The 144179-nt window shown below is 42.8% G+C and overlaps 7 protein-coding genes, 1 long non-coding RNA gene and 4 other non-coding genes across 17 annotated transcripts in view; 3 read left to right on the plus strand and 9 right to left on the minus strand.

The window, feature by feature from the left end:
- ccn1l1 (cellular communication network factor 1, like 1) overlaps positions 1–1922 on the minus strand; it is a 4648-nt gene extending 2726 nt beyond the window's left edge. Inside the window, exons 1-3 of the mRNA XM_024381614.2 lie at positions 1541–1922; positions 550–763; positions 16–372 (exon numbers count right to left, since the gene is read on the minus strand). Of these exons, the coding sequence (XP_024237382.1) occupies positions 16–372; positions 550–763; positions 1541–1624 (655 nt within the window). The 5' untranslated portion in view covers positions 1625–1922. The remainder of the gene's footprint in view (positions 1–15; positions 373–549; positions 764–1540) is intronic.
- A 37417-nt stretch (positions 1923–39339) lies between these two features.
- LOC112220049 lies at positions 39340–46684 on the minus strand. The gene is made up of 4 exons (XR_002948822.2): positions 46066–46684; positions 42083–42170; positions 39795–39842; positions 39340–39651 (listed from the first exon to the last, which is right to left on the minus strand). It is a non-coding gene; the product is annotated as an uncharacterized LOC112220049 (long non-coding RNA).
- Positions 46685–46862: 178 nt separating this feature from the next.
- On the plus strand, positions 46863–52511 carry pole3 (polymerase (DNA directed), epsilon 3 (p17 subunit)). Its single transcript, XM_024381613.2, has 4 exons — positions 46863–47343; positions 50347–50432; positions 50616–50734; positions 51377–52511. The coding sequence occupies exons 1-4, from the start codon at positions 47278–47280 to the stop codon at positions 51559–51561; spliced, it is 456 nt and encodes a 151-aa protein (XP_024237381.1). The 5' UTR covers positions 46863–47277; the 3' UTR covers positions 51562–52511.
- Positions 52512–55396: 2885 nt separating this feature from the next.
- On the minus strand, positions 55397–58163 carry rpl12 (ribosomal protein L12). Of its 2 annotated transcripts, none has more exons than XM_024381610.2 (6): positions 57995–58163; positions 56753–56826; positions 56358–56456; positions 56189–56270; positions 55803–55889; positions 55397–55559 (listed from the first exon to the last, which is right to left on the minus strand). In XM_024381610.2, exons 1-6 carry the CDS (start codon positions 58029–58031, stop codon positions 55441–55443), a joined length of 498 nt encoding a protein of 165 aa, XP_024237378.1. In that variant the 5' UTR covers positions 58032–58163; the 3' UTR covers positions 55397–55440. The 2 variants fall into 2 exon arrangements, with proteins under 2 accessions (XP_024237378.1, XP_024237379.1); XM_024381611.2 differs by having other exon boundaries at positions 57881–57996.
- LOC112220435 lies at positions 55624–55749 on the minus strand. Its single transcript, XR_002948869.1, has one exon. It is a non-coding gene; the product is annotated as a small nucleolar RNA SNORA65 (small nucleolar RNA).
- On the minus strand, positions 56000–56125 carry LOC112220434. Its single transcript, XR_002948868.1, has one exon. It is a non-coding gene; the product is annotated as a small nucleolar RNA SNORA65 (small nucleolar RNA).
- Positions 56558–56681, minus strand: LOC112220436. Its single transcript, XR_002948870.1, has one exon. It is a non-coding gene; the product is annotated as a small nucleolar RNA SNORA65 (small nucleolar RNA).
- LOC112220437 lies at positions 56971–57092 on the minus strand. The gene has a single exon (XR_002948871.1). It is a non-coding gene; the product is annotated as a small nucleolar RNA SNORA65 (small nucleolar RNA).
- Positions 58164–63707: 5544 nt separating the features above from the next.
- On the plus strand, positions 63708–81868 carry lrsam1 (leucine rich repeat and sterile alpha motif containing 1). Its single transcript, XM_024381609.2, has 24 exons — positions 63708–63976; positions 64411–64656; positions 64960–65016; positions 65323–65367; positions 65561–65638; positions 66181–66249; positions 66728–66812; positions 66985–67106; positions 70738–70828; positions 71128–71237; positions 71509–71538; positions 71665–71787; positions 74148–74287; positions 74831–74875; positions 75159–75229; positions 75413–75512; positions 75903–75990; positions 76417–76491; positions 77040–77120; positions 77783–77977; positions 78274–78405; positions 79093–79168; positions 79285–79460; positions 79533–81868. The coding sequence occupies exons 2-24, from the start codon at positions 64585–64587 to the stop codon at positions 79653–79655; spliced, it is 2184 nt and encodes a 727-aa protein (XP_024237377.1). The 5' UTR covers positions 63708–63976; positions 64411–64584; the 3' UTR covers positions 79656–81868.
- A 522-nt stretch (positions 81869–82390) lies between these two features.
- On the minus strand, positions 82391–103500 carry fkbp15a (FKBP prolyl isomerase family member 15a). 3 transcript variants are annotated; one of them, XM_042302626.1, is made up of 26 exons: positions 103323–103500; positions 96563–96669; positions 96191–96260; positions 95928–95997; positions 95216–95290; positions 94528–94626; positions 93765–93914; positions 90292–90360; positions 89865–90008; positions 89577–89716; positions 89427–89475; positions 89121–89186; positions 88771–88852; positions 88577–88677; positions 88412–88490; positions 88193–88302; positions 87910–88011; positions 87607–87701; positions 85211–85313; positions 84916–85087; positions 84596–84732; positions 84113–84250; positions 83801–83923; positions 83597–83710; positions 83108–83215; positions 82391–82886 (listed from the first exon to the last, which is right to left on the minus strand). In XM_042302626.1, the coding sequence occupies exons 1-26, from the start codon at positions 103490–103492 to the stop codon at positions 82800–82802; spliced, it is 2760 nt and encodes a 919-aa protein (XP_042158560.1). In that variant the 5' UTR covers positions 103493–103500; the 3' UTR covers positions 82391–82799. The 3 variants fall into 3 exon arrangements, with proteins under 3 accessions (XP_042158560.1, XP_042158559.1, XP_024237376.1); XM_042302625.1 differs by having other exon boundaries at positions 89121–89240; XM_024381608.2 differs by lacking the exon at positions 89121–89186.
- A 65-nt stretch (positions 103501–103565) lies between these two features.
- ndor1 (NADPH dependent diflavin oxidoreductase 1) lies at positions 103566–115973 on the plus strand. The gene is made up of 15 exons (XM_024381601.2): positions 103566–103705; positions 105032–105171; positions 107595–107672; positions 107843–107940; positions 108266–108364; positions 108564–108665; positions 108779–108982; positions 109171–109298; positions 109411–109628; positions 109832–109939; positions 110166–110280; positions 110499–110645; positions 115072–115190; positions 115275–115369; positions 115587–115973. The coding sequence occupies exons 2-15, from the start codon at positions 105037–105039 to the stop codon at positions 115729–115731; spliced, it is 1791 nt and encodes a 596-aa protein (XP_024237369.1). The 5' UTR covers positions 103566–103705; positions 105032–105036; the 3' UTR covers positions 115732–115973.
- Positions 115974–116291: 318 nt separating this feature from the next.
- On the minus strand, positions 116292–121089 carry ntmt1 (N-terminal Xaa-Pro-Lys N-methyltransferase 1). Of its 3 annotated transcripts, none has more exons than XM_024381604.2 (5): positions 120781–120938; positions 118722–118862; positions 118034–118197; positions 117536–117788; positions 116292–117288 (listed from the first exon to the last, which is right to left on the minus strand). In XM_024381604.2, the coding sequence occupies exons 2-5, from the start codon at positions 118804–118806 to the stop codon at positions 117032–117034; spliced, it is 759 nt and encodes a 252-aa protein (XP_024237372.1). In that variant the 5' UTR covers positions 118807–118862; positions 120781–120938; the 3' UTR covers positions 116292–117031. The 3 variants fall into 3 exon arrangements, with proteins under 3 accessions (XP_024237372.1, XP_024237370.1, XP_024237373.1); XM_024381602.2 differs by having other exon boundaries at positions 120771–120929; XM_024381605.2 differs by lacking the exon at positions 118722–118862 and having other exon boundaries at positions 120771–121089.
- Between the last annotated feature and the right edge of the window lie 23090 nt (positions 121090–144179).

Below are 144179 nucleotides of genomic sequence, written 5' to 3' on the forward strand. Positions count from 1 at the left end.
AGTATCATTATGTACCTTGATATGACGCTCCAGCACTTGAGTCCCAGGGGGTGGGAGCCATGAGCAGCTCATTGCTGGCAAGGTCAGGGTGCTGGGGTGGGGAAGGAGGTGGAGCGTGGTCAACCTCTCTGGAGTCCTCCTTGATATGGTTGTCATCATCACAAAGCCACTCCTCGCAGCAGCGTCCTGGCAGCCTGGCCAGCCGGGGCCGGGAGCAGTGCCAACCTGGTAGTGGTACCTGGTGTGGGCACAGGGGCATGCAGCCCACCACGCCGTCCATACAGCTGCACTGGTGCTGGCAGCTGGGCTGGAAGTCCTCCCCGTGTTGGTAGACCCGGCCGTTCAGCTCACAGGGACGACCCATGGCCTCAGCTGGGACAGGAGCAATGCATTTTTGTACAATCATTGTCGCTTTTGTGTATATCATTATATTCATTAGAGTTAGCATTGTCAATAATATTGTCAGTGCCAATCAGAAGGTGGATAGGAAATGTCAATCATAGCATAAGTATGTCCCACCCTAGGCCATTTCGATGTCCATGCCCTTACCTCGACACAGTCCTGTCTCCGGGTCTCCTCCAGACCCTAGGTGGCAGTGCAGGCCCTTGATGTGGTCACAGGGCTGGCTAGGGCTGCAGTCCTGGTTGTACTGCCTGGCACACACCTTACAGCAGCCGCAGGAGTCTGTCACCCAGCTGACACCTGGTGGGCATGAGGGCGGTGAGGTGGGGCACGAGCATTGTCGCGGGCATCCACCCTGCACCTGGGAAGCACAGCGAGAGGATTGAGAGTTAGTGTGTATATGTTCACTGCAGGGCACAGGGGAAGGGCATCCTTTGGTGTTGGAAGCCCCCACAGAAGAGGGATTGTACAATGCTTGAGTAAATATCCGGAGGAGAAAAAATGGTGGAATCAAGTGTATACCTAGAATAAGGTTACCCAAAGATCTAAAGTCCTCTTGGTTATCCACAAGCAAAAACTCTTACTGGTATTTCAGATACGTTCATTTACAGTGTGCAGGTCAAATATCAGCTAACACTCAGAAATTCCTCTCCAAATTCTCTGATTGTGTACCCAAATATCTGAATAATAAAACTGTGATTGTACAAAGGAATTTGATTTAGAACAATGCTTTCATTCAAACCGGCACCCTGTTCTAATCTGGTTAGGACACATTTCTGCTTCTACCTTTCTAAGCATGGTTGTTACACATCAGCCTGGAGCGACACAGACTAGATCATCAAGCTGAAAAGTATCAAACAAGCCCTAAATTCAAATGTATCTATGGAGATGAGTTTATTCATTTGTTCAAAGATCCCGGTCTCATTATTTCAGTCAATAGATGGACAATATAATATGCATCATTTGAAATGAATTTGACCATAATATATACTTGCAATTTCTCAATTTGAATATTAAGGATGACATTGTATAATTTTTAAGAGCTTATGGTGAAGTATGTAGAACCCGATGATGTAAGGACACTAATTTGAATGGAGAGGTAAAAGCACACATATGAAACACTTTAAAAAGTACTTACCAGCATGACAGTGCAAGATAGAAATACCACCGAGGAGATGCTTGCTTGTCGCATCATTGTCCACGAAGAAAACGTGATTTTCATGGGTTCGGGAAAAAAATGAATACAAAGTTTTCCCAATTTGTCAGCTAGACTCGTCACTCTCAGGGCTAGCAGTGTCGAAAGACGCAGTGATCAAACCAATGTGAAGAATAATAGCTGTTCACTGCTTTCAAATGATATCTCCCTCTATCTTCTCATCTATCTGAAGGAGATGTGGGTAAGCCTGTATGTTTTGGTGTTTTCTAAGGAGAAAATACAAGTCCAACTTGATCCGTTTCTATGGAGGTGGAAGTAGTCAGCACAGCTCAGCTCAACTAAGGCTCTTCGCAACTTCATTAAGAGATTTTCACAGTGGCTCCCCCTTTTATAGAGGCCAGACGTCCCTGTGTGACATCATCACAAGCCCTCTCTCAGATGCTAGAGAGGGCAAAGGGGGGCAGGGAGATGAGGACAGACGGACAGACAGAGAAGGGAGCAGGGAGGAAGACGAGGGCAGACAGAGAGACAGAGGGGGAAAGGGAGGGAGACGAGGGCAGGCAGAAGGGAGCAGGGAGGGAGACGAGGGCAGGCAGAAGGGAGCAGGGAGGAAGACGAGGGCAGACAGAGAGACAGAGGGGGAAAGGGAGGGAGACGAGGGCAGGCAGAAGGGAGCAGGGAGGAAGACGAGGGCAGACAGAGAGACAGAGGGGGAAAGGGAGGGAGACGAGGGCAGGCAGAAGGGAGCAGGGAGGGAGACGAGGGCAGACAGAGAGACAGAGGGGGAAAGGGAGGGAGACGAGGGCAGGCAGAAGGGAGCAGGGAGGAAGACGAGGGCAGACAGAGAGACAGAGGGGGAAAGGGAGGGAGACGAGGGCAGGCAGAAGGGAGCAGGGAGGAAGACGAGGGCAGACAGAGAGACAGAGGGGGAAAGGGAGGGAGACGAGGGCAGGCAGAAGGGAGCAGGGAGGGAGACGAGGGCAGGCAGAAGGGAGCAGGGAGGAAGACGAGGGCAGACAGAGAGACAGGGGGACAGAGAGACAGAGGGGGACAGACAGACAGAGAGACAGAGGGGGACAGACAGACAGAGAGACAGAGGGGGACAGACAGACAGAGAGACAGAGGGGGACAGACAGACAGAGAGACAGAGGGGGACAGACAGACAGAGAGACAGAGGGGGACAGACAGACAGAGAGACAGAGGGGGACAGACAGACAGAGAGACAGAGGGGGACAGACAGACAGAGAGACAGAGGGGGACAGACAGACAGAGAGACAGAGGGGGACAGACAGACAGAGAGACAGGGGGACAGACAGACAGAGAGACAGGGGACAGACAGACAGAGAGACAGAGGGGGACAGACAGACAGACAGACAGACAGACAGACAGACAGACAGACAGACAGACAGACAGACAGACAGACAGACAGACAGACAGACAGACAGACAGACAGACAGACAGACAGACAGACAGACAGACAGACAGACAGACAGACAGACAGACAGACAGACAGACAGACAGACAGACAGACAGACAGACAGACAGACAGACAGACAGACAGACAGACAGACAGACAGACAGACAGACAGACAGACAGACAGACAGACAGACAGACAGACAGACAGACAGACAGACAGACAGACAGACAGACAGACAGACAGACAGACAGACAGACAGACAGACAGACAGACAGACAGACAGATAGAGGGAGAGTATAGGAGGACAGTCAGAGAGACAGGGGAGGGGTATAGGAGGACAGTCAGACAGACAGGGGAGGGGTATAGGAGGGCAGCCAGACAGACAGAGGGAGGGGTATAGGAATGCAGCCAGACAGACAGAGGGAGGGGTATAGGAGGGCAGCCAGACAGACAGAGGGAGGGGTAGAGGAGGACAGATAGACTGAGGACTTGGACAAATGAAGTCAGATGGTGGGAAAAGAGCAAGGTTGGAGTAAAGCAACAGGAAAAAGGCCATATTGAGATGATGGTATCTAAAGAACCTTGTAATGCATTTTCCTACCAATGGAGGCTCCTCGTTTGTTTCTAGAAGACAGAGGTTAAAATGTCAATGAAAGTGTTCTATTGTGGCACAGTGATGGTGAGTGGGTTGTAGGAGAGCAATACACTGGAAATATATCTAATTTGATAGCATACAGGAAGTACCCTCCAAAGGGGTTCAGTCCCCATAGGATAACCCTTTTTGGTTGCAGGTAGAATCCTCTGTGGAAAGGGGCATGGAACCCAAAATGGTTCTATCCGGAACCAAAAAAGGTTCTTCTATTTAGATTTTAGTCATTTAGCTCACAGTAGTGAGTGAATACATTTTCATTAAAAACAATGTCAAACCAGTCCCCAGTGGGAATGGAACCTACAACCCTGGCGTTGCTCTACCAACTGAGCCACATGGAACCCACAACCCTGGCGTTGCTCTACCAGCTCTACCAACTATCAATGGTTACAATGACTTTGGAAATGAGGAAAGGAAGCCAAGTATGTTCTGTATGTACACTGACACACAGCTATGCACACAAACACGTTCCAGGAAACAAAGATTCCCTGGCCTTAAAGTCTGCTTGTTTACACAGGGCCAAAAGAACATCTCCATTGTCAAACCTGTGGCGACGTTACCTAAAAACGGCAAAAAAAAAGTGTTTATGTTTGACTTGAGCAGGAAGTCCTAGCGTCAGTCAGAGCTTGGGTAGTCGCTGTTATGAAACACAGGAAATGTAATTTAGCACATCTCAGTCAGGAGAGCTGCTGAAAGGCACGGTCGGTTCCTCTGACTAATGCCTCTCACCGTGGATGCAGACAGTCTGTCAGACTGGGCCCTCTCTCCAACAAACCACCGGGACATCACACACACACGGTACATATCTCCTGCTTGGGCCAGTGACACGCTCGGCCTGGGATCAAGCCTCAAAATATGAGAGCGGAGTCCTCGCGCTAAGCGGGAGTGAGAGGGAGAAGATATGTTAGAAAAAGATATGATTAATGTGCTGTGGTGTACATGACAAAATGAGGTCACAGTGGAAGCTAGTTGAGTGAATAATACCATGGTAGTACAGTACTTGTAAGGTAAGGGGTGAATATGAATCAATGATGTGGATAGATCTACACACGAAGGATAATCGTCACGTGCAGACGCTATCACATCATCCCTTAACATCCAGCTGGATAGAAAAATGCAAGTGGCTTGGCAAGTCTAAAAACCCTGAGTCTTGGGAAGGCGGAGGTGAGTGTTAGACGTGTGGGTCAGATGCACATGCTGAACAATCCATCACCCATAATCAATCCAAGCAGGAAAGTGGGGGGGGTTCTGTTGGGTGTGTTTGAAAGACAGACCATGTGTTGCCAGTTCAACCAATGATATGTATTGACCTTAGATGAGTCCCAGGGGGCGCTGTTTTGAAGCTGCCACGCAGCCATTTTGGTACTTTGGATTTTGAATGCTATAGAAATGCATGTATTAATTTCTACATTCGTTTTTGAAAAGTATATTATATTACAAACGCCTTAATACATATTTTAAATTATAGAGTATATAAAAACCTATTCCTTAAAGTATTTTTTTTAGAGTACTAATGATACTCTCCCCACTTTTACAAATAAATACATGTAATTTTGTCCTAATTTTGTCATTTATTTGAAATACTGTAGAATTCCATTCATTCCTATGGAGGACTGCTCCTTCTGAGGAGTACCAATATGGCCAACCAGTGGCTTCAAAGCCTCTCATTGGACAATCCAGGGTTTATTTACATCATTGATTTCAACACACTCATACATTGTCAGCCGTCCAGACAGACATATCCAGGGTGACAGCCAGTCCAGGTCAGGAGGGTCAAATCCATACATCACCAAGAGTTTCATAAGCCTCAAAGCTGAGAGATGAACCACCTGCACAGTGTGAGGATCGAAGACCAGGTGGACGCATACCTGTGTGTGTGTGTGTGTATAGACCTCTTTTAGTGCTTGCATACCGGTGTGTTCACATGTGTGTTTTGTCTATGTACTTGAGGATAAAGGCTTGGGTGCAGCACACTAAGAATCTACTGACTTTATTTTCTGGGCCACAATTTAACAACCTCGCAGCGTTGTGTCACAACCACTTGTTTTCTATGTAAATGTTCCACCCCCACAAAAAGCTAATTCCTTCTCCTCTGTTTTACATCACAATACAAGTACAACAACAAAACAAATGGGTGTGAAATTACCATAGAAACCACTGACTGACAAGTCTGGTCGGTGGTGCTACCAGTCAAAGGACGTATTCGTGACAGGCACAATAACTCCCCTCCCCAAAAGAAACAAAAAACGCCCTCAATCAAATGATTTCAACACGGTTTGTGAGATGGAGCGGTTAGGAACCAGTCAGGAAACAGGCTGTTATGTTTAGGATGTGGAAAAGAGGGCCTTTCAGTCTCCCTGATGCTGACCTTGGTTTGAGTGGCACTCTTCATGTGTAGATAAGGTACTGGAGTATTTTTGTGTAGATAAGGTATTGGGGCCTGAAAAACAGCGACCTGGCTCTACGTATTTTAATGGGTTGTGACTCACTGACTCCGCCCCCAGTCAGAGGGGAATAAAGCAACCGAAGAGTTAACACACACTGGAACGTTATTCACACACACTGGAACGTTATTCACACACACACTGGAACGTTATTCACACACACACTGGAACGTTATTCACACACACACTGGAACGTTATTCACACACACACTGGAACGTTATTCACACACACACTGGAACGTTATTCACACACACTGGAACGTTATTCACACACACACTGGAACGTTATTCACACACACACTGGAACGTTATTCACACACACACTGGAACGTTATTCACACACACACTGGAACGTTATTCACACACACACTGGAACGTTATTCACACACACACTGGAACGTTATTCACACACACACTGGAACGTTATTCACACACACACAGGAACTTTATTCACACACACACAGGAACTTTATTCACACACACACTGGAACGTTATTCACACACACACTGGAACGTTATTCACACACACACTGGAACGTTATTCACACACACACTGGAACGTTATTCACACACACACTGGAACGTTATTCACACACACACTGGAACGTTATTCACACACACTGGAACGTTATTCACACACACACTGGAACGTTATTCACACACACTGGAACGTTATTCACACACACACTGGAACGTTATTCACACACACACTGGAACGTTATTCACACACACACTGGAACGTTATTCACACACACTGGAACGTTATTCACACACACACTGGAACGTTATTCACACACACACTGGAACGTTATTCACACACACACAGGAACTTTATTCACACACACACAGGAACTTTATTCACACACACACTGGAACGTTATTCACACACACACTGGAACGTTATTCACACACACACTGGAACGTTATTCACACACACACTGGAACGTTATTCACACACACACTGGAACGTTATTCACACACACACTGGAACGTTATTCACACACACTGGAACGTTATTCACACACACACTGGAACGTTATTCACACACACTGGAACGTTATTCACACACACTGGAACGTTATTCACACACACACTGGAACGTTATTCACACACACACTGGAACTTTATTCACACACACACTGGAACGTTATTCACACACACACTGGAACGTTATTCACACACACACTGGAACGTTATTCACACACACACTGGAACTTTATTCACACACACACTGGAACGTTATTCACACACACACTGGAACGTTATTCACACACACACTGGAACGTTATTCACACACACTGGAACGTTATTCACACACACTGGAACGTTATTCACACACACACTGGAACGTTATTCACACACACTGGAACGTTATTCACACACACACACTGGAACGTTATTCACACACACTGGAACGTTATTCACACACACACTGGAACGTTATTCACACACACACTGGAACGTTATTCACACACACTGGAACGTTATTCACACACACACTGGAACGTTATTCACACACACTGGAACGTTATTCACACACACACTGGAACGTTATTCACACACACACTGGAACGTTATTCACACACACTGGAACGTTATTCACACACACACTGGAACGTTATTCACACACACTGGAACTTTATTCACACACACTGGAACGTTATTCACACACACTGGAACGTTATTCACACACACACTGGAACGTTATTCACACACACTGGAACGTTATTCACACACACACTGGAACGTTATTCACACACACACTGGAACGTTATTCACACACACACTGGAACGTTATTCACACACACACTGGAACGTTATTCACACACACTGGAACGTTATTCACACACACACTGGAACGTTATTCACACACACACTGGAACGTTATTCACACACACTGGAACGTTATTCACACACACACTGGAACGTTATTCACACACACTGGAACGTTATTCACACACACTGGAACGTTATTCACACACACTGGAACGTTATTCACACACACACTGGAACGTTATTCACACACACACTGGAACATTATTCACACACACACTGGAACGTTATTCACACACACACTGGAACGTTATTCACACACACACTGGAACGTTATTCACACACACTGGAACGTTATTCACACACACTGGAACGTTATTCACACACACTGGAACGTTATTCACACACACACTGGAACGTTATTCACACACACACTGGAACGTTATTCACACACACACTGGAACGTTATTCACACACACACTGGAACGTTTAGCTTACAGAATAAAGCAGTAATTTAGATTCACACACACTGGAACGTTATTCACACACACACTGGAACGTTATTCACACACACTGGAACGTTATTCACACACACTGGAACGTTATTCACACACACACTGGAACGTTATTCACACACACTGGAACGTTATTCACACACACACTGGAACGTTATTCACACACACACTGGAACGTTATTCACACACACACTGGAACGTTATTCACACACACTGGAACGTTATTCACACACACTGGAACGTTATTCACACACACTGGAACGTTATTCACACACACTGGAACGTTATTCACACACACTGGAACGTTATTCACACACACAGGAAGATGAACATGGGATGTACACAGGGATGTACATTGGGAAAGGTAGTGGAATGATTGTTTCTGTCCATTACAGAACCACTGAGGTAATGAATACACACATACCAAATGAATACACCAGGGAAAGAATGCACAGATACATCAGCTTACAGAATAAAGCAGTAATTCATGTCAAACGACTGTATAGATTGCATATGCCACCTGCAGAGTATTACACAACACAGTAAACTCAGAGGGTCAACATACAATAGGCAATAGTAGTAACTAACTATGAAGAACAATATACAAATGTCACACAACTCACTTTGGGCACGCACACCATCCCACACATCCAGAGATATGAGTGAGTCCAGTTGTTGATGGGCAGAGACAGAGATGTTGCTCTCTACCACTGCTTGAGGGTGACTGACAGTACTGACAGTGTGACCTGCAGAGTCAAGAGGACAGGCAGATGTCCAGCCCACTAGTAACCTCCCTAGCAACCTACTGTATCAGGGCACAGGACACATAGGTCAGGGAGAGTTTGAGAGGCAGGTTTATGGTTCCCCCGAGACTCTCAGGCTCCGGTCCTAGGGGATGGGCAGTGGAGTGTGCAGCTCAGGGTTGTGAGGTGCTGCTAACAGTCATAGGCAGGGAGTTTGTAACAGCCACCCCTAGAACTGTTGGAGCTAGGAAAACAAAATTTCACTACACCCGCCAATAACATCTGCAAAATATGTGTATGCGACCACTGTGTCCATTGCTTGGGAGGAGAGAGGAGAGCAGGCCCAGCGGCGGCAGCTCCCCAACAGGGCGGCCAGCTCCCCAACAGGCCCAGCGGGCAGCTCCCCAACAGGCCCAGCGGCGGCAGCTCCCCAACAGGCCCAGCGGCGGCAGCTCCCCAACAGGCCCAGCGGCGGCAGCTCCCCAACAGGCCCAGCGGCGGCAGCTCCCCAACAGGCCCAGCGGCGGCAGCTCCCCAACAGGCCCAGCGGCGGCAGCTCCCCAACAGGCCCAGCGGCGGCAGCTCCCAACAGGCCCAGCGGCGGCAGCTCCCCAACAGGCCCAGCGGCGGCAGCTCCCCAACTGCCCAGGCTCCCCAAACAGGCCAGGCCCCAGCCCAGTGGAGAGCAGGAACAGGAGGTGGGCAGCCCCCACAGAGGTGGGCTGTGCTGTGCCCCAGCAGTGGAGAGCAGGAACGGAGGTGGTTCCCCCACAGAGGTGGGCTGTGCCCCAGCAGTGGAGAGCAGGAACGGAGGTGGTTCCCCCACAGAGGTGGGCTGTGCCCCAGCAGTGGAGAGCAGGAACGGAGGTGGTTCCCCCACAGAGGTGGGCTGTGCCCCAGCAGTGGAGAGCAGGAACGGAGGTGGTTCCCCCACAGAAGTGGGCTGTGCCCCAGCAGTGGAGAGCAGGAACGCTATGTGCTCCCAGTGCAGGAACCAGAGGAGGGCCCAGGGCAAGTCTTGGAGCAGGCACCAACGGAAGATCCAGTGTCAGGGCCAGATTAGGAGGCAGTGCTGGTAAATCCAGGGCAGATGGTGGATCAGCTTGGACCCCAGGAGCAGGAATGGGTCGTGCCTCTGGGACAGGTCACAGGGTGATGTCTGGGTGGTCACCCCGGTAGATTTGGCTGGTGATGATCTGGTGGTGGTGAGAAATAGGGTCCAGTCAGCAATATAGGCTCACTACCGTGTGGCGATGCTGTAGGAATCTCATAGGCCGCCCAAGTTGCGGAGAGGGTTCCCCCAGACTCCTCGACAGTGGAGGGGGGATCGGGAATGATATCTGGTGTGGGCTCAGTCTCCGTAGCAGGTGACTCCTCAGGACCAGAGGGGGCCGAGGTCCCTGCCCGGTCTCAATTGCAGCCGTGTCTGACCACGGTGCCGGGGCTGGATAGACAATATAGTCACACCCAAAAGTCACAGTCACACCTGGCAACGGTTCCGGAGCAGATGAGACAACTTCTTGCTGCTGTCCTTCATATGACTGTCCCATGCTCTTCACGGCAAACTGTTGGAAGAATCCCAGGATCTGATCTTCTGTTGCATAATGCCAAGAAGTACAATAATAACAACAGGACTGTATCTAATAGCCAGTAGTACAATAATAACAACAGGACTGTATCTAATAGCCAGTAGTACAATAATAACAACAGGACTGTATCTAATAGCCAGTAGTACAATAATAACAACAGGACTGTATCTAATAGCCAGTAGTACAATAATAACAACAGGACTGTATCTAATATCCAGTAGTACAATAATAACAACAGGACTGTATCTAATAGCCAGTAGTACAATAATAACAACAGGACTGTATCTAATAGCCAGTAGTACAATAATAACAACAGGACTGTATCTAATAGCCAGTAGTACAATAATAACAACAGGACTGTATCTAATAGCCAGTAGTACAATAATAACAGGACTTTATCTAATAGCCAGTAGTACAATAATAACAACAGGACTGTATCTAATAGCCAGTAGTACAATAATAACAACAGGACTGTATCTAATAGCCAGTAGTACAATAATAACAACAGGACTGTATCTAATAGCCAGTAGTACAATAATAACAACAGGACTGTATCTAATAGCCAGTAGTACAATAATAACAACAGGACTGTATCTAATAGCCAGTAGTACAATAATAACAACAGGACTGTATCTAATAGCCAGTAGTACAATAATAACAACAGGACTGTATCTAATAGCCAGTAGTACAATAACAACAGGACTTTATCTAATAGCCAGTAGTACAATAATAACAACAGGACTGTATCTAATAGCCAGTAGTACAATAATAACAACAGGACTGTATCTAATAGCCAGTAGTACAATAATAACAACAGGACTGTATCTAATAGCCAGTAGTACAATAATAACAACAGGACTGTATCTAATAGCCAGTGGTACAATAATAACAACAGGACTGTATCTAATAGCCAGTAGTACAATAATAACAAGAGGACTTTATCTAATAGCCAGTAGTACAATAATAACAACAGGACTGTATCTAATAGCCAGTAGTACAATAATAACTACAGGACTGTATCTAATAGCCAGTAGTACAATAATAACAACAGTATAACCATACAGTGAGGCTATACAAATAGGCAACATAAATAGCAATTATTACACATAGAAACTACACTAAAAGGTAATAATAGCCAATACTAACAACAACTTCAGCATATAACATTGTAATAGCTACATAGTGAAATTCAAATCAAAGCTAAACAACAACAACAACTTACTTTGTGTGCACGCATCCCATGTACATAACTCCACCCATGATCACACGTCAAGCTCAGGGGAATATTTATACACTTTGAAGAGCATTCAACGGTCCTGACTGGCCAGTGCTGAGCTAGATATGAGCATCTGACCAATCACAGGATGCATGGGCAAAATGTGGGGTGCATGGGGACAGTCTGATTGGCTGAAGCCATGAGCTGGAGGTGATCAAAATCTCTCACGTGAGGGGGAGAACAAGACTAGATAGTGCCAGCCAGACATAAACAGCAACACACACGCTGGAAATTAGTCCCACAGCGCTCTTGGCAGGGAAATTCTGTAAGAGGGCCTCTCTGTGTAGATAAGGTACTGGGGCCTCTCTGTGTAGATAAGGTACTGGGGCCTCTCTGTGTCGATAAGGTACTGGGGCCTCTCTGTGTCGATAAGGATCTGTGTCGATAAGGTACTGGGGCCTCTCTGTGTCGATAAGGTACTGGGGCCTCTCTGTGTCGATAAGGTACTGGGGCCTCTCTGTGTCGATAAGGTACTGGGGTGTCGATAAGGTACTGGGGCCTCTCTGTGTCGATAAGGTACTGGGGCCTCTCTGTGTCGATAAGGTACTGGGGCCTCTCTGTGTCGATAAGGTACTGGGGCCTCTCTGTGTCGATAAGGTACTGGGGCCTCTCTGTGTCGATAAGGTTCTGGGGACTCTCTGCGTCGATAAGGTACTGTGTCCTGGAGAGGGAGAGAGAATGCAAAACTAAACGCATGCTCTTCAACCGATCACTGCCCACACCCGCCCACCCGTCTAGCATCCCTACTCTGGACGGTTCTGACTTAGAATATGTGGACAACTACAAATACCTGGGTGTCTGGTTAGACTATTAACTCTCCTTCCAGACTCATATTAAGCATCTCCAATCCAAAATTAAATCTAGAATCGGCTTCCTATTTCACAACAAAGCATCCTTCACTCATGCTGCCAAACATACCCTCGTAAAACTGACTATCCTACTGATCGTTGACTTCTGCGATGTCATTTACAAAATAGCCTCACACTCTACTCAGCAAATTGGATGTAGTCTTTCACATTGTCACCAAAGCCCCATATACTACCCACCACTACAACCTGTATGCTCTTGTTGGCTGGCCCTCGCTTCATATTTTTCGCCAAACCCACTGGCCCCAGGTCATCTATAAGTCTTTGCTAGGTAAAGCCCCGCCTTATCTCAGTTCACTGATCACCATAGCAGCACCCACCCGTAGCACGCGCTCCAGCAGGTATATTTCCTCCTTTGGCCGCCTTTCCTTCCAGTTCTCTGCTGCCAATGACTGGAACGAATTGCAAAAATCACTGAAGCTGGAGACTTATATCTCTCTCACTAACTTTAAGCATCAGCTGTCAGAGCAGCTTACCAATCATTGCACCTGTACATAGCCCATCTGTAAATAGCCCACCCAACTACCTCATCCCCATATTATTTATTTTTTTGCTCCTTTGCACTCCAGTATCTCTACTTGCACATTCATCTTCTGCACATCTATCACTCCAGTGTTTAATTGCTAAATTGTAATTATTTCACCACTATGGCCTATATATTGCCTTACCTCCCTAATCTTACTACATTTGCACACACTGTATATAGACTTTTCTATTGTATTATTGACTGTACGTTTGTTTATCCCATGTGTAACTCTGTGTTGCACTGCTTTGCTCTATCTTGGCCAGGTAGCAGTTGAAAATGAGAACTTGTTCTCAACTGGCCTACCTGGTTAAATAGAGGTGAAATAAAAAAATTCAAAAAGGAGAAAGGGAAAGAGCGATGGAAGGAGGAAGGGAGGGATAGAGAGAGAGAGATGGGAGGAAGGGAGGGATAGAGAGAGAGATGGGAGGAAGGGAGGGATAGAGAGAGAGAGATGGAAGGAGGAAAGGAGGGATAGAGAGAGAGAGATGGGAGGAAAGGAGGGATAGAGAGAGAGAGATGGGAGGAAGGAAGGGATAGAGAGAGAGAGATGGGAGGGAGGAGATGGGAGGAAGGGATAGAGAGAGAGAGATGGAAGGAGGGAGAGAGGGATAGAGAGAGAGATGGAAGGAGGGAGAGAGGGATAGAGAGAGAGATGGGAGGAAGAGGGAAAGAGAGAGAGATGGGAGGAAGAGAGGGATAGAGAGAGAGATGGAAGGAGGAAGGAAGGGAGGGATAGAGAGAGAGAGATGGGAGGAAGGGAGGGATAGAAAGAGAGATGGGAGGAAGGGAGGGATAGAGAGAGAGATGGGAGGAAGGGAGGGATAGAGAGAGAGAGTTGGGAGGAAGGAGAGATAGAGAGAGATGGAAGGATGAGAGAGGGATAGAGAGAGATGGAAGGAGGAAGGAAGGGATAGAGAGAGATGGAAGGAGGAAGGAGAGGGATAGAGAGAGAGATGGGAGGAAAGAGGGATAGAGAGAGAGATGGGAGGAAGGGAGGGATAGAGAGAGAGAGATGGGAGGAAGGGAGGGATAGAGAGAGAGAGATGGGAGGAAGGGAGGGATAGAGAGAGAGAGATGGGAGGAAGGGAGGGATAGAGAGAGAGAGATGGGAGGAAGGGAGGGATAGAGAGAGAGAGATGGGAGGAAGGGAGGGATAGAGAGATGGGAGGAGAGAGAGAGATGGGAGGAAGGGAGGGATAGAGAGAGAGATGGGAGGAAGGGAGGGATAGAGAGAGAGATGGAAGGAGGAAGGAAGGAAGGGATAGAGAGAGAGATGGAAGGAGGGAGAGAGGGATAGAGAGAGAGATGGAAGGAGGGAGAGAGGGATAGAGAGAGAGATGGAAGGAGGGAGAGAGGGGATGTGTCCCCCCGTGAAGCTGTTAGGCTCGACTGTGAAGGACTGAAGGCCCCACAATTCCCAATGTGTCCCTCATCAAGTCTCACTTCAGGGAAGAAAACACATTCGCGGAGTAGGAAAACTATTCTAAGATGGAAACAGCCTCACAGCAAGCTCCAAAATTAACTCCTTAAATATGTATCTTCATTGAATCACCTTCAATTTCTAAACACCCCGACCAGTCTTGCATCAGTAACGGTGGTTCTATGATATTGTTCAGAGGTGCACTGATGTGGAAAATATGTGGCGCTCCCGCCAAGACAACCGAGCAACCGTTTCTTCACCGGAATTTCAGAGGTCACTTAAAATACCATCGGCAGATACCGGAGATAACTCAGGATCATTAAGGAAGCTCTGACGTATTGTAAGCAACGTTTGCTCCATCTTAATTTATGTGATGTGCTCCTGACCATAAAAGTATTGTTCTAGAGAAGTGAGTGCTCTATCGAGTGTTGATCCCTTTTTTCCAATGTTGACGCTGGGATAGGTCACTGGGCTTATCGAAGACTCAATAGGAACTCACGTAAACTGTGTGAGTACGTGTGTGTATGTATCAGTGGAGGCTTCTGATGGGAGGACGGCTCATAATAAATGGCTGGTACGGCGCAAATGAAATGGCATCAAACACAAAGAAACCATGTGTTTGATATCATTCCACTTATACAGCTCCAGCCATTACCACAAGCCTGTCCTCTCCAATTAAGGTGCCACCGACCTGCAGTGGTATGTATGTTACACAAACCTGCAAGTGTACATGCATGACCTTCTATATTCCTGTCTGAGTATTATTCACTCATAGTTGTGTTCATATGAAAGGGTATATAGCATCTATGTATGAAAATGTCCACATGCCATCTCTGTATCTCTATTTATTAGGGATCCCAGGAGTGTGCAAAGCTGCCATCAAGGCAAAGGGTGTCTGCTTTGAAGAATCTCACATATAAAATATATTTTGATTTGTTTATCGCTTTTTTGGTGACTAAAAGCAGACCTCTTGGTCTCTGTTGGGTTTCAGATTCTGCAAACATTTTCTTCCTGTGGTGCAATCCTCATGCCACAGAATCAACAACAAAGCTTAATTCACTCAGTCATTCACAGACTGAGTTAATACATTATTCCATATGTTTATTTCATGGTTTATGTCTTCACTATTATTCTACAATGTAGAAAATGTTCAAATGAAAATAAAACACTTGAATGAATAGGTGTGTCCAAACTTTTGACTGGTACTGTACGTGTGTGTCGAGTGCGTTCCATAAGGTACTGTATATATTTTTAAATCTGATTTTACTGCTTGCATCAGTTACCTGATGTGGAATAGAGTTCCATGTAGTCATGGCTCCATGTAGTACTGTGCGCTCCCCATGTCTGTTCTGGACTTGGGGATTGTGAAGAGACCTCTGGTGGCATGTCTTGTGGGGTATGCATGGACACCGGGAGGCCCCGGTACACAACTGAGCAAGAGGACAAGTACATTAGAGTGTCTAGTTTGAGAAACAGACGCCTCACAAGTCCTCAACTGGCAGCTTCATTAAATAGACCTGAAAAACAACAGTCTCAAAGTCAACAGTGAAGAGGCGACTCCGGGATGCTGGCCTTCTAGGCAGAGCTGGAAAGAAAAAGCGATATCTCAGACTGGCCAATAAAAATAAAATATTAAGATGGGCAAAAGAACACAGACACTGGACAGAGGAACTCTGCCTAGAAGGCTAGCGTCCCGGAGTCGCCGGGGCCTCCCACTCCTCTTTCTATTCTGGTTAGAGCCAGTTTGCGCTGTTCTGTGAAGGGAGTAGTACACAGCGTTGTACGAGATCTTCACTTTCTTGGAATTGTTTTTGCGTGGAATAGCCTTAATTTCTCATAACAAGAATAGACTGACAAGTTTCAGAAGAAAGTACTTTGTTTCTGGTCATTTAGAGCCTGAAATGCTGATGATCCAGATACTCAACTAGTCTAAAGAAGGCTAGTATTATTGCTTCTTTAATCAGAACAATAGTTTACAGCTGTGCTAACATTTAACAAAAGGGTTTTCTAATGATCAATTAGCCTTTAAAATTATAAACTTGGATTAGCTAACACAACGTGCCTTTGGAACACAGGAGTGATGGTTGCTCATAATGGGCCTCTGTACGCCTATGTAGATATTCCATTTTTTTAAATCTGCTATTTCCAGCTACAATAGTCATTGACAAGGATTGGCCCCTTTTTTTCCATTTTCACCTAAAATGACATACCCAAATCGAACTGCCTGTAGCCTAGGCCCTGAAGCAAGGATATGCATATTCTTGGTACCATTTGAAAGGAAACACTTTGAAGTTTGTGGAAATGTGAAAGGAATGTAGGAGAATAACACATTACATCTGGTAAAAGATAATACAAAGAAAAAAAAATGTTTTTTTTGTATTTTCTTTGTACCATCATCTTTGTAATGCAAGAGAAAGGCCATAATGTTTATTCCAGCCCAGGTGCAATTTAGATTTTGGCCACTAGGTGGCAACAGTGCATGCGCAAAACTTCAGACTGATCCAATGAACCATTACATTTCTGTTCAAAATGTTGTATCAAGACTGCACAAATGTGCCTAATTTGTTTATTAATAACTTTTCATGTTCAAAACTGTGCACTCTCCTCAAACAATAGCATGGTATTATTTCACTGTAATAGCTACTGTAAATTGGACAGTGCAGTTAGATTAACAATAATTTAAGCTTTATGCCAATATCAGATATGTCTACATTTTATTTTTACTTACAACCTCATGCTAATCGCATTAGCCTACGTTAGCTCAACCGTCTCGCAATCGTGAAGAAGTTAACAATGTCTACACTGTATTTCTGATCGATTTGATGTTATTCTAATGAACAAAAAATGTGCTTTTCTTTCAAAAACGATGAAATTTCTAAGTGACCCCAAACTTTTAAACGGTAGTGTCTGTCTGCATGTACAGTATATGCAGAGTATATAGGTCCCATTTGGCTGAGTTTGTAGAGCATAGCTCTTGCAATGCCAGGGGTTGTGGGTTTGATTCCCATGGGGGACGAGTACAAACAATTATGAAGATGTGCATTCAGAAAGTCTTCAGACCCCTTGAATTTTTCCATATTTTGTTTCGTTACAGCCTTATTCTAAAATGTATTAAATTGTATTTTTCCCTCATTAATCTACACACAATGACGCAAAAACAGGTTTTATCAATTTTTGCAAATGTACTAAAAATAAAAAACTGAAATATCACATTCATATAAGTATTGAGACCCTTTACTAAGTACTTTGTTGAAGAACCTTCGCCAGCGATTATAGCCTCACATCTTATTGGTTATTAATCTACAAGCATGGCATACCTATATTTGGGGAGTTTCGCCCATTCTTCTCTGCAAATCCTCTCAACCTTAGTCAGGTTGAATGGGGAGCGTCGCTGCACAGCTATTTTCAGGTGTCTCCAGAGATGTTTGATCGGGTTCAAGTCCGGACATTCAGAGACTTGTCCCGAATCCACTCCTGCGTTGTCTTGGCTGTGTGCTTAGGGTCGTTTGAAGGTGAACCGTCGCCCCAGTTTGAGGTCCTGAACGCTCTGGAGCAGGTTTTCATCAAGGATCTCTCTGTACTTTGCTCTGTTCATTTTTCCCTCAATCCTGACTAGTCTCCCAGTCCCTGCCTCTGAAAAACATCCCCACAGCATGTTTCTGGTAAGAAGAGGGCCGGGGGCGTATGCCTTATGGCTAAAGAGACATGGTGTGATGAAAGAAACATACAGGAACTCAAATCCTTCTGTTCACCTGATTTAGAATTCCTCACAATCAAATGTCGACCACATTATCTACCAAGAGAATTCTCTTCGATTATAATCACAGCCGTATATATCCCCCCCCAAGCAGACACATCTATGGCTCTGAACAAACTTTATTTGACTCTTTGCAAACTGGAATCCATTTATCCGGAGGCTGCATTCATTGTAGCTGGGGATTTTAACAAGGCTAATCTGAAAACAAGACTCCCTAAATTTTATCAGCATATCGATTGCGCAACCAGGGGTGGAAAAATCTTGGATCATTGTTACTCTAACTTCCGCGATGCATATAAGGCCCTGTCCCGCCCTCCTTTCGGAAAAACTGACCACGACTCCATTTTGTTGATCCCTGCCTACAGACAGAAACTAAAAAAAGAAGCTCCCACGCTGAGGTCTGTTCAACGCTGGTCTGACCAAGCTGACTCCACACTCCAAGACTGCTTCCATCACGTGGACTGGGAGATGTTTCGTATTGCGTCAGATAACAACATTGACGAATACGCTGATTCGGTGTGCGAGTTCATTAGAACGTGCGTTGAAGATCGTCGTTCCCATAGCAACGATTAAAACATTCCCTAACCAGAAACCGTGGATTGATGGCAGCATTCGCGTGAAACTGAAAGCGCGAACCACTGCTTTTAATCAGGGCAAGGTGACTGGTAACATGACCGAATACAAACGGTGCAGCTATTCCCTCCGCAAGGCTATCAAACAAGCTAAGCGCCAGTACAGAGACAAAGTAGAATCTCAATTCAACGGCTCAGACACAAGAGGTATGTGGCAGGGTCTACAGTCAATCACGGAATACAAGAAGAAAACCAGCCCAGTCACGGACCAGGATGTCTTGCTCCCAGGCAGACTAAATAACTTTTTTGCCCGCTTTGAGGACAATACAGTGCCACTGACACGGCCTGCAACGAAAACATGCGGACTCTCCTTCACTGCAGCCGAGGTGAGTAAGACATTTAAACGTGTTAACCCTCGCAAGGCTGCAGGCCCAGACGGCATCCCCAGCCGCGCCCTTAGAGCATGCGCAGACCAGCTGGCCGGTGTGTTTACGGACATATTCAATCAATCCCTATACCAGTCTGCTGTTCCCACATGCTTCAAGAGGGCCACCATTATTGTTCCTGTTCCCAAGAAAGCTAAGGTAACTGACCTAAACGACTACCGCCCCCGTAGCACTCACTTCCGTCATCATGAAGTGCTTTGAGAGACTAGTCAAGGACCATATCACCTCCACCCTACCTGACACCCTAGACCCACTCCAATTTGCTTACCGCCCAAATAGGTCCACAGACGATGCAATCTCAACCACACTGCACACTGCCCTAACCCATCTGGACAAGAGGAATACCTATGTGAGAATGCTGTTCATCGACTACAGCTCGGCATTCAACACCATAGTACCCTCCAAGCTCGTCATCAAGCTCGAGACCCTGGGTCTCGACCCCGCCCTGTGCAACTGGGTACTGGACTTCCTGACGGGCCGCCCCCAGGTGGTGAGGGTAGGCAACAACATCTCCACCCCGCTGATCCTCAACACTGGGGCCCCACAAGGGTGCGTTCTGAGCCCTCTCCTGTACTCCCTGTTCACCCACGACTGCGTGGCCACGCACGCTCCAACTCAATCATCAAGTTTGCGGACGACACAACAGTGGTAGGCTTGATTACCAACAACGACGAGACGGCCTACAGGGAGGAGGTGAGGGCCCTCGGAGTGTGGTGTCAGGAAAATAACCTCACACTCAACAAGACTAAGGAGATGATTGTGGACTTCAGGAAACAGCAGAGGGAACACCCCCCTATCCACATCGATGGAACAATAGTGGAAAGGGTAGCAAGTTTTAAGTTCCTCGGCGTACACATCACAGACAAACTGAATTGGTCCACTCACACAGACAGCATCGTGAAGAAGGCGCAGTAGCGCCTCTTCAACCTCAGGAGGCTGAAGAAATTCGGCTCGTCACCAAAAGCACTCACAAACTTCTACAGATGCACAATCGAGAGCATCCTGGCGGGCTGCATCACCGCCTGGTACGGCAACTGCTCCGCCCACAACCGTAAGGCTCTCCAGAGCGTAGTGAGGTCTGCACAACGCATCACCGGGGGCAAACTACCTGCCCTCCAGGACACCTACACCACCCGATGTTACAGGAAGGCCATAAAGATCATCAAGGACAACAACCACCCGAGTCACTGCCTGTTCACCCCGCTGTCATCCAGAAGGCGAGGTCAGTACAGGTGCATCAAAGCTGGGACCGAGAGACTGAAAAACAGCTTCTATCTCAAGGCCATCAGACTGTTAAACAGCCACCACTAACATTGAGTGGCTACTGCCAACACACTGTCAATGACACTGACTCTACTCCAGCCACTTTAATAATGGGAATTGATGGGAAATGATGTAAATATATCACTAGCCACTTTAAACAATGCTACCTTATATAATGTTACTTACCCTACATTATTCATCTCATATGCATATGTAGATACTGTACTCTATATCATCGACTGCATCCTTATGTAATACATGTATCACTAGCCACTTTAACTATGCCACTTTGTTTACATACTCATCTCATATGTATATACTGTACTCGATACCATCCACTGTATCTTGCCTATGCTGCTCTGTACCATCACTCATTCATATATCTTTATGTACATATTCTTTATCCCCTTACACTGTGTATAAGAGAGTAGTTTTGAAATTGTTAGTTAGATTACTTGTTGGTTATTACTGCATTGTCGGAACTAGAAGCACAAGCATTTTGCTACACTCGCATTAACATCTGCTAACCATGTGTATGTGACAAATAAAATTTGATTTGATTTTGATGCTGCTACCACCATGCTTCACAGTAGGGATGGTCAAAGGTTTCCTCCAGACGTGATACTTGGCATTCAGGCCAAAGAGTTCATGCCAATCTTGCTTTCACCAGACCAGGGAATCTTGTTTCTCATGGTCTGAGTCCTTTAGGTGCCTTTTGGCAAACTTCAAGCGGACTGTCATGTGCCTTTTACTGAGGAGTGGCTTCCGTTTGGCCACTCTACCATAAAGGCCTGATTGGTGGAGGGCTGCAGATGTTTGTTCTTCTGGAAGGTTCTCCCATCTCCACACTGGAGCTCTGTCAGAGTGACCATCGGGTTCTTGGTCACCTCTCTGACCAAGACCCTTCTCCCCCGATAGCTCAGTTAGACCAGGCAGCCAGCTCTAGGAAAAGTCTTGGTAGTTCCAAACATCTTCCATTTAAGAATGATTGAGGCCATTATGTTGTTGGGGACCTTCAATGTTGCATACATTTTTTGGTACCCTACCCCAGATCTGTGCCTTGACACAATCCTGTCTCAGAGCTTTATGGCAAATTCCTTCGACCTCATAGCTTGGTTTTTGCTCTGACATGCACTGTCAACTGTGTGACCTTATATAGACAGGTGTGCGCCTTTCCAAATCATGTTCAATAAATTGAATTTACCACAGGTGGTCTCCAATCAAGTTGTAGAAACATCTCAAGGATGATCAACGGAAACAGGAAGCACCTGAGCAGAATTTCGAATCTCATGGTAAAGGGTCTGGGGACAATAAAAGGCCACTCTAAAACTATGCACAGTTTTGTCACACAACACAGATGTCTCAAGTTGAGGGAGCGTGCAATTGCCATGCTGACTACAGGAATGTCCACCAGAGATGTTGCCAGATAATTGAATGTGAATTTCTCTACCAAATGTCATTAGAGATTTTGGCGGTACTTCCAACTGGCCTCACAACCGCAGACCACATGTATGGTGTTGTGTGGGCAAGCGGTTTGCTGATGTCAATGTTGTGAACATGGTGACCGTGGGGTTATGGGCAGGCATAAGCTACGGATAATTGCATTTATCGATGGCAATTTGAATGCACAGTGATACCGTGACGAGATCCTGAGGACCATCCACTATCACCTCATGTTTCAGCATGATAATGCACGGCCCATTGTGGCAAGGATCTGTACACAATTTCTGGAAGCTGAATATGTCCCAGCTCTTCCATGGCCTGCATACTCACCAGACATGTCACCCATTGAGCATGTTTGGGATGCTCTGGATTGATGTGAATGACAGCTTATTCCAGTTCCCGTCAATATCCAGCAACCTCAAACAGTCATTGAAGAGGAGTGGGACAACATTCCACTGGCCACAATCAACAGCCTGATAACTATATGGGAAGGAGATGTGTCGCGCAGAATGAGGCAAATGGTGGTCACACCAGATACTGACTAGTTTTCTGATCAGCACCCCAAAAAATGTTTTAAGGTACTTGTGACCAACATATGCATATCTGTATTCCCAGTCATGTGAAATCCATAGATTAAGGCCTAATGAATTTATTTCAATTGACAGATGTCCTTATATGAAGTGTAACTCAGTAAAATCTTTGAAATTGTTGCATATTGCGTTTATATTTTTGTTCAGAATACATGAGTCTGTGTGTGAGTACGTGAGTCAGCATGTAAATGGTTGAGTGGCTGTGTCTCCGTGTAACAGCATAGTTGGGGAACACAGGTGCTGTCTGGCACACACAAGGCTTTCTGTATTCACAAAAATCTCTACCATGAGAGGCTAATGCATCAAAGCTCTTCCACAGTAACTAGGGAAATGTCTGGATTCACAGCGCCTCAGAACGGGACTTGACTGGAAATCTGTAGCAGCAGCAGACGAAGCAACCACAGGTTGCAGGTTTTAAAACACAATTACTGTACAAATGGGAATTTACTCAAGTTTATATCAGATGAATTCAAAGCCCAAATCGCTTGCAGCCAATAGGATAGCTGCTGTACCATTTCACCAGGTTAACCTGAAGATCCGCAGATGGCAGCAATAAGGGCACATTAGTATTTATAGCGATAAGGCTAAATTCACATCACGCAGTGATGTCACCTTCCTGAAACCTGAAGTACTACCATGGTTCTGATGGGACGCTAGCAGTGAAGAATTATTCTTCAGTAATGTCCATAGCTTTGTGGAGTTCATTGTGTTTTTGAGAACGCTGGTTCAAATCTCATATTCGCCATGGCAGTGGTGAATCACCTTCTCCAGCTGATGACACCTGCCTTGTCCAACCTCACCTAGAGGTCCTCCACCTCATAGCCTTCCAGGTGGGACTAGGACACGAGCACCTGAGGGTACAATGGAAGCCTTCATTTAGCCTCTGTCCTCCAATCCTTTCCCAATGAGAGTTTAAAAAAAAAAGTGATATGACACTGCAAGTTAAACTGTAGGCTATACATACCTTCACCCATCTTAATGTAAGCGATGAAAGCTGAGGGGTGGTGAAAAAGCTTCCTCAAGTCCCCAACTTTCCCACCCCTTGCATGGCCATAGACTCCCTATTGTGGGGTGAACGTGCCCAGGTGTGCTCCTGCAGCTGGTTCATTAGTTAAATGGACATTCCATCAAGCGTTTAAGTGGCATGGTACAAGATGAACGACCACATTGGAAAAATAATAATGAGTTTGAAGAGCAAGATGGAGGAGGACTGAACAGTGACAAGGTAATGGAAATAATTGTCAAGTGGGCTACCCATGGATGCCAGTATCCTGTAAAGGGTTAACTCTGCAATGGTCAAGCTCAAGGACCCAGATGTATAACCTGCATTGTGGCCATATTATTTTCTCAGTAAACAAGGTGTACCTTGTTTACTTGGAGGTGTACCTGTGGATGTATTTCAAGGCCCACGTTCAAACTCAGTGCCTCTTTGCTTGACATCATGGGAAAATCAAAAGAAATCAGCCAAGACCTCAGAAAAAAATGGTAGACCTCCACAAGTCTGGTTCATCCTTGGGTGCAATTTCCAAACTCCTGAAGGTACCAGGTTCATCTGTACAAACAATAGTACGCTAGTATAAACACCATGGGACCACACAGCCATCATACCGCTCAGGTAGGAGACACGTTATGTCTCCTAGAGATAAACGTACTTTGGTGCGAAAAGTGCAAATCAATCCCAGAACAACAGCAAAGGACCTTGTGAAGATTCTGGAGGAAACATGTACAAAAGTATCTATATCCACAGTAAAACGAGCCCTATATTGACATAACCTGAAAGGCTGTTCAGCAAGGAAGAAGCCACTGCTCCAAAACCGCCCAAAAAAGCCAGACTACGGTTTGCAACTGCACATGGGGACAAAGATCGTACTTTTTAGAGAAATGTCCTCTGGTCTGATGAAACAAAAATTGAACTGTTTGATTAGAATGACCATCGTTATGTTTGGAGGGAAAAGGGCGAGGCTTGCAAGCCGAAAAACATCATCCCAACCGTGAAGCACGGGGGTGGCAGCATCATGTTGTGGGGGTGCTTTGCTGCAGGAGGGACTGATGCACTTCACAATATAGATGGCATCATGAGGATGGACTATTATGTGGATATATTGAAGCAACATCTCAAGTTAAAGCTTGGTCGCAAATGGGTCTTCCAAATGGACAATGACCCAAAGCATACTTCCAAAGTTGTGGCAAAATGGCTTAAGGACAACAAAGTCAAGGTATTGGGGTGGCCATCACAAAGCCCTGACGTCAATCCTATAGAACATTTGTGGGCAGAACTGAAAAAGTGTGTGCGAGCAAACCTGACTCAGTTACACCAGCTGTCAGGAGGAATGGGCCAAAATTCACCCAATTTATTGTGGGAAGTTTGTGGAAGGCTATCCAAAACATTTGACCCAAGTTAAACTATTTAAAGGCAATGCTACCAAATACTAATTGAGTGTATGCAAACTTCTGACCCACTGGGAATGTAATGAAAGAAAGAAATAATAAATACATCTCTCTACTATTATTCTGACATTTCATATTCTTAAAATAAAGTGGTGATCTTAACTGACCTAAGACAGGGAATATTTACTAGGGTTAAATGTCAGGAATTGTGAAAATGTATTTGGCTAAGGTGTATGTAAACTTTCGACTACAACTGTATACTGCTCCCCATTCACTCTTACTGGACTAAATACACACAAAACACAAACAAACACAGACACACCAAAAGGTTAAAGGACTTAAAGGGTTGGAGCTGATGGTGAGGTTGGTCAACAGAGGACGTTATGTTAGAGGGAGGGAGAGATGAAAGAGGAGTATCTACTTACCAGAGTCTGCCTCTGTGGGTTTGGCTGAGAGGGCGACATGGAGCTCTGAAGCACCCATTAGCATGAGAGAGAGAGATTGAGAGTGGGATGCAGATAGAGAGAGAAAGCACCTACACAGGGGAACATAGAGCTATCCTCTACTACTGATCAACAAACATACCAGCACATAATATAAACCTTCCAAAACCTCAGTTACCAACTGCATATAATGTAACGTATAATGGGCTCCCGATCGAAGCAGTGGTCTAAGGCACTGCATCTCAGTGCTAGAGGTGTCACTACAGACCCTGGTTTGATTCCAGGCTGTATCACAGCGGTCTAAGGCACTGCATCTCAGTGCTAGAGGTGTCACTACAGACCCTGGTTTGATTCCAGGCTGTATCACAGCGGTCTAAGGCACTGCATCTCAGTGCTAGAGGTGTCACTACAGACCCTGGTTTGATTCTAAGGCCAGTCACTACAGACCCTGATTCCAGACTATCACTACAGCTGGTCTAAGGCACTGCATCTCAGTGCTAGAGGTGTCACTACAGACCCTGGTTTGATTCCAGGCTGTATCACAGCGGTCTAAGGCACTGCATCTCAGTGCTAGAGATGTCACTACAGACCCTGGTTTGATTCCAGGCTGCATCACAGCGGTCTAAGGCACTGCATCTCAGTGCTGGAGGTGTCACTACAGACCCTGGTTTGATTCCAGGCTGTATCACAGCGGTCTAAGGCACTGCATCTCAGTGCTAGAGGTGTCACTACAGACCCTGATTCCATTCCAGGCTGTATCACAACCGGCCATGATTGGGTGTCCCATAGGGCGGCACACAATTGGCCCAGCGTCGTCCGGGTTTGGCAGGGGTAGGCCGTCATTGTAAATAAGAATTTGTACTTGACTGACTTGCCTAGTTAAATAAAGGTTAAATAACATTTATAAAAACATACTTAGTATGTTCACCTTAAAAATATATAATGTTTTGGATGGAGCAATTCAAACAATGTCAAGGATGACATGAAAACAGTAAGCATATACACTGGTATATTAAACACAGAAACATGTATTTCTGTCCAGCATGTTGAAGTCCTTCACTACCTCGCAGCCCAACTTGGCACCGAGGGAGAGGGCAAACGTGAAGCTGTTGTAGCAGGGGTGAAGCTGTTGTAGCATTAGCAGGGGCAGCCAGGCATCGGTGGGCATCGTCCTCCCACCGTCGGTTGGTTTGTTTGGTTTAGTATTTCAGAGAGAGAGGGCCAGCGCCCCACCTACAGTCCAGTATGGAACACAGATGTCCCATTCACTCACCGGGGGATTAAAAAGCGGAGAGTTTGTTAACACCAAGCACTCGCTTTTCTTTGAGGGCATTGCTAAGCTCAATGTCTCTCTGTATGGCCTTGGGACTTCTCATTAGGGGAGAAAAGCAAGCACCTTTGACTGGGGCTACAGACGACTTCCCTGGATCAAAACATTGGAATGTGTCTCAGAGACACTCATGCACATACACACGACCCCCCACTCGTTCCCAGGCTCTGGTGGGGTTTCTAGGTCGAGGGGACTGTGCTGATAGCAGGGGAACTACAGCAGGAGTGATGCCAACTGCCTTGTAAACGCTGTTGCCTTAGTTCAATATGCCACCTGGGGAGGCCTCAGGATGAGGCAGATATGGACTTTGACGTATGTTTCACATGAACTTGTCTTCTCAGCCATCACATTTAATACACCAAAATCAATGAACGGCTAGATGGATGGATAGGTGGATTGATGTCACCGATGTACTCCAACCAACATGCTACCAGCAAGTTTCACATCTTCTACACACAAAAGCCTCACAATGTGGCCCAGGGGGTAACAGCTTACCTGCACCAGTGCAACTGGACTGGCCAAGTGGTCATGTTTACATGGAATATTCATTTCACATTTGCTCTTTAATGCTTGGCTGCCTAAGCCTGTGATGAAGCCTGTTCCAAAATGGACATGCTCCAATACCAGTTGGACTGGGTCCTCGCAGTGCCAAGCTGTGTGGTGCCCTCTCTGTTTGCCCGCTGACACCCACGTCAACCATCCCATCCTGAGGAAAGCTAAATGTTTGTGTGGCGCTGCGATACACGCCAAGACACGGTAAAGGTACAAGGCTAGGTTGACCACAGGACGTCCAGAGCATTCCGCGAGGAAACACGCAGCGAGAGGCCTTTACCTTTCAACAGGAAAAATAACACTCTGGTGTAGCTCTGTGTAACAACATACAGTTAAAAGAGGGCAACCTTGTTTTCCCATTAGAAACAATAGTTGTTTAAATGTAAATGTTTTCTTTATTAGACTGCCAAGCCAGCTTGAATTGCGCTCGGACATAAATTAATTTTGAAGAGATCGATTTTGGCTAGCGTCTTTGCTGTTCACTCAGATTGGTGAACAACAGCATACAGTGTAATCTCATGCTCCACTTTCTCAAGACAGCTGCCGCTATAGGGGAGAATTTAATGCACAGGCAAGTTTGGCTGCGATTTTATGGGTTTCAAATTGTGGTAACCAAAAGAAAATACTTCTCCTCCATCTTTAGGACAGATGTTTGGCCCCAGATCAGCCTTGAAGTTTGGCCTAGTTCAGCCTTGATGTTTGGCCCAGTTCAGCCTAGATCAGTGTCATACAAGATCTACTCTAGTGCTGTGCAGTTTCTGCACAATTATTATTATTTTTTAACACTTTTTCAGTTCACTTAGAGATTTGAAAATGCTCCCACCAGACAGCCATTTAAATATTCAAGTCATACACATCAACAGTACATGTTGTCTACAGATAGTATTTCCAACCACAACCTGCTGGTCTGAGGTGGCTTGAAAGGTCTCACGGTCACAGACCCTGACTGTTTCTCTTAAATCAGCTGAAATGCATAATATTTCTCCCTGATGAACAAAGTATCTTTCGGTGGCCATTTTGTCTTCGTTGTCAGGGTGGGCGTTGAAAATCCTTTATTTGACCCCTCTGGGATTTCCGCAGCAGATATTTTACGCCAGACAAATGTACAGACAGTAACGAGCTTATTTAGGATTTTTGTTCAGTCAGCCCGCATCCTGAGTATATGTATTGAAGTTGGTTGATGAACAGATCTTCCTGTTTCTATTCAACCTAGTCTCTGCAGAAGGTGGGGGAGGAAGTGATTTCAGACTTCCTTTCTCTCCTGAGGAACGGCTAGACGGGAGAGAAGGTCAAATAAGCAGGCGGGCGAAGTTAAGATGATACAAAGATGTCATTTCTAGGTTGGGTTTCTTTTATCTTCCTCAAATCAACACTAATAGTGAGTAATATCACAGTAATATCACTAATATAATACAATTCCCTCTCCATGTACGTAATTGATCAAATGGGCCTATACATCTAACTTAGTATACTGGTGTAAGATTATTTAATGAGTTGTTATTTAAAATCAGCTTCCCTGTAGGCTATTCTGATTGGATAGTGCAGTGCCTACCGGGTAACTCTACTGATGTCATCTACTATAACTCAACTAATTCCTGTATTGCTGATCCAGTCACACTGAATCATTCAGTCAGAATGACACAAAACACTCGAACTACACTAGCATAAATCATTGGACTTAATGAGAATAACTACAAGGATCGTATAAAGCTTTTTGGTTTTAAAGAGGCAATTCTAAAATCATCAGGCGGTTTTGGAATGACAATTTAAACACTGGTAGGGCGCTCCCCAATTTTTCCATTGTTCCATATTGAATATAATCATCAAAGGAAGACCTAAGTGACCAGCATTGGGCTTTTATTGTGGAATCTCGTAACAATTTACGAGGCGTAATTACCATTGTTTTCTAATTATGAAATAAATAAAGGAGGCATGGTGGAGGCATTAAACTGGTGGCAGAGGCTTCATAAAAATGTTCTCCATGTTGTCACTTGGTTGACATACCCCTCCTTTAGTTCAAAGACTCAACATAAGCTCAAGGAACGATCATTAGTGTGTGTGTGTGTGTGTGTCTGTGTATGAGAGAGAGAAAGAAAATTAAAGCATACTTAGGGGGGTTTGTTTTGAAAGGCCTATCCTCACTCAATGGTGCATTGTGGGTACTGGGGTGCAGGGGAAAAGGTAGCATTGTGGTGAAAAAGGAGGGAAAAGTTTACATCATCCTGCTTGAGACATTACTGCAGTTAGGATGGGTCTGTGAGAGAGAGGAAAAAAACAGCAGGAGGGAGGACCTCTTGATACTGTTTGATGGAAAACCTGTTAAGGGCTTTGGTTTACTAAATGGTTCCCAGCAGCATCCAGGGCATGGAAAGAACGTGTGGAGCAATGATCTGAGGTCCTCTTTGTCCTTCTGGACAATTCCACAGGGCAAGGCATTGTGAGTGCTCAACTTTTGTTGAACCAGAGGAAGATGGCAATTCCCCCCTCAAACATCTTGTAAGGGTTCCTGCAAGGGTTTCTTCCTTATTTTCCATAGCAAAGATAACCTAGATTGTTAGGGTTTCATATGCTTATCACTATAGGAGCTGGGTGGAATAAGATCAAATCTAAAAAAAATAAAAGGTATGGGAGAAATATAGTGCCACTTGCAAAATGTGCAATGTACAGTACTTATGAATGCTGTTCGCAGAGTGCTCGTCATTGAATCCTGAATACATTCTGTCTAGAAAACCAGCCCATCCCTTCTAAACAGCTTTGAGTCTATGATAAAGTACCATAACATGTCACAACACTCAAAACGTCACTGAGCCCACTGTATCTAAGTGACATAATAAGGAGTGGACTTGAGTTAGACTAATCACTTAACGAAGATGCAATTTGTGTTGTTGGTTTGTTTACAGACTCACTCTGCGGTCATTAGGACAGTTGCTATGGTGATGCCACTGGCACTTTGCTTGAATTCCCCAAGAGGAGTAGAGAACATTATTTTTTTCATAAAATGACAGAAGACATTAGCACAGATGTTTCTCCTCAAATGTGCTATGTAAACCAACAGAGATCTATGCTTCACGTCATGCACATTTCATTTCCAGTAGGGTGTAACACACATACTACCTACTCATTGCTACTTATTCTTGGGTATTGGTAGATTGTCAAAAATTATATATGTAAAAAGATGACTGTGGGTAAAAGAAGAACAATAGTCTATACATTTACGAGTGCACCTGATAAATGTGTCTGTTTTCTGCATTTCGCAGCTATAGTTTACAACATTATAGCCTGCAGTAGGGTGGATTTGGGACTGGCAGTTACCATGGTCCCGTAATTCTCAGATCCCCTTTGCTTCCAGTCATTAGTGACACCTGGTGTTGTCATCTGGAATGATGTCACTCAGTAACAAGATGTACCCAAACACAACCAAATCTGTAACAGACATAGGCCTCACTGTATTTCATCATTCACAAAATGCATTTGCAACAAAATGTATGACCATACAAAAAAATAATGGTACAGGTCTCCCACCTGTACCATGTACATATTAGTAATTTAGCAGACGCTCTTATCCAGAGCAATTTACAGTAGTGAGTGAATCCATTTTTATACTTTTTCCCCATACTGATCCCCCTTGGGAATCAAACCCACAATCCTGGCATTGCGAGCGCTATGCTCTACCAACTGAGCTACACGGTACCACACAGACAGACATAATTACCAAAGGACTTCAATCATGGCATGTGATATTAATTGTACAGAGTTACTGTATATCCCAGCTAGAACAAAATGTTCAAAAACAAACTTACACAGAACAGAAAGAAAACATTGTGGTAACTTTCTGTGAATCAAATTTATTTGGGATGGCTCTTTGCCTCTACCAGCTTTCTCCTCACATGGGGTACAGAAGAAAACCAATGAAGGTGGTTTGTAGGTCATAACCAATGACATGTGTCCTGCTAATTAAGAAAGCATAGATCTGTTCCTCAAACTCAACAACACGGTAACTCCGTTGGTCACCCATCTTCCCTGCCAGGAGCACTGTGATCATACACACCAGCAACGGCAACTCAGTCCTTCATCAAGTGCACATTCATTATGTAGTCATTGTGTTTGAAGCAGCTTAAGGTAAAGCAATAGATTCCTCTCACTGGTGCTCTGAAGTTGCCTATCTCAGTGGGAAGTGTTGAGAGATTAGGATTGGCATGCATACGTGTCCACACACTCACAAACATACACAAAGGTTAGCGGAGACTGCATTTATGGTAAACGCTGCAATGAGACGAGCTTCAATGCCATACAACACTCCATCTGTGGTCTCCAACTGCTCTTAAATGCAAGTAAAACTAAATGTATGCTCTTCAACCGATCGCTGCCCGCACCTGCCCGCCCGTCTAGCATCAGTACTCTGGACGGTTCTGATGTAGGTATTTGTAGTTGTCCACATATTCTAGGTGTCTGGTTAGACTGTAAACTATCCTTCCAGATTCACATCAAAGCATCTCCAATCCAAAATTAAATCTAGAATCGGCTTCCCATTTCGCAACAAAGCATCCTTCACTCATGCTGCCAAACATACCCTCGTAAAACTGACCATCCTACCGATCCTCGACTTCGGCGATGTCATTTACAAAATAGCCTCCAACACTCTACTCAGCAGATTGGATGCAGTCTATCACAGTGCCATCCATTTTGTCACCAAAGCCCCATATACTACCCACCACTGCGACCTGTATGCTCTCGTTGGCTGGCCCTCGCTTCATATTCATCACCAAACCCACTGGCTCCAGGTCATCTATAAGTCTTTGCTAGGTAAAGCCCTGCCTTATCTCAGCTCACTGGTCACCATAGCAGCACCCACCCATAGCACACGCTCCAGCAGGTATATCTCACTGGTCACCCTCAAAGCCAATTCCTCCTTTAGCCTCCTTTCCTTCCAGTTCTCTACTGCCAATGACTGGAACGAATTGCAAAAATCATTGAAGCTGGAGTCTTGGAGCAGTTTACAGATTATTGCACCTGTACATAGCCCATCTGTAAATAGCCCACCCAACTACCTCATCCCCATTTTTTTTGTTGCTCATTTGCACCCCAGTATCTCTACTTGCACATTCATCTTCTGCTCATCTATCACTCTAGTGTTTAATTGCTAAATTGTTATTACTTCACCACTATGGCCTATTTAATGCCTTACCTCCCTAATCTTACTTCATTTGCACACACTGTATATAGACTTTTCTATAGTGTTATTGACTGTACGTTTGTTTATTCCATGTGTAACTCTGTGTTGTTTGTGTCGCAATACTTTGCTTTATCTTGGCCAGGTCGCAGTTGTAAATGAGAACTTGTTCTCAACTGGCCTACCTGGTTAAATAAAAGTGAAATAAAATGTCAGCTCAATCTGAAATGAACTGACATTTCTATCACGCAAGCTAACATGTCAGTGATACAGACTGCATTGAGCCCTTATATAAAATGTGTGAGACAATCAATAGGGTTTGACTCTAAATAGATTTTTGTATGAATTATATAAATACTACTGATGATTCCTCGTTCCTTTAGTGGTAGTATGCTTTTATATACATATGTAACTGGGATACATACAATACACTCACATTGATTATTTTTCTTCAACTGGTCCATCTCGTTCACTTGAACTGTAATGAAATGAACACCAATGTTTGAGAACTATTCAAACTTATTCTGACTACTTCTCAGCAAACCCAAAATGACTACATTATCCTACCCTCAGTCTCTCTCTGCAGGGATACCAACTTGGAATCCAACAGCTTCAGCTTCAATTCCAGAACTACAAAAATATAAGGTACATCAATCTATTGTCATGCCCTGACCGTAGAGAGCTTTTTATGTCTCTATTTTGGTTTGGTCAGGGCGTGATTTGGGTGGGCATTCTATGTTCATTTTTCTATGTTTTGTATTTCTCTGTTTTGGCTGGGTATGGTTCTCAATCAGGGACAGCTGTCTATCGTTGTCTCCGATTAGGAGCCATACTTATGCAGCCCTTTTCCCACCTGTTTTTGTGGGAAGTTGTCTTTGTTTGTTGGCACTATAGCCTTTAGCTTCACGGTTGTTTTTTTTTGGATTGTTTTTTTGTTGGAGTCATAATAATAAAAGGAATATGTACGCTCACCACGCTGCACCTTGATCCAGTTCATTCGACAGCCGTGACATCTATTCTAAGACCAATCCCCATTGATAACAACAATTCATCACTTTGAAGTCATAGCCACATTGGTACCTGATATTCAATTTGACATTACCTGCATTGTCATTGTTTAGATGTTATTCTTCATGCTTTGTGTCCTCGGTGGCTTCCAGCTTGGCTTCCATGTCTGCCATCTTAATCTGCATCGCGATGATGTCTTCCAGGGAGATTGTTTTTCCTGCTCGGTTCGTCAAGGGATCGATTAGGACACCCATGTTGTCGAGGGATTCACTAAGGATTTAATTTCCATTGTTGTCCTATGCCTGCACAACATTGGGCCCAATGACTCAGACAAGAGAGCCCAGTCACACAACTACCAAGAGAAGGTTGATGTTTATTGTCAGGAGTCTGTCCTGGAGGAAGAACTGAGTGATTTCCCCTTTGATAGGTCAGCTGCAAAGTCAAAATTGGCTATATTGTAAAAATGAATTAAATGTAAGGTTACACTCTTAGGAAAAACGGTTCTTCGGCTATCCCCATAGGCAAACCCTTTTTGGTTCTTGGTAGAACTCTCAACATTGAACCCAAGGGTTCTACCTGGAACCAAAAAGGGTTCTCCTATGGGGATAGCCAAAGAACGTTTTAGGTTGTAGATCTAACCTTTTTTCTAAGAGTGTCCGTTTAAAATCGAACTATACGACTTTGTGGTTGTGCCAGCTAGTGACCACTCTGCAGCGCTGCCGCCAGAACAAGTTTCATAACGAAAAAATGATAACCTGCACACCAAGACTGCCATTCCGCTATCTGTGTTTTCTTCGCTGTTGCTGTGCCTCAGCTTTTACAGTCCAAGTTCCTGTTTATCATAGATATTTGTCTGAAATTATCTCAGAGTAGTAAGGAAGTATCAGCCCTATTCATCTTTACAGGCAAAATGTCATGTTTTATCAGCTTCATTGGGTTACTGATTCATTTTTTTAATTGTTTAAATTTTTTATTTCACCTTTATTTTACCAGGTAGGCTAGTTGAGAACAAGTTCTCATTTGCAACTGCGACCTGGCCAAGATAAAGCATAGTGTGAGCAGACAACACAGAGTTACACATGGAATAAACAATTAACAAGTCAATAACACAGTAGAAAACAAAGGGGGGAGTCTATATACAATGTGTGCAAAAGGCATGAGGAGGTAGGCGAATAATTACAATTTTGCAGATTAACACTGGAGTGATAAATGATCAGATGGTCATGTACAGGTAGAGATATTGGTGTGCAAAAGAGCAGAAAAGTAAATAAATAAAAACAGTATGGGGATGAGGTAGGTGAAAATGGGTGGGCTATTTACCGATAGACTATGTACAGCTGCAGCGATCGGTTAGCTGCTCAGATAGCTGATGTTTGAAGTTGGTGAGGGAGATAAAAGTCTCCAACTTCAGCGATTTTTGCAATTCATTCCAGTCACAGGCAGCAGAGTACTGGAACGAAAGGCGGCCAAATGAGGTGTTGGCTTTAGGGATGATCAGTGAGATACACCTGCTGGAGCGCGTGCTACGGATGGGTGTTGCCATCGTGACCAGTGAACTGAGATAAGGCGGAGCTTTACCTAGCATGGACTTGTAGATGACCTGGAGCCAGTGGGTCTGGCGACGAATATGTAACGAGGGCCAGCCGACTAGAGCATACAGGTCGCAGTGGTGGGTGGTATAAGGTGCTTTAGTGACAAAACGGATGGCACTGTGATAGACTGCATCCAGTTTGCTGAGTAGAGTGTTGGAAGCCATTTTGTAGATGACATCGCCGAAGTCGAGGATCGGTAGGATAGTCAGTTTTACTAGGGTAAGCTTGGCGGCGTGAGTGAAGGAGGCTTTGTTGCGGAATAGAAAGCCGACTCTTTATTTGATTTTCGATTGGAGATGTTTGATATGAGCCTGGAAGGAGAGTTTGCAGTCTAGCCAGACACCTAGGTACTTATAGATGTCCACATATTCAAGGTCGGAACCATCCAGGGTGGTGATGCTAGTCGGGCATGCGGGTGCAGGCAGCGATCGGTTGAAAAGCATGCATTTGGTTTTACTAGCGTTTAAGAGCAGTTGGAGGCCACGGAAGGAGTGTTGTATGGCATTGAAGCTTGTTTGGAGGTTAGATCGCACAGTGTCCAATGACGGGCCGAAAGTATATAGAATGGTGTCGTCTGCGTAGAGGTGGATCAGGGAATCGCCCGCAGCAAGAGCAACATCATTGATATATACAGAGAAAAGAGTCGGCCCGAGAATTGAACCCTGTGGCACCCCCATAGAGACTGCCAGAGGACCGGACAGCATGCCCTCCGATTTGACACACTGAACTCTGTCTGCAAAGTAATTGGTGAACCAGGCAAGGCAGTCATCCGAAAAACCGAGGCTACTGAGTCTGCCGATAAGAATATGGTGATTGACAGAGTCGAAAGCCTTAGCACGGTCAATGAAGACGGCTGCACAGTACTGTCTTTTATCGATGGCGGTTATGATATCGTTTAGTACCTTGAGTGTGGCTGAGGTGCACACGTGACCGGCTCGGAAACCAGATTGCACAGCGGAGAAGGTACGGTGGGATTCGAGATGTGGGATAATCATGTTTGAACCGTTGATCCTTTATTGAAGTTATAGCACGTTTGATTTTTTGATTGTGAGTACAATAAAATCAACATAAAGAGATCATATAAAGGAAAACAGAAGAAAACGGAATACATTTACAGAGGTTTTCAGGGGAGTGTGCTTAGTCCACTGACGGCCACCCCCAGGTGGTGAAGGTAGGCAACAACACATCCGCCACGCTGACCATCAACACAGGGGCCCATCAGGCATGTGTGCTTAGTCCCCTCCTGTACTCCCCGTTCACCCACGACTGCGTGGCCATGCACATCACTGACAACGAGCCTATGGTGAGTTCAGACCTGGTAGTGTGGTACCAGGACAACACATCACTAAGGATCCATCAGGACCAAACACACCAACACAGTTGTGAAGAAGCCACGACAACACCTCAAATCATGAAGAGGGCCCTCCAATCCTCAAAAGGTTCTACAGCTACACCATTGAGAGCATCTTGACTGGTCGGAAGTTTACAAACACTTAAGTTGGAGTCATTAAAACTCGTTTTTCAACCACTCCACAAATTTCTTGTTAACAAACTATAGTTTTGGCAAGTCGGTTAGGACATCTTCTTTGTGCATGACACAAGTAATTCTTCCATCAATTGTTTACAGAGATTATTTCACTGTATCACAATTCTAGTGGGTCAGAAGTTTACCTACACTAAGTTGACTGTGCCTTCAACAGCTTGAAAAATTCCAGAAAATGATGTCATGGCTTTAGAAGCTTCTGATCGGCTAATTGACGTCATTTGAGTCAATTGGAGGTGTACCTGAGGATATATTTCAATTCCTACGTTCAAACTCAGTGCCTCTTTGCTTGACATCATGGGAAAATCAAAAGAAATCAGCCAAAACAATTGTAGACCTCCACAAGTCTGGTTCATCCTTGGGAGCAATTTCCAAATGCCTGAAGGTACCACGTTCATCTGTACAAACAATAGTACTCAAGTATAAACACCATGGGACCACGCAGCCGTCATACCGCTCAGGAAGGAGACGCGTTCTGTCTCCTAGAGATAAAAGTACTTTGGTGTGAAAAGTGAAAATCAATCCCAGAACAACAGCAAAAGACCTTGTGAAGATACTGGAGGAAACATGTACAAAAGTATCTATATCCACAGTAAAACATGTCCTATATTGACATAACCTGAAAGGCCGTTCAGCAAGGAAGCTCCAAAACCGCCATAAAAATGCCAGACTACGGTTTGCAAGTACACATGGGGACAAAGATCGTACTTTTGGAGAAATTTCCTCTGGTCTGATGAAACAAAAATAGAACTGTTTGGCCATAATGACCAGCATTATGTTTGGAGGAAAAAGGGCTTGCAAGCCGAAGAACAACATTCCAACCATGAAGCACGGGGGTGGCAGCATCATGTTGTGGGGGTGCTTTGCTGCAGGAGGGACTGGTGCACTTCACAAAATAGATGGCATCAAGAGGAAGGAAAATGATGTGGATTCATTGGTCACCGTGCCATCATACAAGTTCCTGGCCAGAGGGGGCAACATCATTGGTCACCATGCCATCATACAAGTTCCTGGCCAGAAGGGGCAACATCATTGGTCACCATGCCATCATACAAGTTCCTGGCCAGAAGGGGCAACATCATTGGGGGCAACATCATTGGTCACCATGCCATCATACAAGTTCCTGGCCAGAGGGGGCAACATCATTGGTCACCGTGCCATCATACAAGTTCCTGGCCAGACGGGGCAACATCATTGGTCACCGTGCCATCATACAAGTTCCTGGCCAGAGGTGGCAACGTCACCCTATGTGCAGCCATCAGCAATCGTGGCGTCCTCCACCGCCATGTCAAAGTGGGTCCATGCAACACGGCACAACTCCTTCAATTTCTAGATCAGCTGCATAATAACATTCCTCAACAGGAAGGGGAGCAGGGCAACCAGAGCAAGCCCAAGATGTTGTCATTTGGGATTAAGGGAGTTTCCATTGGTCTGCTCTGGTTGGCGCCTTGTTCAATGACCACCCCAGGTTCACAGTTCTTACTTTGCCAGCATATTCCCCATTTCTGAATCCGATTGAGGAATTTCTCTCAGCATGGCGGTGGAGAGTGTATGACAGCAACCCCTACGCACAGCAAAACCTCCTGGACGTAATGGTGGACACCTGTGGTGGGTGATGTGTCCGTGGAGTCTATCCAGGGTTTTCTAAGGCACACAAGGGCATTTTTCCCACACTGCCTGGCAAGAGAAAACAATGTATGACGTTGATGAGATATGACCTGACCCAGACCTGAGACGCTGAGTAACCTGTACATTTGGAAATATAGCTTTTGGAAATTGCGTGTTTTACTATGCATGGACTCTTCTTACATGTTTCGTCAGTGTAACATTTCAAAGGTCAGGTTTTTGACCAAAACAGCATATCCAGTAGTATTCCCTTATCCACTAATGTAAGAGGTATTTATTACAGTACTGTTTAAGTTCTCTCGCCAGGGTGTTCCTGAAAGGGTTATCTGGATAGTCAGTGCTGTGATTTTACAAAGTTTCAAATTATTTCTCTGAAAAGCTATTCTAAACATTTTCGTAGCAGTGTTTTGAATGAATCCCTCCAGTGTGTAACAAACAGTCATGTAGTCTGCATTTGACCGCTTGTGTGTGTTGTCTGAGGGCAAAGTTTGAATTGGGACCCAGAAGTTAGATGGTTGTACCGTTGGGTGAGTTTTTAAAATTGTGTGTGAAGATTTGAGAAAATAGTGAGTAGTTCCAGGAATTGTGTTTAAGCTATTATTATGCGTTTTCCTTAAAACATTAACCTTTAAAGAGATACTCTTGCACGTATTAAACCCATATAATGATGTATATGCATCCTTCCTTACATATCATCTAGAATTATACTGAAAAATATCAAACGCAACAATTTTAAAGATTTTACTGAGTTACAGTTCATATGAGGAAAACAGTCAATTGAAATAAATGCATTAGACCCTAATCTATGGATGTCACATTACTGGGAATACAGATATGCATCGGTTGGTAACAGATACATTTATTTAAAAAAAAAATTAAAAAAAATTTAAAAAAAAAATTGGGCCTCACAATGGATCTCGTCACTGTATTTTTGTGCATTGAAATTGCCATCTATAAAATGCAATTGTGTTCATTATCCGTAGCATGCCAATATCATAACCCCACCGACACCATAAGACACTGTTCACAACATTGACATCGGCAAACTGCTCGCCCACACGACGCGGTTGTGAGGCCGGTTGGACATACTGCAAAATTCTCTAAAACAACGTTTTAGATTTAAGGGGTCTCCAACACCATAACATTGCCACCTGCAACAGATGACAGATGCAAAAATTAAACAATATGTTTTCACAAGCTGAATGGCCATGATGTGCTAAACCATTTTGACAGCAAAGCAGAATTAAAGAGAGGTGGTTAACAGTGCAGTCTTATTGTTCTCAGCCACACTTACTGTACAACCAAGCAAGGCTGCTTTGCACTTCACCATGACATCACTTCCCTGCCATTGACAGAGTGGAAAAAAATGACTACATCAGCTCAATAAAACATAGGGTTAAATATGATCATTGCATTCTAAGTAAATATATCACATTAACCTCAGGGCTTTTGGATAAAGGGAAACTTTGAAAAACTATTAAAAATAAAAAGGTCATGGAAATTCATGATACTTACCACAAGTAAGTGTTTGAGGTCATGTAAATAGTAAAGTGTGTTGCTTGAGCGCAAATGACACAACGGCCCTTTGTTGCTGGTTTTATTGCAATGTGTAGATTAGATTTCTTGTGAAAATTCCACATGCAAATTGTTATGAACTCTTAAACTTGGGGTAAGGCCACACACAACTTGAGATCAGAGTTCGAAGCCTGTACTAGTAAATGAGGTAACTCTAGAACCATATATGGAAGAGCAGTTTGTTTTGGGAATAGAGGAATAGTTGCCGGTTTGAATCCCAGGGCTCATGATGAAGAACCTGGGAGAGTAAGCTGGCAATGGGAGGGTTGCTGGCATCAGAACCTCAGGTGCCACTGACTGTCATTGTGCCCTTTAAGCAAGGCACTTAACCCCAAACTTGCTCTGCAGCTGCCTCTGTGCTGCTTCCAGCCTCATGTGTGTGTGTGTGTGTGTGTGTGTGTGTGTGTGTGTGGGGTCCGGGTGTAAGGAATAAAAATAAGACTGCAAAAAGGACTATTTTCTGATAATAAAGTCTCCCATCTTTAAATGATCTAACATTCAGGTGTGCATGTGTTATTAAAGCATGGAGTCTACAATGTAATGATATTATAACCAACACAGCCCTTTCCCTGTGCTGCTTTCTCACAAAATAAATATATACATTCTTGAGTTCATTTTCCTTGCCCTTTTCACAAAGTTATTTCAGTACAAGACGTTTAACATTTAACTCCATTCTTGAAATGAATTCCCACACAGGCAAGTACGGTTCAGACATTTCCCAAGAAGGATCAAAGACATACCCTCATTATTGACACTAATGCAGTTGGCAGTCTGTCCCACTAAATTAAGATGCCATTGATTGATGCTTATCATTAGACACAGCTGGAGAGAAAAGTGTGTTAATCTAAATATTGCCACAGTTGGACTCCCAGATGATAATCTTGGTAAGTGTACACACTAACACTGCTGAGGCTTGCCAGCATGAAAATAAACACAATGGTTGAGGGGAGATATAGAATGGTAAGAATTACTGGGGAATTTTCTGTTGGAACTTTCCCCTAGTCTCTTTTTACAACCTTCTCAGAATTACTTAATTCACATGCTCAAACAGCAGCTTGATATATTTTGGTCCACACAGTTAGCAGACCAGTTTTATAGCAATTAAATGAAAATGGAACACCCATAAGTAATTCTTATTGTGGGCAAACACCTCATTTTGTTCCCAAAATAACATTCTGGCTTCCCTGCTGAACCAAAGCTTTTACCCCCTCTGTCTGCCACAAGCCCAGGATATACACCGTCGGAAATTTGAGACAAAATATCCACAGGAAAGTATTATTAAACCAACTTTTCAAAATGCTGATAATGACGGTTTTGTCTCCATCATCGGAGGATTGCGTTGTAAATACATGCACAAGATGTGGTTAACAATAGCAGAGCTTGTGCACCTGTTTACATTACGTGTGCATGCATCACATCAGTACCAGCGTTTTTAAAAGTTGGTTTAATAATGTTTTCCTGTGGATATTTTGGTCTTAAATTTCCGGCTGCATAAGGACGAACCAAGCGTATGTAACGGATGTGAAACGGCTAGCTTAGTTAGCGGTGGTGCGCGCTAAATAGCGTTTCAATCGGTGACGCCACTTGCTCTGAGACCTTGAAGTAGTAGTTCCCCTTGCTCTGCAAGGGCCGCGGCTTTTGTGGAACGATGGGCAACGATGCTTCGTGGGTGACTGTTGTTGATGTGTGCAGAGGGTCCCTGGTTCATGCCCGGGTATGGGCGAGGGGACGGTCTAAAGTTATACTGTTACACATACAACTAGTAGAGTATGTTCAAATGTGATTATATTCAACATTCTGACCTGCAGAGATTGTGAGAGAATGTGTTCTGGGAAGTTTATGCCTCTGTGTCAGACCGAATAGTGATTGCAAATATATACAGTTTCAAAATGCTAATGTAGTTGCATGTCAACATTGGTAAACTGAGGCGCTTCCTCCATTTGCTGCACTGCCACTCTAATCTCCTCCATCAGCAGGCTGTCTTTCTGAGCCGCTCTATTCAATTACCTGGTGTACCTCTCCATACCGTGGTCCCCATCTCTGTCAGGGAGTTAAGGAACAAAATGTCGGTGCACGGCATCCTTGGATGGTTTACCTGAAAATAGAAAGTAGTGGTTTATATCTCTCCAAAGGACAGGAGCTCAGAAGCATTGGATGGCTATGTAATTAGATAAAAGTATGTAATACTAATTTGGTAATGACATTTGACTTAATATGAAAATACTTACTTTGTCCATTTATTACAATAGATGTTTGTCTTTGTCCCTTAACATCTCCCAATCTATTATAAATCAGAGGATGGATGTAGGCAAACAACAACACTTTCCGTGAAGTGCACACTTGTTCACTCCCAATCGTGGAATTAAAAGCATAGGATTGGTGTAAGCATAGGCTTGTGCTTACAGGTGAGTTCCATGTGGGGGTAGTGGACAAGTGCATACTTCAGGGGAAAGGGTGCATAATTGGGTCGCAAGGCCTGATCTAGCAACCCACAATCTGAGAATATATTTAAGGGTTGTTAAATGGGGATTATTATTATATACATTTTTTCAATAGTCCTATTCATCCCTAGCTTTCAATCATCTCAAGTTCCACCTGTAACTCTTCCCCAAGTCATTGCTGTAAAAGAGAATGGTGTGTTCAAGAATACATCTAACGAAGCCGAATGTAGATGAAAGTTGGTGAGTGAAGTCAAGGGAGATGTATCTGACAGCCAAGTCAGACAGCAAGGCTCAGATCAACATGGCAGTGTCAACATACAGTTGAAGTCAGAGGTTAACATACACTTAGGTTGGAGTCATTAAAACTTGTTTTTCAACCACTCCACAAATGAATTGTTAAACTATAGTTTTGGCAAGTCGGTTACGATGTCTACATTGTCCTTGACAAGTATTTTTTCCCAACAATTGGTTACAGACAGATTATTTCACTGTATCACAATTCCAGTGGGTCAGAAGTTTACATGCACTAAGTTGACTGTGCCTTTAAACCTCTAGTGACTCCCCATCCTGCATGAGGGAGCGTAATCATCGACTGACACTAATTAGCATAACGCAACGGATATACATATTCCTAGAAAATATTCCTATTCATCATGAAAATCAAAAGTGAAATATATTGACACACAGCTTAGCCTTTTGTTAATCATCCTGTCATCTCAGATTTTCAAAATATGCTTTACAGCCAAAGCTAGACAAGCATGTGTAAGTTTATCGATAGCCTAGCATAGCATTTTGTCCAGCTAGCAGCAGGTAACTTGATCACGAAAATCAGAAAAGCAATCAAATTAAATCGTTTACCCTTTGATGAGCTTCGGATGTTTTCACTCACGAGACTCCAAGTTAGATAGCCAATGTTCCTTTTTTCCAAAAACATTATTTTTGGAGGCGAAATAGCTGTTTGTTCTTCACGTTTGGCTGAGAAATCGCCCGGAAATTGCAGTCACGAAAACACCGAAAAATATTCCAAATTAGCTCCATAATATCGACCGAAACATGGCAAACATTGTTTATAATCAATCCTCAAGGTGTTTTTCAAATATCTATTCGATAATATATCCATCGGGACAATTGGTTTTTCAGTAGGACCGATTGGAATAATGGCTACCTCTGTATTTTACACGAGAATCACTCTGGGAGCCATCAGGTGATCAGTTGCGCAATGTAGCCGCTTACGGGTATTCTTCAACATAAATGCGTAAACCTACGTCACAATGCTGTAGACACCTTGGGGAATACAGAGAAAAAGTAAATCTGGTTGATAGCCCATTCACTGCTCAATAGGGACGCAGCGCTTTCAAAACATGAGGCACTTCCGGATTGAATTTCTCAGGCTTTCGCCTGCAATATCAGTTCTGTTATACTCAGACAATATTTTTACAGTTTTGGAAACTTTAGAGTGTTTTCAATCCTAAACTTTCAATTATATGCATATTCTAGCATCGTGTCCTGACAAAATATCCCATTTACTACGGGAACGTTATTTTTCCAAAAATGAAAATACTGCCCCCTAGTCACATTAAACAGCTTGGAAATTTCCAGAAAATTATGTCATGGCTTTAGAAGCTTCTGATAGGCTAATTGACATCATTTGAGTCAATTGATGTGTACCTGTGGATGTATATCAAGGCCTACCTTCAAACTAAATGCCTCTTTGCTTGACATCATGGGAAAATCAAAAGAAATCAGCCAAGTCTGGTTCATCCTTGGGAGCAATTTCCAAATGCCTGAAGGTACCACATTCATCTGTACAAACAATAGTATGTAAGTAGAAACACCATGGGACCACGCAGCCGTCATACCACTCAGGAAGGAAACGCGGTCGGTCTCCTAGAGATGAACGTATTTTGGTGCGAAAAGTGCAAATCAATCCCAGAACAACAGCAAAGGACCTTGAAGATGCTGGAGGAAACAGGTACAAAAGTATCTATATCCACAGTAAAACGAGTCCTATATCGACATAACCTTAAAGGCCGCTCAGCAAGGAAGAAGCCACTGCTCCAAACCCACCATAAAAATACCAGACTACGGTTTGCAAGTACACATGGGGACAAAGATGGTACTTTTTGGAGAAATGTCTGATGAAACAAAAATATAACTGAGGGAAAAGGAGGAGGCTTGCAAGCCGAGGAACACCATCCCAACCGTGAAGCACAAGGGTGGCAGCATCATGTTGTGGGGGTGGTTTGCTGCAGGAGGGACTGGTGCACTTCACAAAAGATGGCATCATGAGGATGGACAATTGTGGATATATTGAAGCAACATCAAGACATCAGTCCGTAAGTTAAAGCTTGGTCGCAAATGGGTCTTCCAAATGGACAATGACCCCAAGCATACTTCCAAAGTTGTGGCAAAATGGCTTAAGGTCAACGAAGTCAAGCTATTGGAGTGGCCATCACAAAGCCCTGACCTCAATACTATAGAACATTTGTGGGGAGAACTGAAAAAGCATGTGTGAGCAAGGAGGCCTACAAACCTGACTCAGTTACACCAGCTCTCTCAGGAGGAATGGGTCAAAATTCACCCAACTTATTGTGGTAAGCTTGTGGAAGGCTGCCTGAAAAGATTGACCCAAGTTAAACAATTTAAAAGGAAATTCTACCAAATACTAATTGAGTGTAAGTAAACTTCTAACACACTGGGAATGTGAAGGAATAAAAGCTTAAATAAATCACTACTATTCTGATATTTCACATTCTTAAAATAAAGTGATCTTAACTGACCTAAGACAGGGAATTTTTACTAGGATTATATGTGAGGAATTGTGAAAAACTGAGTTTAAAATGTATTTGGCAAATGTGTATGTAAACTTCCGACTTCAATTGTAGCTGCTACTGTATTTTTATTTTCAAAATAAAGGTTTCCATATCACACTCCCCCAAACGAAAAATAATTAAATGTGTACAATTAATTGGTTAGGTCTCAATTACATTCATTTGCATCCCCTGTAGTTTTAGAATCATGGTAACGTTGCGTCCCTTTTTAGTCACGTCTTTGGTCAGTTTCACGTGAGTCATCTAAAAACATCCTAATAATTGGTTGACAAATAGTGCCTTCTACCAGGTAGGCGATGGCTGCATGGTGCAGTTGGTGAGAAGCAACTTGAAAGCGACTTCATCAGAAACCGCTTGACCTGTGATAATGTTTTATCCCCATAATGCACGTGTCAAACTCATTCTACGGAGGGCAGTGTGAGGGATTTCTCTCCACGGTTATACTTGACTGATGAATTAAGGTCACCAATTAGAAAGGAACTCCTTATCTGGTTGTCAAGGTCTTAATTGAAAGGAAAAAAAAAACTCAGACACTCGGCCCTCCAAGGAATGAGTTTGACACCCCTGGCCTAGACAAACTTGATCTAGTCTAACGCACCCAACATGTTCAGTCAATTTACCGTGTAAAATAAGGGTAAATAAAGACATTGACAGCTTTTTTTAACAGGCTCTCAAACACTAAGAGGAAAGCAGATAAGACAACACACATTCACGTTACCTGTAATTAAGCGTGCACGGAAATTCTTCGAATTTACTGTTGGTAGCCAAACATCTTTATTCATAGCAGTGGTCCACTTTCTTTCGGAAATCTAAAAACTTGAATTGTTTAGTTTGTTGCAGGTCTCAACGAACACCCGTAAACACTGCAACACGACCCTTTCGAGGACATCATCTTGATATTCAAAGTTGAATTCATTTTACCACCGTAGCTGGCGTTCTCTACAACTGTTTGACTGTGCTCACTACAACCAAAATAACAAAAATATGCCTGGGCCGCCACACAACGGTCTGGTAAAGGGTCCAAGATTCCACCCGATTAGACAATCACCCCATTAAAAGGAAATCATTTTACCAATCACACCTTTTAATGGGGTGATTGTCGTCTAATCGGGTGAAGATTTAAAAAGGTCTACAGCGCATGAGCAGTGTGTCACTGTTTCCTGGTTTTGACAATGTAGATACAGTCAAAACTGACCAGAATTTACTTTTCGAAGCAGGTTAGAATTTACGCGGCAGGTTGGGATAATTAACGTAGCAGGTTAGGAACATTTGGTTAAGGTTAGCAAAAAATACATTTTATAAAACTTTATAGACGTCAATTTGACAAACGCATCTAGCCATTTCTTCCCACCAACAGCTAAATACTTCTTCTTAAATTTTTTTTTTTTTTTTTTAATGTTCATTTGCACAAACAACGTTGCACAGAGGCGGTATGCGCAAAGTCAAGTTAAATATATATATATATAAATATATATATATATATATATTTTTTAATATTTTTTTTATAAAGGTCAAAGTTGAAAGTTGATAGGAGAACCACGTGGTTGGAAGATACGCGCGAAAGAGTAATCTCAAAAACAAATGTGACAGAGTTCTGATCTTGCTAGCTTTGAAGTTAAAGTCAATAACATGTTCGCGTGTTATTAAAGTAAAATTGCTAGGCTATTCAGTTCTGGACAGAGTGAACAAGCTTATGTTACACGAATACCTTATTTGTTGCAGTTGTCTTTTTTTTGCCGGGACATGATAGCTAGCTGGCTAGATTATTTTGCTAACGTTAATTCCATTGTAACGTGCTAGCTATTTTACAGTTCAAGACGACTTTTCTCATATTTAGGGGAGAAAAAGCGAAGGCTGCCTCAATTGCAACAATTGTATTTAGTTCGTTTTGTTAAAATACGCGTAAACTAGCTAGCTAACTAACAAAGTAATGGCAGAAAGACCCGAGGACCTCAATCTGCCCAATGCTGTTATCACGCGCATCATCAAGGAGGCGGTGAGTGCGAACATTTTCTACAGATTTTTGTTTCAATAGGAGCATACTGGTAAATCAACAATGGGACAAATGCCTGCCATTCCCATGACCTTTACGAAGCTAAATGGTATATACACTCAATGGCCAGTTTATTAGATACACCCATCTAGTACCGGGTCGGACCCTTCTGTAGTCATGAAGGGATGCACCTGGTCAGCAACCATGTTTAGATGCGCTGTGGTGTTCAAACGTTGCTCAATTGGTATCGCGAGACCTAACGTGTGCCAGGAAAACATTCCCCACACCATTACACCACCGTTGACACCAAGCAGGATGTGGCCATGGACACATGCTTACGCCAAATCCTGACTCTGCCATCAGCATGACACAACAGGAACCGGGATTCGTGGGAGCTTTTTATGTTTTCCACGCATCAATTGTTCAGTGTTGGTGATTGTGTGCCCACTGTGCCCACTGCTTCTTGTTTTTAGTTGATAGGAGTGGAACCCGATCTAGTCATCTGCTGCAATAGCCCATCCGTGACAAGGACCAACGAATTGTGCGATCCGAGATGCCATTCTGCACACCACTGTTGTATTGCATTTTTATTTTTACTGTTTTTGGCCTTAGCAGATGTTAATGCGAGTGTAGCGAAATGCTTGTGCTTCTAGTTCCGACAATGCAGTAATAACGAGCAAGTAATCTAACTAACAATTCCAAAAAAAAAACTACTGTCTTATACACAGTGTAAGGGGATAAAGAATATGTACATAAGGATATATGAATGAGTGATGGTACAGAGCAGCATAGGCAAGATACAGTAGATGATATCAGTACAGTATATACATATGAGATAAGTATGTAAACCAAGTGGCATAGTTAAAGTGGCTAGTGATACATGTATTACATAAGGATGCAGTCGATGATATAGAGTACAGTATCAACGTATGCATATGAGATGAACAATGTAGGGTAAGTAACATTATATAAGGTAGCATTGTTTAAAGTGGCTAGTGATATATTTACATCATTTCCCATCAATTCCCATGATTAAAGTGGCTGGAGTAGAGTCAGTGTCATTGACAGTGTGTTGGCAGTAGCCACTCAATGTTAGTGGTGGCTGTTTAACAGTCTGATGGCCTTGAGATAGAAGCTGTTTTCAGTCTCTCGGTCCCAGCTTTGATGCACCTGTACTGACCTCGCCTTCTGGATGACAGCGGGGTGAACAGGCAGTGGCTCGGGTGGTTGATGTCCTTGATGATCTTTATGGCCTTCCTGTAGCATCGGGTGGTGTAGGTGTCCTGGAGGGCAGGTAGTTTGCCCCGGTGATGCGTTGTGCAGACCTCACTACCCTCTGGAGAGCCTTACGGTTGAGGCGGTGCAGTTGCCATACCAGGCGGTGATACAGCCCGCCAGGATGCTCTCGATTGTGCATCTGTAGAAGTTTGTGAGTGCTTTTGGTGACAGCCGAATTTCTTCAGCCTCCTGAGGTTGAAGAGGCGCTGCTGCGCCTTCCTCACGATGCTGTCTGTGTGAGTGGACCAATTCAGTTTGTCTGTGATGTGTATGCCGAGGAACTTAAAACTTGCTACCCTCTCCACTACTGTTCCATCGATGTGGATGGGGGGTGTTCCCTCTGCTGTTTCCTGAAGTCCACAATCATCTCCTTAGTTTTGTTGACGTTGAGTGTGAGGTTATTTTCCTGACACCACACTCCGAGGGCCCTCACCTCCTCCCTGTAGGCCGTCTCGTCGTTGTTGGTAATCAAGCCTACCACTGTTGTGTCGTCCGCAAACTTGATGATTGAGTTGGAGCGTCATTGCATCTGTGGACCTATTTGGGCGGTAAGCAAATTGGAGTGGGTCAAGGGTGTCAGGTAGGGTGGAGGTGATATGGTCCTTGACTAGTCTCTCAAAGCACTTCATGATGACGGATGTGAGTGCTACGGGGCGGTAGTCGTTTAGCCCAGTGCCGTCTGGGCCTGCAGCCTTGCGAGGGTTAACACGTTTAAATGTCTTACTCACTTCGGCTGCAGTGAAGGAGAGACCGCATGTTTCCGTCGCAGTAAAAGCCCAGCCGTTTCTGAGATACTGGAACCAGCGGGCCTGGCACCGATCATTCCACGCTCAGTTAAAGCGAACAGTAACTGGATGCCTGTCTGCCTGCTTTTATATAGCAAGCCACAGCCACATGACTCACTGTGTAGGATGAACCATTTTTGTGAATAGGTGGTGTACCTAATAAACTGGTGTGTGTGTGTAAATAAATTCTGTATCATAAAACAACCATGGATGGAGTAGCTAGTGTTTTTGTGGGTACCTACAATGTTATTATAGATTCATTCTGAACCTAGCCTATACCCAAATCTCAGTCTTGTGTGTTTATAGCCCTTGATCATGACTCAGTTCCATATTACACAAGTCATTGGACCAAGGCGTCTTCTGTACGGGGGAGTTTTGTTAAGAGCCCCGACGCTCTGAACATTAACACGCATAAGGACCGTATCTTTCATATCAGCAAGAAATAATAATAAAAACAAAAGGTTAAATGAATACACCTATTTATAGGGTCTGTGTTCCCACACGGCCATATCTCCATGTTAGTGTTTGTTTACGGAAAACGGGCGGAAGACAGTTGACTATCTGTGTGAACACGTTTGTGGTGTCAGTCTTCTGTTTAATCACTGAAAAATACTCTCAGCTGCAGCTGTGTTAAAACGGTACACAATGTGTTTTTTTTTTTTTGTAAATAATTTTGATGTGATATGAAAGTAGAGGGATATATGCTTTAGAACTGTACTGCAATTAAATCAATTCACCTTTAGCTGGGGTATTTGTGAGGTTTTCAGAGCCAATTCAATCCTTATTAAACAAAATTTTTAAGGTCGTTGGACTATAAGGAGCAACGTAAGGCTCCTTTTAGTCCACTTTCGGCTCGTGTGTGTATAGTGACAACACATGCTTGCAAATGACAACACTGCCAGCTAATCTAGTAACACTACTCTCACTATTTTATTGTAAATAGCTCCCAGATGGGGTGAACGTGTCAAAAGAAGCCAGGCGAGCCATATCTCAAGCTGCCAGTGTATTCGTCCTCTATGCAACATCTTGGTAAGAGAAACTACACGTGCCGGTGCAACAGGTTTATGCAATAAACACTTATTAATTGGCCATTTTATAATACATACCTCCATACAGTCAAGTGCTTTCAGCACCTGGAATATATACATATAAAGGTATCTTTCTGAGTGCAACAAATAATATTAATTGAACCCCCCCCCCCTTTGCCAACAGTGCAAACAACTTTGCCATGAAAGCCAAACGGAAAACTCTAAATGCAACAGATGTGATGTCTGCGATGGAGGAGATGGAGTTTGAACGCTTCTTGCAGCCTCTACGTGAATCTTTGGAGGGTAAATGTTCAAATGATCATCACCGATCAACATTGAATTTCTTAACAGCCTGTGTGTTTTGGAGACATTGGCTGTGTTTGAGCGCATCAATTATAATCGGTCGCTAATCATCGACTGAGCAGACGGACAGATCTACACTAAATAACAACTTATTATGATTTGTGGATTGGTCTGTCTGCTCAACAGCAACTGATCAGTATTGACACTCAAACATGGCCATTGGCTGGCTTGGCCTGAAAATGGGCCAGCAATGCATTGTGGTCAGTTCTTGCAGACTGCTTGATGCATTTTAGCCTATTGGAACAATGTTCTGAATTAATGGGGACACTTCTTGTTGTATTACATTTTGTTTTGATTAGAGAACCTGACACATTTTCCCATTTTAATTGTGACTGTCACCACAGAGGATTATAAGTAGCAGAGGTTGCTGGGTGTAGGCCCAGTTGTCCCATTTTAAACCTCATTTATCTAATTTCCCCTTCATTGGAACAATGCACTTTTTTTCCTATTATGGGGTGGATATTTATAGCACTCTATAAAGCTATGGAAAATTGTGGCCAGTGTCGACTACAATTGTCCACCTTGCTAACCACTGACTTATTAAGTGAATGCTGTTTTTATAACAATGTTGTTCCAATACAGCTTACAAGAAGGGCCAGAAAGGGAAGAAAGAGGCATCGGAACAAAAACGCAAAGATGCAAAGGAGAAAAAGAACGATGTGGAGGAGAACGACAAGAGCAGGGAGGAAGAAGAGGAGGAGGAAGAGCGCATGGATGAAGACCAGGAAGCAGAGAATGAGGTTGAAGAGGAAGAAGTTGAGAATTGATAACTGACTGTTATTCTTCATGTAGTAGAGCACTGATCAGAACACAGATGTGAAGGCAGGGGCCCTGTTTGAGTACTTGGAAAAGGCACACTAATATGTAAATATAATAGTCTCTTGGTTTGACCATTTTTAAAACGCATGAACATGTTCCATCCAGCAACAGATACTCTTCTACACAGCATTCACAGATTCAGTTGTCAGATCAGTGATTTTATTTTGATGAAGGGTGTTTTTTCAAGGTAAACAAATAGTGCCTTGGCATTAATGTAATAGTTCTATTCTGTTGTCTTCCAGCCACTGGCTCACTCTGAATAAAGGGAGTAGTATTTAGACCAACAACCATCTCCATCAGTTATTTGCTGGAATAAAGCACAATGCAAACTTGCTGTATTCTGATGAGAAAGGCCTTATACCACAGTTCTAAGACCATTATTGATATCATTTGTTGATGTTCTCAGATGTACTAATTATCCCAATGTAAATTTGACGAAGTTACTCGTGTTTGGTAGACTTGGTGTCGACTGACTCTCCGTCCTCACTGAACTCATAGATTTGTGTACCTGACATCCAAATATTAGTATTTGGCACAAATGAGATCAGCCATGCTTGACCTTAAAAGAATGATGCAGAGAATGTAAAAAATGTTCACAGGCTGTGTGGTTGTTGGTCATGACTCAAACTCTGGCTTTGAAATTAATGATTTGGTCTGTCTGGAATCTTGGAAGATGACAAACTAGGATTAAGGCTTTCAAAATCAGCCATGCAAGTAACTGTCAAGTCCTTGTCAGGCTACAGATTACCAAAAGTGAGCTATTATATGTTGTCTTTATGTTGTCTATATGTTTTCTTTTGAACAGAAGGCCTCCAGTGAAGACTGTTTTCAGGGGATTAACTGTGTACTTTTGTAGTGTTGGATACTGTTTTTTCAATAAAGATTTTTGTATAAACCACTGAATGCTTTTCCATTAACTGCAAAATTACTTGTGAAGTTAGCTCATCAAAAAAACACTTCCACTACCCTTGCCACCGTTGCTGAAAAACTGGGGCAGGGGTGTCAAACCTACTCCATGGAAGGCCTAGTGTCTGCACGTTTTGCAAGTTGACTCACCGAAAAGGCTACCATTCTTGGGTATTATTTCCATGACCTACAGATGCTGACAAGTGTACTCTAATCCAGATTTTTGTGACTCAGTTTGGGTTAGACCAATGGTGACTTGCACTGGATAGGCTACTATGACAAGAAGAATATTAGCAGCACTGAAAGATGTTTTCTATCAGTGGGAAAGACGCACCGCACCAGGCACACACAGCCCACATTGGGCAGGCAGGCTCCGCTCGCCCAAGCGACCCTTGCTTCCCCATAACCACCAGTTTACTATTTAGCTTTGCCTGGATGAGAAACAAACTTCTATACGAAATTGAAAATGATACTAGTTTAATATTAAGTCTCGCTATTTTTCTTTCTCTCCCCTTGAGAATAGAAAAGTAGCCTGTTTGAATGTCGTCTTCCTCTACCCTCCCACTTTTCCCCTGCATCCCATAGCAAAGTTCTGACAGGTCCCTTTAGTTTTCACTTTGCAATAAACCTACACAAATAGGAAATTACAACAAAAAAGTAGCTGAGCACCTGACTTCACCATTCATTTATGTAGTAAATAAAACAGTAGAACTTGAAGAGGTAGTGATGAATAACATTTGTTTTCATTAGGGAGCGGCAACTAGAAACAAATGCCTAATTACTTGTTATAAATTGGACTCAACTAAATCATTGGTGACTGACTCAGACTCAACTCAAACACAGGGGACTTGGGACACTAAGTGGACAATTTTAGAAATATTGGTGCCCAATTTTCTACACTTCAGTGCACTCCACTTATAATTAAATGTCCCACAGTGCCAATCATTGGGGTAAACACAGATTAAATTCTTAAAAGGGACAATTCTCCCAAATTACAAAATTACTTTCCTTAAAGCAGATTTATGCTTGACCTGACAATGTGGTCCAGAGGCTCAGTACAGAGGGTGTGAAGCAATTTGGAAGCCTCCAGAGGCTTGTGGTCAAATCAAATGCTGTACACCGCCCAAATACAGAGGGGCCCGCAAATAGCTCCACATTGATGGTAGGTGGGGGGCAAGTAGTGTGAACACCCTGATTCCTGCAGAGGCCACAGTGCAGTAAATACTGTCTGGTCAATGCAGACGCCGGGAATTCCATAAACCATCCAAACCCTCACGCATCTTAAATGTGTAGCACAGGTTACCTTAAGATGTGGACAAGCACAGAAGGGACATGTACCACTAACTTCCATTGAATTTGTGTCACAGACTCGAATTTGCTTATAGTGCCAGGTTTTTAAAGCAGACTGCTCACAGGGCCAGAAACCATATTCCCCTATATTTAGAAGTGGCCCACCACTGCTACATTGTTGCCAATACACCACAAACGATTTAAGGGTTTAAAATATGCATCTGTTGAGACAGGCTTTAAATACTTTGAGGCAATGACTACAGGAACAGCTAGCATGCCATTTTGCCACTGCCACCACTGCTTAAAACCCCTAGGGTATGAGATTCAGCTATTTCACCAGGTAGACCACTACACTGACCTGGCAGACATGGATGCAAAGTGGTGAGGGCACTTTGTGTGCAGCAAAAAAAAAAAAATACTAGGGTGAAATGCAGGTTAAAGATCACTTAAATGGTCAAAAATAAGTTTGTGAACCTAACGCATAGCCAATTTCTTTTTAAAAGGCAATCCAATGTTTGCAATTGAGAACACTATTGCAGTTAGCCATGACAGCCTCAATAGAACACTTGAAACCAACACCTAAATATTGCACATGGAGCAAAAACCAGCGTAAAGTAGACAGATGAAACTAATTACATTGTTGCTCTATTAGTGGCCACTAACTACAAGTGCACAAGGCTACCTGTGTGCAAAAATAACATTCCGAACATGTGAACACCCCTAACTCACAAGTAACTTCCAAGTTGGACAATATATTGTCTGCACTGCACATTGTACAATTTGCCCGTGGACATCTGTTCTAGTGTGCCAGCAGCAGAGCATGATACCCTTTGCTGGCATAATCTCATAGTGTTATATTCTTCACCTCCAGTGGCATCCTGCTTAAGCCAGGCCCAGCTCAGCTTGTTTAACCAGCAATGCCCAATTGGGAAAATTGACCAAATACACCCGTTTAGATCGGTAGTTCGCATTTCAAATTGCTTACTGGACACTGGCAACATTACTCTTCATTCCTCAAGTTAACATTACTGTACTAGTTGATACTATTGTACTTGGCTAGATTTTACCAACACCATCTGTTGTAACATTACTGTTGCTGTTTAACTATTATTTAATTCATTTTAACACCATTAAATTAATTTTATCAGTTAACCCATCACCTACCTCTTTACTGTTCAAGGGACATGCTGCTGTAAGGTAACTGGCAAACTTCTTCGGCTCTACACCAATCACGTAGGGTACCCATTTTGGATTCAACCGTCAAATTTCACTTGAATTTTTTTGCCTACAATTACAGCCCTAGACAACCAGGTGGAGAGTGCTTTAAGTTACCGAATTCATCAAGAACAAGGGAGGAAATGAACACCTGCAGGCACTCAAGCCAGTGGAACACATTGCACCTGTGCCCTCAGAAGCCAATCTGGCCTTTTGTTCTTTGGGTGAACTATCTTATGTACAATTCAAGGTCAACCATTAACAGCTGTTAAGCAGTGTTTCTATTTGCTGGTTAACACTTGAGTTCACAAAACGCATACAAAGTGTGTAAATAGTAGGTTGACAAAAGGTAAATAACTGGCAACCATAAAATAAGACAATGAATATTCATGTTTATTATTTCTCCATTTGACGCTTTACTCAGATGGGCACTCCACCTTGCCACTGTTGATGTCATCAATGACATCATGGGGAGGGCGGCCATCGATGGTGCAACCCACAGACTGGGCAGTTCCCAGAATCTCCTTGATAGTGCCTGAGAAAGTAAAGACATTAGGACCAGCAGGGGAAAAAATAGTTTATTGTATGGATAGGGGCAAATTTGTTCCAGGCCTTTCGGCACAGAGCTTCCCACATTCTGGGCAGCCCTGTTTCCTAGAGCTGGGTCCATCTTCGCCTCCACTGGACTATACTCAGTCACTCAGAAAGACTGGCAAAGTGGCGGGAGGCGGAATCATAACAGGTGATTCAGTGACCCTGAGAAGATAGAGGCTCTTACCAGAAAGCTCCCTGGCAATGGAGCGGGGCCTCATCGTGCGGGCAACTGTCACAATCTCATCGAAGGTCACGCTACCGCTGTGCTTGACTGGAAACAAAGACAGCATGCTTAGATGCGTACACTGGATCTATGAATCATTGTTGGTTGTAAAAACAGATGGGACAGCTATGTTACTAGATAAGTGGTCCTTTTGGCACAGTTGTTCCAGGCCTTTCGGCACAGAGTTACCCACTGTCTGGGCAGCCCTGTTTCCTAGAGCTGGGTCCATCTTAGCCTCCACTGGACTATACTCAGCCACTCAGAAAGACTGGCAAAGTGGCGGGAGGCTGGAATGTACCCCCACTACAGGTTAAATTGAAAGCGGCATTAGACACAGGGCAACTTACTGTTCTTGACCTTCTTCCGGTCACGAGGGGGCTCCTTTAGGGCCTTGATGATCAACGCTGAAGCAGAGGGCACCACCTCGATCTACAATAGAGCAAGAAACCATGTTAATAACAGCAGATTGATAAACATTCAGTGGCCAAACCATTTGGGAATAGACTTGGTACGTACCGCTGCCTGCCTGTTCACAATGGTAAGCTTGACAGTGATCCTCAGGCCCTTCCAATCTCCGGTGGCCTTGGCGATATCGTCACCAACCTTCTTAGGAGACTAAATGCCGAAACAAGGAATGTACAGATTTAAAATAACAGAAAAGGCATCAAGCGCCAAACTGCTCAATAGTGACAATTGAGGCAAATGACAATATTGGCAATTGTTCCAGGCCTTTCGGCACAGAGATGCCCACCGTCTGGGCAGCCCTGTTTCCTAGAGCTGGGTCCATCTTAGCCTCCACTGGACTACACTCAGTCACTCAAAGACTGGCAAAGTGGCGGGAGGCTGATCTGTAGAAAATGGGTAATCAAACCACACCAATCATATTAAATTGGGAGGAATGTAACACTTACCAGACCCAGGGGTCCAATCTTTGGGGCCAGCGCTGAGGTGGCACCAACTTCTCCTCCTGTGCATCGCATGTACACTGCAAGGGATAAAACAGGATAAACTGGTTATTTTTGAGGGGGAAGAAACATCCTTGCAGTATGAGTTATAGCTCCATGCTGGTTCACCAGACAATAGTTATAGAATTCACAAATGACAGAAACCTCCGTTAATATGAGGGCACCATTGTTCCAGGACTTTCGGCACAAAGTTGCCCACCGCCAGGGCAGCCCTGTTTCCTAGAACTGGGTCCATCTTAGCCTCCACTGGACTATACTCAGTCACTCAGACTGGCAAAGTGGCGGGAGGCTGAATCCTAATAGCAGGCAATTCATTGATTGTCCCAATGCTTAAAGTATATTATAGAATTTGCCTCTGGGGTGCCAGTGAACGAAAAATACCCCACCACACGTATTCCACTACGGTGTATACTGGATTTCTGTGACAAATATCAACCATCTAATGCATTACTTGTGTAAGTGGCAAATATGACAGGATACATTTGTGGACCACAATCAGAATAAGGTCCATGCATCCGATTACAATAAACGTTACCTATTGAAATTCTGCTGTCAACGCCAAATGCCTATGAACAACAAGTACCCTTGTAGGTCCGTGCAAACTTTCACATGACTAGGCCACCCAGGCAGAAATTTACAGAAGACTCTTAAATCCCTCAGTCAAAATGAATCACCTGCTAGGTTGCTACATTTGATTTGCATACCAAATTTAAAGTGGCAAAACAGATTGTCGCTTTAAAATGTTACATGCGAGCCTGTAGTCTATCCAGCCCATGTCACACGTCTTTCAAATTAAATGGGAATTTGATGATTTTGGTAGCCAAACTAAAATAAAGTATTTAATGTCAATATCCTTCACTTTACAATTTAGACGCGTCAGAAAGTGTTACTTGCAACCACGTGGCAGCTACTTGGCTAGGCCAACATCATGGATATGAAATGGGCTATCGTTGGTTACATAGCGGTAACACAAAAATAGTTAAACAGAATATGTTCGTTAGAACGCATCACGAACATATGTCATTTCGCATTTACATTCAAGAGATATTAGCTGTTCATCCTAACTAACGTTACCATTTCATCAGCTCATTGCTGCCCCTGCATGGACGCGCCAGACAGAAGTCGACTCCATTTTGCCATTTTGGATCTCATCTGAAACAACAATTTTACAGTAGATGCCACACATACCAACTTTAGTCTCATTGGGGTCGAATTTAGGAGGCATGGTGCTGCAGTAGAAGTTGAGCTCAGTTCAGCTTGAGTTGGTGAGGGTGTCGGATGAACCCGGATTCGGGACGACCGATTACTGTTGCACCTTCACCGCTAAAGTGATAAAGGAAAGAACGAAAATAGGGTGCGTGACATTTTATAGACCGAGAATAACGCGAGACTTGGCCGAAATGACGCGCTGTCATGTCTGTACGTCATTCACACGGTTGATGAGCTGAGGCACCCGTTTAGACAATTTACATACAATAGAAATAAGCGGAATAATTTTTATGTAATTCATTTCATTATTCTTTTGGCCAAATTTCATATACACAAATGTAAATTTACAAACAGAAAACCACATTTTCGTACCCTACAAAAATAAATTGAACTGTATTTTAAGACGGTTAAATGCTCTACTAACAAAAAAGCTGTTAGAATTGTAAGTATATGCATGTCCCTTAAGGTCCTTGTGTAATTGTAATGTGATATTGTACCCCCTAGCCCCGCCCCAGCCCCGCCCCTAGCTCGATTGTCTATTGTTTGTAATCTATGTATGCTTGTGTTCCCTCGTGTGCTTTATGTATTGATTTGATATTAATTAAAAAAAAAAATTAAAAAAATAAAAATAAAAAAAAGCACCCGTTTAGACAACAATCACCCATTGGTCAGTACTATCCGGAATCCTTGGGACATCTCTAACCTAAACCATGCGTTTACTCTTACTGCTGGCTGAGATATTAGCCTTACTACTTGCAAAAAGAATGAAAGAAGTCCTGGATGCAATCATTGATGAAACACAGTCTGGATTTATGAGGAACAGACATATTTCTAACAATGTCAGACTAGTATTAGACATACTTGACTACTCAGACCTAATAACTGAGGATAGCTTCCTATTATTTTTTTTAGATTTTTATAAAGCATTTGACACAGTAGAGCATCAGTTCCTCTTCCACTCCCTTGAGAGACTTGGCTTTGGGGATTTTTTTCTTCAAGGCTATTAAGACTCTCTATGCAAATGTTAACAGCTCTATCAAATTGAAATATGGCACCTCGCCTAGATTTGAGTTAAAGAGAGGAATTAGGCAAGGTTTCCCTATCTCTCTGTACCTGTTTTAATTAATCACCCAACTTCTTGCAAATTCTTTAAATAATAGTCCTGTACAAGATATTTCTATAGCTGGTAAAGAAATTATTGTAAACCAGCTGGCTGACGATACTCAATTTTTTCTGAAAGATGCTAACCAAATTCCCATATCGATCAATGTGATACAATCCTTTTCCAAAGCGTCTGGTCTATATCTTAACATTAATAAATGTGAACTCATGGCTGTCAAAGATTGTGTGACACCTTCATATTATGGTATACCAGTCAAATAAGAACTTACATATTTAGGCATAACCATTACAAAGGATCAGAAGTCTAGAGGCTTACTAAATTTTAACCCTCTTATTAAAAAACCCCAGAAGAAGCTAAATCAATGGCTAGAGGGACTTTAAAAGGTAATAACCCAGGCTGAAGGTATCTCTAGACTAACATATGGCGCTCTATCTTTATATCTTGACAGTAAAATAAGCAAGGAGATAGACCAGATGCTTTTCAACTTTCTGTGGAGAAAACATACCCACTACATTAGGAAAACTGTTGTAATGAATACTTATGAGAATGGTGGGCTGAATTTTCTGGACTTTACTACTTTAAATAATACTTTTAAGATCAATTGGATAAAACAATCCCTAAGAAGACCCACTTCTATCTGGAATTTTATTCCTCATCATGTCTTCTCTACTTTTGGTGGCCTTAACTTCATGTTGTTTTGCAATTATAATATTGACAAGTTCCTGTGAAACTTTCTGCTTTTCATCGGCAGGTTTTCTTGTCATGGTCCTTAATTTATTGTCACGACTTCTGCCGAAGTCGATTCCTCTCCTTGTTCGGGCGGTGTTCGGCGGTCGACGTCACCGGTCTTCTAGCCATCGCTGATCCATTTTTCATTTTCCATTTGTTTTGTCTTGGTTTTCATTCCCTCATTACGTGTTGTGTATTTAATCCTCTGTTCCCCCCATGTCTTTGTGTGGTATTGTTTGTTTGTAAGTGCTTGTGCACATGTTGACTGGTGCGCAGCGTTTTTAGTACCCAAGTTGTTATTTTCTTGATGCCGTTGGTTTTGGAATTAAACTGCTCCGGCTATTACCTAGTTCTGCTCTCCTGCATCTGACGTTCCTGCCACCAGTTACGCACCCCTAACATTTATAAACACAATTTTCCCCACACAGATATTATATATGGAATAATCGGGGAATATTGTATAAAAATACTTTGTTTTTAGAATATTGGTTCCGAAATAATATCCTATTGGTGAGCCAACTGGTAAATGCAGTGTCTTTTACTCAGTTATAAGGAATTCTTATCAGCGGGATGTTGTATCTATACCTTATGTCATCTACAAGACCCTGCTAGGTAAAGTCCCCCCTTATCTCAGCTCGCTGGTCACCATAGCATCTCCCACCTGTAGCACACGCTCCAGCAGGTATATCTCTCTAGTCACCCCCAAAACCAATTCTTTCTTTGGCCGCCTCTCCTTCCAGTTCTCTGCTGCCAATGACTGGAACAAACTACAAAAATCTCTGAAACTGGAAACACTTATCTCCCTCACTAGCTTTAAGCACCAACTGTCAGAGCAGCTCACAGATTACTGCACCTGTACATAGCCCACCTATAATTTAGCCCAAACAACTACCTCTTTCCCAACTGTATTTAATTTTTATTTATTTATTTTGCTCCTTTGCACCCCATTATTTTTATTTCTACTTTGCACATTCTTCCATTGCAAAACTACCATTCCAGTGTTTTACTTGCTATATTGTATTTACTTTGCCACCGTGGCCTTTTTTGCCTTTACCTCCCTTCTCACCTCATTTGCTCACATTGTATATAGACTTGTTTATACTGTATTATTGACTGTATGTTTGTTTTACTCCATGTGTAACTCTGTGTCGTTGTATCTGTCGAACTGCTTTGCTTTATCTTGGCCAGGTCGCAATTGTAAATGAGAACTTGTTCTCAACTTGCCTACCTGGTTAAATAAAGGTAAAATAAAAATAAATAAAAATATGTCATGCCTTATTGGAATGATTTATTGATAAAATCGGTTAAAGTTTGGATGTTGCCAAACACATACCTACTTAACAAAATTAAGGAAGTTTCCTTAAAAATGATTCATAAATATTATCCTGCCAACCACTATATGAAGAAGTTTAAGGAAAACATCAACTCAAATTGCTCCTTTTGTAATGACCACCCAGAAACAGTGTTGCATTGTATTCATGTAATAAAACTGGCAAGACATCAGTAGATTTATAATTGAACAATTTTATGAAGGTTTATTTAACACTATTGTGGAGAGATGTACTGCTTGGATTCTTTACCTACGATAGGAATAAGCGGAAACATTTTTATGTAATTAATTATTTTGGCCAAATTTCATATTCACAAATGTAAATTTACAAACAAAAAACACATTTTCTTACCCTACAAAAATAAATTTAACTGTATTTTAAGACAATTAAATACTCTTAACAAAAAAGCTGTTAGAATTATAAGTGTATGTATGTCCCTTAAGGTCCTTGTGTAATGTGATATTGTACCCCCTAGCTCAATTGTCCATTGTATATAATCTATATATACTTGTGTTCCCTCATGTACTCTCTGTATTAATTTATTGTTAATAAAAATAAAATACTCTTACCCATACCACAGACTGAATAATGAGCCAGATATTTCACCGGATGTATAAATGTGAAGCATCCGCTTGGCGTTTCCACTCAACTGTACCGTAGGGATGGAACTGAAGTCGCAGAAAATGGAGGTTGTGGCGGCAGCTGCAGAGATTTGGGTGTGCGAGACTTGACGTCAGAAGAGTTACGGGGTGATGATGTCCCATCCTTTCAGGATGATTGCATGAAGTGGGGAATAAATACATGTAATTAGTGGAGTAGGGTGGTGTTCATTTTAATTTATATCATTTAGAAATGAGTGTAGTGTTAGATGGAAAGGTATTTATTTAGTACATGTTTTTTTTCAAGCAAAGTATAAGGGAGTTGTACTCCAGTCCAGTGATGCCAATTTAGCAATTTTGTTGCTAGATTTAGCCACTTTTCAGACTACCTGGCAACTTTTTTTTCAAACAGTACCTAGCAACAGATTTAGCTACATACATTTTTTTATTTTGAACTTTTAGCAACGTTTGAAAAGTGACTCAAATGCTAAAATGCACGCATTTTCCCTCTAAATGACACAAAAACGAGTTTCTCTGTCACACACTCAGTCACAACACACGTGCCTGGCTGCAAAAGTGCATTGTGAGCAGCAGGCGGCGGCAGCAGGCCACCTGGTAGAACAGGTTCGACGAGCCTAAGCCAATGAATATAGTTGGTCGCGTATGTTTGATCTTGAAAAGAATTTACAACATCAATCAACACGTCTCAATCAAAATTGTACAGCCAGAAGAACGGAAAATAGTGGGAGTCTGTACCTGAACAAATGTCAAATCATATTTTTCGCTGTATTGGCCAGTCAATTTGAGTAACGCTATTGTGTATTCTACGTAATGACGCAGTTTTACGTTATCACGCAATGACATCACAACGTCATTTAGAAACTTTTAGCAACAAATCAACCTGCCTCTAAATTGGCAACACTGCTCCAGTCTAGTAGGTGGCGGTAATGCAAGAAATTTGGTGCCAACCGCCGTTAAACCTCATAGAAGAAGAAGGTGTTTCCACTCACTACCAAGAAAGCCTAGTGGTCGGCAGTGGGAGAAGATGGAACGAGATGGATTTTGGACGACATTATGCACATTTTCTCATCGACGAAACATTCGATCTCAATACAATTTTCTGTTCCCAAAACTAAAATATGTTATCTACAGAGTGGACTATGTTTTGTTGAATTTACCCTTTGCCAAAGTTTTGCAAAATGGTGTTATTTAGGAGTGACAAGTCGAATTGTGTTATTGCACACGCGCACTTCACAGAGTATACGTTCCCTAACAGAAATATGCACATAGAAATATGTTTACTAGAACATGCCAATAGGATGTCGCTAGGCTCTGCCCACCTCCTTGCTTGTTTTGCTCAATATTTGTTCCAATTTGAAACGACGGGCTGTGGTCTATCTTGGTTTAGTTATACAAATCTTTGCCCTTATCATAATTCATCCGATTTGTAACCCTTACCATTTAAAATGTCAATTTCAGTGGCATAGGGACGTCTGAAGGATTCCGGATAGCACGGACCCTGGACCAATGACGCATTGGTCTGGCTTCTGTGTGGGCTCTTAGACCGCTGCGCGAGCAGTGCTGTGCGGTCTAAGGCACTGCGTCTCAGTGCTAGAGGCATCACTACAGACACCCTGGTTCGAATCCAGGCTGTATCACGACCGGCCGTGATTGGGAGTTTCATAGGGAGGCGCTTGTCAGGGTTTCTAAATCCCCGTTCAAAGCCACTGCGAAGTCGGCTCAAAACAAAAATGACTTAATTACTATTATTCTGTGTTTTCCCAAAACGCTTATATTCCTTCCCAATGAAAAATAGTTAGACAATTCAAAAATGTATTTAATGTAAAAGAGATGTATGTTTCTGGACGATGCACCATATTGCCAAAATGACGGAGCGATGCAGATTACTGTTCGATTTGAGAGGGGCGCGCCTCTCCCCGTTTTGGCCCGGTAACGTGACCAGCCTATGCCCGGTGCCCAGCGGTTCAGCAGAATCGAATCCGCCCATTGGGCAGGACTCATTTTGACAACGGGAACACTAAACAAAAACAGACAAACAGAAGAACCATCAAATAAAAACAGCAAACTATGTCTCTATCGGAATATTGACCTGCGTACTCAACGTTATATTCAGACTCCAACTCGGATTTATCCCAAAACTATTCGTTTCTAGTTAAAGGTTTGTCCAAAATGACTAAGCCGAAAGCTAACGTTAGTTAGCCAGTTAAATCATACATTAGAAACCTGTGGTAACTTGTTAGCTAGCTAAGGCTAGCTTACTTTAAGTAGCTAGCATACATCATTGGAAGAATTTGCTCTGTCAACCGGATTGTTGCTAGCTAAATTAGCTAGTTATACCATATAGAGGCATTCAGCTGGTTAAACTAGCTAGGTAGAAGTCCTTATAACCTTTAGATACGACAACTGTAATGTTTTGTTGATACAGTAGCGTATTTTGGCAACATCACATTTTTTGTGATTTTGTTGGTTTGTGTGTTTCTGTGTCTTTATATTGTTCTTAGGCCTAATTTATGTATTGACAATAACTCCTAAACGAGAGTAAGCTGAAAACGGGTTATGTGAACCTTAACAATGTATTTTTCTGTTCTACAGTATTGGTGAGACTGATTTCTCCACACTGGTAATTTCAAACCTCAAGCCATCTGCCCTCTGCTCGGAGTTCAATACCCGAGAGGAGGGGGCACAAATTCAGCCTCATACAGACAGAGGGACAGACAGACATATATATAGACAGACAGACTGGCAGAAGGACAGACAGGCATCAGGATGCCTCTGTTCTTCAGAAAGAGAAAGCCCAGTGAGGACTCCAAGAAGCGTCTGGAGTATCAACTGTGCCTGGTAAGGAGCTTTATCTCTCTGTGTATGTGAGTAATCCGGGTATTGAAGTCAGCAGCACTTTTGGTTTTCATGCTCCCCCTCTTGACAGCGTCTGATTCTGACCTGGGTCAAAAAAGGGAATGTCCAAACTGCTGAAGATGATGTGGGTCAAAAAAATATATTTTATCACCTTAAAATTGATTGAACAATCACCTTTGGGGAGGCAAAACAATGAGTGGACATGCCCTCTTCTATGCACCAGATCAGAATACCCTCCTTGATCCATACTGACATCTTGCATTGACATCTTCTTTGTTTTGGCAGTCTAAAGAAGTAGGGGCTGGTGACATTCTGGACATATCCGCTTGTGAGCTCACAGAGGTAAGTGTGATGTAGGTCTACAAATTTGCATAGATGTGTAGTATAGCAGGTATTAATGATAAATTAACGCTCAATTCATGTTGTAAATGGAGGACAGGAGAATGTAAGAATCTTTTTGTGGGCTATCTTGTAGTCTAGTCAACACTAAAACTTCCACGTGTGCCTTTAAGTATACCAAGTTCTTCAAAGTAAAATCTAATCTCTGAAATGACAGCAGTACTATCAGCATCATGTAGCTATTAAAAAACATTGATCGTCTTGTTGACATGAAGAGGAAAATAAATGTCTGGTGTCCCCTCTGCTCAGGTTCCAACCAGTGCGTTCTCCATATGCAAGGTGCTACAGAAGAAGGTAAGACTACCAATTATATGTGGAAGTCTGGGTCGATAGAGGAACTTGATGAATTTAATTTAATATCACTTTCTGAATTTACTGAATGGAATTGACCTAATCTCAAGCTTGTAGGTTACAAAGTGCAGAAGTGTTGCTCTTTAGAACACTGGTAAGCCAATAACATCCCTGTGTGTCTCTTTGATCTACCAAGGTCTTCATTCTCCATGGAAACCAGCTGAAGTCCATGGTGCCCAAAGGCTGTTGCATCAACTTTCTGGTCACACTAAAGGTTTGAAGACAAAACATTGCATTGGACAAAGTAGGCATTATCTAGCCTGTATAGGACACATTAGGCCTAAGCATTGCATAGGACACTGCACATTGCACAGGACAAAAACACCACAAAAACATCACTAGAGAAGCGAGGTATGGACAATGGGAGCATTACATTAGACACTGGTAGTATTAGATAGGGCAAGACATGTACTGTACTGGATGAGCACAAAGGACAAATCAAACGCATGACTATACAGTCATTACATTGGGGGAAAAAAAAAACATTAGAAATTCCATTGTCTTTTTCAAAATGAATACCTGTTATTAGTTGATCACTATGTACATTTAGTGATATTACGAGTTGAAGGCACTAGTATTTTTTTGTTGACTCGATTTACATTTGATGAGTTGTGTTTAACCTAATAAGCATAAGGGGTTAGTTAGTCAATGACTTAACCATAATTACCTGCATGATTCAGTAAACATTCAATCGGATGACTCCTTCCAACGAGGTACATCCTTACCCTTCCCGCTCTCCCTGTCCATTTCTCATAGGTGTTGGATTTGCACGAGAACATGCTGACCGCCCTCCCTGACGATATAGGGCAACTGGCATCCCTGCAGGTCAGATCATTATACATATAATAGCCTTTCAAGCTAGAATCCTTAAATGAAACATTAAGAAATTGTGCTCCCATCCCGTTTCGCTAAAAAGCTGAGTGAAGGTGCTGGAGAAATGTAACCACTCACAGTCATAGACAGAGCTATGGATGCAAGGAATGACCATCCATGACTATCAAATGTATAGTTTTAACCATAGTTTGAGGCTATTCAGTGTTTGTTTACATTTACGTTGCTTACAAACATTGGAGTTAAACACGCGTATATTTTGTGTTCCGATAGGGTACGACAGTTGAACTAAACTAATGAGGCATTTAGAAGTTATTCTTTAAGAATCAATGAGTATATATCATTTAATATTTAAGTCCAAAAATGGATGTAGCCATTAAGGATTCTAGCTTTAATAACAGAAGGATATCAATGGAAACATACTGTACCTAAATGGATGCTCACCTGCTGCCATTTTGAATCCTCCACTTAGGTGCTGAATATAGAAAATAACCAGATCAAGGCCCTGCCGGACTCCATTGGGAATCTCAGACTTCTGCAGACCCTCAATGTGAAAGGTTTGTTTACCTTTGGTCTGAATGGGGAAGCCAACTTAGGAAGTATATTTTATTCAGGAAAAGGATGCATGGATTTTGACTTAGTTTGAATAGGATAGGGAGTTGTTGGTGTATGCGTCTGTCGGTATGGCATTGTGTGTGTGTTTGTAAAGTACTTTATCTTCCTCCATAGGTAATTGTCTAAGTCAGCTGCCTACCTCTGTGGGCCGTATGAGCAGCCTGCGCACACTTGACCTGAGTGAGAACAGTGTGAGGGAGTTACCCCGGGACCTGGCTCTGGCACGCACTCTAGAGGTGTGTGTGTGTACTCGTACATTGCCAGAAGGAATGTTGCTTATTGTAATTATAGGTCGACCGATTTATGATTTTTTTTTTCAACGCCGATACCGATTATTGGAGGACCAAAAAAAAGCCGATGCCGATTAAAAGAAAGAGAAAAAAAATGCTTTGCAATGTTTTTATATATACAGTGCCTTGCGAAAGTATTCAGCCCCCTTGAACTTTGCGACCTTTTGCCACATTTCAGGCTTCAAACATAAAGATATAAAACTGTATTTTTTTGTGAAGAATCAACAACAAGTGGGACACAATCATGAAGTGGAACGACATTTATTGGATATTTCAAACTTTTTTAACAAATCAAAAACTGAAAAATTGGGCGTGCAAAATTATTCAGCCCCCTTAAGATAATACTTTGTAGCGCCACCTTTTGCTGCGATTACAGCTGTAAGTCGCTTGGGGTATGTGTCTGTCAGTTTTGCACATCGAGAGACTGAAATTTTTTCCCATTCCTCCTTGCAAAATAGCTCGAGCTCAGTGAGGTTGGATGGAGAGCATTTGTGAACAGCAGTTTTCAGTTCTTTCCACAGATTCTCGATTGGATTCAGGTCTGGACTTTGACTTGGCCATTCTAACACCTGGATATGTTTATTTTTGAACCATTCCATTGTAGATTTTGCTTTATGTTTTGGATCATTGTCTTGTTGGAAGACAAATCTCCGTCCCAGTCTCAGGTCTTTTGCAGACTCCATCAGGTTTTCTTCCAGAATGGTCCTGTATTTGGCTCCATCCATCTTCCCATCAATTTTAACCATCTTCCTTGTCCCTGCTGAAGAAAAGCAGGCCCAAACCATGATGCTGCCACCACCATGTTTGACAGTGGGGATGGTGTGTTCAGGGTGATGAGCTGTGTTGCTTTTACGCCAAACATAACGTTTTGCATTGTTGCCAAAAAGTTCAATTTTGGTTTCATCTGACCAGAGCACCAGAGCAGGTCTTGGTAGATTTGCAGTGGTCTGATACTCCTTCCATTTCAATATTATCGCTTGCACAGTGCTCCTTGGGATGTTTAAAGCTTGGGAAATCTTTCTGTATCCAAATCCGGCTTTAAACTTCTTCACAACAGTATCTCGGACCTGCCTGGTGTGTTCCTTGTTCTTCATGATGCTCTCTGCGCTTTTAACGGACCTCTGAGACTATCACAGTGCAGGTGCATTTATACGGAGACTTGATTACACACAGGTGGATTGTATTTATCATCATTAGTCATTTAGGTCAACATTGGATCATTCAGAGATCCTCACTGAACTTCTGGAGAGAGTTTGCTGCACTGAAAGTAAAGGGGCTGAATAATTTTGCACGCCCAATTTTCAGTTTTTGATTTGTTAAAAAAGTTTGAAATATCCAATAAATGTCGTTCCACTTCATGATTGTGTCCCACTTTTTGTTGATTCTTCACAAAAAAATACAGTTTTATATCTTTGTTTGAAGCCTGAAATGTGGCAAAAGGTCGCAAAGTTCAAGGGGGCCGAATACTTTCGCAAGGCACTGTATATATATTGTTTGTTGTAATAATGACAATTACAACAATACTGAATGAACACTTATTTTAACTTAATATAATACATCAATAAAAATCAATTTAGCCACAAATAAATATAAAAATATGTTCAATTTTGTTTAAATAATGCAAAAACAAAGTGTTGGAGACGAAAGTAAAAGTGCAATATGTGCCATGTAAAAAAGCTAACGTTTAAGTTCCTTGTTCAGAACATGAGAACATATGAAAGCTGGTGGTTCCTTTTAACATGAGACTTCAATATTCCAAGGTAAGAGGTTTTCGGTTGTAGTTAATAAAGTATTTATAGGACTATTTCTATCTCTACCATTTGTATTTGATATACCTTTGACTATTGGATGTTCTTATAGGCACTTTAGTATTGCCAGTGTAACAGTATAGGTTCCGTCCCTCTCCTCGCCCCTACCTGGGTTCGAACCAGGAACACATCGACAACAGCCACCCTCGAAGCATCTTTACCCATCGCTCCACAAAATCTGCGGCCCTTGCAGAGCAAGGGGAACAACTACTCCAAGTCTCAGAGCGAGTGACGTTTGAAACGCTATTAGCGCGCACCCCGCTAACTAGCTAGCCATTTCACATCGGTTACACCAGCCTAATCTCGGGAGTTGATAGGCTTGAAGTCATAAACAGCGCAATGCTTGAAGCACAGCGAAGAGCTGCTGGCATAACGCACGAAAGTGCTGTTTGAATGAATGCTTACGAGCCTGCTGCTGCCTACCACCGCTCAATCAGACTGCTCTATCAAATATCAAATCATAGACTTAATAATAACACACAGAAATACGAGCCTTTGGTCATTAATATGGTCGAATCCGGAAACTATCATTCCGAAAACAAAACTTTTATTATTTCAGTGAAATACGGAACCGTTCCGTATTTTATCTAACGGGTGGCATCCCTAAGTCTAAATATTGCTGTTACATTGTACAACCTTCAATGTTATGTCATAATTACGTAAAATTCTGGCAAATTAGTTCGCAACGAGCCAGACGGCCCAAACTGTTGTATATAACCTGACTCTGCGTGCAATGAACGCAAGAGAAGTGACACAATTTCACCTGGTTAATATTGCCTGCTAACCTGGATTTCCTCTAGCCAAATATACAGGTTTAAAAATATATACTTCTGTGTATTGATTTTAAGAAAGGCATTGGTGTTTGTGGTTAGGTACAGTCGTGCAACGATTGTGCTTTTTTTCGCAAATGCGCTTTTGTTAAATCATCCCCCGTTTGGCGAAGTTGGCTGTCTTTGTTAGGAAGAAATGGTCTTCACACAGTTCGCAACGGGCCAGGCAGCCCAAACTGCTGAATATACCCTGACTCTATTGCAAGAGAAGTGACACAATTGACCTAGTTAAAAGAAATTCATGTTAGCAGGCAATATTAACTCAATATGCAGGTTTAAAAATATATACTTGTGTATTGATTTTAAGAAAGTCATTGATGTTTATGGTTAGGTACACATTGGAGCAACGACAGTCCTTTTTCGCGAATGCGCACCGCATCGTTTATATGCAACGCAGGACACGCTAGATAAACTAGTAATATCATCAACCATGTGTAGTTAACTAGTGATTATGTTTGATTGATTTTTACAAGATAAGTTTAATGCTAGCTAGCAACTTACTTTGGCTTCTTACTGCATTCGTGTAACAGGCAGGCTCCTCGTGGAGTGCAATGAGAGGCAGGTGGTTATAGCGTTTAACTAGTTAACTGTAAGGTTGCAAGATTGAATCCCCGAGCTGACAAGGTAAATATCTGTCGTTCTGCCCCTGAACAAGGCAGTTAACCCACCGCTCCTAGGCTGTCATTGAAAATAAGAATGTGTTCTTTAACTGACTTGCCTAGTTAAATAAAGGTGTAAAAAAATAAATAATAATAATAATACAAAAAAAAAAATCGGACCAAATCGGTGTCCAAAAATACAGATTTCCGATTGTTTTGAAAACTTGAAATCGGCCCGAATTAATCGGCCATTCCGATTAATCAGTCAACCTCTAATTGTAATAACACTCATTTACATTCTGTATGCTGTTAACAACCGGTCTGTGTTTTCTCACACCAGAGCCTGACCCTGGACGCTGCTCTCATGTCCTACCCCCCTGCCTCGGTGTGCACCACGGGGACTGAGGACATCCAACGGTTCCTCTGCACTGGTGAGTTAGAAAAGTACTATTAGTATAGTGTTACTCAGACAATTTTGGTGGAATTGCAATGTAGACATATGGTCCCTACTGTACTATAAAACAGTGCAGTTATTCCATAATTTCAGGACTTCTGATTCAGACACCCCAAACAAACTTGCTCAGTTTCCAAGAAAATGGCAACAGAACATGACATAAGTATAAGGAAGTCCCTAGTCAGGCAAGAGGAAATTCAGTCAATACTCTCACTTCTACCCACTCATTTACACACTTTGTCTCATCTGTCTGTCTGTGTGTGTGTGTTTTGACAGAGCTGGGGGAGGAGTACTGCCCCTCGTCTCAGTTCCTGCTGCCCGTTCTGGAGAGTGACTCAGGGAAGCAGAGCCCGGACGATGTGGACAGCCTGGAGGGGGCCTGGCAGGTGAGTGCTGGCCTGTGCTGTCACCTTGCAACCATCTTAGTTCTGTGGAGCAGCAAGGGCCATTTTTAGAGAGGAACATACACCAACCTTTCGCAGAGCAATGAAGGAGCTCTCTCTTTCATTCTTTTACAAACACGCACATATGAAAGCACGCACACACACCATGAGATGGACCCACACACCATGACAATCTCAATGTAATGATTTATTTTGATTAGTGTCATAACTGTCTGACTGATTACACTGCTTGTTTCCCTGTCTCCATTTGCAGAGTAAGTTCAATGACTTTGAGAAGAGAAAGGTACTGTAGGAGACTTTTTAAATCACATTTTATTGCCACTCAATGGTTGGTGTCTCAGAGTTAATGACAGTCTCTATCACTTTCTTTCTTTGTCTCTCACACACACACACACACGCACACACACAGGAGCAGAAGCACCAGGAGAAACTGGCATTTGAGCGTCAGCTGGAACAGAAGCAGAAGGAGCATCACCAGCTCATCCTCATGAACAACTCCCACAAGGAGAACATCCTGCTGTCTGTCAGACAGGTGACTGCTGGGCTCACACACACCACACAGACACACAATCTCTAATATAGCAACCATCACAGTCATTGTAAAGACCCTTGGAAAGCCCATAATAGTCTTTAGCGTTCAGTGGCAACCTTCATTAGAATTTCATTTAGTATAAGACTACATATGCCTTACTAAAGTGTTATTCACTGCCGGGGGCTTGACCCCTAATGGTGTAGCACAACAATATATAGATATACAGTGCCTTCGGAAAGTATTCGGACCCCTTGACTTTTCCCACATTTTTTTTCGTTATAACCTTATTCTGAAATGGATTAAATAAAACTTTCTTCATCAATCTACACACAATACCCCATAAAGACAAAGCGAAAACAGGTTTTTAGAAGGGTTTGCAAATATATGTAAATAAGGTATTTCTGTTTTTTATTTTTAATAAGTATTCAGACCCTTTGCTAGCTCAAAATTGAGCCCAGGTGCATCCTGTTTCCATTGATCATCCTTGAAATGTTTCTACGACTTGATTGGAATCCACTTGTGGTAAATTCAGTTGATTGGACATGATTTGGAAAGGCACACACCTGTCTATATAAGGTCCCACAGTTGACAGTGCATGTCAGAGCAAAAACCAAGCCATGAGGTCAAAGGAATTGTCCGTAGAGCTCCGAGACAGGATTGTGTCCAGGCACAGATCTGGGGAAGGGTAGCAAAAAAAATTCTGCAGCATTGAAGGTTCCCAAGAGCACATTGGCCTCCATCATTCTTAAATGGAACATGTTTGGAACCACCAAGACTTCCTAGAGCTGGCCGCCTGGCCAAACTGAGCAATCTCTGACAGAGCTCCAGAGTTAATCTGTGGAAATGAGAGAACCCTCCAGAAGGACACCCATCTTTGCAGCACTCCACCAATCAGGCCTTTATGGTAGAGTAGCCAGACAGAAGCCACTCCTCAGTAAAAGGCACATGACAGCCCGCATGGAGTTTGCCAAAAGGAACCTAAAGACTCTCAGACCATGAGAAACAAGATTCTCTGGTCTGATGAAACCAAGAATAAACTCTTTGGCCTGAATGCCAAGCATCACGTCTGGGGGAAACCTGGTACCATCCCTATGGTGAAGCATGGTGGGGGCAGCATCATGTTGTGGGGATGTTTTTCAGCGGCAAGGACTGGAGACTAGTCAGGATCGAGGCAAAGATGAACGGAGCAAATTACAGGGAGATCCTTGATGAAAACCTGCTCCAGAGCACTCAGGACCTCGGACTGGTTGCGAAGGTTCAACTTCCAACAGGACAATGACCTTAAGCACACAGCCAAGACAATGCAGGAGTGTCTTCAGGACAAGTCTCTGAATGTCCTTGAGTGGCCCAGCCAGAGCCCGGACTTGAACGCGATCGAACATCTCTGGAGAGACCTGAAAATAGCTGTGCAGCAATGCTCTCCATCCAACCTGACAGCTTGAGAAGATCTGCAGAGAAGAATGGAAGAAACTCTCCAAATACAGGTGTGCCAAGCTTGTAGTGTCATACCCAAGAAGACTCAAGGCTGTAATCGCTACCAAAGGTGCTTCAACAAAGTACTGTTGTGTCTGAATACTTATGTAAGTTTGATATTTCAGTTCATAAATTAGCAAAAATGTCTATAAACCAGTTTTCGCTTTGACATTATAGGGTATTGTGTGTAGATTGATGAGGGGGGAAAAAAACAAATACATTTTATGATAAGGCTGTAACCCGACAAAATGTGGAAAAAGTTAAGGGGTCTGAATACTTTCCGAAGGCACTGTTTATTGAGTAAATTTATTTATTGGTTTCTTTACATTTTGATAAGAGATGTTATTTGTTGACGTAAAATCGAATTGTACCGATTTTTAAGATTGTGTCATTAGATTTGGGGTAAAGTCGCAATAAATTCTTGGGGGAAAAAATGGGGTCCCCAGAACTCTAGCAGAAGAAATGGGGTCCCCAGAACTCTAGCAGAAGAAATTGGGTCCCCAGAACTCTAGCAGAAGAAATGGGTTCCCTGCTGAAAAAGTTTCAATATCACTGCCCTATTACTATATGTCAGAGAATGTCGAGTTGAGCTGGCCAATCCTTTACTCCCTGCCTCGGCACTTCTCTTCCCCTCTACAGGTCATACCTTGATGAAGGCATTTGCTGAAACGTGTTGGGTTTAATAATGAATTATTTTTTTTCAAAGCAGACTTCCATTGTCCTATTAAAAGTTGACATAAATCAATTATTGTATTGGTGCATTTCCCCAGATATAATTTATTTTTGCTGTCACAGTACACAGCAGCGCCTCTGTAGCACTTCGGGGTAAAGTGCCTTGCTCAAGGGCACAACGGTGGTAGGTAGTCATGTCTTCTCCCCCTCTCCAGGAACAGGAGCGTCTGGAGCTAGGCGTGTCAGTGCAGCAGAGGTTCCAGGAGGTTGAGAGGCAGAGGATTCTGGGTAAGGTCCGCCAGGCCGAGACTGGCATCGCTAACCGCATCAACAACCTGCTACTGGACAACAAACGGTGAGGACTAGCGAGAGAGAGCGAGGAGGAGGGGGAGGGGGGTGCGCACATTTGCCAGGTTTACTCGTAATAAAAGTGGACAATGAGATGCAGAAAAAGGAGACGTGTTCAAGATTCTAAAAATAATGGATGATGACATTTGTTGACATGTATCATTAATCTTGATCTTGTGGTCTTGGTCTTGAGACCACATAAATGCAGTCTGGGTCTCCATCTCAGTTAATGGTCTCAAACAAGACCATGTTGTTGGTACTAAACTTTACCCATTACATATTTTTGTCAGTGTTCTGTGGCTAAATAGGGGTGACATAGCACACAATTGCCAGGGTACCTTGGTTCACTAATGTGGCAGCTGGGCACTAGGCTCTGCATCCAAATGGCACCCTATTCCCTATGTAGTGTACTACTTTTGACCAAGAGAAGTGCACTATATAGGGTGCCATTTGGACTGCAACATGGGTCTTGAGGCTGGGTGTGGGTCTCAAGCGCTCTAGGCTTAACTCCCATCTCTGATTGACTGTGTGTTTGTGTGTGTCTTTTCAGACAAAGAAAGAGTTCAGAGTTTCTCCAACAGTTGGAGCAGGACCGGTAAGTGGGAGAGAGCCTTTCTTATCGATCCACCCTTACTGGATCAATCCATCTATGATCCTAGAAGCTAAAAAGATTACAGCTCTTTCACTGACTGAGGTACTCAACGATCTGACTCATATTCCAAATAGAATGACTATTTACGAACAGTGCCAAATGGAAGCTGCAGGCTAGAATTTCCTTCTAGAATACGTATTAAAATTTAAAAAAATATTAAAACGGAATACTGCTGAAAAAGAATTGTTGCAGTGTGAGATGTCTTTCTTTCCATTATTCTGTGCAGGATACGGATGGAGCATCTGACGGCCATCACACAAGAAGAGACCAACTCACTCAGGAAGAGAGAGGTAGCAGGTGAGCATGGGAAATGTAGTCTCCAAGAAAAAGTCCAGAGCAAGTTTGGAAGGAGGGCAATGTGGATTGAAGCTATAACCTCTGAACGGATTGCAGTTAGCATAAGGAATGGGGTCTCTCAAAGTTTTATCTTAGTTTTTCCTTTGTCTCCTCTCTCTCTCTTGTCTCTCTTTCTTTCTCCAGTGGCCATGCAGAAGATGTTGTCAGAGAGCTGCTCTATGCGTCTGATGCAGGAAGCCAGTGACTCACGCAGACAGAGTCTGGTCTCTGAGGCCTGCAGGAGGTCAGTACACACAGACAGACACACACGTTTGTTTTACTATCCTTGTGGGGACCAAACAATTGATTCCCTTTCAAAAATCTATTTTCTTAACCCTAATTTTAACCCTAACTCTTAATTCTAATCCTAACCCTAAACATAACCCAAGTCTAAAATAGCTTTTTTTCCTTGTGGGGACTAGCAAAATTCTAGTCAGAATTTTTCTTGTTTTACTGTCCTCGAGGACTTCTGGTCCCCATAAGGATAGTAAAACCAAAGCACGCACACACACACACCACATGCTTTATCAATGAGATATTGTTTGGTGTAGTTCTCTTTGAGCACTTTATTTTTGTAGGAGGTTCCTGATTAAAAACGCATTTCCACCTTGCTTCCTCTCTCCTCTCGTCGTAGTCTGGAGAGTCAGGACAGGAAGTTCGATCAGGTGCTTTCGCTCCAGCAGCTAGACAAATCCAAAGCCATCGCTTGTATCCTACAGGAGGTAAAATATATATTTACTGCCATGTGCATCACTAACAGATAGATAGTAAACAAAGATTTACAATGTTTTCACAAGATAGTGAGAATGTCTAGTGTTACATGAAACACTTGGTACTGACATCGCACTTTGGTAAGGTTGGATCATACGTTGGAAAGAGTATAGAAACAGGTAGCCGACTAAACTCAACTCCACAATTTAGAGTTGAGCGGTGACTGGTGGTGGTCAGGCTGGACATTGTCCTGTGTAAATGCAGGCTATTCTTTGGGTGCTGAAAGTTTTTGATAAAACAACATCATTCTATGTGATGTTAGATCTCTAATTTGCCCACACAAGTTGCCACTCAACTCCATTGTAAATCGTGGAAACCATGGAAACCCAGCCCAGTTGAAATAGCTGACATTAGTTACTCTCTGTGGCCCTCTACAGGAGGAGATGCAGAAGGCAGCCTTCCAGGCACTGCAGCTGCAGAAGGACAGTGTGCACGGCTACATCCAACAACAGGTACCTGTGGTAACACACCGTCAACATGCATTCAGTATGAATTCACTGTCATTCGATATACACACATTAAGTGTCATTTTATATAACATTCAGTATCTTTCAATATTACACACATTCAATGTTTATATCATTAACAGGAATACTACACACTATTCAACAAATCTGGCAATACAGAGGTGTATTAGTCCTGTGTTAGATCTATAGACCCTGGACGACATTATTATTTATTTGTAATAATTTTTGGACATCTCCACTATGACGTCTGTATCATTCAATCACACACGTTGAATATCAAGGTTTAGACAAACTTTAGGCTGTAGAAACCAACTGGGAGTGCAGGCTTTTGTTCCAGCCCATCACTAACTAACAGCTGATCCCTCCCAGCCTTTTCTGTTGTTTTTATGTTTGGGGAAGACTGCTTGTCTGAAGGTAGAATCATGCGGTTTCCATTAATCCCAGTGCTTTTTGCATTACATGCCATCATCCCCCTACCGAGTTTGCTGCCGGAGCCTCCAGCTCACCTCCCTGTTATGTTCATATGTTTCTAGATCAGGCTAATAGAAGGAGAGTTAATGCAGCTGACTAAACTGGAGGTTAAGAGACACAATCTGGACGCTGAGAACCTGCAGGTACGTCATAGATATAAGCAAATAGTTTGACATCACTGACATGTAGCCTAGCGGTTAAGAGCGTTGCTGGTTGCTGGTTCGAATCCCTGAGCCGACTACTTGAAAATCTGTCGATGCCCTTAAGTAAAGCACTTAACCCAAATTGCTTCTGTAAGTCGCTCTAGATAAAGAGTGTCTGCTAAATTACGAGATTATGTCATGACTATTTTACATACACTACAAAACTAGATCCCCCTCGCTTCTATCCTGTCCCTACCCCGGCTTCTATCCGGTCCCTACCCCGGCTTCTATCCGGTCCCTACCCCGGCTTCTATCCGGTCCCTACCCCGGCTTCTATCCTGTCCCTACCCCGGCTTCTATCCTGTCCCTACCCCGGCTTCTTTTCTTGAATATTCTACCTTGGTTTAGCCCCTCCATGTCATTCTGCCATGAGTACATTTCATGCCTCTTATTTGAAGAGGACAGGGTGTGGGCATTGAGCATGGATAAGATATTACACAGCATTATGCATGACGGTATGTGACTAATTATTCGTATAGATTGGGATTATTATACAAATATTCTCTTATTTTCTCTGGTGAACTCTATTAGGCAGGTTAGTGAGGTTTAGACAAACTTGCATGAGGAAATGCCAGTGTCCTCTGACGTGTGCATACGCGCAGGAGGTGCTGTGGGAGCAGCGATCGGCTCTCAGTGACCTGCTGCAGCAGCTGCTGAAGGAGAAGGACCAGAGAGAGGTGGAGCTGAGACAGGTCCTCCAGGAGATGGAGCTGAAGAGTGACTCCAACCAGCAGAACTACTGGCTGATCCAGTACCAGAGGCTGCTGGACGCCAAGCCTCTGTTGCTACGCATGCAGGTAGGTACACTACCTTATACCACCATAATACACCACCTGTGTGTCTGTTGGTAGAGCATGCACTTGCAGCACCAGGATTGTGGGTTCGATTCCCGCTGGGGCAGCCCATTCATTAAAGTCGTGTAGCATCTGCTAAATGGCGTATGTTATTTTTATATTACCAAAAATTATACACAGAATAAATTCCAAAGCATTGAGTTTTTTAATGAAGAATAATGTCCCTGGATAATTTTTTGAATGTTGTCCCACTCCTCAAAGATATTGAATTGACCTAAACTCTTCTCTCTCTGTCTCAGGAGGTTGGTGTGGAGAGTGACCTTGTCAGTCTGCTGTGTAAGCTGTCAGCCCAGCACTATCTCCCCATCATGGCCCACCACAGAGTCACTTCCGAGGCCCTGCGCCACATGACCACCAAAGACCTCCACAAGGTGTGTAAAAATGAAGTTTGTGTCATGGAATCAACACAGACATGGCAATTCCATAACATGTTTTAAAGGTGTTACACATAGGATATTTCTGCATTGTATTTTCAGAAAATGTCCATAATATATTTGTAGTTATAGTGGAATGATAGTGTTTCACAGTATTCCTTACCTGCCAGTGTTGTGATTGGCTGTGATATTTGCCTATTGATTTCTCCTGCCCGAGTGGCATCTGTTGTCAAACTGGGAAAAATGTTTTGACTTTGAGGCTGTGTTATCTAGTGGAATTGGTCATTTCCTGGTTGCTAAAATTCTACACTGTTCTTTCAGTTTGTGAGAAAATGATCACAGAATAGTGTAGGGAGTCATTGTACCATCTAAATCGCTGTGAAACATATTTTAATAACAAAAAATGTGTTTTTACAGCTGTTTAAAGCTGGTGGACTAAAACTGAAAGCAACTTTTGGTTCATCAGCTTCAAAGAGCTGTAAAAACACTTTTTTGTTATTTAAAAGATATTACACAGCGATTTAGATCGTACACTTCAGTGCTTGTTCTCTCAAACTAAAGTTGAGTCAACAGTGTAGAATTTTGAAACATTTTCTGGAGAAAAAAGAATGTGTCGCACCTTTTTAATGTCAGTGTGTTCATATGATTTGTGTCCCCCTACCCTCCCCTCTGCTTTTCTCCCAGCTGGGAATCAATGAGATGGGTATCCAGAAGGCTCTTCTCAACTGGGCCAGGGAGCAGCCCACCACGCCTTCTGAAGGTACGCACACACTCTGCTTTAAACAAGTCACCTGCTGCACTATAGGGTGATAAAAAATGCATTTGTAGCACATTCTATCCATTACTGTGTCACCTAATTCTCTCCCTCTCCCCCAGGGGCCTGCAAGGCCGATCCTCAGGAAGAGGAAGCTGTCCCGTCACCATCTTCTCTGCCCAGCGCCCCCAGCGAGACACCCACCTCCACCCCTCCACTGACCCCCATCAATCCCTCAGCCCCCAGCCTCATAGACGGCCCGGGTAGCTCAGAGTGTGTGGTGTGCATGGAGACGGGGGTAAGCAGGCAGACATTCAGACACTCCAGTTATTGTATTCTGTCTCCCTCTCATTGTGTCTCTCTCTCTCAGTCTCAGGTAATCTTCCTGCCCTGTGGCCACGTGTGCTGTTGCCAGATGTGCAGCGATGCCCTTCAGACCTGCCCCTTGTGTCGCAGCAACATCGCCCAGCACCTACGCCTCTACCACGGCTAAAGGGACCTTCTTCCCAACCCTCTGAGGCCTCAATGTGGCCTTGGAGAGCCACAAGCACTCTACCTGCAGGCTTTTGTTCCAGCACTCACTTCGTCTTATGCCTGGCAATATCTGCAACTATTATCATACAAGTCTAGGAAATAGCCTGTTTTCTCATCTTTAACTGTCAACCAAGTCACTTTTTTTATTCACATTTTGTGACCCAAAAGGGACAAGGTCAATCAATGACTGTTAGGTGTGGTGGGTGGGGGATAGATGTCTTGCCTTAGTGAAATAACTGTCTGAGGGACTGTACCTTTGCTCACTCCTCTCTTCATAGTTGAAATAGTGGTTGGCCACCCTTTAAAATGCATCATCATACATATCTATGCGCATCCATCCAATGGTAACCAATGACACTTTTCTGATCTCTCTCTCTTTCTCCATTCAAGTGCTCTTATAGTCATTTGTAAACATAGCATGCTACAGGTTATAGGAAACTTATATTGTACGGAATGATACCATCAAACAATCTGAGTGTTAAAAATATGCTGAATATGAAGACATTTAATGATATTCAATTGAAATTGTAATGTGGTGATGTAAGTTATGTTCCTTAGCTGGTTATGTGATCTCTTTCAACTTGTGTGTGTATTCAGCTTCTGAATGTGTTCTCTTGGTTGGTTCAATAGACGCTATCATACTCTCTCCTAGCATTTGCCACAGTAGATCACCTATATGTACTGTTAATGGCTTTTCACGCACTGAGCCGAGCTGAACTGGGCTGGGCCCGGTTCCCCAAAATCATCTTGTGGCAAAGTGAATCGTAAGAACCTTCGTAGGAGCGTTGTTTCCCAAAACCATCGTTACTAAAGATGCACTTAACGCAGCTAAGTGCGTCGTTACATTTTTTTTGCCCTTTCAGTTTATACACGATCTACGGATGTTTACCTGTGACCGCCGATAACTACAAATACAACGTTTCTAATGTCTTTGCAATTGTTACATACAAGCGAATGATACAAATTAAAACCGAGATGTGTTGGCTACATAGGCCAATATGTAAATCAATTTTATGTTAATTCCATCGAGTTATATTTTGCTCATTTTAGTGCTGTTTAACTTTCCTCTATTGAATGTATAACGTGCGCACTCATGTTCCAAAGCTACGACTGTGCATTATTGTAGGATAGCCTCAACATTGGAATAAGCCGTCTCAATATTTTCAGCCATCGTTGTATTGTGGAACTATTTGAATGGAGAAAGCTGATCCAAGGGCAGCACTGCCTTTGTTTCGACACCACCGGTATAAAAAAAAAATGCTCCAACGACGCACTTGGTGAATGTTCCCAATGTAGTGCTTTGGGAAACATGAGATTTCTTCGGTCGTTATAGGAACGATCCATCGTTAAAAACATTTGTAAGCTTAAATTGCATCGCTATCGGGAAAACCCGGGGCCTGGTCTGGTTAGGCGTCTACCATGTCATAAGAAAATCTCTGGTTAGGTTTGGCAAACTTGTGTGAAAAGAGCATCAGTGTCAGGTACATGATCACTTAAAGCTGCTCTAGAATGTATGTATATATATGTGTGTATATATATATATATATATATATATATATATATATATACACAGAAAAATGTATAGAATATATCCTTTAATTTGTATGCAGTCAAATATAATAGTTACACTGCATACAATAGCATGTTATACACACACCTGTTTAATATTTACTTATTGCTTAGATTGATATACACTATTGGAAGGAAACTGAACAAACGAAATGGGCAGATAAAATATATGTGGGCATAGCCTGGGACCTAGCCTCGATGGAAACCACATTGTTAATTTAAGAGTATATCACATGGTCAGGCCTCCAGCCTCAGGTTTATGCCTGCATCGCTCTCGGTCTTCTATGCATTAAATGCTTAACTTTCTAGATGTTAAACCACTTCAGTCTATTTAATGTATGCTTCTATCATTCCAGTGTTGGTAAGTATGGGTTGTCATCACTTAGGTAACACTCCGTATCCTGCTATAATGACCATAGGAATTCATGCATTAAAAGAAGGCATGTTCATGTAGCCTTGCTTATATTGAATTATTTCATGCCATGCATGTTGTCACTTTATGACAATGTTATTGCAGGATACGTGGAATAACGGTTACCGCCACTTCTCTTCACTGGTAGTTTGATGGAAAAACCCTATGCAAATAAAATCTGCTCTACCATTTTCTTGGTTTGTGATTTGACAGTGCATTATCTTAGTCGTTTAATGCACTGACATTTATTGAATAAAATGAAAATTACATTTTGATAGTACTCTGGTCGCAAATCAAACATGCGAAAGTTCGTTTTGATCATTTAATTCAGACATGAATTCCTGAACTACAAGACAAAAAAATATTTTATGAAGTTGTAGGGATGAGGCTTGTAAAACAAATATTTTGTAGCTGCCCAAAACATACTGTGTTATACTGTCCAAGAAAATCTCACTTTCAAAAGTTAATATTGTTAACTCAAACCAAAATAAGGTGTTTAATAGGGGCTCCCGAGTGGCGCAGCAGTCTAAGGCACTGCATCTTAGTGTTAGAGGCGTCATTACAGACCCTGGTTCAATTCCAGGCTGTATCACAACTGGGCGTGATCGAGAGTCCCAATTGGCCCAGCGTCGTTATAGGGTTTAGCCAGGGGAGGCCGTTTAAATAAAAATGTTTTTTTAAATGAATAAACATGGTATAAAACAAATGTGGACATTAATAAATGCATTTGTATAGCTTCCAAAATCTTTTTTTTTTTTTTTTAAACAATGGTGGGGGAGGTACAACTTCCATCTACTTTGATTGGTCAATTTGGACTGCCAGAGGCTGTACTTGACAAGACATTTCCTCAATAAGAACCATGAGAGATGATGGTATTGGGCCATTCTCTGAGCCAGTCCAAGCCTTAGAAGGTGTTTCTTCTCTGGATGTACTTGGTGTGTCTTCAGCCTTGTTTTCTAGGCCTTCCGAATTGATGGACTCTTCCTCCACTTGAGCCTCAGACCACAAGGACCTAACAATAGAGGTCCAGGCTGTCTGAGTAACTCCACTGTCCTCTTTTTCTTGTATTGATCCATTGGATCGATTCATCTCTGTATCATCATCATCATCATCCCTCCTATTTTACTCTACAGCTTTTGTCCATTTCTCCTCTTCCACCTTTTCTTCTTCCTCTGGATTGTGGGCTGTTAGCAGATCCAGGGTGACACTCTGTAGGATGGGGAGCGTTAACACAACATATTTTCCTTGTTTACATTAACAACATGCTCAATGTCATACTCTGGATTCAAATGACTGGTGCAGGACAACCCATGGTGTTAAAAGGATTAACATGGGCACCACCCATAAGCAGCGATTATCAACTGTTGATGCAGCCTCCCTATCTGCAGGGCAATGTGAAATGGAAACACCAGGTATTGGTTGCACTGTACCTTGATGGTGCTAAGCATGACTCCTAGGACATCGCTTCCTTGGTATGACTGGTGCAGGCCGAACTCCCCTCTCAGAGAATGGAACACTCCGTTCATCACTCTCTTCACCTGGAGGGAACACACGTAAACCATTGAAACAATCACTGATCAGAGAGAGGTAGGAATGAGAGCAATATAGAAGCTGGAAGTCAATTTCTCTTGGTGTTGCTCATTGGAGTAGTATGTTAGAGCAAAGGTAGATTTTAACAAATTTAAACACCCACCCACCCAAAGTCTGCTTTCTCTACTCCTGTATTTCTGGAGACATTTTCGTTTTTGCCCAAGCACTAAACACCTGATTCCACTAATTAAAGGTTTGATGAGGTGATTAGTGGAATCAGGTGTATAGTGCTAGGGACAAACTAAAATGGTGGGTCCCTAGGACCAGGATTAAGAAACACTACTCCAATCATGTTCAGACTAGTCTGAGGTGAATGTTGGAACACTCACCTGTTCTGCCATTGCATCCTGATTGGGCTGCTGGGCATGCCTCTTCTCCTGCTCAACCAATAGCATTTCTAGCTGCTTCCTGGTGGTCTCTGCCCTGCTCTGTGCTGCCATATACTGAGAGCGAGAGAGCATTGGAATTCAACTGTTTGATTCGTTTACATTTCCTAATGTTTAGGGAGTGTGTACACTCAGTATGTCCTTCACCTGTTCCTGTAGTTCTGACAGTGTCCTGGCCAGAATGTCTCTCTGCTGTGTGATTTCTGCTAGCTCAAGGCTATGTAGTTCCTTCTCATACCCACCCTGCTGCCAGTCCATATCCAGAACCACCTTTAGATAAACACATGTTTAAAGCCTGCAGGTTTAATGCTTTACATCATGTTAAGCATTATTATATGCAAATAATTAATAATAATGTTGTGTATGTAGCAACATTTCAACTGATATGGCTGGTATTTAGTCTGGATCATCGTGTGTGAGTGTGAGTGAGTGAGTGAGTGAGAGAGAGTGTATATATACCTGTTCCCCCTGATCTACTTCTCCTCTCCTGGCCCTTAGATGGTCAGTTTCCTTCTGGCTGCTTCTCCTCGCCTCCTCCAACTCCTCAGACAGACGCTGATGCTCACACTGCCACGTCCTCTTCCTCTCCGACAGCATCTGACAGAGACCGACAGTGTTACAAGATCAAGACCAAAGTCTAATTCCCATTCTCTTCCGTGAAGTGTGATGGGGACTCCGACAGAGGTTATACCTCTTCCCACTCAATGAATTAAAAACATTGGATTAGTATGAATGAGGAGGAGTGAGTGAAAGGGAGCACACTTTGGGAACAAGGGGTATATTCAGAATTGGGTAAGTGTACTATATTCTATAGAAGAAATGTCAGGGGATTATTTTTTATACCAAACAGTTATTAGAAGAATACTGGCACCATGTGGGACAGTGGTATTGCAGCCTGATAATACCCATTGGTCCCGCCTGCTCGTCTCCACAGACACACACCTTGTCCAGGTTGCCTTTCCCAGCCCTCAGGTCCTGTAGCTCCTCCTCCGTGTTGGTGATTGTCAGCTGAATCTCTTTATGTTTCAGTTTCTCTGTATGCCACTGGGCCTGCACCCTCCCCTCCCCCTTCCTTAGCCCTGTACGGACACACACACACACACACACCTCTTTAGTTAGCATGGTGTAATGACCCAATAGAACATTCCCAAAAGTTTAAACCCTGCCCACCCAGCACGCTGGACACAACTCAAAAGATATTCAAAATTGTGTAGTCTCTCAAATAAACAGATCCAAGTGCAGTGGTTCTGCCAGTCCTATACCTTCTACTAGTCTCTCTAATGAGCTGAACTGAGTACAGTGGCTGTCCCTGTCTTGCAGGACTTGGCTGAGCTGGGTCTGAAGGTCAGAGACAGAGCGCTGCAGAGAGGACGACTCCAGCTGAAGCTTGGAGACCAGGGTGGAGGAGGCGGCTAGGTACTCTGTCAGGTGCGGCTGAGATGGAGAGAGAGACAGAGAGAGAGGTGGGGGGAGGGACTTAAGTGTGTGTGCATATGAGACTCTCTCTCACTCTCCTGCGCTGTGTGAGTATAGTAAGTTTCCTCTGCTCTTTCCTACCTTGTCCTGCTCTGCCTCCAGCAGGCTGGTCTGGTCCTGTTGGTTGCTGGTCTTCAGCACGTCTTTCCTCTGTTCCAACAGTAAACCACTCTGCTCCATACACCTGTCACACACACCATCTTGTTTATAGCTCAGGATGTCTACAGATTCACATTCTATCTTCCCGTTGTTTTATTTGCTTGGAAATACTGTGTAACCTTACCCTAGCATTCACAGTAGCTAAGAAATGCATTGCCATTAATTGGAAGGCTGGTTATCCTCCCACAATGGGAAGGTAGAAATGCCATGACCCACTACATTTGATTTATTACCAGATTAAGAGTATACCAGGTGACTTTCATAAGGTGTGGAGGCCTTGTATTGAATACCGTAAGACAAAAGGAGCCGGTATTAAAAACATACCCATGTCAGGGTGGATACCTCTTTAGGCCGCTCTGTCCTGGCCCCGGGGGTCTACCGTCCTGTGGATTGTCACTCTGGCTCTGGCCTAGTACACATGTTTCACTAAGATCCTGAAGTATGGGTGTGTTAGGTTTGGGGTGCTGCAGGGCGGTGGACCCCTAGGGACAAACTTCTATTGGTGTAAGTAATGAGAGTTCTACATTATCCTCATGAGATGAATCATATGGAGGCGGAGGTGTTGATGTGTGTACATGTAAACTATGAGTATGTTTATTTTTTTCAACTTTGGTTTCCAAACCTTTTCCTTGGCAAATTATAAATAAATTGACTGTGATATGTATGAATTGTAATATATTTCCTGTTAAAATAAAATATTTTTATACAGTACCAGTCAAAAGTTTGTACACACCTACCCAGGATTTTTAAAAATATATATATATTCTACATTCTAGAATAATAACACATATGGAATAATGTACTAACCAAAAAAAGTGTTTAACAAATCAAAATATATTTTAGATTTTTCAAAGTAGCTACCCTTTGCCTTGGTGACAGCTTTGCACACTCTTGGCATTCTCTCAACCAGCTTCATGACGTAGTCACCTGGAATGTATTGCAATTAATAGATGTGCTTTGTTAAAAGTAAAATTTGTGGAATTTCTTTCCTTCTTAATGTGTTTCAGCCAATCAGTTGTGTTGTGACAAGGTAGGGGTGTTATACAGAAAATAGCCCTATTTGGTAAAAGACCAAGTCTATATTATGGAACAGCTCAAATAAGCGAAGATTAACTACAGTCCATCATTACTTCAGGACATGAAGGTCAGTCAATCCATCCGTAAAATGTCAAGAACTTTGCAAATTTCTTCAAGTGCAGTCACAAAAACCATCAAGCGCTATGATGAAACTGGCTCTCATGAGAACCGCCACAGGAAAGGAAGACCCAGAGTTACCTCAGCTGCAAAGGACAACTTCATTAGAGTTAACTGCCTCAGAAATTGCAGCCCAAATAAATGATTCACAGAGTTCAAGTAACAGACATCTCAACATCAGTTGTTCAGAGGAGACTGCATGAATCAGGCCTTCATGGTCAAATTGCTGCAAAGAAACCACTACTAAAAGACCCCAATAATAAGAAGAGACTTGCTTGGGCCAAGAAACACGAGCAATGGACATTAGACGGGTGGAAATCTGTCCTTTGGTCTGATGAGTCCAAATATGAGATTTTTGGATCCAACTGCCGTGTCTATGTGATACGCAGAGTAGGTGAACGGAAGATTTACACATGTGTGGTTCCCACTGTGAAGCATGGAGGAGGAGGTGTGATGGTGCTTTGCTGGTGACACTGTCTGTGATTTATTTAGAATTCAAGGCAAACGTAACCAGCATGGCTACCACAACATTCTGCAGTGATACGCTTCCGGTTTGCGCTTAATAGGTCTATCATTTGTTTTTCAACAGGACAATGACCCAACACACCTCCAGGCTGTGTAAGGGCCATTTGACCAATAAGGAGAGTGACAAGTGCTGCATCAGATGACCTGGCCTCCACAATCAACCGACCTCAACCCAATTGAGATGGTTTGGGATGAGTAGGACTGCAGAGTGAAGGAAAAGCAGCCAACAAGTGCTCAGAATGTGGGAACTGCTTCAAGACTGTTGAAAAAGCATTCCTCATGAAGCTGGTTGAAAGAATGCAAAGAGTGTAAAAAGTTGTCATCAAGGCAAAGGGTGGCTACTTTGAAGAACCTCAAATATAAAAATATATTTTAATTTGTTTAACACTCTTTTGCTTACTACATGATTCCATATGTGTTATTTCATTGTTTTGATGTCTTCACTATTATTCTACAATGTAGAAAATAGTAACAATAAAAGAAAAACCCTTGAATGAGTAGGTGTGTCCAAACTTTTGACTGGTACTGTATATATATATATTTTTAAATCTACAGAACTCATTGAACAAGCACACACACACAGTACTGTACACTCAAACCTCTGGTTCTGTTCGAGGAGTTCTCTGATCTTCCAGTTCTGCTCCTCCACTCGGGTGCTCTTCTCCAGAACCTCCTTCTTTAGAAACAAGTTCTCCTGTGGAACCCAAATGGAGAAGTTATGCCGTTCCATGCAGTGGTCAATGCCTATCAGGTAATTGCTTTCGCCCGTACTACTGTTCCCCACACCAGTGCAGTTGAAGGACAGTAGACCAGGACAAGAATCCTTTTTTTCAGACCAGTGCAGAATGAGGGAGAGCAGAAAAGGAGGAGGACACTGTAGATTAGTGGGACAGATGACTGACCTGGGTGATTCTCTGGATGTTGTGCAGGATCATGGCTGTTTCCATGGACACCGAGGACAGACCCAGAGAGTTGCCGCCACCATGCTTCTGGAGCTCATCCACCTGGTATAAAATATGTTAACATGACTTAAAACTGTTACAATGCTTTGTTACTTGTTATGAGCCCTTATAATGTCTCCGTTTGACAGAATCATTATGAGATTAAAAGAAATGATGAGGTCATACGCAAAACAATGCAATACAAGAAAGTGTTACCAGAACTACAAACAAGTCCACTGCTGACCTTGGAGACCAACAGATTGATTTTATCTGCCATTTTCCCCACAGCCTGTCCGATCTCAGTGTTGTGCTGTCGCACCTCTGTCATCAACAAGGAAGGGACATCACTAGGTGCTAGATGGGTCAAATGTTGTTTTAGATAAAAGCTTGAAAACATATTACAATAGTATGTCTGCTATTCTGCACTTAGACAAGGTGACAGTGAAAATTGTATTTTCATTACCCTGGTATGAAACTGCATGATGAGGGTGGAACTGACCAAGGTAGGACGGACCAAAGGCAGACTGAAATGATGGGTATGGCTGTGAGGGGGGGGGGTAAGCATATTGTATCATTTCAAATTTCCCCTTTGGAGATCAATATTGGTTATTCAATTCAAATTCAATACCTGGAAGGCATGACTGCTCCCACCACAGTCCACAGCCTGTGGGACCACTGTCTCCATAAACACTGGTTGCTGGGCAGCAGTTGGCACAACGACCTCAGGCACTGAAACAGAAAATATAACCCTGAATATAAGCAAATGACTGGTTGATCTACTAAACATATGGACGTAAATGGACACTGAACTAGACGTCTTACCTGCATGGACAGGGGGTGCAGCTGACATCTGGATGGGCTGGGGGAACAGACAGTGATGTGAAGGGTGAGATTCACTTGGGTCCTGCAGGGTGACACAGATACAGACACAGAAGAATATTAGCAAGTCAGTGGCACTGTCATGGGTGTCAAACATGACAACGGTTTGTAGGTTGTACTCTTTTTCCAGCATACATGGCAAACAGGTTCCAAAGTAAAAGCATTGACTTGGTCAAAAAATGGAATTGTGGGAATGCACAATTCTATACAGAACAGAAGGTGCACACACACACACACACACACACACACACACACACACACACACACACACACACACACACTATGGAGCCCACCTCTGTCTTGGAGTCACTGTGGTCTGGCTGGGCAGAGATGGCTCCTGTTGGGAAGGGCAGCATGGGCTGACCCATTTTGGCCATATGAGAGATCAACTTGGCTTTGGCTGTATCCGACAGCTGTATGTAAGATAATACGGTTTGAGAGAGATTGTGTCTGATTGACTGTGAGTGAGTGAGTGAGTGAGTGAGTGAGTGAGTGAGTGAGTGAGCGAGCGAGCGAGCGAGCATGTGTGCACAATTGTGAGTGAAAATGTGTGTGTGAAAGCATGCAAAGAAGTTAAACTAAATGAAAATAACACTCACCATCAGTTGCTCATTTATTGAATTGGATTTCACATTCAGAGGCTTTCCCCTGTTGGCAGAAAAGTCAAATAGTTAACCTGACATCTGACCCCCAAATAAAAAAGCCTCCTAACTCCCCCACTGAGGAACAGTGAAGGTAGTGGTACATACCTGGGCTCTGCTGGGATAGAGCTGGGGGGCTGAGACTGAGGGGACATCCCAAAGCCCAGACTGTCCACACTTGGGGAGGGAGAGTTGGTGGTTAATCCCCCACTCTGTCGCTCCGACCCACTGTCCTTAGCAAACTTCACCTAAATACATCCCACAGAGTTAGAACATCTAGACAGCCATCTTTAGCCAATTACGCCCTCTAGCTTCGGTACACAAACAGTTCCACATGGCTACAGTGAGATACTGTTTGACGTTTGAAACTGAATGTGTGAGTGTGTGTGCGCCCACCCGGCGAATCTCCACATTGTAGACCAGTGTGCTGGAGGAGGGGACGTGGTTGGGGATGCCCTTTGACCCATAGCCTAGGGTGGGGGGCACAATATGGAGGCGACGCCCAGTTTTCTGCATCCCTAACATCCCGTCCTCCAATCCCTAAAGAGAGAGAGATAGGAGAGAGAGAGAAACATTCGTTTTTTTCTGTAAGCATGAAGTTGCCTCACTATGTGTGGTGATGTCATATTGCTGAGTTGACCACTACACCAGTGGAGGCTGGTGGAAAGAGGTATAGGAGGATGGGCTCATTTTAATGGCTGTAATGGAATAATTGGAACGGAGTCAAACAGGTGGTTTCCATACGTTCCATATATTCCATTCCAGCCATTACGTTGAGCCAGTCTTCCTATAGCTCCTCCCACCAGCCTGCTCTACAACCTACCTTAATGGCCTTGCCGGTGCCAAGTTTCACTCTCAGCAGCTTGTCTTTGCCCACGTTGGAGTCAAACATCTGACACACAGAAAACAATATAATACATTCAGCTGAATGGTGATCAAATTGGCATTGACATGCACTGTGAAGAGGATAAGTGAGTGAGTGAGAGAAAGAGAGAAATAGGACAGTCACACAAAACACATTCACTGGAAAAAAACAACAACTAAAATTCTTGTTTTAAAATCCATGCCATTTAGACTCTCTCCAGACAATAGTAAACAAGGTGGGAGGGAGTTCAGCCATGTAAAGGGTGAAGTGCTCAAGGAAGAGAAAAGTGGGTGGGAACAACAATGTTCTATTAAACTTCCATGCAAAGAAGAAAATCTAAAGATTTAACTACGCCTCGTCTATTCCTCTCTGATAAAACATTTACTAGGGTCAGCCTTATCTGGGCCTCTTGAAAGCACAGAGACATTCCCGACAGAGGTGAGACGGATTTTCCCAAACTATTGCTTGCCTCATATGTTTAAGGCCCTGTGATATACACAGCTATTTTTTAAATTATGAATTATATACATTATGGCCGCTGATTCATGATAACTCGATCATAACCCAAAATATAAGGTTGCTTTACTCCATTGTTTGTAAGCTATGTCATAAACATACATTAATGTACAGCTTCAAATTGTCTAGATACTATCATGTTGACCTCGTCCTTTTGTTTTTTTTCCATATAGTAGATATAATTTGGTGGTTAAATTTATCCAGCCCCATCCCTCTGTTCTATAGCATTTTGTGGTTTTGTCAATGAAGACCCATCATATGAATATCTAAGGATGTGCACAATGTTGCCCTGTAAAGGTAAAACCATGCTTTACAATTGGTTAGGATCCATGTGTCACGATTTGTTACGATCACATAGGGATCGCAATATCGTACCATGTTGACTCAAACTGAAATGATCTCGAACTGACTGATAATGGTTTCACCTTTGGTCTCGGTTTAGATATGGCCGCCTCCGGCAGTCTGCTGTCTGAGGAGCACTTCCTGTGCTCTACGTGTCTGGATGTGTTCACTGAGCCAGTAGCCATTCCATGTGGACAACTTCTGCATGGCCTGTATCAAAGAGTACTGGGATACTAGTGACCCTTGCCGGCGTCCCATGTGTTTGGAGAAATTTGACAGGAAACCGGAGCTTTGCATCAATACTCTCATTTCTGAGATGGCTACTCAGTTCAGGAAGTCAGTTCAAGGGAAAGCCACCAGCTTAGACCAAGGACCTCACCCAAGGCCCAGCCCAAAACTCTGCTCAACCCCTAGAAGTTTCCTGTGACATCTGCACTGGGACAACGCTCAAGGCCCTGAAGTCCTGCCTGGTGTCTGACATCTTTCCGTGAGACTCACTTGGAGCCTCAGAGAGTCACCGGTTTAAAGAGACAAGCTGATCGACCCTGTGGAGAACCTGGAAGACAGGATGCGTAAGAAGCACGAGACTCCTGGATCTGTTCTGTTGAAGTGACCAGACATGTCTGCATGTGTTTTGCTTGAAAACAGACCACATGACACTGTCCCTCTAGAGAAGAGTATAGAGAGAAAATGGCTAAACTAGGAAAGGTTATGGCAGAGGTAGACCAGAAGATGCTATCAAGATATAGTAAGGTTGAGGAGATCAAACTCAGATCTCAGCAAGAGAAATGGAAAGAGAGACAACGTGCAGGTCTTCACTGCTCTGGTGCGCTCCATTGAGAGAAGCCAGGTAGAAATCATTGATTGAGGTGATTAAGGAGCTGGAGCAGGAAATCGCTGAGCTACAGAGGAGAAGCAATGAGCTGGAGCAGCTCTCACACACTGAGGGCCACCTTCAACTCCTCCAGAGCTTCCCATTCCTTTGCAGCCCTCCACCCACCAAGGACTGGTCTGAGATCAGTGTTCACAGTGATCTCTGTCTGGGGAGCTGTGTCTCAGCTGGAGGAGACACTTATGAGTGAAGTGAAGAGGTTTGGTGATATTGAGCTGGAGGGGATTCAGCAGTAGATGTGACCCTGGACCCTGATACAGCACCACCTTACATGAACTCCCAAACCACCCAGAAAGGTTTGATTATTTTGTCAATGTCCTTGGAAATGAGGGCTTCTCTTCAGGGAGATTTTACTATGAATGTTATGGTTACAGGCAATACTGAGTAGGATTTAGGAGTAGCCAGTGAGTCTGTCATCAGAAAGAGGGATATAACATTAAGGCCTCAGAATGGATACTGGACTATATGCAGAGGTATGGGTGTGAGTACAAAGCCAGTGACACCTACCCTGTCCCCATCTTTCTGAGAGACACACCACAGAAGGCAGGGGTGTTTATGGATTGTGAGGAGGGTCAGGTCTCCTTTTATGATGTGGGGGCCTGGTCTCATATCTACTCTTTCACTGACTGCAAATCCATACCGTGGCCCAAATCCTAATGGTGAAATCTTCCTTCTCATCATCTCTACATTCAAAGTCACAGACTCTTAAATTCCCAAATTGTACAATGGAGTGGTTATTCTCATTATTATCAGCATTTGTCAGTCTGTTTGACATGACGAGTATAGGACCATACTAGGCTAAGCTACTGGTCAGAATGTTTGAGTCATAAATTCTGCCAGCACGATGCTCATTAGGTAAACTAATGAGCACCGTGCGAGGAAGGGTGCATTGTGCAAATATAGGATCCAGCAAGGATTGTTTTAAGGTGGAGATATGGTTCTTCTGTTGCAGTCATGCGCAATGTTCTTGGTTGGTCATCAATCATTAAGATAATTGAAAGGAACATGCTTATTTTATTTCAGAATATACATAATTTAATACGGCCAAGTTCTATTCACAACGGTATTCAGTTGGTTAAGATACAGACATTCTGTAAATACTAGGAATAGATTGTCCACCATCTGCGTTGTCCAGACAGAAAAGAGAAATAGGCAAAAGAACATTTCGATTTAGAGCCAAAAAGAAATGGAATAAATTAACTGAGCAAACCAGAAACCTTTCAATATATAAATGTAAACATTATTTTAAAACGATTTAAATATAATACATATAAATGTTGTGGGACTATAGTAGATGAAGAATCAATATTTTTTTAGATTGAGTATTTATTGGGTCATTATGTTAGTATATTATGTATGTTTGTAATAGTGTGTTATATGTAGAAATGTGTTCGTATTATAAATTGTATTTTAATGTTAAGGACTCTTGGAAGATTAGTCCAAATGGGGACTAAAATAGATCCTAATAAATCAAATTAAAAGCATCTAGAATGTCAGTATATTGTCAATGTTTGAATATATTCTGATCTTTTGTATTTAAAAAATTAATTAATTATAAAGCCACAAATCAAATTGCCCAATGCTCTGAGCTTTTCTGAGCCTTTATTCATTTTGTCAGAACCAGTTGATTTTCTCCAAATACAGCACAATTATTTTGGCTGTATTCTGAGTTATTTGTCACCTGTCCGATGTTGTGGTTCTGTAGAAGCCAGCCTGTGAAGGCCACCTCTACCGTGTCACCATAGTCCACCGCCGGTCCCTCTCCTAACAGCAGGTCCTGGGTCAGTAGTGTATCTACAGTGGTCTCACTGTTCCATCTGGCCACACACAGCTGTAATGGTGGGTAAAGATTTAAACATTAAAAAAGTCTATGGATTTTTACTGTGTGCAAATAACTCAATAAAACAACTATCCATGCGTCTACCCATCTGTTTCTCCAGAGCCATATATAGAGATCTATATACAGTGTACAAATCATTATGCACACATGAATCCAGGTGACAGCTAAGATCCCTTATTGAGGTCACTTGTTAAATCCTCTTCAAGTCAGTGTAGATGAAGGGGAGGAGACATGTTAAAGAAGGATTTTTAAGCCTTGAGACAAGTGCCTTTGAACGGGGTATGGTTGTAGGTGCCAGACGCACCGATTTGTGTCAACAATTGCAATGCTGCTGGGTTTTTCATGCTCAACAGATTCCTGTGAATGGTCCACCACTCAAAGGACATCCAGCCAACTTGACACAATTGTGGGAAGCATTGGAGTCAACATGGGCCAGCATCCCTGTGGAATGCTTTTGACACCTTGTAGAGTTCATGCCCTGACGAATTGACGCTGTTTTGAGGGTCAAAGGGGGTGGGGTGCAACTCAATATTAGGAAAGCGTTCTTAATGTTTTGTACACTCCGTATATCTGTCCAGTATGTAGTAATACTTCCGTCGTTCACCTCTTTGCAAAAGTCCACTCCAGCTTTCTCAGACTCAAACATCAGGGACCAGTTGTGCCTCAGGTCATCGTAGAATGTTCCATAGTTACCTGGCTGAACCTGAGAAGTCAAATCAGACATAGTCTAGTTAAAACACACCACACAGTTAAAACTGATATAGTCTAGTTAAAACTGATATAGTCTAGTTAAAACTGATATAGTCTAGTTAAAACACACCACACAGTTAAAACTGATATAGTCTAGTTAAAACACACCACACAGTTAAAACTGATATAGTCTAGTTAAAACTGATATAGTCTAGTTAAACACACCACACAGTTAAAACTGATATAGTCTAGTTAAAACACACCACACAGTTAAAACTGATATAGTCTAGTTAAAACACACCACACAGTTAAAACTGATATAGTCTAGTAAAACACACCACACAGTTAAAACTGATATAGTCTAGTTAAAACTAATATAGTCTAGTTAAACACACCACACAGTTCAAACTGATATAGTCTAGTTAAAACTGATATAGTCTAGTTAAAACTGATATAGTCTAGTTAAACACACCACACAGTTAAAACTGATATAGTCTAGTTAAACACACCACACAGTTAAAACTGATATAGTCTAGTTAAAACACACCACACAGTTAAAACTACACAAGCATGTACACATCATGGGAAGATGTACTACTCACTGTGAAGATGAATCCTAGATGGATCTTGGCAGTTGTGATTGGTTTCTGTTTGCTGCCATAAAGCAGGATCATGTACTGAAGAAAACAATCAAGACGAGATGAAGCAGACAGACACATGACTTGGCAAACACAAACGTGACGTGTGCATGAACAGAATAAACTTGGGTCCCACTTTACAATAACATTTATTTATGTGGTAGTTACAAAGGCAGGTTTACATTATGTTTTACACAACCTTTTTATACAAACGTTTGTATCACTGCCATAGATGTATTACTGTATCAAGACAAATTAAAACAATTTATCATGAGCCTTTTTCACTCTACACTAAAACAACCTAGAGTATCTCAAGATCATACAATTAACTGAGTCACATATTTCTTATGAAGTGGTTAGAGCAGAATACAAGACCCTTCATTAATTGCGTTGGAAAAGCATATGATTAAATATAAACAGTGCATGACTTGGGGCGGAGCTCACAAGCACCTCAAATGTTCTACTGCTTGAGTTCTGGCAGCTCTTACAGAATATTCACTTTAAAAACATTGCAGAGCTCCAGCACCTAACTAAAAACAGCACTCAAAATGAGGACCAGCACCCATTTCAGTCCAAGCACTGAATGTAAAGAGATGGAGACTTCCTCTTCACATCACCTGGAGTTTGTTTATTCTTAATGGAAACCAGTTTTACATATCCTTCACAACGCAAGTACCTCTCTGGTTGGATGATTTCCCAGGATAGCAGCTCCCACCTTCCCCTGTTTTGTGTACTGGCCATTCACACTGCAAACACAAAACCATGACGACAAGATCAAACAGGACCTGTGAACACAACACCAAACACACGCATATTCTCTCACGCACGCACCACCTCAAGCACACTAATAATGGACATACTCACATACACATTCAACTCTGAGACATATCAACTATCTAGTGATATGGATTTCAGGTGCTTGTTAGTGGACATACTCACAAGCGGAATGCATGAACAGCAGTAGCCAAAAGGACAGAAGGAGTTGGTGCAGGCTTTTGAGGAGATGGGCCTTTGAAAATGCACACAGAGTTAACAAAAACCACGCAGACCATATTCAAACACTTCCATAACGTGAACTTTTGCACCAATCCATTAATGGATGTATTGGAAGAATTGCATTAACGTTTACACATGGTCTGAAGTCTGTTTAAACTGTACAAGCCACAATACTGAAGAAATGCATCCTTCCTGCTGTCTAGAGGAGTCATAACCTCCCTCTATCCAATCATGTCAGATCAGTGTTTACGTCAAAGGGAGGAAGGACAGAATGGATTTCACCAGTGTTTAAACAGGACCTCGGACGTATCTTACTCAGAGCGGTGGTGGTTTTCTTCGGCTGTTTGGGGGCTCTGAACTGGAAGGACTCGTTGCCCTGACTGGCAGCCTGATCCAGATCAAAGAGAGAGGCTAGCTTTGCTCTGTCAACACACAAACACAACAATACTGTATATGGGTAATTCCAAAATATCAGAATTGCACTGAGACTGATTTTTCACTTTAAAAATGTATGCCAAACAAAAACCGTTGAATTAAAAAGTTTAACAAACCACACAACTATGCACAAGGAATACTTTTAACAATTTACACAGAACATTTTACAGAAACACATTTACTGGAAGAACTAGGCAGATGCAAAGTTTGGTAACAGTTTGTTTTTTTATGCGTCCAGGTTAAATCCATGTACAGTGTCTTCATGTACAGTGTCTTCATGTACAGTGTCTTCATGTACAGTGTCTTCATGTACAGTGCCTTCATGTACAGTGTCTTCATGTACAGTGCCTTCATGTACAGTGCCTTCATGTACAGTGCCTTCATGTACAGTGCCTTCATGTACAGTGCCTTCATGTACAGTGTCTTCATGTACAGTGTCTTCATGTACAGTGTCTTCATGTACAGTGCCTTCATGTACAGTGCCTTCATGTACAGTGTCTTCATGTACAGTGTCTTCATGTACAGTGTCTTCATGTACAGTGTCTTCATGTACAGTGCCTTCATGTACAGTGCCTTCATGTACAGTGTCTTCAGAAAGTATTCACATCCCTTTTCACATTTAGTCGTGTCACAGCATGAAATTCATTTATTACATTTAGAAGAAAATAATTGTCACTGGCCTACACACAATAGGCCATAATGGCAAAGTGGAATGATGTTTTCCAAATGAATAAAAAGTTTGAGTCAATAAGATATCAACCCCTTTGTCATGGCAAGCCTAGAATTCAGGAGTAAAGAACTTGCTTAACAAGTCATAATAAATTGCATGGACTCACTGTGTGAAATAATAGTGTTTGACATGATTTTTTAATGACTACCTCATCTCTGTACCCTACACATCAAACTATCTGCAAGGTCCCTCAGTCAAGCAGTAAGGTTTTCCAATGCCTCGCAAACAAAGGCACCTATTGGTAATGGCAAAAAACAAACATTAAATATCCCTTTGAGCATGGTGAAGTTATTAATTACACTTTGGATGGTGTATCAATGCACCCAGTCACTACAAAGATACAGGAGTCCTTCCTAACTCAGTTGCTTGAGAGGAAGGAAACCGCTCAGGGATTTCACCGTGAGGCCAGTAGTGACTATAAAACAGGTAGAGGTTACTCCACAACACTAACCTAATTGACAGAGTGAAAAGACAGACATCTGTACAAAACATGCATCCTGTTTGCAATAAGACACTAAAGTAAAAGTGCAGAGAATTTGGCAAAGAAATTAACTTTATGTCCTGAATACAAAGTGTTATTTTTTGGGCAAATCCAACAACACGTCACTGAGTACTAGTTCATATTTTCAAGCATTGTGGTGGCTGCATCATGTTGGGTCATGTGTATGCTTGTCATCAGCAAGGACTATGGAATAGAGCTAAGCACATGCAAAATCCTAGAGGAAAACCGGGTTCAGTCTGCTTTTCAACAGACACTGGGAGACAAATTCACCTTTCAGCATGACAAGGACTTAAAACACAAGGCCAAATACAGACTGGAGTTGCTTACCAAGACGACATTGAATGCTCCTGAGTGGACTAGTTACAGTTCTGACTTAAATCGGCTTGAAAATCTATGGCAAGACTTGAAAATGGCTGTCTAGCAATGATTTTTATTTAACTAGGCAAGTCAGTTACGAACAAATTCTTATTTACAACGATGGCCTACCCCGGCCAAACCCGGACAACACTGGGCCAATTGTGCGCTGTGATTGGGACTCCCAATCACGTCCGGATGTGATGCAGCATGGATTCAAACCAGGTACTGCAGTGACGCCTCTTGCACTGAGATGCAGTGTCTTAAACCACTGCATCACTCGGGAGCCCAACTTGACAGAGCTCGAAGAATTTGAAAAATAATCATGTGCAAATGTTGTACAATTAAGGTGTGCAAAGCAATTAAGGTGTCACAGCTGTTAAATCCATTTTAATCCCACTTTGTAACAACAAAATGTGGAAAACGTCAAGGGGTGTGAATACTTTCTGAAGGCCCTGTGTGTGTGTGTGTATTATTATTTTATTAATTTTGTAATTTTACCCCCTTTTCTCCCAAATTTTGTGATATCCAATTGTGATCTTGTCTCATTGCTGCAACTCCCCAATGGACAAGACAGAGGCGAAGGTTGAGTCATGCGTCCTCTGAAGCATGACCCCACCTAACTGCATTACTTAACACCTGCCCGCTTAACCCGGAAGCCAGCCGCACCAATGTGTTGGAGGAAACACTGTTCAACTGACAGCCGAAGTCAGCCTGTAAGGCACCTGGCCCGCCACAAGGAGTAGCTAAAGCGAGATGAGTCAAGTAAAGCCCCCCCGGCCAAACCTGGACGCTGGGCCAATTGTGCGCAACCCTATGGGACTCCCGGTCACGGCCAGTTATGACACAGACTGGGATCGAAACCGGGTCTGTAGTTATGCCTCAAGCACTGCCTTAGACCACTGTGCCACTCAGGATGTCTGTATGTGTATTTTCAGTAACAGAATTTCAAGGCACAAGGCAATGTTTGTTAAACTTACAGAAGGCAGAATAATTTCACCAAAACTAAATAGAAGTGTTGATATTAGTTGGCAGGGGTCTTCACTTCAACATTGTGTTTTGATGCATTTCGAACACCTTTTCAGACTTTTTCCTGGTAGATGTTTTCTGAGACCCCTTTTCCATCTGTTTGACCACAAATCAAAGTCTTTCCTAATTCCAATTTTTTGGGATTGATAATGGTTGGAAAATGCATGTGCCTTAAAACTTCTCAAAATGAGTCTCGTAGCTTTCATTTGACATTCTCCTATGAACTTCACATGTTGGTGCTCATGGACATGTTGGTGCTCATGGGTCCATTAAGACATGTTGGTGCTTATGGGTCCATTAAGACATGCTGGTGCTCATGGACATGTTGGTGCTCATGGGTCCATTAAGACATGTTGGTGCTCATGGACATGTTGGTGCTCATGGGTCCATTAAGACACATGTTGGTGCTCATGGGTCCATTAAGACATGTTGGTGCTCATGGGTCCATTAAGACATGCTGGTGCTCATGGACATGCTGGTGCTCATGGGTCCATTAAGACATGCTGGTGCTCATGGACATGCTGGTGCTCATGGGTCCATTAAGACATGCTGGTGCTCATGGGTTCATTAAGACATGCTGGTGCTCATGGGTTCATTAAGACATGCTGGTGCTCATGGGTCCATTAAGACATGCTGGTGCTCATGGGGACATGCTGGTGCTCATGGGTCCATTAAGACATGCTGGTGCTCATGGGTCCATTAAGACATGCTGGTGCTCATGGGTTCATTAAGACATGCTGGTGCTCATGGGTTCATTAAGACATGCTGATGCTCATGGGTCCATTAAGACATGCTGATGCTCATGGGTCCATTAAGACATGCTGATGCTCATAGGTCCATTAAGACATGCTGGTGCTCATGGGTCCATTAAGACATGCTGGTGCTCATGGGTTCATTAAGACATACTGGTGCTCATAGGTCCATTAAGACATGCTGGTGCTCATGGGTCCATTAAGACATACTGGTGCTCATGGGTCCATTAAGACATACTGGTGCTCATAGGTCCATTAAGACATACTGGTGCTCATAGGTCCATTAAGACATGCTGGTGCTCATGGGTCCATTAAGATATGCTGGTGCTCATGGGTCCATTAAGACATACTGGTGCTCATAGGTCCATTAAGACATACTGGTGCTCATAGGTCCATTAAGACATACTGGTGCTCATGGGTCCATTAAGACATGCTGGTGCTCATAGGTCCATTAAGACATACTGGTGCTCATAGGTCCATTAAGACATACTGGTGCTCATAGGTCCATTAAGACATACTGGTGCTCATAGGTCCATTAAGACATACTGGTGCTCATAGGTCCATTAAGACATACTGGTGCTCATAGGTCCATTAAGACATGCTGGTGCTCATGGGTCCATTAAGTCATGTTGGTGCTCATGGGTTCATTTACATGGAAATGACCATATGTGTATGGCAACAATACATACACGTTTTAGTGCCCATGTATGGGAACTTACACAAGCATGAGTATTTTTTGATCACTTCATCACAATGCTTAGCTTGGAATGATACAATCTAGTCGAAACAATGCAATCCACTCACAGCCCAATGAAGAGGTAGCAGAGACAATGATGGCATCAACACAGGGTTAAATACTTGTATCATGATTTGTAACATCACCATTCAGTCACTTAGTATCTGTTTGGATGTAAACAATTCTATCACAGCTTGCCTATCATCCTAACCTTACTTCCCGGGGTAGAGAGAAGAGACAGCATAGCTTTCTAGTTGTTTGCTTAGGTGATTGATTCAATTCGCTCACATTACATTTCGATTAGAAGCCAATATTATCCAGAGCAACATAAAATATAATAGACAGTCAGTGCCCAGTATGAATGTTTGCATGAAAGTTAAGTTGAACAAGTATTTTCTGGTATAATGTGCTACCAGACAATAGGCTACAAATGAACATGATCTCTACAATGCAAAACATTTCCCACATATTCCAAAGACTAGAAAAGAGAAAACACTACTTACATTCTTCAAAATATAACCTTTCCTCGCCCTCTGTGCTAAATGCAATATAAAGTGCATTACTAGCAGGGAATATCAGACCCACATGGCATAAACACGACATCCCCAGGCAAGCCTATCCACTCTCTATAGAGATCAGCATCCCATGACATAAACTCGACATCCCCAGGCAAGCCTATCCACTCTCTATAGAGATCAGCATCCCATGACATAAACTCGACATCCCCAGGCAAGCCTATCCTCTCTCTATAGAGATCAGCATCCCATGACATAAACTCGACATCCCCAGGCAAGCCTATCCACTCTCTATAGAGATCAGCATCCCATGACATAAACTCGACATCCCCAGGCAAGCCTATCCTCTCTCTATAGAGATCAGCATCCCATGACATCTATTTAACCCACCCTTGGTGGCCCCTTCCTCAAGAAAGCTAAAACATATTTTTAACTACAGCAGCACTCAAAGCAGTGAACCTTTGGTTAAATAAACTCAACACTCAACCAATAGACAAGCAGCCAGTCCCCCCATGTTTACTTACAGGATAGGTTCTCTCTAGTGTCACACTCCAGACCTCTGTGCACAATAGCCTAGGGATGAGGGTAGGTTCTCTCTAGTGTCACACTCCAGACCTCTGTGCACAATAGCCTAGGGATGAGGGTAGGTTCTCTCTAGTGTCACACTCCAGACCTCTGTGCACAATAGCCTAGGGATGAGGGTAGGTTCTCTCTAGTGTCACACTTCAGACCTCTGTGCACAATAGCCTAGGGATGAGGGTAGGTTCTCTCTAGTGTCACACTCCAGACCTCTGTGCACAATAGCCTAGGGATGAGGGTAGGTTCTCTCTAGTGTCACACTCCAGACCTCTGTGCACAATAGCCTAGGGATGAGGGTAGGTTCTCTCTCAAAGAACACATGTACACAGAACATACTGACCCATGGAACTCCCACCAAAGGTAGTCAGTATGCCACACTACAGACATGGTCGCCAGTTTGTAGCTTCTGACAGAGGCCCTGTGCCAGATGAAGAAGACACCGAGAAGGGGAGGGCAGGTAGGAAAGGAGCTGGCTGGCAAACAGATTGTGTGCCCTGCCAGATCTCTCTCTGATCCTCTCCTCTCGGTTCCATACAGTTATGACAAGGGACCATTTAGCAGTACGGTCCATGCTGCTATGGTGCCATACCAGAAAACATCGCGAGAAAGCATAGGTGGTCTAATTGGTATATTCCCATTCATTGTTTTCCCTACCATTGCATAGGTGGGACAGGCTTCTCAGCCTAGCTCTGTCACATCCCAAGTAAGCGATAATCAACCAGGGGCTATGAGTTAATTATTTTCCAGAGTCCCTTGTTGATTATCCCTTACACAATCCATTGGTTTAAATTGAATAGTTTTTGTTTTAAAAGGAGGCCCTAGATGTTGATGTGGCGGCTTTTATTGCACTCATCTTGGAAATATTTGAAGGGAAACACTGTTGACACTTCTTGGAAGAACACGTATAGGCAAGTAGTAACAAACATTATACACCACATATTTCAGTGGAGGTTTGTTTAGCCTACCCAAGCTATGAGGCTCTCACACATTACACCAAATTAGTTTCCCCAAAATCAATAATGCCACCTTTGACTAAGTCCATAGGGCACCCCTGTTTCAACATAGCCACTTCAGACTCACAAATTATAGTTAAGATTTATCCAATGCACGTGGTTAAGGACTGCAAAACAATTTGGGAGGAAGATGAGAATAATATCTAAATCACTATTTAATTCTATAGTATTTTTAGGCTTGCTGCACTACTTTTCAATTATTTGAATTATTTTCAAGCATCCCTAAATATATTCTGTAGCCTAATAAACGTTGATACTGTTAGTTACATTGTAACACATTGTTTAAAAAAAGAAACAACGTTTACAATGAAAAAACATGACTTTTCCCTCTTCTCAGTGTATGAAGAATGATCCAATCAAAAGACAATGCGCTTCGCAAGCAAATAAAAAAACAACTGCACATGCGTTTACTTTTTCTCTGTAAACTCACCCGCCTTTAGGCAACAGAAAATCCCCTTCTTGATAACCACAAAACATGTCTAGAAGTCTGTGTCGTACCCTTCGAATAGAAAAATACAGGGGGTATTTTATGTCTAGCGAAGCATCACACACAAACAGCACGTTCAAGTGATACACTTCAAATATGCCTCCATCCTTCATTTCATGTAGAATGGCCTCAGCTGACTAGTCAACTTACTGTCGTAAAACGGCCCAGTAACCAATCAAAACTCAAGCTCTGCAGTCGTAAAGCGCAAACACAACAACACGCTGGAGGAAATGTAGTCCTAGTCGAAGAAAGGAGTTTTTCAGTATTATTAGATTCACTTTCGAGATTGTCAAAGACCCTAGGATAATCTGTTATAGCTACCGTAGGTGAGCATCTTGAACTGAGCAGGGCTGTTATCCGGCTTTTATGGATGTATTTCGTGAACGAGGGATCTGTCACGTATCCACTAGTTAGTTAACTAGCCACTGGTACTGCTCGAGAGGCTAGCTAGCCCATTCAAATAGACTGTAAGACATCTTGGGCTCCATTCTCGAGAGCTAGAGGTTAGCTAATTAACTAAATGAAACTAACAGTTAGCAGAATTATCTGCCATCAATTTCACCTATCTCTTTCAGCCCTTTGTTGGACCTGCGACTCTGCTCGCATTGGGTTTACAGTAGCAGGTTGGCATTTATTGTCATGAATCTTGACCTGGAGGAAGCTCTGCAGGGGAGTGGGTATAATTTGTGGAACGTTCCAACAGGGATCTGTTTCAAAAACTTCGTAAATAACAAGGTTGCCAACAAACAACGCATACAAAGTAGCCTGATCAGTTCACCTAGCTAAATAGCTGCCGAATAGGCATCAACTCACACGTAGCTTATTCTTAACGTTTATCCATAGGCTACCAGAGTGAGGACAGACATTTTTTTGTATAAACATGGTGAATGAAAAACTTAATGAAGTCGTCCACTCCATACCCGGTATCTTATTCTACCGCTATATAACTGTATGCGTTGTTTGTTGTCAACCTTGTTATTTACGAAGTTTTTGGAACGTTCAACGAATTATACCCACCCTCTGCAGAGTGGTCACTAGCTAGTCATAAAATCTGATTTTAAACCTAACCTTAACCACAATCCTAGCCCTAAGACCAAAAACATTTTTTTGTTTCAATGCATTTTTATGAATTTGCAGCTGGCCCATCTAGCCAAAATCGCTCAGTTCTGCCTCCAGGGCAAGATTCATGACAATAAACGTCAACCTGCTTTATAGTAGCTCAGTCTCGGTCCAGACCCTTTACGGCACTGGAGGTAGTGTAGTAAACTTTACCTGTAGTCACATGGTGGTCCTGATAAACTCCAGCTGAGTTTTGTAACAGTAACTAATTCTGCAGATAACCATGCACCGAGTCTGATTGTAACTAAGGCTGTGTAAACAGATAACCTTGGGTGCAACTTACATATGCATTTGTCAATACCTAAGTAAATTGCCAAAAGAGTAAACAGACTAAAGACAGCCAGCTAATTTTCAAGGATGTCAATATCATATCAAGTGTCCATTGTGTAGGCCATCAATGGGATGCTTCTTTAGGTTAGCTATTCTGTGTGTCTTGACACACTGCTGTTACAGTATGTCCAACATGTCAGATTAGTGTGTACAGCCTGCTATATTTTAAGAATCCTAATTTAAGTGCCCATCTTTATCCACAGTGAGAATGTCAGCCCCAAAGCTGTTGATTCTATATGGGAGCCAGACGGGCACGGCCCAGGACACGGCCGAGCGGATTGGACGTCAGGCACAAAGGAGGGGAATGCAAGTGAAAGCGGAGGCTCTTGACAGTTACAATGTGGTCAGTTAGCAAGCGAGATAAGAGAGCCACACAGTGCCTAAATAATTAAAATAATTCAAACATACAGCACTACTACTATGAAAAATAAGTATTCGCCATTGAATCTGCTTGCCTTGTTAAAGCTGAATACACTGAGTATACAAAACATTTTAATTTTTTATTTTTTTCACCTTTATTTAACCAGGTAGGCTAGTTGAGAACAAGTTCTCATTTGCAACTGCGACCTGGCCAAGATAAAGCATAGCAGTGTGAACAGACAACACAGAGTTACACATGGAGTAAACAATTAACAAGTCAATAACACAGTAGAAAAAGAAAAAAGAGTCTATATACATTGTGTGCAAAAGGCATGAGGAGGTAGGCGAATAATTACAATTTTGCAGATTAACACTGGAGTGATAAATGATCAGATGGTCATGTACAGGTAGAGATATTGGTGTGCAAAAGAGCAGAAAAGTAAATAAATATAAACAGTATGGGGATGAGGTAGGTAAAATTGAGTGGGCTATTTACCGATAGACTATGTACAGCTGCAGCGATCGGTTAGCTGCTCAGATAGCAGATTTTTGAAGTTGGTGAGGGAGATAAAAGTCTCCAACTTCAGCGATTTTTGCAATTCGTTCCAGTCACAGGCAGCAGAGAACTGGAACGAAAGGCGGCCAAATGAGGTGTTTGCTTTAGGGATGATCAGTGAGATACACCTGCTGGAGCGCGTGCTACGGGTGGGTGTTGCCATCGTGACCAGGGAACTGAGATAAGGCGGAGCTTTACCTAGCATGGACTTGTAGATGACCTGGAGCCAGTGGGTGGGTCAGGGCCAGCCGACTAGAGCATACAGGTCGCAGTGGTGGGTGGTATATGGTGCTTTAGTAACAAAACGGATGGTACTGTGATAAACTGCATCCAGTTTGCTGAGTAGAGTATTGGAAGCTATTTTTGTAGATGACATCGCCGAAGTCGAGGATTGGTAGGGTAGTCAGTTTTTTTTACTAGCGTAAGTTTGGCGCCGTGAGTGAAGGAGGCTTTGTTGCGGAATAGAAAGCCGACTCTAGATTTGATTTTAGATTGGAGATGTTTGATATGAGTCTGGAAGGAGAGTTTACAGTCTGGCCAGACACCTAGGTACTTATAGATGTCCACATATTCTAGGTCGGAACCATCCAGGGTGGTGATGCTAGTCGGGCGTGCGGGTGCAGGCAGCGAACGGTTGAAAAGCATGCATTTGGTTTTACTAGCATTTAAGAGCAGTTGGAGGCCACGGAAGGAGTGTTGTATGGCATTGAAGCTCGTTTGGAGGTTAGATAGCACAGTGTCCAAGGACGGGCCGGAAGTATACAGAATGGTGTCGTCTGCGTAGAGGTGGATCAGGGAATCGCCCGCAGCAAGAGCAACATCATTGATATATACAGAGAAAAGATTCGGCCCAAGAATTGAACCCTGTGGTACCTCCATAGAGACTGCCAGAGGACCGGACAGCATGCCCTCCGATTTGACACACTGAACTCTGTCTGCAAAGTCGTTGGTGAACCAGGCAAGGCAGTCATTAGAAAAACTGAGGCTACTGAGTCTGCCGATAAGAATATGGTGATTGACAGAGTCGAAAGCCTTGGCAAGGTCGATGAAGACGGCTGCACAGTACTGTCTTTTATCGATGGCGGTTATGATATCGTTTAGTACCTTGAGCGTGGCTGAGGTGCACCCGTGACTGGCTCGGAAACCAGATTGCACAGCGGAGAAGGTACGGTGTTATTCGAGATGGTCAGTGACCTGTTTGTTGACTTGGCTTTTGAAGACCTTAGATAGGCAAGCTCTTTCCGTGACAGACTGACCAGGTGTATCCAGGTGAAATATATGATCCCTTATTGATGTCACTTGCACTTGTTAAATTAATTTCAATCAGTGTAGATGAAGGGGAGGAGATGTGTTGAAAAAGGATTTTTAAGTCTTGAGAAAATTGAGACATGGATTGTGTATGTGTACTATTCAGAGGGTGAATGGTCAAGACAAAAAATATTGAAGCGCCTTTGAACGGGGTATGGTAGTAGGTGCCAGGTGTGCCGGTTTGTGTCAAGAACTGCAAATCTACTGGGTGTTCAATGAACAAAAGTTTCCCGTGTGTATCAAGAATTGTCTATTACCCAAAGGACATCCAGCCAACGTGACACAACTGTGGGAAACATTGGAGTCAACATGGGTGAGAATCCCTGTGGAACGACAAATTTAGGCTGTTCTGAGGAGGGGGTGCAACTCAATATAAGGAAAGTGTTCCTAATGTTTGGTATTCTCAGTATATAGCTATGATATTTCTGAGGCTGAGCTATGTGCTTTAAATAGGATTTGTTAAGTTGACAAGGTTAGAGCTCAGCTCAATTAAAGAGGGTGTTGTATTTGGCATGCATCTGAGGGTTGTGTTTCTTCAACAGGCTAACCTCATCTCTGAGTCCCTGGTTGTATTCGTGTGTTCCACCACTGGCCAAGGAGATCCACCAGACAACATGAAGGTATCAGATAATAGTGCCCAAACTGTGTGTGTCTGTGGTAAAAGCTGCTGTGTGCTGCTGCATGCTTCTCTCTCAATTTGCACTTAATAATATATGGCATTTTGCAGACACTTTCATACAAAGTGACTTGGATGTTTTTATGTATAATTTTTTCTTCACTTCCTTTGCAGAATTTCTGGCGGTTCGTGTTTAGGAAGTCTCTCCCCGCTGGATCTCTGTGTCGCCTAGACTGTGCCGTGCTGGGCTTGGGTGATTCCTCCTATCCCAAGTGAGGGCTTTCGTCAAAAACGCAACCACATAAATAATTTGAAATCCCTTTGTCTATACATGCACACCATTGAAATCTATTTACGATGGTAGTGAGTTACCAACCCAAACATGGATCACGTCACGCATGTCAATGACTGGAAGAGAGATTAAGTTAAATTTGATTAATGAATCAAAACTTCCCCATTGTTTTTCTATGTGGACTTCTACGTGAAGTCACTTCCCACATTGACTCAATTTAAATGGAAACGGTACCCTGTATGAGGCACTATCTGGAAAATAACATACCCTAGCTTTGAATAATACAATTAGATTTTCACTTGTAGGTTCAACTTTGTGGCGAAGAAGCTTCACAAGCGCCTTATGCAGCTGGGGGCCAGTGTTCTGCTGCCTGTGGGACTGGCAGATGACCAGCACGACCTGGGGTGAGAGACTGTTGCATGGGGTTCCTCAGGGATCTGTCTTTGGCCTGTTCAGTCTTTCCTCTATTGGTTTTATATACTCTGTATTCTTCATAATGCCATGTTGGCTCAATATTGTAACCTGTAAAGTCAGTACATTATATCACTTAATTCTCGTAACTTTTGTTGACCGTTTGGATTGTTCAACCATTGTGTTCAACAGCGCAGATGGGGTGATTGACCCCTGGCTCACGTCATTCTGGGAGAGGGCGCAAGCTCTATATCCAACACCTGCAGGCCAGAGTCTTATCAGTGTGGATGAACCGTAAGTCTCCTTTACTTGACTGTTGACAAATCAATGTGTCTAATATTACGTCTGAATATGCCCAACTCCCATGATATACTGTAACTGTACCCTTACCGTTGTTCGTTTTACAGACTCCCTCCGAGGTTCGTTTTCAGATTTCTGGATGACGTCACTGAGAATAGGGCGGATAGGCGAAGCGTGCCAGAGCCGCCGATCTCGCCCTCTCAGACACGCACCTTTCCAGGCAGGGTGGTATCCAATAAAAGGGTTACGCACGCCTCCCACTTTCAGGATGTTCGACACATTGAGTTTGACATCACAGGCTCAGATATTGAGTGAGTGCTCTAATGTACTGTGCCTTAAGAAATTGCTACCATGTTTATTGACAGATTTGTCTAAAATGTATTTTGTGATGGTGAACCATCTTGCTCTGAGGTTGTTAAACTGTGCTTAAAAAGGATTTGACTTTAGATGATAATGTTTAACTGGTTGACTGAAGTGTGTGTGTGTGTGTCATTGGCAGGTTCACTGCTGGGGATGTGGTGATGATGAGACCTTGTAACACCCCTGAGGACGTGGAGCAGTTCTGTCAGCTCCTGAGACTGGACCCTGATCGCCAGTTCACCCTCAGCCCCACAAACTGCGACACAGGTTTGTGCTTGTCACATTTGACTGCCTGTATCGGTGTACGTGAGAGACGGTCACATCCACAACCACATAATGTCCCTCTTTTACCCCCTCACCCTCTCCCCTGTCTCCCCAGGTTCGGTCCCAGCCCGCCTGGCCCAACCTTGCACGGTTCGGCATCTGGTGGAGAGCTTCCTGGACATAGCGGCAGTGCCTCGTCGCTCCTTCTTCGAGCTCCTCGCCACCTTTGCCACCAATGAGCTGGAGCGGGAGAAGCTGTCTGAGTTTAACTCTGCCCAGGGCCAGGACGAGCTGCATGCCTACTGCAACAGGCCGCGACGCACCGCCTTGGAGGTTAGAGGGACCTGTAATGATGTGATTATGCTGCCACTTGGGGGCACAGGATGGAAGTTCAGTTGATCCCACTTCTTACAACAATAATCAATATTATGTTCAATAGATTTGGTGAGCCAGGTCAATACTACAGGGCTGCGTCCAGATTCCCACTCCCTGTGTGTGTTTGTGGGGTCGTGTGTGTGTGCGTGCATGGTCCTCAGGTGTTGACCGACTTCCCCCACACGACAGCAGAGCTGAGTGTAGACTACCTACTGGACCTGTTCCCTGAGATTCAGCCTCGCTCCTTCTCCATTGCCTCCTCCCTGCTGGTGAGGTCACAGCACTGAAAGGCCCCATGTCAGGGTTGGGCAATGATATTCCCCAAGGGCTGCTGTGGGTGCAGGCTTTTATTCCAGCCAAAGCACTAATGCACCGGATTCAACTAATTGTCTTCAACCAAGACTTTGTTAGTTAAATTAACTGTTAATGGTTTGGCTGGAGCAAAAACCTGCACCTACACTGGCCCTTGGACCATTCCGTTTTCTCTCCACACAGGCACATCCCAACAGGATCCAGATACTGCTAGCTGTGGTGCACTACAAAACCAAGATGCACCTGCCACGCAAGGGCCTGTGTTCCTCCTGGCTAGCCTCTCTGGACCCCACACAAGGTCTGTTAGCACTGTCTACTACATGGTTTTAGCAATGGTGGCACTCTAATGCAGGTAGCTAGTAGCTACTGAACGTTCAGTGTTTTGCCAAGCACATTTTGGGTAAATAAACTCTTGTAAATTGAATTTGAATTGATATCAAATAGAAGAAATGGTATTAACACAGTAGCTATATCAGCTGTCATATCAGTCAATTTGTTGACTCTTCCACTTTGCAGGGGACGTTTATGTGCCTTTGTGGGTGAAGAAGGGGAGTATGAAGTTCCCTAAGGACCCCTACTCCCCTGTGATCATGGTTGGGCCTGGAACGGGAGTGGCTCCTTTCAGGTCTGCTCTGCAGGAGAGGATAGCCCAGGGCAAGACTGGTGAGTTACCCTTGGATTGGCTTTACCCTCCACTCACCACTCCTGTACTGTGTTATTTTAGATTTAGTCTTAGTCATTTCATCCTTAGTTTTAGTTATTATCAGTCGACTAAAACTCTGGAAGATTTCAGTCTACTTTTAGTCACATTTTTACTGGTAACTTCCATGATGTGCACATTAAGATAGCCTTGTCCAACTAGGCCTAGTTTCCTTCATATAGCTGGCACATACACAGTGGGGCAAAAAAGTATTTAGTCAGCCACCAATTGTGCAAGTTCTCCCACTTAAAAAGATGAGAGGCCTGTATTTTCTTCATAGGTACATTTCAACTATGACAGACAAAATGAGAAAAAAAATCCAGAAAATCACTTTGTAGGATTTTTTATGAATTTATTTGCAAATTATGGTGGAAAATAAGTATTTGGTCACCTACAAACAAGCAAGATTTCTGGCTCTCACAGACCTGTAACAACTTCTTTAAGAGGCTCCTCTGTCCTCCACTCGTTACCTGTATTAATGGCACCTGTTTGAACTTGTTATCAGTATAAAAGACACCTGTCCTCAAACAGTCACACTCCAAACTCCACTATGGCCAAGACCAAAGAGCTGTCAAAGGACACCAGAAACAAAATTGTAGACCTGCACCAGGCTGGGAAGACTGAATCTGCAATAGGTAAGCAGCTTGGTTTGAAGAAATCAACTGTGGGAGCAATTATTAGCAAATGGAAGACATACAAGACCACTGATAATCTCCCTCGATCTGGGGCTCCACGCAAGATCTCACCCCGTGGGTTCAAAATGATCACAAGAACGGTGAGCAAAAATCCCAGAACCACACGGGGGACCTAGTGAATGACCTGCAGAGAACTGGGACCAAAGTAACAAAGCCTACCATCAGTAACACACTACGCCGCCAGGGAATCAAATCCTGCAGTGCCAGACGTGTCCCCCTGCTTAAGCCAGTACATGTCCAGGCCCGTCTGAAGTTTGCTAGAGAGTATTTGGATGATCCAGAAGAAGATTGGGAGAATGTCATATGGTCAGATGAAACCAAAATATTCGCAGACGATCATGGTATCAAAAGTTAATAATATATATAAAGGATGACAAAAGGCTAAGCTGTGTCTCAATATATTTCACTTTTGATTTTCATGATGAATAGGAATATTTTCTAGGAATATTTATGTCCGTTGCGTTATGCTAATTAGTGTCAGTCGATGATTACGCTCCCTCATGCGGGATGGGTAGTTACTAGAGGCTAGCCAACAGCTTGCAGATACAGTTCGGGTTGGCTAGTCAACATGATGAGATTATTATAGATAATAGCGAGAATATGTTTATTTGTTAAACGGCAGTCAAGCATCGATCATCTTGTCACCAGAATAAGACTCTCGATATATAGGGCGGAAGATAACCTAGCGGTTAAGAGCGTTTGGGGCCACTAACTGAAAGGAAACTGGATTAAATCTCTGCACTGACTAGGTGTAAAAATGTGTCCTTGCCCTTGAGCAAGGCACTTAACCCTAATTGCCCCTGTAAATCGCTCTGGATAAGAACGTCTGCTAAATGACTCAAATGTAAAAAATATATATTTATTTGAAAGGAGCATCAAGATCACTGTATAATTTGATCAACCTGTAAAGCTAATTTATTGAATGTGTAGCCTAATAACATGCATGTTTTCCAGATGAGTCATAGTGAGAGGACCACACAACATTTCCTGAGTCCAAGTTTACTTCGATATGATGGTTATTATTTCAATATTTTTGCTTAAAGGCATTTCCACCGCCATTTCTCGCATAATACATTTTACCAACACAAAAAAAATCCCACCTTGTTAACGAACAAATTATCTGTCGGCATTTATAAAATTGTACGGAAACTTCCAGCACAGCTTTCGTGATTATTTTTTTTTAATACGGTAGGACTTTAATCCCATAAAAACATGGTTACTGGGAGGATTGCATTATACCGGTATACCTTTTCATCCATGCTGATTGGACAACATCGATGAAAACGTCACATTAACTGTCCATTAGTCTCGTGGAATTCTCGTCTCGTTACATTTGTTTGTCGATTTAAATTAAGTTATTTAATGGTTATCGTTTTTTTCAGGGCATCTCGATATGTTCATTAGTTTGTCAGGAAAAATAGGTGGTTGGCGAAATGTTTTTTTGTTAATGAAATTAACATTACTCCTCTATCACAACACTGTACATTTACTGAATTAAATATGGCCCCAATTCCGAACCAATCCTTTCTAGTAGGGGAGAAAAACTGCCCCCTCTCTCAGCGACTGGAACGAGCTGCATAAAAAATACTCAAACTGGACAGTTTATCTCTTCAGTCAATCATGGACAGTCTTACTGACAGTTGTGGCTGCTTCGTATGATGTATTGTTGTCTCAACCTTCTTGCCTTTGATAATGTTTGTACCATGTTTTGTGCTGCTGCCGCCATGTTGTGTTGCTACCATGTTGTGTTGCTACCATGCTGTGTTGTTGTCTTAGGTTTCTCTTTCTGTAGTGTTGTGGTGTCTCTTGTGATGTTTTGTCCTATATTATTATTTTTAATCCCAGCCCCCGTCCCCGCAGGATGCATTTTGCCTTTTGTAGGCCGTCATTGTAAATAAAAATGTCTTCTTAATTGACTTGAATAGTTAAATAAAAATAAAATACACATTTGAATCCACGGTAGTTCAAGGCAGACCGCGGTACTGCAGGCATTGTTAGCAGAAAACAGGATCCCCCATTATAGTGAATCGCCCATAATATTGCCATTTTTCCAATCTTCGTATAGATTTAAAAAATAAATGTTTCGCAGACGATCATGGTATCAATAGTTACTTCTAATACACTAGATGTACACTACCGTTCAAAAGTTTGGGGTCACTTAAAAATGTCCTTGTTTTTGGTCCATTAAAATAGCATCAAATTGATTAGAAATACAGTGTAGACATTGTTAATGTTGTAAATGACTATTGTAGCTGGAAACGGCCGATTTTCTATGGAATATCTACATAGGCGTTAAGAGGCCCATTATCAGCAACCATCACTCCTGTGTTCCAATGGCACGTTGTGTTAGCTCATCCAAGTTTATCATTTTAAAAGGCTAATTTCAGCTGTGCTAAAATACTTTCAAAAGGGTTTTCTAATGATCAATTAGCCTTTTTTTAAATGATAAACTTGGATGAACTAACACAACCTGCCATTGGAACACAGGAGTGATGGTTGCTGATAATGGGCCTCTTAACGCCTATGTAGATATTCCATAGAAAATCGGCCGTTTCCAGCTACAATAGTCATTTACAACATTAACAATGTCTACACTGTATTTCTGATCAATTTTATGTTATTTTAATGGGACAAAAATGAGCTTTTCTTTCAAAAACAAGGACATTTCGAAATGACCCCAAACTTTGAAACGGTAGTATATGTCCTTCAACCAATTTTTTTTTATTTAAAAATCGCACAGAGAAGTTAAGGATAATTGACAGTGCCTTAAGAAAGTATTCATACACCTTGACATATTCCACATTTTGTTATAGCCTGAATTCAAAATGTATTAAAAATATTTTTTTTCCTTACCCATCTACACACACTACACTCCATAATGGCAAAGTAAAAATATATATATTATGATTCTTTGCAAATATATTAAATGAAATACAGAAATATCTAATTTGCATAAGTATTCACACCAGAGTCAATACTTTGTAGAAGCACCTTTGGCATCTGTGAGTGTTTCTGGGAAAGTCTCTAAGATTTTTCCACACCTGGATTGTGTAACATTTACCCATTTATTCTTTTCAAATTTCTTCAAGCTCTGCCAAATTGGTTGTTGATCATTGCTTGACAACCATTTTCAGGTCTTGCCATAGATTTAAGTCAAAACGGTAACTCAGGAACATTCACAGTCTTCTTTGTAAGCAACTCGTGTAGATTTGCCCTTGTGTTATAGGTTATTGTCCCGCTGAAATGTGGATTAATCTCCCAGTGTCTGGTGGAAAGCAGACTGAACAAGGTTTTCCTCTAGGACTTTGTCTGTGGTTAGCTCCATTCAGTTTATTTTTTATCCTCAATGCGAGGGGGCAGCACCTTGAGCCTGCAATGTCACTTCCTGGAGTAGCTCAAACTACGCATGTTGTCTCCATGAGATGCAGTCTTGGCAAGCTAAAAACCGACTTCCTGGGCTTCAAATGTGCTGTTGACTCTTCACATAGGAGTGAATGGTGTCATGTCATCGATGGCCTTGTCAATGATTTATAGTCATAGCTTTCTCCCCACTCTCGTCAACAATTTCCTGTATGAGTCAGTCAATGTGTGTTCTACCTAGTAACAGACATTTGTACCTTTGTTGCTATACTTCTTCCCTTCTGTTTGTATACCGGTTAGTAAATTGAATCCTGTTTCTCCTCTTGTATATCAGCCAATGTGCTGTATTTCGGCTGCCGGTCCCAGTCTAAGGATTTCTACTGCAGCTCAGAATGGGAGGAGATGGAGAAAGCAGGGCAGCTGACACTCTTCACAGCTTTCTCCAGGGATCAGGTAGGTAGACCAGGCTTCACACACACACACACACACACACACTTCACTCTAATGGATGGGTATGTTTCTGTGTGATTTTTGCAGGAAGACAAGATTTATGTGCAACAGCGTGTGCAGGAGCAAGCTGAGCTGCTATGGGACCTGATCGCCAATAAGAACGGCTACTTTTACATCGCAGGGTGAGTGTACTTTAACGTGCTGAAATGTGTGCTACATTGATAAAATGGTGCTTGGTAAATGTGTGGGCATCTTACCCTGGTCGTGTTCAGTAGACACAAAATGGAATGAAATACAGAGCCAAATGTTTTCCCAATCAGAATATGCATGGTGTGCCCCAATGAGCACAGCCTCAAATTAGGTCTTTACTGATGCATATCTTCTATCATTCGTATCCAGCAACGCCAAACAGATGCCGACGGCAGTGTGTGACGCCCTGAAGGAGGGCTTTCAGAGCCAAGGGGGCGTGTCCTCTGCCGAGGCGGACGAGATGCTGGTCGCCATGGAGAGGGCAGGGCGATTCCAGAGCGAGACCTGGTCCTGATCACATGGCTACAGAGTGGTGTTATTCAAACGCAGCAAGCTTTATCAGTATACTGCTCCAAGTGCTTTCATTTGACAATCAGTGGTGACTTCACTGCAGAGGAATTCAAAATCAACACCATACCACTTCTGTACCATGGTTTAGGTATCAGCTTAGAAAATAGGTGTCAAATATGACTAGATATTATAATACTGCACTACTACAAGCAACACTGCATAGCGCTATTAAATGTTTCCAAAGTGTATTTGACTAAGTCTGACATTCATTACTTTGACTGCCATGCACTTCATGAAAAACAATGACATGTACATACTATCTGTAAAATTGCAGCTAATAAATAGATGCAAAAAAAATGTTTAAGTTGAGACACTGAAGGTCCTAACATTTGAATTGTCCCAAATATAGGGTTCCTTTAGTGGACCAATTGAGATAGAATATATACATTGATCTGACCATTATCTATCTTGATGTAAATAAAGGTATCAAAACATATGTTGTACAAACTACTAGACCAAAGATTCATCACACCCCCACAACCAGTAACCTAAACCACAAAACAATGAGATTTCCTGAAAAGTTGTTTAATTTGACATTCAAACACTCATGGGAAACATACAGTACTTAAATTTCATCAGTATTTGCCACATCTTACAAACAGCCAATCTATGTATTCTTGGTACTGTGGAGGGATATATGCCAGTGATTGGAAACTCTGTTCCTGATTTGTTGCTCAATCTAATTCCGACTTGGGAAAACAGATGTGACCAGATACTCTGAGCATTCAGTGACATGAATGAATTGTGCGTTAGGCAAAAGTGAGAACCTGGGTCATTTACAATAAGGTACGTGAACTTGACCAAATACGTTTTTGTGTAGTTTCCATTGCAAAACTGTGTGCCCTATGGAACATGGCCCTGAAAAGAATTGCTCATCCCTGTCCTATGTGAACTCAAGTGCTGTAACTCATGTCCTCCAGTAAAGAATTGACTCAGTGGCATTTACATTTCTGAGCCTTACATGATCTGCCCCCATACAGTACATCCATAATTCCTAAGGGTGATCCCAGAATCAGTCACAATTATCCTTTAGTAAATTACACTGACGATTCATAAAACCTCTACCTGATGTATTCACACAGAGTGGGTCATATATACGCCATTAGACAAACACGCCTACACACTAAGCTGGACTGTCCAACTTTCAGTGGACAGGAGGCTTGTCATGAAGGTCCCATGGCTTGAGCATGGGCAGCAGCATTTTGGCATTGGCACCCATCCTCCACACCCGTCCATCTCCGTCCCTATCGGAGGGCCAGCTGGTGGACCTGGTAGATCTCGTCAGGAAAGTTCATCTGTTGCTCTTCACAGACGATAGTGAGGCCTGCCCGGGTCACCAGGCTCTTCACCAGAGCCAGTTCCCGGCACACGCTGCTGTCGACGTCGTCTGGGATCACGCCCTCATAGGCCACGTTGTCCTTGATGACAATTAGTCCCTCAGGGCGGAGGCCGCCGCGGCAACGGTGCAGGAACTCCACCAGGTGGTCGTCAGTCAGGTGGCCTGAGGTGAGGGGAAGGAGGGAAGGGCGGCTAGCTCAACAGTCTGGTTTTATTGCATAATGTTGTACACATTTGCAGCTGAAAGCTGAATTGCAATATGCCTGAGTAAAATAAATACAGTACAAAGCTAATCAAAATAAAAAATGATGAAGTCTGAGAATTAAGCAAGTTAGACATAGAGCTGTCTTACATACAGTATGTCAGTTAACCCCCATTTTTTTTTTGAATTGTGAGTTGAGAGGACTCACCAATGACCCACTGGATCCAGATGACGTCGTAGCGTCTGTCCTGTGGGATAAAGTCCTGCAGGCCGAGGCAGAAGTAGTTCTCCACCCGTTTGCTGTCGTCGCCCAGGTAGACCTTAGCCTGGTCCAGGAACTCCTGAGTCACGTCCACCAAGTCCACAGTGTTGAAGAGGGGCAGTAGCAGTCGCTTGGTGATGCGTCCTATTCCGGCGCCACAGTCCAGGGCGCAGCCATTGCCGGTCTTCCCTTCACCCTGCTTTTAGTGCCAGGAGGGAGAGGTTAGAGTGGGTTTCTTGACATGTCAGCACCAGATAACTGCATAAGAAGTACACCAATGCTCTATACTTGGCCCATCATTTTTCTGAAACGTTTTAAGCCATGCCCCCTCCCCCCCTTAGTTAGGTTTCGTTATGTGTGCAAACAAAGTATGCATGCAAATAAATAGCCTAACATGATGCGCTTTAAGTGTTTCTACAGAGAAGTTTGGAAACTGTTTCTTACGCCAAGGAATTTCTGCAGGAACTTCTTGGAGCCGTCGATGTCAATGTTAGAGATCTTGCCGTAGCCTCCTAGCATGCCATCCACGGTGGGCGCCACTTCTCTCCAGTAGTTTTCAGCCTTGGAGTAGAAAACGGTCTCATGCTGCACACCGTCACCCATCCTATCTGAAGAACCCAAGGGGCTGAGGTAAGTAGGACTGCCCACATATGCATCATTATAAACTGCGTGGTTCGTGCCTTGAATGCTGAAGGCCGTGGTATATCAGACCGTATACCACGGGTATGAAAAAATCATTTTTACATTGGTAACCAGTTTATAATACCAATAAGGCAGGCACCTCTGGTGTTTCTGGTATATTGCCAATATACCACAGCTAAGGGCTGTATCCAGGCACTCCCATGTTGCGTCGTGCATAAGAACAACACTTAGTAGAGGTATATAGGCCATATACCACACCCCCCCGGGCCTTATTGGTTCATTATAAAGTTGATTATTATGACTAAAGCTAAAGTCACAGAGTGAAAGAATAACAAAGCAACTAGTAGGTCTGACCCATGACTTTGGAGAAGGTTATTTAGTTATTTCTCCTTATTGCGAGCAATGCAGGGAACATGCCACATCTAGGTTGACTTCTAGTTAGTAAGTTTCTGGCTACCTGACCATCAGATTTTTTGCTAAGGGCCTGCACCTTGTGTTACGTTGGTTGAAGCAGTGCCTACTCCCCTCCCAGGCTTCTTCACTCCTCTCCGAGACGCCGACTTGATGTTATTCATGATGGTATGATTAGCTGACGTCTTGTATTCTCTCCAGCATGTGTCCCCGGGAAACCCTAGGAGACACGTTTAACCTTACTCCCAAGTCCTAGTGATGACGTGAGAGGTCTGCATTTATCCTCACCTGTCACACACACACACACACACACACAGAGAGTAGCCAAATGTGGCCCAACTTGGCCGCAGTTCAGCACTCATCTTGTGACCAGGGTTATTGTGGGGCATGGCAGAGAATTAACCAAGTACACTACATGGCCAAATGTATGTGGACAACTGCTCATCAAACATCTCATTACAAAATCATGGGCATTAATATGGTGTTGGTCCCCCCCTTTGCTGCTATAACAGCCTCCACTCTTCTGGGAAGGCTTTCCACTAGATGTTGGAACATTGCTGCAGGGACTTCCATTCAGGCACAACAGCATTAGTGCGGTCGGGCACTGATGTTGGGCAATTAGGCCAGGCTTGCAGTCAGCATTCCAATTCATCCCAAAGGTGTTCGATGGGGTTGAGGTCAGTTCTTTGTGCACAAATCATCGTTGTGCTGAAACTGGAAAGGACCTTCCCCAAACTGTTACCACAAAGATGGAAGCACAGAATAGTCTAGAATGTCATAGTATGCTGTAGCGTTAAGAATTCCCTTCACTGGAACAAAGGGGCCTAGCCCGAACCATGAAAAACATCCCCAGACCAATATTCCTCCTCCACCAAGCTTTACAGTTGGCACTATGCATTATGGCAGGTAGCGTTCTCCTGGCATTGGCCAAACACAGATTCATCCGTCAGACTGCCAGATGGTGAAGCGTGATTCATCACTCCAGAGAACGTGTTTCCACTGCTTCAGAGTCCAATGGCGGTGAGCTTTACACCCCTCCAGCAAATGCTTGACATTGTGCATAGTGATCTTAGGCTTGTGTGAGGCTGCTCGGCCATGGAAACCCAGATTCTGACAAACAGTTATTGTGCTCCTAGACCATGACTGCCCAACCCTCTTCTTGGAGATCTACTGTCCTGTTGTTTTCAGTCCAACCCTAATTTAGCATATCTGATTCAGTCAGTTAAGGTCTTGTTGAGCAACTAATTAGTAGAATCAGGTGTGTTAAATTACGGTTGGACTGAAAACCCACAGGACCATAGAGCTCCAGGAAGAGGGTTGGGCAGCCCTGTCCTAGACGTTTCCACTTCACAATAACAGCACTTGCAGTTGACCAGGCAGCTCTAGCAGGGCAGGAATTTGACGAACTGACTGACTTGTTGGAAAGGTGGCATCCTATGACGGTGCCATGTTGAAAGTCGGGCAATTCTACTGCCAATGTTTGTCTATGGAGATTAATGGTGGTGTGCTCGATTTTATACACCCTTTAGCAACGGGTGTGTCTGATATATCCACTCATTTGAAGGGGTGTCCACATACTTTTGGCAAGTAGTGTAGCTCGCTGGTCTAACTGGGAGGGCGACCCTCCGCAGATCAGGCCAGGGTCTATGATCAAACCAACCGTAACAAAATGTACACGGCAGACACGACTAGTGACATGCACCAATATTGAAGAAAGCTTACTGGTTGAAAACAAATCTAACTAGTAACCAATGTGCACGTTGACAATGAACATGGGGGCCAGGTAGCCAGAATCTGCCATGTTAGCTAGCTGGTAGCTAGCTTGTTTGTTGAAGTGCAATGCCAATGGTTTTCTAGTTTGGCTATCTGGGAGGTTAGCAAGCAAAGTGGTTATGACAGCAAGGCACTTTACTTTATGGATCTATTTTTGGAAGCAGACAGTTGTCAAGGACTGATAACCACTGACTTAGCCATCAATGATGAAAAGTAGCTAGCACGTAGTAGCTTTAGCTAGCTACCGGTAGGTAGCATGTTGAATCAGTGCGTTGACAAGGCTGTAAAGTTGAATGCGCCCAACATCTGACCCCAATCAAAACTAATCTTTACAAACTGGGATACGGCAATTTACCTTCACGTACGTCTTAGTCCCAATCACCAAACACCTCGATCATGTCACAAATCAATTGCCAACGTGCTTTTTCTGCTTGCGGAAAGCATCCCTGTACACCACACTGCCAAACGCCTTGCAGTCCACGCAATTTCCTTATTTGGTTTGCGCTTGTGGCATGAGATAGTTCACTGTCTCCACTCAGTGGTTTATCGCGGAATTACAGATAGGCTACGTGTTGGGCTACAGTATGTGTGTGCATCAGCAGAGATCATAATTCATGAGAATTTGGTTGTGTCGTGAAGAAGTTGGCTTTGTCTGGCCTGTCTCTCCTTACCCTTCTCTCCTTAGTCCCCCCATTACCCGCTCATATGGTCATCTCTCCCTCTATCAGTCATTGCCTCCATATCTTCTTTCTACTATAACTGTTTACTTCTATTCCACCTCCCTCTTTCTCTTTCTGTCTCCCGCTATTCTCACCCTTTTCTCCACCCATTCCCTCTGGTCAATTTCGCTGTTGTCTATGCTCTCCACCACCCCTCTCCACTTTATATCAGCCGCCCCCTCTCTTTCTCTCTCTTGGTTTCTCTCTCTCGCTCGCTTTCTCTCTTGCTCTCTTGATCTTGCTCTTTCGCTCTTTCTCTCTCTCTCTCTCTCGCTTGCTTTCTCTCTTGCTCTCTTGATCTTGCTCTTTCGCTCTCTCTCTCTCTCGCTCGCTTTCTCTCTTGCTCTCTTGATCTTGCTCTTTCGCTCTTTCTCTCTCTCTCTCTCTCGCTTGCTTTCTTTCTTTTTCTGCCTCTCAATTCAATTCAAAGGGCTTTATTGTCATGGGAAATGTTTACATTGCTCAAGCAAGTGAAAAACAATTTGCTTTCTTTCTCTTTCTATCCCTTTCTCTTTCTATCCCTTTCTCTCTCTGAATTTCCTCTGTCTTGGTCCTCACTCTCTCCGTCACTCCCCATGCCTCTCTCAATTGAATTTCAATTCAAGGGGGCTTTATTGGCATGAAATCTGTGTTTATTGCCATTTTTAACTGCACACTTGTTGTTTGTGAACATTGATTTTGTAATGTCATATGTTTTCCCCCCCAACACGCTTTCCATACATTTCTATAGCAGACTGTCATGCCAAATTGAGTCAACACTTTTTTGAAATCAACAAAGCATGTGAAGAAGACTTTGCTTTTGTTTTGTTTGTTTGTCAATGGGTGTGCAGGGTGTATACATGGTCTGTCGTACATCTATTCATCTATCCATCTATCTCTCTTTCTGCTTCTCTATGTTTCTGCCTCTCTCTCTCTGTCCTCCTCACCAGCTGTTGGCGGTGCTCCCTGATGACTCAGTGCAATGCTTGCCTGTCAGGAAGTTGGACAGCCCCAAGTCAGTCGATATCTAATCTGATCTGCTCTCTCTGTCTCTGCCTGACACTCTCCCTGCTCATTAGAATTACAAAGCAGCAGCAGGGAAATGGAGAGGAAATCAACACTTTTATCAGATAGTCCTTAGTCAGCAACGCCAGCCTGAGAATCCCTTCCCTACCTTCATCTCTCCACGCTTTTCTCTACCTCCACCATCTCTCCGTCTGCTCTCTTGACAGACTTCCTCTTCAAATAATTGTCCTTTCTTGTGTCCTTCTGTGTCTCCTGTTGTCTCGTGGTGTCTGTCTTCGACTTGATTGTTTGCATCTTCCACGTAATTTTATAGGTGGATGCTAGTATATTTCTGTACTGTACGTCCTGAATTAAATTGAAATTATGTGACATGATCAACATGCTAACAAATCCCTTCCTGTCCTTGCCTCCTCAACAGTACTGGAAGAGAAGGTCCAAGGTCCCACCTCTCTTTCTATGCATTTTGAAAAGGAGGTGAAGAGAGATGATGCAAGGAATCGAGGAAAGATCAATTGAGAAAGTGTACTTTAACAAGGAACTTCTCCAAGGTCACCATCTTTAGAATGCTAGTAGTGGGATTGGGAGGTGACAGATGGAGAGATGGGGGTTGGGTAGGGGGTAGCTGATGGGTAAGCTGGTGCTCACTAGGGGTTGAGGTCAGTCGGCGACACTCATCATCCTAATCACATCCGGACCTTCGCCTCATCCCCCCACCATCCACATAAGCACAAGGTCACAGCCTTGCCGGGCCATCATCTACATACCGTACATGCTTACAGTGCCTTGCGAAAGTATTCGGCCCCCTTGAACTTTACGACCTTTTGCCACATTTCAGGCTTCAAACATAAAGATATAAAACTGTATTTTTTTGTGAAGAATCAACAACAAGTGGGACACAATCATGAAGTGGAACGACATTTATTGGATATTTCAAACTTTTTTAACAAATCAAAAACTGAAAAATTGGGCGTGCAAAATTATTCAGCCCCCTTAAGTTAATACTTTGTAGCGCCACCTTTTGCTGCGATTACAGCTGTAAGTCGCTTGGGGTATGTCTCTATCAGTTTTGCACATCGAGAGACTGACATTTTTTCCCATTCCTCCTTGCAAAACAGCTCGAGCTCAGTGAGGTTGGATGGAGAGCATTTGTGAACAGCAGTTTTCAGTTCTTTCCACAGATTCTCGATTGATCAGAAGACTGATCAAGGGGGCCGAATACTTTCGCAAGGCACTGTACAAACGCACACTTGCTTACACAGGAAACACTTCCACACGAAGCCGCCACTTCACAGGGCAGATGCATACCAACATGCCAAGACTGCTAAGCCCCTGTCCCACACCTTGCTGAGTTCATGTGATTGATGTTAAGGTAGATTTTTTGCCATTGGGTAGATCTCATCAAGAGCTTTCTATTACTACAGGTATAATTAGGTATAAATCACTATTAGGTATAAATCACAGTATTTCTAGTTGCACACTCATTTCAAATCCATTCTTTGTCTGTAGTATACTCCGTAGTTAGACGCATTTTGGGCTCAGACTGTATTTAAATATTACAACAGGCAAAATAAATAATAAATTCCAACCCAAGGGTATTACCAATATCACGGAGCCAAATTTACATGAGAAAAATACTAGACTCCCATATATTACACGAGAAGTATATCTGAAATATAAACCAAAGTGCTGCCTTATGGTTTACGTGACTATCAATGCAGTGTGAAATACGTGTGAAATGCAGAGGCCTCATCAATATAGGTGACACTTATTTGTGTCTCCTCCATATAAAAATCTCATTACACTGAGCTTTGACAGATCTACAGTCTCGTTGCTTGAGATCTGGAAGACGTTCAATTAGAGGGAAGCAGGAAAACTCGGAGCCAATCAAACTTAATGGCAAAGAAGTCTGTCTGCCAATAAAGGGCCTGTTCGGAGGGTGAAACGTTACAGAACGTTCAGAAAGAAATGCATATGAACAGATAGGATTGACTGACATTGTGCCATATCTATTACAGTTCTTTCTGCAACATTCTCAATATTTCAACTCTGAATACAGCCCAGGTTAGTATGGCAACCCAACAATAACGTTATCTTAATGTTGTAAAAAGGCCATGACCTATTTCTGAGATATGAATATTTTAGAAATGTTTTGCCAACATTGTGGTTGCAGGACATAACTGTGGTCTTCCTAGGTGTCATTTATTGTAGAATATTGTGGGACTGTCATCTAAATGTTCTCTGAAGGCATTTCGGTAACTCCAAGAAGACGATCTAAACTGGTTAAATACAAAATCTACAAGATTTTCTGCTGTTCAACGGTAATTTGATTCTTGAAGAATATAACTTATGAATGAATGCCTTAGAGTTTCGTATGACTGTATTATCCTAACATAATCCAGTATCTAAGTCTGTTCTGGTCCATTGTCTATGTCTTGTAGCTGGGCTAAATTCATAAATCTTACTGATGTCTGTCAGTCAAAGTCCAACACCCTAGCTGCTACTCCAAGAGGTCTGCATTACCTGGGACCGTTTTCATGAAGTGCCTCGGAGTAGGAGTGCTGGTCTAGGATCAGTTTAGCATTTTAGATTATAATTAATAAGATTATATGGACAGGAGGGACCTTATCCCAGGTCACCACTCCTATTGTGAGAAGCTTTATGAATACAGGCCTAGGTCTATCAGACGAGGATGTCCCAACCACCGACCAGCCCTAAATCTGATTGGTCCCTCTGAAGGGTTGTGCTGTGTCACTGTTACTGTGGAGGGGACTGCTTCTAGCAACACCTGACACACATGAACTGAAGTGAGCTACACAGAAATGTTGCTGCACCTCTTTGAATTGAGAGCTTGATGTGGAATATCTTTTCTTAATTTTGTGGCATTTCGAAATAATAAAACCAAACACAATTCCATTCAGTATCAGAATTCTTAGTTCAGTATTATCACACAAGGATACCTGTATGTTCTATGTGAAGAGATAATATCAATGAAATGAAATGTATAGGAATCTGCAACAATTCACTAGCTGATGCCGCAGTGAAGACCTCATTGAGATTCTACCATAGCTCTTTTAAAAAAACAGCACTGTCCAGGCTGGAGTTAGCTTGAAAGAGTCTATGTGATTGTGACACATTTGACTTTGTGACAAGGAAGAGGATGAATTGTAAACAACAAAAAAAAGAGGGATATGGATGGAACTTTTGAGAGCAGAAAATGACATAAAGTAGATCAGAGAACACTACAGGCTTATATCTTTAATAGATAATAACAACCTATCTGCTTTCTTCCAGGCTACCGCTAGATGGCAATGTTGTGCTTCATGCAGTTGGTATTCTCGGTCCATGCGTCCCTGGTGTCTACTAGAGCTTAATCTAGAGTTAGTGCACTGAATGTTGAATTGGGGACATTTCAAACATTGGAGGCTTGTGGGAGGGGCTATAGGAGGACGGGCTCATTGTACTGGTTGGAATGGAGTTAATGGAACGGTATCAACCACATCAAACATATGGAAACCACATGTTTGACTCCGTTCCACTATTCCATTCCAACCAGTACGATTAGCCCTTCCTCCTTCCACCAGCCTCCACTGATTGTAAACTGGTAATACTGTCTTCTCCCATTGAAAAAGAAGAACTGAACCATTTATTGTGTACATCTAAAAGTCACTTTAGTGTCTGTAGCCTATTGAATATAGACCTATGCTTACATGTGTCAAATAGGTTTTAAGACTCCAAAACCTATTTCTTAAATGTATCGATCTGCATGCTTTTGGTAGGCTACATTAAACATTCCCCTTTTGTCCCACTGGAGAATGAAAAAGTCTACGAACACCCAATTAAAAGAAGTTGTGAGGCGATCACTTTCAGTTTTCAACCTTCACATTTTTACAAGATTTTCAATCCACCCACAATAGCCATCAGAGGGCAAAGGTCAACATCATTAGTAGTTGTCTGTGGTTTATTGAAACTTAGGAGTGTATATTAGTACTATCTATTATTCTCGGTAATGAAAGTGCTTGTGTTCTACCCCTAGATTGCTGTAAGGCCATTGTAGTGAACAAGTATCCGGTGGGGGAACAACAAGTGCTTATCAAATCAATGTGAGGAGAATTGCACTTTGGCAAATGGGCCAGGTGAGGGCACTGAAACGTAGCACTGCCCTCCTAAGTGATTTTCTAACTTTCAGAAGTTTTAGTCATAACCACCATAACTGTGAGATATTACACATTTTCCATGTTGGCTAGATATGGCTAAATCCCTTTTGGACCAAATTTAAATGCTAATTTAGGCACCACTTTGGATGCACTGTTGATGTTTTTATCTGGCGGACTTTGAAAGGACATGGATATTCATTCGGACCACTATACAGCTTATTTATCTGAGATGTGTAAGGGGCATACACTAGAAGGGCTAAAAGTCTACCACACAACAGAGGAGGCTCATCCAGGGAGGAAGAGGAGGATGGCCTTCCTCATAAAACAAGTAAAATGTGTATCTGTCATACAGTGCCCTCAGAAAGTATTCACACCCCTTGACTTTTCCCACATTTTATTGTGTTACAGCCTGAATTTAAAATGGATTAAATGGATATTTTGGTCTACACACAATACCCCATAATGTCAAAGTTGAATTTGTACAAATGAATAAAACATAAAAAACTTAAATGTCTTAACCATTCAAGCCCTTTGTTATGACAAGCCTAAATAAGTTCAGGAGTCAAAATGTGCTTAACAAGTCACATAATAAGTTGCATGGACTCGCTCTGTGTGCAATAATAGTGTTTAACAGGATTTTTTTTAATGACTACCACATCTCTGTACCCCATACATACAATTATCTGTAAGGTCCCGCAGTCGAGCAGTGAATTTCAAACACAGATTCAACCACAATGACCAGGGAGGTTTTCCAATGCCTTGCAAAGAAGGGCACCTATTGGTGGATTTTTTTTGTTTGTTTTAACAGACATTGAATATCCCTTGGAGCACGGTGAAGTTATTAATTACACTTTAGATGGTGTATCAAAACACCCAGTCACTACAAAGATAAAGGGGTCCATCCTAACTCAGTGGCCAGAGAGGAAGGAAATTGTGATTTGAAAACAGTTACAGAGATTAATAACAATGTCAAGAGAAAACTGAGGATGGATCAACAACATTGTTGTTACTCCACAATAATAACCTAAATGACAGAGTGGAAAAGACGGAAGTCTGTACAGAATAAAAATATTCCAAAACATGCATCCTGTTTGCAAACAGGATGCATGTTTTGCAGTATTACTTTAGTGCCTTGTTGCAACAAGGCACTAAAGTAATACTGCACAAAATATGGGAAAGAAATTAACTTTATGTCCTGAATAAAAAGCGTTATATTTGGGGCAAATCCAACACATCACATCACTGAGTACCACTCTTCATATTTTCAAGCATGATGGTGGCTGCATCATGTTATAGGTATGCTTGTCATCTGCAAGGACTGGGGAGTTTTTTTTTAGGATATAAAGAAATGGAATAGAGCTAAGCACAGGCAAAATCCTAGAATAAAATGTGGTTCAGTGTGCTTTCCAACAGACACTGGGAGACAAATTCACCTTTCATTCACTTTTCAGCAGGACAATAACCTAAAACACGAGGCCAAATATACACTGGAGTTGCTGACCAAGACAACATTGAATATTCCTGAGTGACCTAGTTATAGTTCTGACTTAGATCAGCTTGAAAATCTATGGCAAGACTAGAAAATGGCTGTCTAGCAATAATCAACAACCAACTTGACAGAGTTTGAAGAACTTTTTAAATTATAATGTACTAAGATCTCAGAGACTTACTCAGAAAGACTCACAGCTGTTATTGCTTCCAATGGTGAGTCTAACATGTATTGTCTCAGGGGTTGTGAATACTTCCATAAACTAGATATTTATGAATATAATTTTCAATACATTTGCAGAAATTTCTAAAAACTATTTTCAGTTTGTCATCATTGGGTATTGTATGTAGATAGTTGAAAAATATATATATCTAATCCATTTTGAATTCAGGCTGTAACACAACAAAATTTGGAATGTATGTCATAGGCTATGTATACATTTTCTGATATCATAGCATATAAATGATAATACGCTACTGCTGGGGATGTGAATGTGAGTTGTGCCTGCATTTTTCTCTACACTTCGTCTTTATCATTGATAAGAATTTGTTCTTAACTGACTTGCCTAGTTAAATAAAGGTTAAATTAAAAAAAATGTAATTGTATTTTTTATTGAACCTTTATTGAACTATTTCTAGTTAAATCAATGATTGGTTCAATGGGGGAACTCATGTTCACAATCACCCAACTGTCCCCTTGCTACGGGTGTGTGTGTGCTCCTACGTGTGTGTGTGCTCCTACGTGTGTGTGTGTGTGCTCCTACGTGTGTGTGTGTGTGCTCCTACGTGTGTGTGTGCTCCTACGTGTGTGTGTGTGCTCCTATGTGTGTGTGTGTGCTCCTACGTGTGTGTGTGTGTGCTCCTACGTGTGTGCGCTCCTACGTGTGTGTGTGTGCTCCTACGTGTGTGTGTGTGTGCTCCTACGTGTGTGCGCTCCTACGTGTGTGTGTGTGCTCCTACGTGTGTGTGTGTGCTCCTACGTGTGTGTGCTCCTACGTGTGTGTGTGTGCTCCTAAGTGTGTGTGTGTGTGCTCCTACGTGTGTGTGCTCCTATGTGTGTGTGTGTGCTCCTACATGTGTGTGTGCGCTCTTACATGTGTGCTCCTACGTGTGTGTGTGCTCCTACGTGTGTGCTCCTACGTGTGTGTGTGCTCCTACATGTGTGTGTGTGTGTGTGTGTGTGTGTGTGTGCTCCTACGTGTGTGCTCCTACGTGTGTGCTCCTATGTGTGTGTGCGTATTTGTGCTCCTACGTGTGTGTGCTCCTACGTGTGTGTGTGCTCCTACGTGTGTGTGTGCTCCTACATGTGTGTGCTCCTACGTGTGTGTGTGCTCCTATGTGTGTGTGTGCTCCTATATGTGTGTGTGCTCCTACGTGTGTGTGTATGTGTCTTTATCTGTGCTTTCACATGTGTATTCAACCATGCCTGCCCAGTCATTAGACATGCTACTGTGTGCGTGTGCTGTACAACAGTAAAAGCATGTGTGTGTAGGGTGAGTGTGTGCGTTCCTCTTATGACGTAGAGGGGGAGTGTGTTCGTTCCTCTTATGAAGCTAGAGGGGGAGTGTGTTCGTTCCTCTTATGACGTAGAGGGAGTGTGTTCGTTCCTCTTATGACGTAGAGGGGGAGTGTGTTCGTTCCTCTTATGAAGCTAGAGGGGAGTGTGTTCGTTCCTCTTATGACGTAGAGGGGGAGTGTGTTCGTTCCTCTTATGAAGCTAGAGGGGGAGTGTGTGCTCCTCTTATGAAGCTAGAGGGGAATGTGTGCTCGTCTTATGATGTAGAGGGGGAGTGTGTTCTCCTCTTATGAAGCTAGAGGGGAGTGTGTGCTCCTCTTATGACGTAGAGGGGGAGTGTGTGCTCGTCTTATGACGTAGAGGAGGAGTGTGTGCTCGTCTTATGATGCTAGAGGGGAGTGTGTGCTCCTCTTAAGAAGCTAGAGGGGAGCGTGTTCGTTCCTCTTATGAAGCTAGAGGGGAGTGTGCGTTCCTCTTATGAAGCTAGAGGGGAGTGTGTTCGTTCCTCTTATGAAGCTAGAGGGGGAGTGTGTTCGTTCCTCTTATGAAGCTAGAGGGGGTGTGTGTTCGTTCCTCTTATGAAGCTAGAGGGGAGTGTGTTCACTCCTCTTATGAAGCTAGAGGGGAGTGTGCGTTCCTCTTATGAAGCTAGAGGGGAGTGTGTTCGTTCCTCTTATGAAGCTAGAGGGGAGTATGTTCGTTCCTCTTATGAAGCTAGAGGGGGAGTGTGTGCTCCTCTTATGACGTAGAGGGGAGTGTGTTCGTTCCTCTTATGAAGCTAGAGGGGGAGTGTGTTCGTTCCTCTTATGACGTAGAGGGGGAGTGTGTTCGTTCCTCTTATGAAGCTAGAGGGGGAGCGTGTGCTCCTCTTATGAAGCTAGAGGGGGAATGTGTGCTCGTCTTATGATGTAGAGGGGGAGTGTGTGCTCCTCTTATGAAGCTAGAGGGGGAGTGTGTGCTCCTCTTATGACGTAGAGGGGGAGTGTGTGCTCCTCTTATGACGTAGAGGGGGAGTGTGTGCTCGTCTTATGACGTAGAGGGGAGTGTGTGCTCGTCTTATGATGCTAGAGGGGGAGTGTGTGCTCCTCTTAAGAAGCTAGAGGGGGAGTGTGTTCGTTCCTCTTATGAAGCTAGAGGAGAGTGTGCGTTCCTCTTATGAAGCTAGAGGGGGAGTGTGCATTCCTCTTATGAAGCTAGAGGGGGAGTGTGTTCGTTCCTCTTATGAAGCTAGAGGGGGTGTGTTCGTTCCTCTTATGAAGCTAGAGGGGGAGTGTGTTCACTCCTCTTATGAAGCTAGAGGGGAGTGTGCGTTCCTCTTATGAAGCTAGAGGGGAGTGTGTTCGTTCCTCTTCTGAAGCTAGAGGGGGAGTGTGTTCATTCCTCTTATGAAGCTAGAGGGGGAGTGTGTGCTCCTCTTATGGAGCTAGAGGGGGAGTGTGTGCTCCTCTTATGACGTAGAGGGGGAGTGTGTGCTCCTCTTATGACGTAGAGGGGGAGTGTGTGCTCGTCTTATGACGTAGAGGGGGAGTGTGTGCTAATCTTATGATGCTAGAGGGGGAGTGTGTGCTCCTCTTATGAAGCTAGAGGGGGAGTGTGTTCGCTCCTCTTATCTACCCTGATTGATTCGATATTGACAAATGTTCCACATAAATATTCTGCGGTTGGTGTTTTTTGTAATGATTTAAGTGACCATTGTGCTGTTGTTGCTGTTAGAAATACTAAGGTTCCTAAGACAAACCCACGTTTTATTCGTAAGATAAATTTGAAGTGTTTTAATGAGCAGGCATTCCTTCATGATTTGTTTTATTTTGACTGGAGCAAGATTGATCTTATCCCTGATGTGGAAACTGCCTGGAAATTCTTTCATGGTGGTTTTTTCCAAATAGTAAACAAACATGCCCCATTCCACAGGTTCAGGGTTAAAGGGCAAGATAATCCATGGTTTTCCTCTGAGCTGTCTTGTATTACTCACGACCGTAATCTAGCCTGGGCGAAAGCAAGGAAGTCATGTTCTGATGTTGATTGGCTTATTTTAAGGCAGTTACGAAACAAGTCTTCTTTTTTTCTCAGGAAGGCCAAGTCTGAATATTTTATGTCTGTTACCACTGATAACCTGAATGACCTTAGAAAGTTTTGGAAGACTATTAAGTCTTTGTCTGGTAACAGTAATGTTAATGAATAAATGTATATGACAAAACTGAAATGCTGAATTGTTTCAATAAGCACTTTGTATCATCTGGTAGGCTGTTTGATTCAGTGTCCTCTGTCTCTGTACAACCCTGTGTGGATGAACCAGTGAGAGCTGGTCAAACTTGTAGCTTTTTGCCATTCACAGTGCAGGTGGTACATAAAGCCCTGAAATCCTTAGATCAGAGAAAGCCTGCAGGTCCTGATCTTTTGGATCCCTGCTTTTTAAATCTGGCAGCTGATTTCATAGCTGATCCACTTACATATCTGTTCAATTTAACCTTGGAATGTAATGATGTTCCAAAGATCTGGAAATCAGCATTTGTCCTACAACGTTTAAAAGGGAGAGATCCAACTCTTTTAAATAATTATAGGCCAATCTCAAAGCTGTCACCCCTGGTGAAAATACTTGAAACTCTTGTGAGTGAACAGCTAAAAGAGTTTTTATTTACTAACTCTATTTTATCAATGTACCAATCGGGCTTCAGGAAGAAGCATAGCACAATTACAGCAGCCATGAAGGTTTTAAATGATATCATTGAAGCCATTGACAAAAAACAGCACCGTGTCTCACTTTTTATTGATCTCTCTAAGGCTTTTGATACAGTTGATCATGCTATACTAAGGCAGAGATTGTCGAGTGTAGGTCTTTCAGAGCATGCGGTTGCATGGTTTGCTAACTATCTGTCTGATAGAATTCAGTGCACTCAATTTGATGGGCTCATGTCTGTTAAATTGTCTGTCTGTAATGGTGTGCCCCAAGGCTCTGTACTTGGTTCTCTCTTATTCACTATTTATATAAATAATTTAGACAAAAATGTCCAAAATGCGCAACTTAATTTTTATGCTGATGATACTGTTATTTACTGTTGTGCCTCGTCTCTTACAAAAGCTTTCCAGAACTTTTTATAATGTTCAACATACCTTGTGTCAATTGAAGCTTATCCTCAATACTGACAAAACTAAACTAATGGTGTTTTCTAAAGCAAGAAATAGACCTCTGAACCTTTCACCTATTACTACCTGTCAGGGCAAGGAGATTGAGGTTGTAACCTCATATACATATATTGGAATTTTAATTGATGACGGCCTCTCTTTTAAATTGCATATTCAACAACTTACAAAAAGGGATTTTATTTTAGGAATAAGGCCTGTTTTTCTTTTGAAGCCAGAAGGAGTCTAGTATCAGCTACATTTATGCCTTTACTAGACAAAGGGGATATTTTACATATGATGCTTCCGCTCAGTGTTTGAGATCAATTGACACCCTTTACCATGGCACTTTGAGATTTATTTTAAACTGCAAAACCCTTACGCACCACTGCACTTTGTATACCAGGGTTGGCTGGCCTTCTCTAGTCCCTCGTAGGCTCACAAAGCCATTTTGAGTTTACTACCTTTTAATTTGGGCATTTTTATTGTTCAGAAATGTGTGGGTACTCTTTTCGTTCGCTGGACTTTATCCTGCTAACTGTTCCAAATGTCCGAACTGAATTTGGTAAAAGGGCTTTTATGTTCTCTGCGCCATCGTCTTGGAACACCTTACAGAATACTTTTAAACTGGAAGAACTTGATGAATGATCTTGAGACTGATTCCCTGACCTGTCAGTGTTTTTAATTTGCTGTTTTTGATTGTGTTATACTCTTGTGAATTCTATGGTTTTTACTAGATTACTTATAGTTTTTCATGTTGTTTGTCTGTAATTTTTGTAATGACTTGGTGCTGCCTATCTTGGCCAGGAAGCTCTTGAAAAAGAGATTTTAAGTCTCAATGAGCCCTTCCTGGTTAAATTTTAAAAAAGAACAATAATAATGATGAGAGAGGGTGAGTGTGTGCTCCTCTTATGATGAGAGAGGGGGAGTGTGTGCTCCTCTTATGATGAGAGAGGGGGAGTGTGTGCTCCTCTTATGATGAGAGAGGGGGAGTGTTTGCTCCTCTTATGATGAGAGAGGGGGAGTGTTTTCTCCTCTTATGATGAGAGAGGGGGAGTGTGTGCTCCTCTTATGATGAGAGAGGGGGAGTGTGTGCTCCTCTTATGATGCTAGAGGGGGAGTGTGTGCTCGTCTTATAACGTAGAGGGTGAGTGTGTTCTCCTCTTATAACGCTAGAGTGGGAGTGTGTGCTCCTCTTATGACGCGAGAGGGGAGTGTGTGCTCCTCTTATGATGAGAGAGGGGAGTGTGTTCTCCTCTTATGATGAGAGAGGGGGAGTGTGTGCTCCTCTTGTGATGAGAGAGGGGGAGTGTGTTCTCCTCTTATGACGCGAGAGGGGGAGTGTGTGCTCCTCTTATGATGAGAGAGGGGGAGTGTGTTCTCCTCTTATGACGCGAGAGGGGAGTGTGTGCTCGTCTTATGACGTAGAGGGGGAGTGTGTGCTCCTCTTATAACGCTAGAGGGGAGTGTGTTCTCCTCTTATGACGCGAGAGGGGAGTGTGTGCTCCTCTTATGATGCTAGAGGGGGAGTGTGTGCTCGTCTTATAACGTAGAGGGGGAGTGTGTTCTCCTCTTATAACGCTAGAGGGGGAGTGTGTGCTCCTCTTATGACGCGAGAGGGGGAGTGTGTGCTCCTCTTATAACGTAGAGGGGAGTGTGTTCTCCTCTTATAACGCTAGAGGGGGAGTGTGTGCTCCTCTTATGACGCGAGAGGGGGAGTGTGTGCTCCTCTTATGATGCGAGAGAGGGAGTGTGTGCTCCTCTTATGATGCGAGAGGGGGAGTGTGTGCTCCTCTTATGAAGCTAGAGGGGGAGTGTGTTCGCTCCTCTTATGATGCTAGAGGGGGAGTGTGTTCACTCCTCTTATGATGCTAGAGGGGGAGTGTGTTCACTCCTCTTATGATGCGAGAGGAGGAGTGTGTTCGCTCATCATATGACGCTAGAAGGGGAGTGTGTGCGTTCCTCTTATGACGCGAGAGGAGGTGTGTGGGTTCCGTAGTAGGTGTAGTAATATAGAATATAATATATTATAAGTTGAACCCACTATCATGGTGTTGCATGCTCTACCAACTGAGTATATTTATGTGTGTGGGTTTGTGTGCTCTTCTTTTTATGTGTGTCAAAAGTAGGACGTGTGTGCTCAACCAGCCGCTGGCAAGGGAAGGCAATGGAGAGGTTACGTGTGTGTGTGTGTGTGTGTGTGTGTGTGTGTGTGTGTGTGTGTGTGTGTGTGTGTGTGTGTGTGTGTGTGTGTGTGTGTGTGTGTGTGTGATGTGGTGTGTGTGTGTGTGTTAGTGATGGGCGGGTTGATTTATAACCCGCAGTCCCATTGTGTGTATCTGCGTGCTTGGCGGGTGTAGGGTCATGATACATTGTGTGGATGAAGGGCGGGTGTAGGGTCATGATACATTGTGTGGATGAAGGGCGGGTGTAGGGTCATGATACATTGTGTGGATGAAGGGCGGGTGTAGGGTCATGATACATTGTGTGGATGAAGGGCGGGTGTAGGGTCATGATACATTGTGTGGATGAAGGGCGGGTGGAGGGTCATGATACATTGTGTGGATGAAGGGCGGGTGGAGGGTCATGATACATTGTGTGGATGAAGGGTGGGTGTAGGGTCATGATACATTGTGTGGATGAAGGGTGGGTGGAGGGTCATGATACATTGTGTGGATGAAGGGTGGGTGTAGGGTCATGATACATTGTGTGGATGAAGGGTGGGTGTAGGGTCATGATACATTGTGTGGATGAAGGGCGGGTGTAGGGTCATGATACATTGTGTGGATGAAGGGCGGGTGGAGGGTCATGATACATTGTGTGGATGAAGGGCGGGTGTAGGGTCATGATACATTGTGTGGATGAAGGGCGGGTGGAGGGTCATGATACATTGTGTGGATGAAGGGCGGGTGTAGGGTCATGATACATTGTGTGGATGAAGGGTGGGTGTAGGGTCATGATACATTGTGTGGATGAAGGGCGGGTGTAGGGTCATGATACATTGTGTGGATGAAGGGCGGGTGTAGGGTCATGATACATTGTGTGGATGAAGGGTGGGTGTAGGGTCATGATACATTGTGTGGATGAAGGGCGGGTGTAGGGTCATGATACATTGTGTGGATGAAGGGCGGGTGTAGGGTCATGATACATTGTGTGGATGAAGGGCGGGTGTAGGGTCATGATACATTGTGTGGATGAAGGGTGGGTGTAGGGTCATGATACATTGTGTGGATGAAGGGCGGGTGTAGGGTCATGATACATTGTGTGGATGAAGGGCGGGTGTAGGGTCATGATACATTGTGTGGATGAAGGGCGGGTGTAGGGTCATGATACATTGTGTGGATGAAGGGCGGGTGTAGGGTCATGATACATTGTGTGGATGAAGGGCGGGTGTAGGGTCATGATACATTGTGTGGATGAAGGGCGGGTGTAGGGTCATGATACATTGTGTGGATGAAGGGCGGGTGTAGGGTCATGATACATTGTGTGGATGAAGGGTGGGTGTAGGGTCATGATACATTGTGTGGATGAAGGGCGGGTGTAGGGTCATGATACATTGTGTGGATGAAGGGCGGGTGTAGGGTCATGATACATTGTGTGGATGAAGGGCGGGTGTAGGGTCATGATACATTGTGTGGATGAAGGGCGGGTGTAGGGTCATGATACATTGTGTGGATGAAGGGCGGGTGTAGGGTCATGATACATTGTGTGGATGAAGGGTGGGTGGAGGTCAGGTTGATTAAAGAGAAAACAATACATGTGCTATTCAGATCTCTATAGGCTACATTTGAGGTTTTTCTTTAATTATTTTTAGGCATTAGTGCATGATTTAGGCATTAGTGCATAATTATCTGGCATTAGTGCATGAGCCTAAAGGCGTCTGCATGCTTACCAGCCCAAACAGGAAGAGTTCATACATATATTATCCCACCATTTTGTGATGTTTTTGTTTGTTTTGGACTTCAGTGAGGTTTCTAATTTCGGCTGTTCGGGCACACCATTTTTTTTATGGAGGCAAGTTCGGAGCCGAAGTTCGGAGCCGAAGTCTACGCCCCTTCATCGGTGATTGGTCAACAGTAAGGATTCTTCAATAAAGTCTTTGTGGTCATTCAACGAGGAACGACTCGTTTTCATGCACATTTTTTATTGAAAAATACTGCATCAAACGTCTTAGTTGTGCGACTAAAATTGTGCGACTAAGATTTCATCAAAAATGTAAAAATGACAGATTTTTTGAGTTATCTTATATTAATTCGGACTATTTAGAGGAAGTGCATACTGGTTACGGTGTCTCAAAATGGACAAACAGTACTATTTCTGCTTTTAAGGAGTATGCGTGCTCACTCGTTCGGGTCAGCTAGGCACCAGCCGAACTGAAGCATGCTGACGCCTTTAGTTTTATGCCCTGTTATCATTGTGAAGTATTTCATTAAGCCATACATCATCTTCACAGTCTTGTGAAGCTACTGAATGGAGAAGTGTAGTGTTTGGAGGAGAACATGTCTCATCAGAGATTGCATTTGTTTTGAGATATTTCAAAAAATGACTTTTTCATTCAAGGCAGGATAATGCTAATAAAACATGTTGGTTTTCCACAACTTGTTTCTATAACTTTATAGCAAGTCAAATTGGCAGCTAGAGCAGCTAGCTAGCCTAGTAATTATACTAAAAAACAAACGTCATTTCCATCACAATAAACTTAAACGGGAGGCGACAGTCATATAATGTATATGATTTAACATTACTATTAAAATAGTACTAACTTATAGGAATAGGTAATTGTTAACAAGTTGCTAGCTATCCCATAAAGCCATTACTGAAAACCACCACATTCATCTTCTTCTGTGGTTTGGTAACTTCCTGTTCTTTGATGGACTCTGGCTGGACTGAAGACGACGCAAAGTTTGAAATAATGTCAAAGTATGCTGCGTCCGTCTCACAACGGAGCCTTCAACCGCAAGGGGGGGTGCGTTGCGTTTCCACTCCGCTGTGGACGTTCCCATTGAAATGCATGACATCTGGCACAATATAATGGAGGGCTTATCTGTAATGTGAACGAGGCTTTAGAGCCTAACTTTACCTACTCCAAATAGCCTACACGCCAATCTACCAAATGCTTTTGGGAACAGGCAGAAAATGTTCATGTTGATCCACTGAGGCAAAAAGGACAATGTCTGAATTTAATTTGAAAAGAGAAGAGCTGTGTAATGAAGATGTCAGGGATTTCCTCCTCTTCATCTGAAGAGGAGAGGCGAGAAGGATCGGAGGACCAATATGCGGCGTGGTAAGTGTCCATGGTTCTTTTAATATGTAAATGTACACATGAACACTACAAAACAATAAACATGGAACGTGTGAAACCCTAAACAGTCCTATCTGGTGCAAAGACAGAGACAGGAACAATCACCGACAAACACGCAGTGACACCCAGGCTACCTAAGTATGATTCTCAATCAGAGACAACTAATGACACCTGCCTCTGATTGAGAACCATACTAGGCCGAAACATAGAAATACCCAAATCATAGAAAAACAAACATAGACTGCCCACCCAACTCACGCCCTGACCATACTAAATAATGACAAAAACAAAGGAAATAAAGGTCAGAACGTGACAGAAGAGTTTAAAATAAAGAGAAGGGAGGGCCTGAAAAGTAATGTTTAGAAAAGATTTGGTGAAGTGGTAAAAGAGGATGATAGCAGTGCCTCTGTTATGTGTGATGATTGTCAGGCGCTATACAAATTTGACAGTCACAAGACTGCATCTTCAAATAGGCTTGCATTTTCTCCCTGGTCCCTAAATGTTTTTGCTGCCTGAAGGAAACAGAGATGACAGAGAAATTGAAGCATTCATTCTATCATTTATGACATTATTCTGGTGAACAGTGGTTTATTTAGTCTTCTAGGGCAACATATAATGAATGACAGAAGAGAAGCTGCATGTATCTAATTATAGACATGTTGACTAACAAATATCCTGCCAAAATCTTGGAAACTATTAACAGAAACATTAGGCAAAACAATATCCTGCACCCACTGTCAAAAAAATGGCCACTGTTTCTGACTATAGCCTACAGCGCATTTTCTATATTTGCAGTTTAGGTCGGTTATGGGCCTCAGATTTCCACTTTATCACAAAGTCGGGCGGTTGCGGATGGGTTATTAGCAATTGCGGACGGGTGCGGGTGAAGAAACAGCTAACCCTCACACCACTAATGTGTGTGTGTGTGTGTGTGTGTGTGTGTGTGTGTGTGTGTGTGTGTGTGTGTGTGTGTGTGTGTGTGTGTGTGTGTGTGTGTGTGTGTGTGTGTGTGTGTGTGTGTGTGTGTGTGTTAGTGAGTGACAGAGAAAGAGAGAGAAATAAAGAGATATGGGAGAGGAACAAAATAAACATTAACCAAAATAGAAATCCTCTCTCTATACACCTAGTATGTTTGGATAACAACAACATATTCATTTTGATTGATTGAGTTTATAAGATAATAAGAACTCAACATTATATCAAACTGTTCTCCACATCTGTACAGCACTTTGAGATATCAGCTGATGTACGAAGGGCTATATAAATAAATTTGATTTGATTTGATCAGATCTTTTTCTAAGCATAACACTTCTAATGACTGTTGATGGCCTATGTTATGTCACTATGACAGAGTTACAGTATGTAGGCCTCCTTATGGGGTTTCAAGGAAACAAATGCTTCAAGACAATTGAACATGCTTCAAGTCAATTCAAAATGCTTCAAGTCAATTCAAAATGCTTCAAGTCAATTCAAAATGCTTCAAGTCAATTCAAAATGCTTCAAGTCAATTCAAAATGCTTCAAGTCAATTCAAAATGCTTCAAGACAATTCAAAATGCTTCAAGTCAATTCAAAATGCTTCAAGTCAATTGAACATGCTTCAAGACAATTCAAAATGCTTCAAGACAATTCAAAATTCTCCAAAACGATTAAAAATGTATATATTGCTGCATATTTACTTGGCCAGTCTATTTACTACATGTACAGACAATACACCCACATACATGAGAGAAGTATGAAAGTATCCAACGTTTTAGCACTGCTCACACACAAGAAAGCTGGCAAATCACTGACACACTGCTACCCTCCCACACAAACAACATAGAATGAACAATGTAACACACACACACACACACACACACACACACACACACACACACACACACACACACACACACACACACACACACACACACACACACACACACACACAGTCTATCAATTTACAGCTGAGCACAAACACATCAAGTCTGCAGCACATAGCATTTTGAGTCTAGAATGTTCTCTCTCTCTTCCCACACAATATAGAGCTGTTCCAGTTTGCCTCTGTAGGCTCTATACAGCTACAAGCTGACATTATATGGCAGGATTTAAATAGACACCATTTTATCATCCACATAAGATGTTTTATTATCAGTGTATAAAAAGGGAGTGGGAGTAGAATAGCAAAATACATTGGCAGACATGTTCAGACATATTTATTTGTATATTGTTCAGTAACTGTTACTTTTATTGATTCCCTGTCATGAATCTGTCTATGCACTGTCATTACCATGACATAGCATTTCATAAGCAGTCATAACTGATATCAGGCTTTGACAACTGACGGTAACACTCAGTGTTGTTCATGATGCATCCATAACAATGTCATAACCGCATCATAAAGTGTCATAACACATGACAAAATGTGACTAAAAATGTTGTAAATGATTATTGTCATCTGAGATATGACTTATATAATTGCCTGTCATGACCTATATGTTTTGTTGCATTATGGCATAGATTTAGCCGGTGGTAACTTGTAGAATAGACACTGACTGGAATGCTGTTTTAACCAATCAGCATTCAGGATTAGACCCACCTGTTGTATAATGAACTATGACATAGTGTCGTATGATATTGACTGTTGTCATATACTGCAGCAAAGTATGTGGAGTTCATGGCTCCATTGTAAAGCATTATGACTCATTTGAAAGTTGGGTAAAGTGTTAATACAGTATATAGCATTATATCAGTAATGCCATGCTTATGACACAGTAAAGACAATTTATAGGGTAAGTAGCATAAACGTAACCACATGTAACATGTGGATTTGCATTAGTATACACATCAAAAGTCCCAATACAAAGTTACACCTCACATTTCTATTATTACATAAAACCCGTCAGAATTCCGAAGAATAACTAAGTCATGTTGGAAAATTATTTTCCGGGGTGTGAAGTAATATAGAGGACCTGGCAAGCCAGCCTATTCCCTATAATGTAAACTGCAACAGAAATAACATCAAATGTATACCTTGAAATGAAACCAAATCGTTTGCTCTGATCACTACTGGTTTCAAGTAAATGTTCAGTCAACTTACAAGCAAATATTTTACGAATTTATTGTGATAAATCAACTTGTAAGGTTGCTAACCAACTAGTCTGCTATCATTAGCTCTACCAGCCTGCTAACGTTACATTAACACTGAATGATTCAGCCAACACCTAGCTTACAGCTACATTAAAGTAAACCAAAGCTTTAGAAATATGTAACTCCATCTAACCAGTTATCAAAGAATATTAGCAACAGTGCCTTCAGAAAGTATTTTTCCACATTTTGTTGTGTTACAGCCTGAATTTAAAATGGATTCAATTTAGATTTTTTTGTCACTATCCTACATAAAGAGTTAAAGAGTATGGATGACATGAAGTTAGTTGGTGCAGTGTTGCTAGATTTCAGTCTGCTTTTGATGTAATTGATCATGAACTGTTACTAGGTAAACTCAAATGTTATGTTTTTAAGGCTGCAGCTCTATCCTGGATGGAAAGCTATCTCTCCAGGAGAAGGCAAAATGTGTCCTTTAATGGCAGCTTTTCAAACAGTAAAGATATCCACTGTGGTGTTCCTCAAGGAAGTTGCCTAGGCCCACTTCTCTACTCTAACTTTACTAATGATTTACCTTCAGTAATGAACAAAGCAAGGGTGGTCATGTATTCTGATGACTCTACAATGTATTGCGCAGCATCAGAATGTAGTGAGCTAACAGATGAGCAGTGAACTAAGAATGGTGTCTCAGTGGGTTGATATGAACAAACTGGTTTTGAACATTTCTAAAACGAAATGTATTGTATTTGGTTCAAGATATATGCTTGCTGATGTGTCAATGAATATAATGCATGTAGAGTAAGTGAAAAATAGAAACTACTAGGCATCATTTTAGACACAGCTTTATCATGGTCAGAACACATAAATAATATGGTTGTTAAGATGGGTAAGGGAATTGCTGTTACAGGAAAATGTTCAGAGTATGTAACATCTAGCACTCTGAATCAGGTGATTAAATCCCTGGTCCTATCACACTTAGAGTACTGTCCAGTTATATGGTCAATCCCTGGTCCTATCACACTTAGAGTACTGTCCAGTTATATGGTTATCTGCAGCAAAGAAAGATATCACTCAAAACAGGGCTGCCAGATTAGCTCGTCATTGCTCTATCCTTATGAATGTTATCCAAATATATCAGAATCTCTCATGGCTTCACATAGCAAACAAATTACTATCCAGTCTTCTGATTTTCTTTAGGAATGTTATATTTTTTCAAAAAACTAAAAGTATTTTTCAGGCCAGTTAGTACATACTAGTAACACGCATAACCACCAAACCAGACAGGCAAATTTAGGGCAGCTAAGACAACCCAAGCCAAGAACAAAGTCACCTTAAATCTACAATTTTATATAGAGCCATAGCTGAATGGAACTCTTTACCAATCCATATTTCTCAGGCAAAAAGTAAATCCACCTTCAAGAAAAAAAGTAAAGAACATCTAATGCTATAGACCATATGACTGGACAGGAAATAGAAAGCATCAACTGAATGTTAAATGTGTTTCCTGTCAGGTATTTTAATTATCTGTATTGTCTACTTGTTGAATGTTTGTGAAGTCTTGATTTGTGGTTGTTTGTAATGTCTTGTTAATTGGTGTTGGACCCCAGGATGATTAGCTAGTGTTACGGAGTTAGCTAATGGGGATCCTAATAAAAATTACAAAATTACATTGAATATCATGTCAAAGTGGAATTATGTTTTAGATTTTTATGTAACAAATCACACAATAAGTTGCACACTCTGTGAGCAATAATAGAGTTCAACATTTTTTTTATGACTACCTCATATCTGTACCCCACACATATAATTATCTGTAAGGTCCCTCAGTTGAGCAGTGAATTTCAAACACAGATTCGACCACAAAGACCAGGGAGGTTTTCCAATGCCTCACAAAGTAGGGCACCCATTGGTAGTTGGGTAAAAATTTAAAAAAGCAGACATTGAACATCCCTTTGAGCATGGTGAAGTTATTAATTACACTTTGGATGGTGTATCAATACACCCAGTCACGACAAAGATACAGGCATCCTTCCCAACTCAGTTGCTGGAGAGGAAGGAAACTGCTCAGGGATTTCATCATGAGGCCAATGGTGACTTTAAAACAGTTGTGAAAACAAGAGTGAAAACAAGGAAGCCTGTAGAGCAGGTCATGAGGTGTGGACTCGTGACTTTCGAGTCACATGACTTGGACTCGAGCCTTATGACTCGATCTGACTTGATACCCTTCCCAAGCCCAAATATTAAAAATTGGCAGGTGAATTCAGATGGAGCCCTTGGAAAGATGATACCCAAAATAATTATTTTCGGATATAAAGACAACGCTGTATCAACAAAAAACGGATTGCAACTTGCAAAACATGCGGGAAGAAAATTACAGTTGGAGGCGCAACAATTTCCAACTTTGTTTGACATTTGAAGCTGCACAAAGAATGGTAAGTCGTGGCTAATATAGCCGACAACTTTATATTTTATTACTTTACTTGTCATGGTCGTCATAAAGAGGAGACCAAGGCGCAGCGTGGTAAGTGAACATAACTCTTCAATAAAGAGAGAACACTGAACAGAACTAAACAAAACAAACCGTGAAGCAATATGGCTAGTGCAGAACAGGCAACTAAACATAGAATAACAACACACAAACTATCCAAGGAATATGGCTACCTAAATATGGTCCCCAATCAGAGACAACGATAAACAGCTGCTTCTGATTGAGAACGAATTTAGGTAACCATAGACATATAAACACCTAGACTAGAACACCCCATAAACATACAAAAACCCTAGACAATACAAAACTACACAAACCACCCTTGTCACACCCTGACCTAACCAAATAATAAAGAAAACAAAGATAACTAAGGTCAGGGCGTGACATTACTAGTGTATCATGTAGGCTAACCTAACGTTAAATAAATGAGCCTCGCACACCGTCAGTCAGTGCAGGAACGTGATCATTGCACCCAAGATTTAGCTACAACTAGCTAGGCAGTCGGTAGCCTAAATCCTGCCTGATATTACTGCTGTTCCTTTAACCATTGACATACGTTAGCCTACTGTAACCACAGAGAGAGAGAGAGAGAGAGAGAGAGAGAGAGAGAGAGAGAGAGAGAGAGTGTGTGTGTGTGTGTTAAGGTTGGGCGATTGTGTACAAGTCTACATCGCTCGATTGCGCCCTATAGCGATCCTCGATAGTCGATCACTATTGGGGGGGGTCTTTCTCATGGCTACCCATGTATTTCCATGGAAATATAACATTTATTTGGAAAGTAATAAATTCATAGATATTTTTAAAAGCATTCATTATTTGCGTAAATGTCATATACTAACTATTACTCTTGTTAAAAATATGAAATTGTATTACATTTGGTGAAGAG

The sequence above is a fragment of the Oncorhynchus tshawytscha genome, linkage group LG20, assembly GCF_018296145.1.
Source record: "Oncorhynchus tshawytscha isolate Ot180627B linkage group LG20, Otsh_v2.0, whole genome shotgun sequence".
Lineage (NCBI taxonomy): Eukaryota > Metazoa > Chordata > Actinopteri > Salmoniformes > Salmonidae > Oncorhynchus > Oncorhynchus tshawytscha.

Coding starts and splice junctions, on each gene's coding strand:
- fkbp15a (XM_042302625.1), bottom strand. CDS start 103,492: ATGAAGGATGGAGGCATATTTGAAGTGTATCACTTGAACGTGCTGTTT. Junction 85,088..85,210: donor TGGAGGCAGAGCAGGACAAG/GTAGGAAAGAGC, acceptor TCTCCATCTCAG/CCGCACCTGACAGAGTACCT. Junction 83,924..84,112: donor AAGTAGATCAGGGGGAACAG/GTATATATACAC, acceptor GTTTATCTAAAG/GTGGTTCTGGATATGGACTG.
- rpl12 (XM_024381610.2), bottom strand. CDS start 58,031: ATGCCTCCTAAATTCGACCCCAATGAGACTAAAGTTG. Junction 56,271..56,357: donor TTGTGAACAGGCAGGCAGCG/GTACGTACCAAG, acceptor GCTCTATTGTAG/ATCGAGGTGGTGCCCTCTGC. Junction 55,560..55,802: donor CATTGCCAGGGAGCTTTCTG/GTAAGAGCCTCT, acceptor TTACTTTCTCAG/GCACTATCAAGGAGATTCTG.
- lrsam1 (XM_024381609.2), top strand. CDS start 64,585: ATGCCTCTGTTCTTCAGAAAGAGAAAGCCCAGTGAGGACTCCAAGAAG. Junction 75,991..76,416: donor TCGCTTGTATCCTACAGGAG/GTAAAATATATA, acceptor GGCCCTCTACAG/GAGGAGATGCAGAAGGCAGC. Junction 79,169..79,284: donor GCCCACCACGCCTTCTGAAG/GTACGCACACAC, acceptor CCTCTCCCCCAG/GGGCCTGCAAGGCCGATCCT.
- ntmt1 (XM_024381604.2), bottom strand. CDS start 118,806: ATGAATAACATCAAGTCGGCGTCTCGGAGAGGAGTGAAGAAGCCTGGG. Junction 118,198..118,721: donor TTCAACCAACGTAACACAAG/GTGCAGGCCCTT, acceptor TGGGTTCTTCAG/ATAGGATGGGTGACGGTGTG. Junction 117,789..118,033: donor TCCTGCAGAAATTCCTTGGC/GTAAGAAACAGT, acceptor TGGCACTAAAAG/CAGGGTGAAGGGAAGACCGG.
- ndor1 (XM_024381601.2), top strand. CDS start 105,037: ATGTCAGCCCCAAAGCTGTTGATTCTATATGGGAGCCAGACGGGCACG. Junction 107,673..107,842: donor ATCCACCAGACAACATGAAG/GTATCAGATAAT, acceptor CTTCCTTTGCAG/AATTTCTGGCGGTTCGTGTT. Junction 110,646..115,071: donor GATAGCCCAGGGCAAGACTG/GTGAGTTACCCT, acceptor CTTGTATATCAG/CCAATGTGCTGTATTTCGGC.
- pole3 (XM_024381613.2), top strand. CDS start 47,278: ATGGCAGAAAGACCCGAGGACCTCAATCTGCCCAATGCTGTTATCACG. Junction 50,433..50,615: donor GTCCTCTATGCAACATCTTG/GTAAGAGAAACT, acceptor CTTTGCCAACAG/TGCAAACAACTTTGCCATGA. Junction 50,735..51,376: donor TCTACGTGAATCTTTGGAGG/GTAAATGTTCAA, acceptor GTTCCAATACAG/CTTACAAGAAGGGCCAGAAA.